At 41.2% G+C, this 144,179-nt stretch overlaps 2 protein-coding genes across 7 annotated transcripts; both read left to right on the top strand.

The window, feature by feature from the left end:
- The first annotated feature begins 54,428 nt into the window (after positions 1-54,428).
- On the top strand, positions 54,429-107,369 carry NHS (NHS actin remodeling regulator). The gene is made up of 8 exons (XM_036304251.1): positions 54,429-54,609; positions 60,279-60,412; positions 86,857-86,919; positions 88,955-89,147; positions 91,833-91,964; positions 93,934-96,912; positions 97,421-97,547; positions 103,955-107,369. Exons 1-8 carry the CDS (start codon positions 54,429-54,431, stop codon positions 104,562-104,564), a joined length of 4,419 nt encoding a protein of 1,472 aa, XP_036160144.1. The 3' UTR covers positions 104,565-107,369.
- Positions 107,370-108,965: 1,596 nt separating this feature from the next.
- SCML1 (Scm polycomb group protein like 1) lies at positions 108,966-123,635 on the top strand. Of its 6 annotated transcripts, none has more exons than XM_036305219.1 (8): positions 108,968-109,233; positions 111,961-112,106; positions 114,541-114,624; positions 115,092-115,166; positions 118,479-118,583; positions 118,982-119,507; positions 121,046-121,194; positions 121,911-123,635. In XM_036305219.1, the coding sequence occupies exons 2-8, from the start codon at positions 112,077-112,079 to the stop codon at positions 122,043-122,045; spliced, it is 1,104 nt and encodes a 367-aa protein (XP_036161112.1). In that variant the 5' UTR covers positions 108,968-109,233; positions 111,961-112,076; the 3' UTR covers positions 122,046-123,635. The 6 variants fall into 6 exon arrangements, with proteins under 6 accessions (XP_036161115.1, XP_036161114.1, XP_036161112.1 ...); XM_036305220.1 differs by having other exon boundaries at positions 108,968-109,296; XM_036305222.1 differs by having other exon boundaries at positions 108,966-112,106; positions 119,033-119,507.
- Positions 123,636-144,179: the final 20,544 nt, after the last annotated feature.

Here is a 144,179-nt window from a genome sequence, read left to right as displayed (position 1 = left end):
CCTGCAGGGAGACTTTTGCTGGATAGCCTCAGGCAAAGGCTAGATTAGCACCTCCCTAGAGATCCAGGAGCCAGGAAGCCCAGAGGTCAGAGTGGGACCATCCAGGTTGCAGCTCTGTGGAACTGTAAAAGACACACTCAGGGGGAAGACTCAGTGAGCACCAAAGCCCCATTGAAGCAAGTCTAGCCCCAGAGGGGTGTCTCCAGCACAGAAGTTCTCCCACTGCAGACACAGGTGATTCTCACAGCCAATTGGCCTGGAGGTCAATTCCTCACAGTGATAACTACAACAGTGATAATTACAACAAGACTGTGCACAAAGCCCACAAGGGGGTGCACCAAGAATGTCTACCTCAGGTAATTGGGAGACTTAGCACAGAAAGGAACTCTATTGACACAGCGAAGCATAAAAAATGCCCAGACAAAGAAACAGGACACAAACGACAGAATCGGAGGAAAGCAAACTGCTGGATATAGAGTTCAAAACCACACTTTTAAGGTCTTTAAAGAACTGTCTAGAAGCCGCCGATAAACTTAATAAGGCCCTTGAAAAGACTGGTGAGACCGCCGATAAATGTAGTGAGATCTTTGAGAAGACTGGCGAGACTGCCGATAAATGTAGTGAGATCCTCAAGAAATCTAATGAGACCCTCGATGTTGTGATAAAGGACCAACTAGAAATTAAACATACACTGACTGAAATAAAGAACATTATACAGACTCCCAACAACAGACCAGAGGATCGCAAGAATCAAGTCAAAGATTTGAAATACGAAGAAACAAAAAACACCCAACCAGAAAAGCAAAATGAAAAAAGAATCCAAAAATACAAAGATAGTGTAAGGAGCCTCTGGGACAGCTTCAAGTGTACCAACATCCGAATTATAGGGGTGCCAGAAGAAGAGAGAGAGCAAGATATTTAAAACCTATTTGAAGAAATAATGACAGAAAACTTCCCCTACCTAGTCAAAGAAATAGACTTACAAGTCCAGGAAGTGCAGAGAACCCCAAACAAAAGGAATCCAAAGAGGACCACACCAAGACACATCATAATTAAAATGCCAAGAGCAAAAGACAAAGAGAGAATCCTAAAAGCAGCAAGAGAAAGTAAATCAGTTACCTACAAGGGAGTACCCATACGACTGTCAGCTGATTTCTCAACAGAAACTTTGCAGGCCAGAAGGGAGTGGCAAGAAATATTCAAAGTGATGAATACCAAGAACCTACAACCAAGACTACTTTATCCAGCAAAACTATCATTCAGAAGTGAAGGCCAGATAAAGAGCTTCACAGATAAGAAAAAGCTAAAGGAGTTCATCACCACCAAACCAGTATTATATGAAATGCTAAAAGGTATCCTTTAAGAAGAGGAAGAAGAAGAAAAAGGTAAAGATACAAATTATGAACAACAAAGACACATCTATTAACAAGTGAATCTAAAAATCAAGGGAATAAATAATTTGATGAACAGTATGAACTGGCAATTGTAATAGAATCAGGGACATAGAAAGGGAATGGACTATTCTTGGGGGGGGGGAAAGGGGTGTGGGGTGAGGGAAGAGATTGGACAATAATCGTGCACCTATGGATGAGGACAGTGGGTGGGGAGTGAGGGCGGAGGGTGGGGTGGGAACTGGGTGGAGGGGAGTTATGGTGGGAAAAAAGAGTAACTAATGTAATAATCTGAACAATAAAGATTTAATTAAAAAAAAAGAAATATTCAAAGTGATGAATTGCAAGAACCTACAACCAAGATTACTTTATCCAGCAAAGCTATCATTCAGAATTGAAGGTCAGATAAAGAGCTTCACAGATAAGAAAAAGCTAAAGGAGTTCATCACCACCAAACCAGTATTATATGAAATGCTGAAAGGTATTCTTTAAGAAGAGGAAGAAGAAGAAAAAGATAAAGATAAAAATTATGAACAAAAAATACACATCTATCAACAAGTGAATCTAAAAATCAAGTGAATAAAAAATCTGAAGGGGTGTGGGGGTGTGGGAAAAGACTGGACAAAAATCGTACACCTAAGGATGAGGACAGTGGGGGCCGGTAAGGGCAGAGGGTTGGATGGGAACCGGGTGGAGGGGAGCTATGGGGGAACAACTGTAATAATCTGAATAATAAAGATTTAATTTAAAAAAAGGAAAAAAAAGAAAATATACTCTATTTGTTTTAGGGTTTCCCACCCCCCCACACCCTTTTTTGCATTCTCTGATAGATTTAGTGTGCCAGTAAGTCCTGCTGACCTCTTTTTGTTTTTTTCTTTTCTGTCTTTTAATTCTCTTTTCCATTTTTCTCCATTGCTCTTCTTGGTGTTTTTTTGTTGTTTTTTTTCACCTTGGTTTTTGTCTTCTATGGGATTAGTCTGCTGGCCTAGTGTCCATAGGAGAAACTCTGGAAGTCAAGAGGTATTGTGCAACTAGGGTCCCAGAACTTCCCATAGACCCTACAAAGAGCTAGCCAGCAGTTGCATCAAAACCATATGTCAGGATTGTTGATCATCAAACTCCCTCCATTTTGTTTTCTCATCCCAGACTTCCCTTTGGCCCTTCTGCAAAGGTGAAAGGAAAATTCACAGGATTCTGGGTCTTCTTTCTTTTCTGACATCTGGTTTGATTCTGGGCAACTAAATAGTGGCTTTGCCATGAACAACAAAAGCTAATTCACTATGGTTTTTAAACACCAAGTGCAAATATTTTTCCTTTTCAGCTTGGGGTCACTGGAAGGGAAAAAAACAGGACTGAGAAGGAGATTAACCTTTTAAAAACTCTTACAACTTCCCATAGAAAATAAAACAATGGCATCATTTCCTCCCATTCATGAAAGTCGTTTTATGAGTGATTGAGGTAAGATTAGGGATCTGAAGAAGAGTTTTAGCTTGGTTGTCTACTCAAAAGCCCACCATGATTGCTTTTAAGAGGCCACACAAATCCCAGTAAAGCCCTGGGCCACCCTCTTTGCTTTCTCTCTCCCCTGTCTTCATCCCTGGCTGACTTTCCCTCTACCTTCTCTCCAGCCCTTTGATTTCCTCCCTCATGCAGGGCCCTGACCCACTGCTAATGAGAGGGAAATGTTAGGCAGGAGCATTGCAATTTATAGTATTTAGGCAATGGCCATGCCATCCAATGATGCCATTAACAGATGCTTGGAAGGATGAAGATTCTGTCTGGGTCACTTCCCCAAGGTTATAGCCAGACTTTCTGTTGATTTGGGCTAGCTTAATGCATCCCAGAAACTCAGCACCATTCAGTTACTCCTCAGAAATGAAGTCACCTACTCTGGCTCTTGCTCCACATGATTAAGGAGTAGAAACATCCAATGCAGGAAACTGATGCCATCTGCAGAGACCTGGCAACTCTCAGAAGAAAGCAAGTCCATCTACCTCACTATTAGCTATTTCAATGTTTTTTTTCTAGACAACAAAACAAAAGCTCTTTTCCAACTTTCCATTACTTTATCTTCCTTCTTTCACTCTACCCATCCAGCTTTTGCATATGGATTCAGTTGCTGGGTTCGGGTGGGAGGTAAAGCATATGCCATGATGGCATATGCCTTGATGACATAAAGGCTATTAGAGAAAAACTGTAGAAGTCCCTAAATTTTCCCTTTCTTGCCAAGAGGATGATCTGGGTAGGCTTCAGGATGGCTGGTGCTTGTGAAGGAGCTTAAAGATTCTTGCCATGCACTATTACTGTTGTTATTGGCATCGCCAGAATCTGACATGTTGATACAGGTGGTATGTGTGTTGAGGGTAGATAATTATCAGAAATTGATCTTTAGCCTGCAAAGAAAAACTGAAGCTGTATCCCCTTGCATCCTTTCAGTGCGTGTGCAAACATATGCAGACCTGTTGAACAGCTCACCCTCGCACATACCTAAAATTACACAGCCAAGTGAACCAGCCCCAGTCTGGTGAGAGAATGGGTGGCAATGTGGGATAGCCATGGGGTAATGGAATGGGATGTATTCCTTCTTGTTACTGGACAACTGGCATAGGGGCTGGGCTGCTGTGGCTCCCTGGGTTTTAATATTTGTCCAGTTACCTACTCTGGCATCGTGCTAATGATTTCCATAGCCACATGGCACTTGGCAGTGCTTTTTAAGCTGGTGGGGCCTGAGAGTCTGCATTTCTAACAAGGTCCCAGGTGATGCCTGACCCCTGGCCTATTGCACTTGGAGCAGCAAGGCTGTGAAAATGTACCACTGCATTCTAAACTCCTCCAGGGCTGGAAAAGTAAAGTACTAAGCTCCTCCTCTGGAGACAGGGTGTGTCGGAAGCTGCCCTGGAGTCCTGATTTGCCATTCAAGTGAACCCCAGAGGGATTAGCCGCTGGCCCAGCACTTGGGTGAGACCATCTGCCCCTCCATGGGGGAGTCCTGGAGGCAGCACAGATGTTGTGTGAAAATCTGCCACCATCCTTGCTGAAGGTTGCCCTCTCTCACCCTCCCGCCACCCCCTGCTCTGCCTGCTGACTTAAGCAGATCAGCTTTCAGCTCTCTGGGACTCCAAAGAGGGCTTTGGATAAAAGAAAAGGCCTGTCCTTAAGAAGCAGAGCTGGAATCCAAGCATGCCTCTCGCCTGCTGCATGCCCAAGAATGCAGGTATTTGGGGTTTGCAGCATTTCCTGGCTAAACAGAGGGGGAGGGGAATGGGGGGCGGTAAGCCAGACATAATGGAGAGGGGCATGAGCTGCAGTTGCTTCCTGTTCTGGGGGGTACTAAGTATGTTTTTTGAAAAATGTGAGCCCTTGCACAGGAACAGACATGAACAAGGGAGACTCTGCCTGAACCTCAGGGTTGACCTTGACAATTGGGGCCAGTGGCTACTAAGCTTTAAGGACTTTGGGGTCTTCATATGGGCTGGCCATGTTTGCAACTTTGCTCCTTCTGAAGTGTTGGACTACTTAAGACAGAAAGGACAAGACTTTCTCCCTCCTCTTCTTCCACTCTGACATTTGGATGTCTTCCAAGAGGGTTCCAGGGTAGGATTCTCCAGGGCTGCTGGGATGAGGCTGCAGTAGGCTCAGGCCTGCATCCTGCCTCCAATTGCACTGTGCCCCACCGGCTTGTCCTTTCTTCTCCCCCTCCCACCCCCGCCCCAATCCTGTCTTCTTGGAATTCCTCAATATTCTACCCTTACCCTGAGAGTACACAGAGAGATTTCTTTATCTCTCTATGGCTCAAATCAGCCCTGAATCGGGAGTCCCTAGACCCAAATTTCCCAATATTTTGTTTCTGTTCCATCTTAAATAGTCTCAAACCATTTGGTAGTATGTCTTGACTTCTTTAGTCCTTTAAACCTTCCTTCATGATATTCCTTTATTATGGAATGTTGGCCACACAATGGAATGCTCTTTGAAAAGTATTGAACTCTTTGTGATATTCGTCCTGCATTGGGGTAGTCCTTCCATTTTAACTCAGACTCCTAAATGTCAGAGACAGTGCCTTTCTTATATTCTTTCTCCCCCCTCCTCCTCTAGTCATGTGGAACATTCATGGGTGAGCAGTGTGAGTGTTGTAGATTTGCCTCCACTGTCTCTGTGGAGACTGATGCATGGCATGGCCATGCTCCAAGAGCCACATGTTAGCCTAACCACTCCCAATATGGTTGTGTGCAGCCCTGCTGCATGAAAGTGTTATTCTGCCCTGCCATCTCAGAATACACCCTCTGAGTTGCTTTTCCAGGTGTGGTGATGGGGAGGCACTGATTTGTGCCTGCTTTGTTATCTAAAATCCTTTAGGAAGGGAATGAATCATGCTTGTGGACCAGGCAGCTTCTGGTGGGTACCCCTGAACCTCTGTCAGTTTCTTCAGGGCATTACAGTTTCCGAATTTGGGGGTGAAGCTGTTCAAATCCAAATTCCTAGTATCATATATACTTATGATGAATAAGCATTATTTGATGTGCAGGCCACATTTCAGACTAATTAACTCAGAATCTCTGGGGATGAACCCAGGCATCAGTGCGTTTTTTAAAAAGCTCCCAGGGTGAATTCAAATGTGCATCCAGGCTTGAAAATCACTGACTTAGGTAAGAAGTAAGAATTCCACTCCCACTCTAACCCCAACTTCCTCAGGGAACTGAGTGAGACAATTAAAGATGTAAGTCCACACATTTTCATAAGTTTCAGTGGATTCAGGGGAAAGTGTCCAATAGCCAGGAAGTATTCATAAGGCCAGAAGACTAAGTAATGGGATGGAGACCAAAGAAATGAGGCCCCTCCAGGTACCTTCCAGAAGGTTCCATTCTAAGCTCAAAGAGAAACATGGGAAAAGGCTGTTAGAATAGCTTGACTCAGTTTACCTCAGAGAGTTGGAGATCCAAGGCATGGGGTGGCTGGCAGGCCAGGGAGGGATAGGGGAAGCTTGCAGGGCTACAGACAGAGGGCTCAAGCTTGTTGCAGCTGCTGGCACTTTATGAGTTTGGCCATCTTCTGGCATTAGTTCCAAAAGGTCATGGCACCCCCTGCCAACTCTGGACAGCACATAAGTGGAGAGACCAGGCCCTTAATCAAAGATGCCTCCAAGTAGGAGTTGGCAGATATTGCATTCAGCACAATAAAAGCTGAGGAGAAAATGACTGCTTTTTGCCTCAACACAAATTTTATTATACCAGATTTTATTATAAATGTTATAGTTTTGGGTGTGTGTTTACTACATAAACAATGCAGTTACTCTGATCTTCACCATCTTTCAAACTGGAATCTTAAGGGGAGTTTTATTTATAAGATTTAAAGTATTGAACAATTGTTTTATATGATTGCCTTATAAGCATAGGAATAATTCAGGGGAAAATAAAACTGTGCTTTCTTTCCTCCTTAACCCCTGCTCAATCTCCCCAACCTGGGGACAGGCACAGCCACATGTGCTGACAATGTTAGATCTTAAAGCTGATAGATTATAGCTGAGTAGACATCAAAAGGATAGTGTGGTCTTTAGGAAGAACGGAACATGGGACTCAAGCTTCAGGCTCCTGTTGCATCCCACCTACAAGGATGTCCTGGTGGCTTGGGCAGGAGTGAGAATCACTTAAGCTTATTGGGAAAGCTCTCTGGGCCCAGACAGACCCTTAAGCCAGGGGCCAGGAGGCCCAATAGCTACTGCCATTATTTATGTCCAGATCTCTGGACATTAGTATTTCCCAGAAAGAAAGAATTCATATTAGTATGAATGTCAGCTCAGGTCCCTTAGTTCATTCCTGGGAACTCCACATTCAGGGAGAGCAAAGTGTAGGCTGCCATCATCTTATGGCAATGTCTGTTTTGTCCATTTTATTGGTGTTTTCCGTTTTTAACTTATCTGATTTTATATTCATTTACTTGAGATTTTAACTTTTTTTCTATTTCTTAATTTGAATGCTTAGTTTAAAAAATAAATATAAGACCCTGGCAGGTGGCAATCAGTTGCTTGAGTGTCCTCCCATGCACCAAAAGGTGCCAGTTCAATTCCAGGTCAGGGCACGTACCTGGGTTGCAGGCTTGATCCCGGTAAGGGGTGTGCAGGAGGCAGCTGAATAATGTTTCTCTCACACATCAATTTTTCTCTCTCCCCCTCTCCCTTTTTCTCTCTCTCTCTATCTCTCTTAAATAAATAAATAAATAAATAAATAAATAAATAAATAAATAAATAAAATAATTGAGAACTATAAATTTAACTCAGAATTAAATTTAGCCTTGGTAATTTGCATTGGTTTTATATGTTGGTTTATTATGGGTTTCATCCTCTAGGTAGGTTTTAAAGAGGCAGCATGGTATAGAGAAAATGGACTTTGGTATCTGTCAGATCTGGGTTTGAATTCTTACTCTACCACTTATCAGTTGTATGACTTCGGGAAAGTTCCGGGATTGCAACTTCCTAATTTTTCAAATGAAGATGATAATATCTTCCTTGTGTAGTCTTTAAATTAGAAAGAAATGAAAGAATGCCAGCACAAGACTTAGCATAGCACACCTAGTAGCTGCTCAATCTATAGTAGCTATGGATGATAATCATATTTAAAATAATATGCCTTTGGCACAGGCAAAAGCTTTGTGGCTGTGAAGCTGCTCTCCATTTGCATGGCTTAGGCAGAAGGCCAGGACAGTGGGTGTCCTTTCTGGACCAACCCACTTATATTAATGTCCTCCAGAGGCACTGGCAGATGGGACATGAAAATACCAACATTGTGCCTAGGGGAAGGCATGCAGCCAAATGTTACACTGGATTGAGCATGCTGAAGTGAGCCAGGAAAAACTCGGCACAGCACACAAAATCTTGCCATTGAGAAATTCTTCCCAAGTTTCTTACTCCCTGTCTCTTGTGGAATAGAATATTTGAGTTGCTCTGTCCCAGATCTGGCCCCTTTCTTGGCTGCTCAACTGAGTCGCTTCTCATTCTGTAGGGAACTGAGCATTGGGGGAGCTAAACTTTTTGAAGTCACATCTTGGTGCTGGGCTTTGTGTATGAAACATGACAAAGACACAGTTCTGCCTCTGAGGACTTCCGAGTCAGGAGGATACTGACCCATGAGCACCGGAAAGCTGAATACCTCAGGGCCCATCCACAGGAAGGAGGGGCCAACTCTCTCTCATGGGGTGGCTCAGCTAGTCAACTAGGACCATTGGAGGAGGTGATTTTTGAACCAACTCTGTTATGGTATATAGGTTAAGACATATCACGTTTTAGGTGTGTTATTGTTTGTGGGGATTTTTTGGTTTTGTCTTATTTTTTAGAATACAATATAATGAGCTCACTCTGATGATTTTCAAAACTAAAGAAAATAAAGTTCCTGGTCTCTAAAACCAAGGGAAACATCTTATATAGCCAAAATTTTGCAGAAAATTACAGCCTATTTGCTTTGGGTTGATTCTTGCCTTCTCACAGTCTGGGGGGTGGGGAGGTAGAGGAGATGGTAAGATTAGGAAAGGGTAACACTGCAGGAAGTTATCAGCAATTATAATCTGCTGTCCACATTCTCTCTATCCTGCACAAGCCCTCTATATGTAAATTCAGGTGGAAGTTACTTGACTGTTCAAGGAAGAATCTTCTACTCTTCTCTGAAGCCTACCCATGCCAAATGTCAAACTCCAATAAAGGTAAAAATACAAATGTTTCCTCAACTTTGAATAACTGAGGCCTCCCAGGAATGTTATCTTTATTCCTTTCTTGCCCTACCCTACAATGAAGCAAAGAGGAAATTTTTATTATTCTTCAAGATAGAATACTCACTCTTCGCTAACTGCCTTGTTTTACTGTTATGCTTGCCATAGATGGCATTTGGCTATTAACAACTAGGATCCCTCTTCCATCTAAATTTTTATCGCTGGAAACCTTCACCAGCAAGTTGGAGCTGGATGATTAATTTGAAAATAATAATGTGCTTGAGAATAGGCCAGAGGCACACATCAACAACCACAGAGCCCTTAGCTTAAATGAGTGATAAATTACTCATCCCAACCAACACAGACCTACAGTTCCTGCTCTGAATACCAGGAGTGACGACAGGTGCCACGGGTTTCTAGTACTTTCCATGCCTACCTTGGAAAGCAAGGAAAATGGCCGCCTGAGATAATTAAGATAATTGTATACTGAGTGCTTTTCCTTGGAAAGAAGTTGATTTGTGGCTTCTCTTGATTAATTGGCCTTTTATTTTTCACCTTCTGCCCCTCTCCTCTTGTCATTTACTTGCTTTTTTTTTTTTTTTTTTTTTTTTTTTTTTTTTTTTTTTTACACCAAAGACATCATGGGTAAAAAGAGGAGATTTTATTTTGAAGAACAATGATCACATTAACAAGGTGACAGCAGATAAGCTAAAAGTCACTCCATTTTCTGCCGGGGGAAAAATGTTCTTTGCCACCAAATTGCATTCTGCTTCTCTTTGTCTACTCTCCTTTTACAGGAGGGTGACAGGCCTAGCCACTGATGGACTCAGAAGAAATAACTGGGAGATAAGATATACCTTTGATTTATGTAAGAAGGGAAACTTTTGAGTTGGATGATAAAAAAATGAGTTCCTTTCCTGTTCCACAACATTCTTGTGGATGGAGCTCTCTGTAGGACAGTGACATTTCTCAGCCTTTGGTCTAAAGTATCCAGCAGAAAATAACTATGAAATCCAAAACTTGGTAAAAGGCAAAAATCCAATTCAGTACAATTTTATAGATGTCTAGGCCTGGATCAGATTCTGTAGGTACAGAATATCCCTACATCCTATCCTATATTTGGGGCAAAACCTTTCAGGTATTAAAGCCACATCCAGAGACACAGCCAGTACTCCGTGAAAGAGCAACCAAAACAAACTGGTGTATGGCTATGTCTCTAAGTGTGTCTACTAAAAAAAACACACAACAACAAAAAAAAACACAAAAAAACACACTACAGGCTTCAAAATGATCAAATAAAGAGTGAATGGGGGATGAAGGAGGTAAAGAGGGAAAGGGAAAGTTACCCAAGGAGGTGAAATTTGAGCTAGACTTTGATGGACTGGTAGGAATTTGTTAGCCAGGAGAAATATTCTGAGGTTAAACCTCTCTAAGCTGCTGTTTCTTCTGCAAAATCTCATAGGCTTGTCGTGATGTGATGAAAATAAAGTGCATAACACAGTTCTTGGCATATGATAAAGCTGAATATTTACTGTTGTTATTATCATTATCACTGTCATTGCCAACATCATCACATCATCATCATCATCAACATCATCATCAGGATTTGGTGTTGGAAGTGTGTGAGAAAAATCTTCAGGGTCTTTCATGGGTCAATGGTACTATCAGTCACAGGTAATTAAAACCCCTGTCCCTCTAAGCTTACTCTACTTTTTCTGAGGTTGACCTTCATCTTTCATGTCCTGGCATACTTTGGTTAATATCAGTTCACCTCTGGCAAATGAAAGCGGACTCAACCAAGTATCAAAAGATGTTTTTAACCTTACTCCATTTCCCAATATAACATTTTATACACTTGTTTATAATTTCAGTAGTGGGTGGCTATTTGAGTGAAGGTGTAAATATAAAACCAGTAGCTTATGTTAGCATTTCTCTTGGGTCTTTGTTTTCAACATCTTATTTTAGCAACTTCAAAAAATATTCACTCAGGGTATGTTTTTTCTTCCAACCTGTTTATCCTTCACTGGTTTCATTCATGTTACAAAGGAAAGGAGGTTCTGGAAAGAAGCAGAGAGAGGTTAATGGGGGGAAAAGAAGACTTATGTAATACTTTAAACAATAAAGAATTAAAACATGCTGTTACAGAATAGAATTATAGAGATATTAGCAATAAAAATTCATTGTTAAATTATATTTTAAAAAGAAGCAATGAAACATTTCTTCTAAACTTTGAGAGTTAAAATAGAAAGCTAAGTACTTTTGCATCATAAATAATCAATATAATGTGTTTGAGAAGGGCTTGTCCATTTGGCATTGGGGGCTGAGGAGATTTGGGACCTGTGGTTAGGGAAAAACCAGGATGTTAACATTGAAAGTCATTTAATGACCCCTTATTATGTGCTCAGCAGGACTAGCTAATTGCTCTGTCATAGTTGATACTGCACAATTATTATGCTCATTCAGTAGACGAAGAAAATCAGGTTTAGAGTATTTATGTAACTTGCCTAAGATTACAGCTCGGATGTTGCAGAGCCAGGACTTGGATCCAATTCTGTCTGATTCCCAAACCTGGGCTTTTTACCACCAGGTTATTCTGCCTGCAAGGGTTTGAAAAAAATGACCCCAGACTAAACATGTGGGTGGCATTTTTATGTTATATAGGTTTAAAAGATTTGCTTTGGCCTATGCTACAATCTCAGGTTAGGTCACCCAAAGTAGAAGGAAACTCAGTTTTGATTTGAAGGAACAAAAACCAATCCACAGAGATGGCCCCCACCAAAATATGACACTGTGAGCTAAGAAGAAAGACAAGGGAGAGAATCAATAGTGTCCTTTGGCTTGACAAAACAGAGAGGGGTAGGCAAGGCCTTTTCCTTTCTCTTTCAATTCCTATAATGACTTTACTTTTTGCTAATTAACTTGACTGCCTGTGACTGATATATTTATTACCCAGCATTGTTTATCAATGACATATTGTTTAAATATTCATTTCCTAGAAAAGGGTTATAAATGTCTTCTGGGATCATAAAAGGTGATGGTTTACAAGTGCTGGAGGTTGTGGCAGGTTAAGAAGTTACAGTGCAGAATTTTCCACACCTTTGCTTGAATGTGTTGGCAGTTCAGAGTGCAGAGATAGTGTTTTTCAGTGGTGACAAAAAGGATATTTTGTCTTCTAATTTCTTAACTTCACATCCTGGTGTAGGTGTTTGCAGGGATAATACTTCATCTTATTCAAAGTTTCAGAGCAAAGTAACAAGTAGCAGATATGATTACAGCTTTTCCTGGAGTCACAAAAACCAATTTTTAAATGTTTCCCTTCTATACTTGGTCATCCTCATACCACCATCTGCTTTCCAACATTTCCCAAAGCCAGGTGCTCTGGATAGTCACCAAGCTGCCCTGGGCCAACAGCACCACTTGTTGGCTACAACAGAGAATTCTTGGACTCAACATCCTTCTGTGTCCTCTGAGATGATAATGCACATGTCACTGAAATTCCCTGCACTAGCTGGGTAGTTTCAGTCATGCAAAATTGCTTACATTTGTTCATCACACCAAGCTCTCTCACACACCTCCAGATCTAAGTATACTGTTTTCTTTCTATAATCTTTTATGACCTGTTTCCTCTGGCCAACTCCTAGTCAGTTTGGAAGCTTTGGCTTAAGTATCACCTTCCTTGAGAAATCTTTCTTTTAATTGCCCAGGATGATTTAGTCATCTCCCTTTCCATAGCCTATATGTTGTGCATGCCTATATTTCAGTGGTTCTTCTAAGAGCAGAGGATGGATTAGTACTCCTAAGGGGATCTGAGCCAAATGGTAGAGACAGAGTGGGGTAGAGTTGGGTATGGCACAAACAGCCTTCCATAGATCTTAAGATTTCTTTTTAATCATATGTGTCATCCTAAATCCTATAAAATTAATACTATTATGTACATTACCTAACATAAAATAATATCCCCCAACAATTACTGAGTACAATTAGTGGTCCATATCTATACTGTGGCTTCCTGAACCCCCAGGCACAACACACTGTATCTCGGAAGTAGGCGTAAGTCCCTCTGAAGGCCATGTATAGTACAGTGTCTTTCTAGTCTGTGATTCAAGGGGCTAGGGACTAGGGACTAGGTCTAATATAATATTTCCTAGTGAAATTCAGATACTAAAAAATAATATTTTTGGAGGAATGAGTGAATTTTTCCAGTAATATTGGGCATAATAAAGAACCAGTGTTATTAATCCTCTAGTTGTAGATCCAATGTCTTCATCAGCCCACTACTCTTTCTCTACTTTTTCTTGTATTTCATTCACGACTAGCATTTAAGATTAATTTTTAAAACCATTTTCTTGAGTTATATTAACGTTTATTCGCTACCACTCTTATGCATTGCAAATGCATATTTCCCTGGCAATATTGTGGAGGAATTAAAACTTAATGGGCAAACCTGGAATTCTAAATGCCATTTGTAACTTTTTTTCCATAGGAAAATGTGGCCTGAATTAAAAAGAAAAACTTACAAATGAACTTTGGAATATTCTGAGGCTGGAGACAGACTTTATCAAACTCCCACATCCTACAGCTTCAGTTTATATGGGTTACTGTCCACAGCCTGAAGTAGGGGGAAGGAAGACTAAAGCTACAGATGCGGAGTGACATCCCAGAATCACTGGAATGGGCAGGAGAACCTCAGATTGGTCCTTCCCTCGGGTCTCTCAGGGTTCTGTGGGCATTATCATCAGGCTAGCTTTCTCAGGAAGCCAGAAAAATTCATTCTTACAAATGCTACTGACATTTGCATCTCTATGATTCTAAAACTGTTCCCTCTCTGAGACAAATGAACACCTGAGTCATCTGTTATCTCTGATTTTAAAAAACTCAAATTTATTAAGAAATATTTATGAGTAAAAGAGCTCCCTAGGTGCAAAGTAACTTTTAAAAATTATTATAAAGTTATTCTTTGTAAACTTCCCACTGCTTCCCCTTTCTTCTTTTTGAAATTAATTACTTGAAATCAAAACCCTTCAAGAACAGGGCAAACTATGCCTTAATTCTTCCCCATGTGGTAAAACATAGATAAAGGACTTCTGGCAAGAAGGGCAGACTTCTCTACCTGGCTTCTCTAGTGTAGTACATTATAGGGACCATTGATTCTCCCCATGCAGTCATTTCTCTTTCTGTTATTCAATTTGACCCTATCCTATATAATAAAGAGGTAATATGCAAATTGACCATCACTCCAACACACAAGATGGCCTCCCCCATGTGGTCAAAGATGGCCACCCCCATGTGGACACAAGATGGCTGGCAGGGGAGGGCAGTTAGGGGTGACCGGGCCAGCAGGTGAAGGCAATTAGGGGTGATGGGTCAGCAAGAGAGGGCAGTTGGGGGCGACCAGGCTGGCAAGGGAGGGCAGTTGGGGGGAACCAGGCCTGCAGGGAAGGGCAGTTAGGGGCAACCAGGCCAGTAGGGGAGGGCAATTAGGGGCAATTGGCCCGGCAGGGGAGGGCAGTTAGGGGCAATTGGGCCAGCAGGGGAGGGCAGTTGTGGGTGATTGGGCCAGCAGGGGAGCAGTTGGGCGTCAATCAGGCTGGCAGGGGAGTGGTTAGGGGGTGATCAGGCTGGCAGGCAGAATCGGTTAGGGGCAATATGCAGGCAGGCAGGCGAGTGGTTGGGAGCCAGCAGTCCCAGATTGTGAGAAGGATGTCTGACTGCACGTTTAGGCCTGATCCCATTGGGCAGTCGGACATTCCTCAAAGGGTCCCAGATTGGAGAGGGTGTAGGCTGGGCTGAGGGACACACCCCCCATGCACGAATTTCATGCACTGGGCCTCTAGTCCTATATAATAAAAGCCTAATATGCAAATTGTCCCCTCGGGCAGTCCTTTGACCGCCAGTTCACCTGGGAGACTGGGAGTTTCACCGCTTGCTATGACCTGTGCTGACCACCAGGGAGTTGCACGGAACATGGCAGGCATTGGTGATGCGGCACTGACAGTGGGTGGCAGTTGAGGTGCTGCCGGCCTGTTGGGCCCAATGGTCCCTGACGAGAGTGGGACTGCGGCAGGATGGTGGAGCAGGTGAGCAGGTGGTGCCAGGCCAAGGTGGGTATGAACAGGGTCCTGATGGCCCCACCGATCACCCCACAGATGGCGACCAGTGGTGGCAGCAGGGGGCAGGGCCGCTGCCTGGCTCCCAGGTGCTGAGGGAGATGGGCGGGGGTGGAGGGACCCGGCCTGATTGATCACCATCGCAGGTAGGATGGTGGAGCAGGTGTAGGGGCTGCGCCAGGCCAAGGCGGGGTGCCAGGCGGGGCTGGGGGCTGAGAGGCTGGGAACATGAGCTGTGGCCCGATCTCCACAGGCCACCCTGACCCCACCTGTGCACAAATTCTTGCACTGGGCCTCTAGTCCTTAAATGAAAAACCATCTCCCTTCCCAATTGGCACATAATACTATTTTTATGTCGACTCTGATCTGAAAATTTCATTTTTGATTCTACCTAGAAAGTAACTGGAGATCCCAGCCTACAGCCTAAATCCAGTGTCCTGGCCACATTCTTAGACTGGGAAAGCTGTTGGGAAACAAGTTCAGAGCCTGAATTGGAAATAAGGGCAAACAATGGTATAGAGAAGGTTTTTCTTTAACTTATAAAGTTTCTCAGTAAAACAACCCCTTTTCTGGAATGTAATTAGTATGTGTTTAACCACAAATGTAGAAAAATTGCTTAGGATTGACCAACATATTTTCTCAGAACTACAAAGAAGGTTTCTTTCTTTCTCTTTCTCCTTTATATGCTCCTTAGAAAACCTTGCCAGAGTCAACTAAAAGGGAACCCATCTCATTACATATACTTTTCCCCAAGAAGTAAAATGAACTAAATTAATTCATTCACTTACCACTATAAATACCAAATGAAAAGGCCATAGATATATAGATGTAAATACTGCCTCTATAATTATTTTTTTGTGTTAGTATAACTAGAGGGCACTGAGAGAAAGAAAAATAAATTATTCAAAGTTCAAAGGTTCCAAGATTTACTAAGAAAATAAGAAAAGGAAAAAAAAAAAAAAAGCCCAAGCCAAAGAATCTGCTACTATGTTTACTCACCAGCATTTTCTTCAAAAGAAATGGCTTTTGTCAAAATTGGTGGGAACTCCAAATGCAGAACATTTTTTCCTATTAAATAAAGTTAGCAATGTTGTAATTAAGACTGCAGGAGCTGAGTTCACTATGTTGAAATTGCAACAACGTACAGCCATGGTTGAGAACTACTGCTGGAGGTATTTAGTTATAATGATCAATTTTTCCTTTATTAGATAGTTCATTTGGCTCTAATTTAGTTTATAATTTTCTCCCTTTCAAGGCTCTTCCTCTGTAAGTTTCCTAAGTGTGTGGGAAAGGGAAGGTGTACATTTCTTTTAATCTTCTCACCTGTGTCTTGGATGCTCTATCTTCTTAAGAAGACAGCCATGACCATGGTTGTTGAATATTATAAAACTGACATATAAGCATAACCAATGGACATAAGACACTGGGGGGTAAGGGAGGCTAGGGGACTGTCAAGGGCGGGGGGAAAAAAGGACACATATGTAATACCCTTTGTAATACTTTAAGCAATAAAAAAAAAAGACTGAAAAAAAAACCCTGACACCATATCCTAGCACATTGAAGTTCTTGTTCCATGGCATTACTCCTCTATTTATTTGAGGGGTTTCTGGGGTTATGTGTTGGCATTTGTTGTCTTAAACACATCATCTCTTCTCTTCCTTCCATTTCCTGATTGTCTCTTGAGGGTGGCTCTGGGCCACTCACCTTGGTGATTCTTTGCCCTAAACCATGTGACCCAACATCAACCTGACAAGCCTCGGATTGGAGAAAGGGAGATGGTCTTCTGAGCCTGAAGGCTATCTATATGAAGCCTCTCTGAACTGGTACTTTTGGCATAATTGAGATGATGAGAAAACTTTGAACTATCACAATATTTTGAGCCATAAAAAAGGTTTTATTTTATTTTAAAGAAGGCTTTAGTTTATGATATCTTGGTTAAACTAACAATTCTCAACCATTAGTGTCTGTTTTGATATATGGCTAGAAATTTATTTTAAAGAACTTGATCAGTTAGCCTTTTCTGTGTATGAATCACCCCAGTATTTAGTGGCTTAAAATTTAGTGGGTAGCTCTCCTGGTCTGGGCTAGGTTGGTTGAGCTCTGCAGGGCTTGCTTATGTGTCTGTAATCACTCAGCTGGGAATAGAAAACATAGGGTGTCCTCATCCATACATCTGGTGGTCAGCAGGCTATGGGTCAGATTGAGATGGGCAACTGGGGCACATGTGTCTCATTATCTAAAAGGTTATCTCAGTCTTGTTTGTAGAGTGGCATTAAACATGGGTAGGTACCAAGGTCAGCAAAAGTAGAAGCTACAAGGCTGCTGGAGGCCCAGGCTCAGATCATGCACGTTGTTACTTCTACCACATTCTATTGGCCAAATCAAGTCACAGTCTTGATGGGAAGAGCTGAAAAGTACTATAGCTATTTTTGAAATCTCCCACAATAACAAACCACTCTTATTTGCAAAATTTTAATGTATAAATTAAAATGGATGTGGGTTATATTAGAACAAGACTGTGAACAACTATCCAAACAGTAGTGTGGTGAGGTGGAAGACCATGAATCTTAGAATCAGACAGACCTGAGTTCAAACTCTATCTCCCAACTTGTTAGCTGGGTGGCCTTTAGCAAGTTACTCAGCCTCTCTAAGCATCTGTTTTCTCAACCAAAAACCAGGAAGAAAAAGAATACTTAGCCCTAACCAGTTTGGCTCAGTGGATAGAGCGACAGCCTGCGGACTGAAAGGTCCCGGGTTCGATTCTGGTCCAGGGCATGTACCTTGGTTGTGGGCACATCCCCAGTTGTGGGTGTGCAGGAGGCAGCTGATCGATGTTTCTCTCTCATTGATGTTTCTAACACTCTATTCCTCTCCCTTCCTCTCTGTAAAAAAATCAATAAAATATATTTTTTTAAAAAAGAATACTTAATGCACAGGGCTGTTGTGAGGATTAAATGAAATTATGGTGTAATGCCCAACACATAGTAAAGAGCCATTTCATTCTGGCTTCCTTCCCTGTCCCCTTAATTTTTTGAAATTCATGTATAGAGGGCCTAGTAAATCTCTTCTACTCAGAATCAAAGCTGCCCAGTCCCCTCTTCTGCCAGATACCAGCTTTTCTTTGTCTATGCATTGCATATCTTTGAGATATGACTTTGATATAGAAATTTTCAATTGGGGATCTTGGCAGTGTTCTCAAACATAAGCTTACAGTTAAAAATTCCAAGACAAATCTTAGTTTTGGTGCAACAAATTATTTCACATGTTTAGTTGTGTATAGCTGGTTTTTCTTTATGGTCTGGGTATACTTGGTAATTTTGAAAAACACACCATCAGAAAAGAAAGTTTTGAAATAATAGAAGTTGAGCAGCAATGTATGGGAATGATGTTCTCTCAGAAAGGATACATTTACCAGATAAGGTTTTAAAACATATCCCAGGGCTCTAAATAGTGAGGTTAGTCTTTGGGGTCAGAGGGGGCCAGATTGGGCAAAACCTCTGCTTCTTCTTTGATGCATTCCATAGGGCTTCATTTTGGCTAAATCATCATAATTCCCACCAAGACAGCACAGAATGATAATGGTTTTATTTATTATTTTATATGCATTGCCAGTATATGCAAAGCTTTATAGCATGCCATAAATAGAGAGGGATTATCACAGCTGTTACTTATTTTAACAGGTCACAATACAGTAGTTTATGCCAGATGGTTTAGAGAATTTTGAGAGAGAAATTTTATACAGGCAGCCATATAGATACTAGCTTGGGTAGTTGAGCCCTGAAATTAATTTACATTTGTTATGCTATATAAATAAACACATAGTTACTTATGAATGAGTGAGCCATTTTATAGCAGTGATTTCTTCTGGAAGTCATGAGGTCTCTTATAAGCAGTGGTGGGGCAGCAGCAGTAGTAATGTGCTGCTGCTAGGATAGAGGAGATATATTACCCAGCCACATCCTTAGCTATGGAGGGGATATCCAACTTGCTCCACAGAAATATATTTTGGAGCCAAACTGAGTTTTTATTATTGAAGCCAAAGAGACTAAAGCAGGGAAGCCATCCTAGATAAACATAAGGAAGGTGTGTGTATGGCAGAGAGAAGAGCTGGAATTGGGATCTCCAAAGTCATCAGCAAGGTCAGTCTGGGGCAGATCACAGAACATATTGCCCTTGCAGATACTGAAGTTCATGTGTAGAGTGGTTAGTTCTGGATGATGAGCAGAAATGGAAGGAAGAAATAAGTACTGATGATCAGAAATCATTTCAGAAGGTGTTTTTGGTTCTAGATTTCAAAGACCAATAGGTTTCCAGAATGGAATGAGAAACTTAGAGGAAACCTTACATATCTTTCCCCTTCTTGTCTTATAGATGAAGAAATAGACAAAGAGGATCGATCATTTAAATATGATCATCTTGTTTTTTTTTTCAATAAACAAGTAAAATCAGACTGTCATGGTATTTGGACTTTGTCAACCTCCTCCAGTCTCTCTCCCCTTGATCCACCCCACCAATTCCTCTCATGCTTTCCACCTTATGCTAGATAAGGACCACATCTCCACCTCTCAGAATAATCCAAAGACCAGGTCTAAAACACAGTTGGGTTTTCTCGGTAAATCGCCTTGAGATATAGGAAAGTTAATATACCATCTCTGTAACAGGGATAAAATTATTTAGCATTTTTTGCATCAGTTCTTCCATCTCCTATAAGATAGGGGTCAACTAAGACCTGTTGGTATCAACAAAATAATTAAGCAGAAAAGGTGAGTTTAAAATATATGATGAGCATATAACTAGTATAATCTATGCTAGAAAATCAGGTAGCAACAGTATTTCAAAAGTTGAGTAGCCCATGAATGTCAAGGGACAAACCAGAACTTTATTATGGACTAGGGGCCCAGTGCACAAAGTTGTGCACCTTGAAAGGAGCTGTGGTGGGCATAGGCGCAGGTCGTGGCCCATCCTCTGCGCCTCCGCCCAGCCCCTCCCACCACAGCCCCTGCCTGGCCCCCTGTCTGCTGGCAGCCATGCTCCTGCTGCCGCCACTCCCACACGCTGATGGTGCCAAGCAATCTGGACTGATGCAGCACTGGCAGCAGGTGCAAGCACCAGGTGGGACCACGGCACACGGGAGCAAAGAATTTTCAGTAACCACCAGAGGCTCGCCCCGATGACAGTGACCGGTGCCCCGCCTTGGTCTGGCACCACTGCTTACCTACTCCACCATCCTGCCACAGCCGACACCCCCATGTTCTGTGCTCTGCCGCCTGCTGCTGATGCCTGCCATGTTCCACACATGCCCCCTGGTGGTCAGTGCACGTCATAATGACTGGTTGTTTGGTTGTTCGGTTGTTTCACCATTCAGTTTATTTGTATATTAGGGTTTTATATATATAGATTCTCCAAAGATGACTAGTTGAAGAATTAAAGCTTTGAAAGTTTGTAAGCTAGATAATACCAAAATGTCCAACTCTTTTCAGAGATGCTGAGTTCTCAATAACTTCAGCAATCTGAACATAGCACTAAGCCTGAAAGTAAGTAAAAGGAGCTTCCCAAGGCCACAGATAGTTGTCAACAAGCCCATGCACTTTATGGCTTAGCATCTTGCTCAGACTTTTTTAATGGACAGATATTACCCAACCATGGTGTCTGTTTTCCTTAGCCCACTGTAGACTCAAACTATGGGGAAGAGTTAGAAGGAGGGTGAGAGAGGAATGACAGTGGAGAGCTAACTATCAAGAAAAGAGCTTGGAAATTTAAAAGAGTCTTTGAAATGTGTTACCATAGAGACCAATAATAAGCCTTCTTAATAAAGACCCTAAGTTAATCAGCAAAGCATTAAATTGTGTTTTGTATCATCTGATTAGAGAGATAGGAAAGTGAATTGTTCAAGGTAGGCTAATTCTGGTAATAAAACCTCCAACATTCCAGGGGCTTATTTCTTATGTACATTTCAGTCTAATGCAGGTCAGCATACAGTCATTTGGGTACCCAGATTCCTTCCATCTTGGGGTTCTAATGCCCCACCCTCTGTGGAGCTTCTATGTTCAGCCAGCAGTGCAGAGAAGGGAGTGTGTAGAATTGTATAGGAGTTTTTATGGGCCAGGCTTAGAGGCACACATCCCTTTGCTCACATTCTATTGGCTAGCACCGAGTTCCATGGCTGCACAGAACTGCAATGGAAACTGGTTACAGGAGAAATTAAGAGATGCATATAAGAGATGCTCAGTAAATGCTTTTGTTTGAATCATCAAGCTATAGAAAGTGTCAGGCACTCTAACCGCTGTACAGGGGATAAGGATTCCAGAAAAACTACAATATGAGCATATGTGTGAAGACCTCAAACATAGGAAGGTACTGCCTTCATTGGGCTTTTATTATATGAGAGGTACCATCATGGTGCATTATATGTATTATTTTATTTACTCTTCCTAACAATCCCATAAATTATGTATTCCTGTTTGCATTTTACAAATGAGGAAACCAAGGTTCAGAGAAGTTAAATCATTTTTCCAAGATCATGCTGCTAAAAGATGGAGGAACTAGGATTCAAACTCAGGTCTTTCAAGGACCAAAGCCCAGGTTTTCTTCCTCTACACCATGGGATTTTCTAAAACCTGATTCAAATGTAAACTATCTAGTTACATCATTATTTTCATCATTACTGTTAACAGCAACTTTATTATTATAAAAATCAATGCAAAGGGGAAGACATGGCCATTTTCATTGCTTTATGGAGTTCTGCAGGTCTCGTTGCCAAAGCTCTCCCCTGATAAAGCAGCCCTGAAAACCCAGAGCAACACAGTTCATCTCATTGAGTTGTGTGATTAGTGACTTGGACACTAGCTTCCCATGATCTTGCCAGGGATTGCTATAGAGAGCAGCCATTTTGCTCATCCGAAAATAAATTTTCATTTCAAGGCCTGAGGTCTTTGAGTCCAAACATGATAGTGCTTCTGGTGCCACAAGTGAAGTCAGTCTGGGAGCTTGTTAACAAAGAGATGGTCAGGCTTCACGCTGAGTCTGATTAAGCCTGTCGGGGTGGGGCCTGAGCATGTACACCTCGAACAAGCTCTGGGTGCTCCTGTGCTCATGGTCCTTGGATGAGCAAAGCTAAGGGAAAGACTCCCCTTCTATTTTTTAGAAGTTCCAACTGGCCTTCACACCCATTCCACACTTCCTACCAATGTCCACTCCATCAGGCCTTCTTGAAGCCCAAGAGACCCAGGTCTGCCCTTGATAGGCAGAACTACTTCCACTAACTTCTCAGTGACATTTGGAATTCTTGATCATGCTGCCTTCTTGAAACCCTTTTGTGCCCTGATTTCTGAGGTGGAGTCCTCCTTCCCTCCTGGTCTCTTGCTTCTGTGACTCATCACTCTTTCTCTCTGGTGGCCTCTTTTTTCCTTAGAACCCCTTAAGTTTGGGGGTTTATGTATCTATTCTTATCCTCATTGGAAGAGTGACCATGCCACCCCCTCCCGCCCTATCCTTCCTCTCCTAGCCATACTCTGTCTTCCAGCCAGATTCTCCATCTTCACTAGTGATTGGCAGCCCTCCCAGAAGGGTGGCATGGGTGGAGTCAGAGGAGAGAAGCCAACTTGGGTTCAGTGTGATACTTCATGTGACCCAATAATAATTCATAGTAATGTCAATTAGGAAGTGCTCTTTACCAGTGCTCGTGCAAACCTTGTGATTTGCTGTGACCTTGGCAAGTCCAGTGTTTCATCACAATTTGTGAATTATGGAGGAATCATGAGGCCCATGGACACAGCACTGCCCACTCATGCAAATCTGCCCAGGGCATAGACCTCACTTTTTGAAAATAGGTGGCCTGGTCAGAAAATAGCCAAATTTTTCCTAAATGGGTTTCCAAGGCTTCAATACAAATTACCAAAAACTGTGTCCCACAAAGCATCTTTTGATAATTTCATTCACTGACTTTCTCCCTTATTGTATATTAGGATCTATCCCATAAGTGGTGTGTTTTAAATGGCCCTAAATGGTTTTCTGTCTTCTACATGTGTCTGTTATATATAGAATCTGCCCGCCTAAGGCATGGGCACACACTGCCATGGTTTTTAACCCTGCTTCAACCTCAGAGCTGGTTTAGTAAATCACTCTTCCCTGGAGATGAGTACATCGCAGAGAAGGCATTGTCTTTGCAGTGTTTTAAGCCAAGGCAGGGTGAGTTGTGTCTAGGATGGGAGGTTTCAGGTCATGGGATGAATAGGGGGAAGGGACGCAATGTTACAATTTTATGGTCACTCTATTCCTGTTACACACGGGCACATGCCCCATGGCAGTCTCTGTCCTCCCTCTTGCTGGGGCTGGAGGAGTTGGCATGGTCGGTGTCTCTGATTCCTCTGCTGTTGGCTAGAGACCCGAGAAAAGGGAGGTGAGAAGGGAGCCACGGGGGTGCGGTGCTGAGCAGCCGCGGTGGGTCCAGCCTGTTGGTGATGTGCCCAGCCCGCCACCACTCTGGGCATGGGTAACGCGCAGCACCAGCGGTCGCGCTACCCGAGAAGGAAACGCACAGGTACCAGAAATCCGGATCCGGGATCCTCCGCATCCCCCGGCTTGTCTAAGAGCACAGGGCCCCGCGCTGTGGCCGGCTCCCGCAAGCGCCACCGAGTTTGGGGCTAGGGGCTGAGTCCTGCAGCTCACTGCGGCTGGCGGCAGGGGACGGATTATTTTTAGCAGGTTTCCTTTAGCCCAGTAGAGCCAGGAGATGTTCGCAGAGCCAGGCGGCTGTCTGCAGAGCGTCGGTGCAACCGTGCTGGCTGCCTGGCAGGTTTGGCTGCCGCAGTCCCCTCCATTCACTGGGCTGTAAATCGAAGCTGTCTACACCAGCAAGGCGCTGGATCCCAGCGTGGCCCTGGGGCTACGTCCCGCCCAGGTCTCCCGGCACCTGATTTCCCAGTGGTCAATTAGGTGTCTCAGCCTGCAGCATTGAAGCAGTGGAGGGGCCAATGCCCCGGCTTTGATGGAGCGCGCCGTGCGCAGAGACCTCCCCAGTCGACTTCCTCATCAGAAGGCAGCATCCATTCATAATTCTCTCTCTGCCTGTGGAACGAGTTAGGCTGGAGCTGGGCATGGACTCCTGAATCTCTCTTTTTGCTTGTGAAGAAGAAACTAAGATAAAAGGGAAAAGAAAGGGGGAATGCAGTCATAACGCAACAAGGCGCTGGAAAGCCCCTGAGAGGCCTCTCCTTTGCGGGGAGAGGGAGAAGAAGCAGATCCCAAGCCCAGCGCCCCAGCCAGCTGCTGCTTTGCTACGGAGCCGGCCCGCATGCCTACCTCACCTGACGGCCGCATTCCCGGGGAGCCGGCACCGGGCCCGGCGGCGCGCCCAGGGCGCACGGGCGGTAGGATTTCTGCACCGGGGGAAAGAGGCGCGGGCGGGCTTCCCAGGGCCGAGCCTGAGCCTGAGCCTGAGCGAGCGCCGGGAGAGGCTAGCCTCAGCGCGGCGCCCCACCGCAACCCCCCGGGATGCTCTGCGACTCGCAGCCCAGGCCACGCGGGTGTGTGTGAGATGGTACCCGCTTGCGGGGGGGGGGGGGGGGAGGAGGTATGGGCAGGTGACATCAATTTAAACTAAAATTTCACAGCTCTGGGAGGTGGGTGAACTTGGGAGACTAAGGAGGCAAGAGCTGCAGCCCCAGCGCGTGCTAGCCTGAGAGGAAATCCCTCAGGCTGAGGTCTGAGAGCTTGGTACCCTTGACAGAGCTGAATGAGGGTGAGCGGGTGGTCAAGATGGACAGAGCATAGCTCCAAGGGATGAGGGGAGCAGCTCTGGCGTTCAGGGGTCTTTTTTTTTTTTTTTTAAGCATATTGCCGCTGCAGCTTTGAAGTTTGCCGCCTCCTCCCCAACCCCCATCCCGGATTCTGGGGCGGGGCGGTACTTTTCCATTTAGCTGCCCAGGCCCTCACCAGCTGCTAAGAGGGGGCTGCAGGGGTTGCAGTGTCTAGTGGTGGGCTTTCTGCAGAGGACTCGGGGACTTGAGGGCGCTGCGATTGGGAGTGAGTCCTGAAGCTCAGCCTTTTGGGAGCTCTGAGAGCTGGGGAGAAGTCAGGGATCTTGCCTGGTGTCCCATCCTGTTTCCTTGCCCTGGCACTTGGTTTTAGGTGACATTTTGCCTGTGCAGGGGTTTCACTATCATGGAGCTGTCTGTGATGCTGTAAGGCAAGTGGACTGTTAGGATGAGACTGAAGAGAGACAAGAGAGCAGGAGCTTTTCCTTTTGTGGCAGTGTTAACCCCATCCAGCCTGCTCCCTTGGCACAGCTGTCCACCTGGGTCACCATCTGTGGGTGTAAGTGGGTCTGCCCGGCTGACTAGCTCTGCCTGGGTCAGTGGACCAAAGCTGGACTTGCCCAGGACATGCCATGCCAGGAATGTGTGGGCAGTAAAAGAGTGAAACCCCACCTGGCACCCCCTCCAGAAAAGGTTAAGCAGGCCCCACCATGATGGTGCACAGTATTTTTGCCATAGTATGGTCTCCTCTTGAGTTTGGGAGCTCTTGTTTTATGAGATTTTTATTTTGCAGTTTCGTGCCTCCTGGTCACCAGTTTGTTTTTCACAGCTGCTTGTGAGCAAGGCAAAGATAACAGCATCTAAAAATAGCCCTGCGGCTGGAGATGCAGCTTAGCTTGACCCTACTATTACAAGGATGGGGGTCTTCTTACCCAGCTGTGTCAGTGTGAGCCGAATTTGGGCCCCCACCCCACAATCTGAGACCAGGTCCACACATCCTTCAGAATAGTTCAGTCTCAGGGCAGCGCAGGGATGCTGAGGTGCTCCTCTGTGTGAGAAGGGCAATAGCTCATCCATTCATAGTGAGGCCTGAACAACTGGGCTGCAAGATTGGGGGATGGGATCCCCAACAGAGACCCCTTCCCTGCCCCTCGCCATGGATATCTGTAGCTTTATATTCCCTCTGAGTTCCACCCAGCCATATATGGGGATTCCTCCTCTGTGCTTCAGGGGCCAGCAGACCCCTCCCCCCAAAGGAGTTTGGCCCAGAATACAGAGAGACCAAAGGGTCTAGGGTGGCACTTAAGTCATGCTGTCTTCCCGGGTGCAGATAGTAGCTAGGGTGCTACTCTTTCCTTTCTAAATGGAAACCCCTGGACAGTTGAGTGAGGAACCTCTTCCTGATAAGCAAGTGGTACTCAGTCTGCCTGAAGGGGGCAGCCCGCAACTGATGGGGAAGGTACCACATCGAATGGAGACTTTTCAGTGATTGCAACCGAGGCCCAGGTTTCTCCTGTGGGTCCTGAATCCCTCTGAGAACCTGCTGGGCCTCTCCCATTATTTATTTTCCAACACCTTTATTTCCCTTATGTTCACATTTTTCTTGGTGGCAAAGCCAAGACAAAAAGTTCTTGATTTGGTTGAGCGATGGATTTTTTTTTTTTTTTTAAAAAATGTTTTAGTAACTGCTGAAAAATGCAAATGCCTAATTTTTCTACAGTGAAGGAAACAGACTAAAGAACATGGGAATTTATGAGGGAAGGTGTGAATCCTACCTTCAGTTCTCTATTCAAGATAGAACTTACCAGGTGATTCTTCCATCCCTTTCAAAGTGAACTTTGATTTTTACATTTTACATTTATTTTCTGTAAGTCATAAATATAATCACCAAGCAAATATTAAGATAAATAGCTTGATTTGGGGGGAGGAAGAGACCAAGAAACAGCACCTCTGAGGAATCCATCATTCCCCTAGTCTTCCAGTAGAGACTTGAGAATAGGTGCTGGTTTATCTTTAAAATGTCCCCAATCTTTGTGTTTGGGGATTACTGATCATCAAGATTACTGATGATTCAATGTAGCCAAAAGGCCCAGTGCAACAGTGGCTAACTCTCTGGCCCACTTAGAAGAGTAGATGGGAAGACCATGAGCTGGGATTCAGATTTATAGATATGTCATTGATTTGGCTCTGTCTGTAGCAAATAAGATGTCAATGATCCCTTGCTCTTACATAGAAAGGGCCTGCTTCCTCTTGAAGCTCAGAACCTGAATCAGCAATTAACTAGAGACTTAAACTGAGTGTATTGTCTAAAGAAAATGAAATAATGTAACAAGCCTCAAATCTCAGGAGTTTAATACAATGCAGTTTATTTTTTATCACATAAAGTCTAATCAATGTTTGGCTTGTGATGACAAAGACTTAAGCCTCATGCCCTATAGTGGTTCTACCATCCACCCCCTCGGGCCTGACCTGGGTTCCTCTGCATCTAGCCAGCAGAAGGGGAAAGAGAGAGCATGGAGGATTAGAAGTAGCACACCTCATCCCCACCCACATTTCACTGGCCAAAACTCAACCCTTGGCCACATGTAACTACAAGGGAGGCTGGGAAATGTAGTCTGTACCATGGCAATAATCTCTCTGTTATTGAAGACCCTCTTTTTAACTCTACTTTGGGATTTGGATTTGGCTCTGGACAAGTCATGTGGCCAAATATAGATCTCCATCTTAAAAATGGTGGTAACTCCATCTGTACTTTCCTGTCTGAACAGGGATTTGGAGAAAGGTATTGAAACATAAAAAGGCTCCTAGAAGAAGCCTCCTAGAAGAGGCTCCCATCTGGTCTAGCCTCTTTAGGCAAGGTCATTGTCATTATCCCCATGTTATAGATCACTTGCCCAATATGACACAGCTAGTTTATGGAAGGTCTGGAATTAGAACCTAGATATCCTTTTCTTAGCTCAGTGTTCCTTCCACCATGCTCTGTTCACTACTCTCTTATGAAAACAGTTGTAGAGAATATACTTTCAGAAAGCTGATATATAGTCACTGGATAGCCTTTAATCTTGTATAATCACTAAAAACAGCTATTCATATTATTTAAAATCCATGTGAGTTTTTTTTTTCCAAGTTTTACTTATACTCAGGCTCAGAATAGCCAGGCACTGGTCTATGCCTTATACATGTATGAACTCATTCAATTCTCACAATAACCATAGGAGGCAGGGACTATTATTATCCTTACTTTGTAGATGAGGATGATGAGGCACAGTGAGGTAAGTAACTTGCCCAAGGTTTGACAGCTAACAAGTGATAGATCTGGGATTTGATCCCAGGCAATCTGGCTCCAGAATCCAGCCCTGGATTATTTTACCACACTATATCTCTGATCTGGTGAACTCTGTGTCCAGCCCTCTCTGGTTTGTCCCATTGAAGCAGACCCTGATACTGAGGACTTAATAATATTCTGAATTTCCTCTATTAGTGAGTGACCTTGAAGGTCTGATAGGGAGTCATTTGTAAATCTGCTGAGGCATGAATTTGAGCCCCAAGCATATGAAATTGCTACACAAAATTGAGCTAGTTAACTAGGAAAGGAGCCCAATCCCCAACCTCCAGTTCTGACATCCCATTAAGGCTTTTTTGTTTCTCTTTTTAAAAAAATTTGCTCTACTTATCACTGGGTAGGCAGTAACTATTGTGAAATAATAAAAATGTTTGTTACTTAGTGAAAAGCAGACATCCAATGAAGGACTCTTCTGTGTAAGGTTAAAAGGCAGTTGATTTGTTGGGGGTGGGGCAAGACAAGCACAGTCTGTTTTATCTATCTATTGTTACATAAGAAACTACCCCAAAATTTACTGACATAAACAGCAGTCAATCTATTGATTTAAAATTCTGCAGTCTGGGATAGGTTCACTGGGCAGGTCTGCTAATCTTGCTGGTGGTCAGTCAGTTGGAATGTCACCTAGGGGCAAGGCTCAGCTGGGACTCTGGGCTGGATGTACTTCTTTCACTTTCTTATAGTGTCAGGGCTTCTCCCTTTCCAAGCAGCCTGTCCATGAGGTCCCTCCTTAGCAGGGTAACTGAACTTCTTACCTAGCTGGGTAGTATTCCCAAGAGCACAAAGGCAGAAGCTTCCAGGATTTCTCAAGACTGAGCCTCTCACTTGTTCTACTAACAGAATGAGGCAAGTCACACATCCAGGCCAAACTCCAGGGCAGGGAATTAACCAAGGATGTGAATACTAGGAGGCCAGGAAACAGACTGCCACAGTGGTAAAGTCAGAAGCTTCTGTATTTACAAATCTGAGGATTTCCAAAGGTCTCTGAAGTTAACTGTACATTAAAATGTAGGTCAAATAAAGTCCATTATTTTTACTCCAATGGAGAGAGGCTGTTATATATGCTTGGTTCTTTCTCCATCCACAGACTGATGGATCATTTATGCCCACGAAAGTATCAATGCTGTATATGTGACTGCCCCAAAGGAAAGGGAACTGAAGTGTGTGACTTCTGCTCTCTTGCCCCTCCTATGCTGTATCTCAAAGATATTAATTTTTAAAATGATGTCAGTACTCACCCTCAGACATAAACTAAGAATAATTTCTGAAAAGTCAGGAGCATATCAAGTAGCTCTCCATCTATGGTTTTCTAGCAACTCACACATTCTGAGGTGACTTAGCATGCAGAACAGAAGCCCCTGACTGCCTCAGAAGGTAGAGCTGCTCTCCTGCAGAAATGGGTTAGTAAGTTCAATTGTCAGGCTTCCATTTCAGAACATCTTCCCCAGGCCCTTGAATCACTATAACCAATGGAGGTACAATGGCTACTTTGATGTACCACCCACATTCCCCTTCCTCATCATGACTCAAGCACTCATTCCCTAAGTACTCATTTGTCAGAGCTGGGCACTGGTGGCTAACAGCTCACAGCCAAGTCCCTGAATTGTCCTTGGCTAAAGAGAGCTACCTTGCCTGAGGTCATACCCCTTCCCAGGTCAGCGCACATCCAATGACCTGTCACCTTGCCTTAAATCAGGATTCTGCAGGGCCGTCCCAGCTCCAGAAATCCCCCATGGGAGTGGCCAAGCCATTTTTGTGACTGTATCACAGCCCAACTTTTCTCTCTGCCCAATCATGCTTAATTCCTCCATAGGAGTTGACCAAAAGAGTATTTCCTACTAAGCTTCCCACACACCAATGTCTGCCTGAAAGTCTACTTCCAGAGAACTTGACCCAAGATAGAGGGCTTGTACACCAGATTACTCCCTATTACAGCTTGGGCCACTGTAGCACACATAGAAGCAGGATGCACAACATGGGACTTCCTTAAACTCTTTCAGTTGGGAAGAGATGACAAATACTTAAGCAATAATATGAGAAAATGAGCAAATATCATGTAACAAAGTCATAAGTAAGTCTGATGCCTCAATGATTTTTTGCCTTCCTTACTCTACCCTACACAACTTCCCCTAAGTTATTCTTTTAGGGGATGGGTGATTCATGACATTGATTATATGGTTAACAATTGTACCTAAGCACTCTCCCACCTGATTATTTCTTCCTTTGGGTATGGCACTGGCAATCAAAATTTATCTTTCAAATTAAGGCTATAATTATATTTTGATAAAGATCTAGCAATTCAATGAGAATGAAATTTTGAAGGTTGCCAGGATACGGATGACTCTGGGTTATAAAAAAGGGTTTGCATGCAGAATACTAATAGGTGGTTCAGCACTCTTATCTAGACCTTTCCAATAGCGTCTGATAATGCAGGCCAATCAAGTACTGTTTCTCTGCTATTATTCTAGGAGGATAAAAGTGATGAAAGATATTAGCAAGGTTTCATGAATGAAAAGGTGATTCATCAGATGTCTATCTCACTATAGTTAAGAAATCACTAGAGTAATAATTATGTGGTGTCACCTAAAAATATAGAAGACAAAAGCTTTCTCTTACTTCATTGCCTCCTCTTTTATTGTAAATAAAAGCAAGATTTCTTAGATATTGGGTTGTTGTTTTGTGTTGGGACATTAGAACCTATGTTTGCAATGGTGTTGACTTCTAGGAAAATAGAAACAGTGGAAATGTGTGTGATATCATATTCTCATTTTTTCTTTACCTTTTCTTTACCTTTTCTACTGACAGATTATTAGTCATTCATTGATTCACCAAATATGCTGTCTCCAGTATTGTGCAGGTCTTGATAAGGGATCTAAGAAACTTTTAAATGAAAAACCACATATGAAAATAATAAGTATGTGTAACAATACAATACAATAGCACCCGACATGTTTTTGGGGGGAGGAAGAGGGGATAATGTTTTTTAATTGAAATAACACTTGCAATTAATACAATTAAGTTCTATACAGGTTTTAAGTGTTTAGTTCAATGAGCCCTGACATGTACATTTGTTACCTCCTCTTGAAATAATATACACATAGACATACTTCAGAGATATTGTGAGTTCTGTTCCAGACCACCGCAATAAAGCAAGTGACACAATTTTTTTTATTTCCCAGTGTGTGTGTGTGTGTGTGTGTGTGTGTGTGTGTGTGTATGTTATGTTTATACTATACTGTAGTCTATTAAGTGTGCAATAGCATTGTCTTAAAAATAATGTATATATCTTAATTTAAAAATACTTTATTGCTAAAAAATGCTAACCATCACTTGAGCATTTAATGGGTCATAATCATTTTGCTGGTGGAGGTCCTTACCTTTAATTTGTAAAAAAAATGAAATATCTGTGAAGTGCAATATAGTGGAGTACAATAAAATGAGGTATGCCTATATCAGTGATGGCGAACCTTTTGAGCTCAGCATGTCAGCATTTTGAAAAACCCTAACTTAACTCTGGTGCCCTGTCACATATAGAAATTTTTTGATATTTGCAACCATTGTAAAACACAGACTTATATTTTTGATATTTATTTTATATATTTAAATGCCATTTAACAAAGAAAAATCAACCAAAAAAATGAGTTTGCGTGTCACCTCTGACAGCGCTATCACTGGCCTATATGGTACTTTTCCATCCCCCCTAAAATTTTTAGTACCCGTTTCCAATCTTTCACCCCCTTTGGCAGCCATTGTTTTGATTTCCATCACATATATTAGATTTGTCCAAGAGCTTCATATAAATTGAATCATACAGTATGATTTTAAGTAAATGTCTAGCTTCTTTCATTCAGCATAATATTTTTTGAAATTTACCTATGCTATTACATGTATCAATAGTTCATTCCTTTTTATTGCTGAACAGTAATCCATTGTAAGAATATACCACAGTTTGTTTATCCTTTTAGTTAGGCTGGTTCCAGTTTGAGGTTATTATGAATAAAGCTGCTACGAATATTTTTGTACAAGTCTTTTTGTGGATTTATGTTTTCATTTCTCGTGGGTAAATATCAAGTAGTGAAATAGTCATAGGGTAAGTGTATGTTTAATTTCATAAGAAACTGGCAGAAATTCTTCCAAAACTGTTGTACCATTTTACACTCCCACCAGCAATGTATTACAGTTCTTGTTGCTCTGCATTTTCCCAAATGCTGGTACATCAGCAGTCATTCCAGTGGATATAAAATGGTATCTCATTGTGGTTTTAATTTGAACTTCTCTGATGACAAATAATGTTGAATACCTTGTCATGTGCTTATTAGACATTCATATAGCTTCTCTTGTGAAATGTCTAGTTAAGTCTTTTCCTTATTTTTAACTGGGTTCTTTTTATTATTGTTCTGTAGTAGCAGTTTATATACTCTGAATGAAAATTCTTTATCAAATATATGAATTGCAAATATTTATTCCCAGTCTGTGCCTTGCCAATTTATTTTTAATTATGCTTTTTTGATAAACAGAAATTTTTTAAGTTTTAACAAAGTCCATTCACCACTATTTTATTTTTTGCTTAGTCTCTTTTGAGCCTTGCCAGAAAAATCTGATTTCCTAAAGTTCATGAAAAATTTTACATGCATTTTCTTCTAGAGGTTTTATTGTTCTTTTATATTTAGGTCTATGATCCTTCAGTAATTACTTCTTATGTGGGGGTAAGGAGTGTGGTAGGGGTCGAAACTCATTTTCCTCCCATATGTATTATTCAGTTGTTTCAGAACCATTTGGGAAACAAACAAATAAATAAGTAAAAAAGTCTTTCTTTTCCTGAGTTGAATTGATTTAATGCCTTTTTCAAAAAATCAATTGTATGTGTGTGAGTATTTCTGGACTCTTTGTTCTGATCCATTGATCTATATGTCCTCTCTTGCCAAAACCACACTGTCTTGACCTCCACAGATTTATAGTAAGTCTTGAAATAAGGTAGTATAAATCCTCCAAATTTGTTCTTCTCTTTCAAGATTGTTTTAGCACCTATGCATTTTCATATACATTTTAGAAACAGCTTATCACTTTCTTTAAAAAATACTGGTATTTTTATTGGTCATTTATTTTAACTTATAAATGAATTTTGGAAGGATGGATATCTTTAGCAGTGTTTTGTCTTCCAATCCTTGCATATATTATACCTTTGGATTATATAGATCTTTAATTTATCTTAGCAATGTTTTGCAGTTTACAGTGAGTGACTCTCACATCTTTTGTTAGATTTATTCCTATGTGTTTGATATTTTTATGATATTGTAAATGGTATTCTTATTTCATTTTCCAATTTTTTTACTAGTATGTTAATATATGGATAAAATAAATACAATTGTTTTTATATATTTACCTTATATCTAGTTACTTTTCTAAATTCACTTTTTCTAGCAATTTTTGTAAATTTCATAGGGTTTTTAACCTACACAATCATATTGTCTGATAATAATCCTATTTACTACTTCCTTTCTTATACTTATATCTTATTATACTGTTAAGGGTAGATGTTTTGCTTTCTTTCCAATCTTAGGGGAAAGCAGTTAATGTTTCACCATTAAATATGATGTTAGCTAGAGCTTTTTCAGAGATGTCTCTCATCAAATTTTGGTATTAAGGTTATACAGGTTTCCTACAATGAGTTGGCAAATGTTCTCTCCCTTTATTTTATGAAAGAATTTGTGTCAATTGGTATTATTTCTTCCTAAAATGTTTTATGGTATTTGCTGCTAAAGCCACCTGGGCCTGGAATTTTCTTTGTGGAAAGGGTTTTGATTAAGAATTTGATTTCTTTAGGAGATATGGGAAAATTCATATTTTCTATTTCTTCTGTGTCCCTTGCTAGGTCCCCCCCCCAATGAATTGTTCATTTCATCTAAATTGTTTAATGTATTAACACTGAAGAGAAGGGACTTAAGCAGACAAGAAGGGGAGTGCTAGGGAAAGAATGGTGTGAGAAAAGACATGGGAGTGGGATCTCCAATGGTGTACATTTTTGGACATAGGTTATGCCAATCTGGTTGAAGGGGAAACTATGGGTGAAGGAGAAGTGGAAAATAATGTTTGAAAAACAGCTCACAACTGGATCAATGCCAAATTGAAGAGTTTGAACCTTTTGTAGGCAATGAAAAACCCCTAGATGACTTTCAAACAGGGGCATGACCTATAGAAATGGTACTTTAGAAAGATTGATTTGAAACAATGTGCTAGTAGAAAGGAATAGTGGTAAATGTGATTCTTTTAGAATGGGTGCAGTATGCAGGGGTGAGCATTACCTAGATGAAAGTAGTCTGATAAAAAATTTAACTAGGAAGAGTCTAGTGCTTGAAGCTTTCTCAAGGTAAAGGCCTTTGAATATTTATTTCTCTGCACACAGCATAATATTATGCACTCAGTGGACACTTGTCACACGTTATTATTATTGCCTCTGCTCCCATATCTGCCTCATCACCTAGACATCCAGCACCTCCAGGGGAAAACTCAAGGTTTATTGATGCTAAAGTACTAGTACATAGCCATGTAGTAGCCAATTACTACCAAGTGAATGAATGACACCTGAAAGTATGAATGAGTAAATGAGTGAATGAATAGGCAGAATAAAGAAAAACTGTATTAGTCAGTATAGGCTATGCTATGCTATGCAATGCTATGATAACAGATAAACCAACAGAGCTTAGTGCCTTAATACAGTAAAAGTTCTATTTCTTCCTCACATAAAGTGTGATGTGAGTCTATAACACATAGTCACCAAGCAACAGAGGGAAATAAAGAAGCAAAGATCTTGGGATATTTTGTAAGGACCAAGCATCAAAGTGGTGTACATTACTTCCGCCCATATCCCACTGGCTAGTAGCCAGTACTCTGTCACTTGGCCCTAATCTAACTGTATAGGAAAAGGGAAAATGTAGATATGCACATGGACATTGGGTAAACACTAAGAAGAACATTTAGAAAGGAGTATAAGTGAATCCTAATAACTATTTGTTATTGCTGACCGCCTGAGAAAAACCTAAGCCCCAGAGACATTAAGGGACTTACTGAGGACCACCCACACAGACCATAGACCAGTTCTGCCAATAAAACTGAGTCTCCCTTGTCTGCCTTTTAGGCCTTAATAGTTATCACCTCAGGGCTCGCTTACTGCTAAACTAATTTTTAGATGCCAACTCCTCCAGAAGGAACTGTGAGCAGAACAAATCACTAATAGACTTCGCCGTCAGTTATCCAGTAGCTCTAGCCAAAAGCACAAATAGAGAAAGGTACTATATGGGTCAGGGCTGGAAGTTTTGATGATGAACCTCCTAGGAGGCAGCAAAGCAGTCCTGCTCCATAAGGCATCTGCGCTCATGCCAGCTGCCTAAAGAGAACTCCACATCCTTTGTGATCTGGAATCTCCCAATCTGGATCAAAGTAGCTGCCTCAGCAGGGCCCAGAATGCATGGTGAAGGCACTGTGGCCTCAGCAGTCACTGCTGGGGTGAGTCAGAGGGCTTCATCTGCCACAAGAGAGTGACAAAGGAGGAAAGTTGCCTTCCTGGGCTGGGCTGTAGTTACTGTTTAGTTTTCAGAGCTGGTATGAGGGTCAGAGATGATGAAGGCTAAGCCAATGGCATGAAGTTTGGCACATAATGGGTTCTCAGGAGGTGTCATTGATGAAGATGATGATAGAAATAGATAGGAGAAAATGAAGTCTCCCATCTTTAAAAAAAAATTTGGGATGGGTGCTACTGAAGAGAGCCTGCTGCTTTTCTCCTGAGGCTGCCTTCCTAAGCAGAACTGTGCACAGTCTCACAGAACCCCTGCACCAATCAGTGGTAGACACATTTAAATAGAGTGAAATTAAAAAATGCAAATAAAATGGCAGAACTCAGAAAATGAGCCATCAGAGAAATGAGAAGTGAACCAACTGGAGGAAATAGTGAAAGAACGGATTAAAGGAGATATTGTATCTATAAAATGAGGAAAGTAAAAACGATATATTCTAACACCCTTCCCCTTACCCATTCTGTTGCTGTACTCTGGCTTTGTTGTTCTTCAAATACTAAAACATGATCCCACCCAGGAGCCTTTGGTTTTTTTGTTCTCTCTACTTGGAATTCTTTTACTGCACAGTTTCACTTAACTGCCCCCTTCATGGGATCAAATATCTGCTTAAATGTCACCTTCCCTAACTACCTATCTTAATTTGGGTTTCCCCAGAAGTAGACCCTGAAACAAGGATTGGAGTACAAGTGGTTTATATGAGTGGTAATCCAATAACACCTGCAGGGGCATGGGAGGAGAGATAGAGGAAGGAACGTATCTAATAAACATATGCTATCAAGTAGTCACCACACAGTCAGTTGGAGCTCAGTCCTGCTGAGGAACTCGGGAAGAGGTGAAGACCACACTCCTGGTGCCCTCAGAAGAAGGCATCTGTGATTGGTGAGAGCTGCTCTCAGGGGCATGCATTCTCTAATACTTCTTGCTTGCCCTGCTTGTGGGCCAAGCATTCTTCCATTGCCAGCAACAACAACAAAAAATCTCTTCTGGCCACAGTGTCAGAGATTAATGGGGACTTCCCTTTGGAATGTGTAGGTGAATTCTAAGGGGATGCTGTCAAGGAACTGAGCTTATCTGCTATACCATCTTCTCTAAAATAGTGCCCCTACCACTCTTTATCCCCTTTCTCCACTTGCTTACTTTCTCACAGAACTTATATCACCTGGCATTTCTGTATGCTTATTTGTCATCTGTCTCTTCTACTAGCCAGCAAGCTCCAGGAGGACAGAGATCTCATATGTGTCTCAGTGCCTCAGGCAGGGATAGAATTCAGTAGATGCTCAGTAATTATTTGTTGAACAATGACTATTCAGAGAAAGAAACATGTTGATATCACTATTACCCTCAGCACATGAAGGTATGGGAGAAGCAGGGCAGAATAACTTGAAGGAACAAAGGTTAACATTATATAATGGAGGGCCATGGCAGGTGCCTGATTAATATTTATTGAGTGAGCAGTGTCATTGTTTTTTTTTTTTAATGGACAAAGAATGAAGAACAGACCATGACGAGTCAGTCCAGTTTCTTAGTCTGATTTTTCTGGATACTCAAGGATTTCATTCTTGTCATGGTCATGAGAGCTATTACTTTTGCCCCATATACCAAATGTAGGAAACTACCAATAACAGGAGTTTCTTTACAGGCCGGTAATGTAATATATCTAAAAAGGGCAGGCTAGTCATGGTCTGTTAGAGGGCCAGGCCCTCACCAAGGACTACAGGGAAAGGAGTGTTTAGGGGACAGAAAAAAGGAATTGGAGAAAGACAGTGATGGAGAAAAGTTCAGTCTAGGGAAGTAGCAGACAAAGGAAAAGCCTAACAATCTTTGAGTTCTCACTAACAATTGAATATTCAACAGGGATTTTCTTAATTCTTGAGATGCGCCTTTTTGAGTCTATCCCACTCCAAAGCCCTAAATCCATACTTGTTACGAAAAAGGCCCCGGTAGTCCCAGAGTTCAGACACTGGTTTGAATTCACCCCAGGAGAAGAGAATTTCTTGTTTGTCACCCCTGAAAAGGCAGTTTGCTTAGACAGTCCTAGCCGATCTTGTTCTCTGTGGATTTGCAGAAAGCCCTACCACAGAGGAAACTGGTATTCCTGCAATGGACTTCAGCCAGTACCCAATATTTAAAAAAGACCTGGGAGGGCACAATGGTAAGCTAACACAATGGCGAGAGAGATGGGAATCTAGCCACCTTTGTGTATCACTTGTCCCAGGTGGATTTTGTTCTAGAAAGAGCAAACCTTTACCTGGGTAGATAAAGGCAAAGAAATGTGCTCACCAAAACTATTGTTTAGACAGCCTTTAAAAGAAAGTGGGGAAAAAAAGAGTCAGAACATTGGCTGAAAGTCATTCCCAAGTTGAGACCATTCCTTTCCTGATCTTGCTCTTTTGCCAAATTGTTCTGGCTTTGGTGTCTCTGATTGCTGAAGCTCTGCACTGTGACCCTCAAGGAAAGTTGATATCTGGAGCAGAAAGACACTGTGAAGGCAAGAACTATGTGGGGCTGGCCAATTTGGTCTGAGTGCACTGAGAAGGCATCTCAGCATAGGCTAGCTACAGTCACTCCCTGGAACCCATGCAGTGCCTGAGGATTGGCCCTGAAAAGAAATCAAGCACAGTGTTTTGGCTAACTGGGTGCTTGCAGCTTCCACTGAGTAGATGACTTACAGAGGTGTGTGTCTAGACAGAATGACTCTGCCTGTAGACTTCTAGAGATAATTTGGAGTTAGTTTTGGAAGAAAGAGCAAAGGAGGAGGAAAAGCCAGCACTTAGAGCAGCAGGAAAGCAGAGTCCTATTTAGTGTGCCCTCCGCACAATCCCCATTTCTGTGGATGCCCTGAAGCAACTTGTAATTCAGCCTGATTTCCATGCATCTGGTTTTCAAGGGAAAGCTTTTGTTAATGCTGACTGTAAATTGAGGGGCTGGCTTTAGAGATGTTTTCTGAAGAACAAAATCGTTTGCAGATTATTTCCAAAGCATGCCAGCATATTTAACAACATTAAATAACCTTATTCATTCATTCAACAAGCGTTTACTGAGTATCTACTGTGTACCTGACTCTGTGCTTGGTGCTGAGATATACAAAAGAAATACTCTTTGTCCTGAAAAGCATACAGCCTGACAGGGAAATAAGCAACTACAGCAATGTATGGATAGTACTGTCATATTGACCCTGTCCCCACCAATTCAGAAATGATCATAATTTGGGGAAGGATTGATATAAGGATTGTATTTGTAATAGACTAGAAAACATGTCTTTAAAGCAAACTAAAAGAGAAAAAATGAAAGCATTAACCATTCCCCTACCTAAAAATACAAATGACTTCAAGGGCCATAAAAGCATCCATTGACAGGATATAACAGTGAAAGCAGAATCCCACTTTGGTGAACAGATAATATATCAAAGCACTCCCCTAAGAAGAGCAACCCTCTGATTGCAGTGTGGCCATCTGAGTTGAGGGGATGGGACCCACAGGAAGGAAAAGTGTACTGAAAGTACAGAGGTAAACAGTAATACAATAGGAACCATGTCAGAGGCCCAGAAGGGACCAAATAAGTAGCCATGGCAATGATACAATAACTTTAGTGAATTAGCGTAATGTGAGCTGCTACAGCAAATAACCTCTAGTATCTAAGTGACTTAATAACATTCAGGTTTATTCCTAACTTGCATAGTGTCCAAATTGGTTTTTCTTCATTGGTGGGTAGCTCCTCTCCTAGCTGAAGTTCAATGGTCTAGGTTCCTTCTATCTCATGAATCTACTATCTTCAGTATATGCCTTCTAAGGTATCAAGAACATGAAGGAGAATGTATGGGAGGGCTGTGCTGGAAGTGGTACATATCTCTTCTGCTCACATTCTACTGCTAAACTTAAATACATCGCCATGTCCAACTGCAAGGGAGGCTGGCAAAAGTCATTCAGCTGTCTGCACAGGAAGAAGAGGAAATGACTTTAATAACCAGCTAAGCCAGAATGCCACACTGAACTTGAGGAAGAGGTCATTCCATTAGAGGTCAGGTCCATATGGATAGGTACCCTCTCTCCCTTTGAGGCCTAGTTGAGAATCTCAGGCCTTCCTGGTCATTAGAGCTGTACTGTCATTTTCTCCATGCCATGCCTCCCTCTAGCCTTGCTCTCTCTCATATCCATCCCCCAGAGTGCTTATTACTACCTGATTATATCCTTCCTTATTAATCAGGTTGTTTCTTGGCCTTGTTCCTACCTGGATATAAGCTCCACAAGGGCAAAGATTGTGTCTGTCATGTCCACCACTGTACTATATTCCAGTGCCTAGCACAGTGCCAGGCATGTGTGAGGTCCTTAATCGCTCATTGCTCAATAAATGAATTAAACAAATGGGCCTGGGGATCTTGAAGGACTTCATAGAAGAGGTACAATTTGAGCTGGGTATTGAGTAGAATTTATCTGGGGGGAAAGAAATCAGGAAAAGACAGGAAATAGACTAAAAAAGAGACAAAAAGGGCCACAAAATGCATAGCTTGAACCATTTATATGGTTTAACCACATCCTTTCAACCCAAATACTTGAACTTCTATAACATATAAATCAGTGGTCTGAGACTGTTGCTTAGCTAAAGGGTGCAAAAGATACACAAGAAAGCCCATCTCTATTCTCAAACAACTTGTCTTGAGTTATGCTTTGGGAGGCAACTAAGACATTCCCCATTATGTAGCAGGTTCCTCATCCTGGCCACCAGGGATCTCCAGTGAAAGATTTCAGTCTTCCTTTCCAGAATGACCATTGTCTTCCCAAATGGACATCTGCTCTTGTGTAAGTTAGAAAGTGGAGTAGCAAGGCAGAAAGTGGTGAAAGGCTTTGAGATCGGATATACTCACTTCAAGTCTTAGCTCTAGCATTTATAATCTTAGAGCAATTATGCAAGTTTCTTACCCTTTCTGTGCCTGTTCAGTAAATTGAAGATAATCAAATGCACTTCCTTGGTTTATTGTGAGACCCAAATGAGATTACCTCTATCAAGAGCCTAACCCAGTGCCTGGTTCATGCACATGCTAAGTGATATTGTCTTTCTCCTTGGCAGCCTCTAACCTGCCTACCTCTACTTCACACAACTCCTGACCTAGCTGCAGTGGTCCTCCTGGGACCCACACTGAGACTGTCCAACATTCATATTGGGTTGCCTTGTAGAAAATTGCAAGTATTAAAATCTTTCTTACCTCAAAATGGAAATTTCATATGGCTCTTTTCTAGCATTTTCCAACCTCCCTGCTAATTCTATCTGTCAACCCCACCCCATTACCACTATATCAAGGTTACTGCTTCCTTGTACTCATTGCCGAAGCAGAGAGCATTTCTTTTGTATCTTTGGCACAGAGATTCTCTCAGGGTGCACACTTGATCCCACCTGGGATAATAATCTAATCTGTCTTATTTGGCTACTAGGTTTTAAACCCATCAAGGTACTGATAACATCTCTTTCTCTTTAAAGTACATCTGCATAGTACCTTGCACTTAATGAGAGATGACATATTCTATTTCCCAGGCCCAAGTACAGTTAGATAGGGAGATCTGTTGGTAGGCCTCTGAACCATGTTGAGCAGCATTGGGCCAGAGGCCCTTGTTCTCTAATGAGACCCTCTAGAGTAGTTGCCTGTATACATATCTTTCCCCTACTCTTCTCCTCTTGTCTCTGCCTGCCTCCTTAGCAAATCAAACTGAAAAGAGAAATTTGACATATATGCCTTGAAGTTGGGAGAAGAAAATAGGGTGGCATTTATTCATTTTAAAAGATTATTGAGTTTTTGGATCATCATTTGCTTATTTAAGAGCTATAAGGTTGAACCATATGAAGTCCACAATACCCAACTATTTTGACCTACAAAAACACCAATTTCATATGGTTCAACCTAGTGTTTTGGTATTTGGGCTCATTTACATCATTCACAGGTGAAGTGGTCTGATCCCTGTGTGTGGTTTATTCAGTCAAAGTCTTGGTAAAGAGATTCCCCAGAGAGGCTTTTATAACTTCTCAGGGCTCATGGCCTTCAGTAGTTTCTGCCATTGCTTATGGAGTTTCCATCACAGGCTCTGGATTAAAAAAATGGCTTGTTCATTTCCCTTTTCCCTGTAGGTGCCAACATATGTGTTTTATCTCTGGGATAAATGCCAATACCTCCAAGCTTGAGTTTTCAAGTCTTCTGGAGATCAAAGTCTCTCTTCATCACCACATGGACTTTTCTGTGCTGTTACTCAACAAACCCAGTCCAGCTTCTCTAAGGGCCAGTGGCTGAGTTCCCAAGAGACAAGGAGGGAAGGGAAGGAACTTCTAGTTTTCTAAATATTGCAACACATGGGGGCATATGAGCATGAAGGGCAAAAAGGCATGTACGTTTTTCTCAAAGTGTAAATTAAAAATGTAGAAACTTTAGTTGGATTTTAGTTATTTATAAACTAGATCCACCTAAATGGGGCAGTGGTTACATTCCTGAAACACCTAAGACTATGGGTTCCCTGCACATATTCCCTCATCCTTATCACTTCAGTGCACAGAAGCTGGACTTACATCTCCTTGCATTCTTTGCCTGAGGGCTTTCTCTGGCCAGGAGCCTATATTTTAGAACTACCAGGGAAATATTGCTACCTAGGTAGCCCTCAGACAATGACTGATAGAAGTGGTAGATAAATATCCCAACTCTCTTGCTTCTAAGGTGTGTGTTCTACACTGGCTTCTGGTGTGATCCAACCCCAGTTACCCACCATGATAGCATGCTCTTAAGCACACCCTTTATTGGTTTCCTTCCCTTCCCTTTTTTACTTCCCTGCACCCCCTACTTGGTAGCTTTCTAGCATTACCTCCCAAAAAACTACTTGTACCTACCTGAACCTTTGTTTAAATGCCTGCCTTAGGGAAACCCAAAGTCTTATTTTCATTCTCTGAGCCTGTCTTCCACAGGCATATAGAGGCATTGAGGCATTGACCACGGAAAGAGGACCTCCCTAGGTATCGCTGCAGACTCAGCTAGATTCAGGCTAATTGAGTCAGAAGATAGCACATCTTGTCTGACTCCAGATTCAGTGTATTGTATGTTAAGTATCTCCCGCTCATATAGCTTATACTGTCTCTTTTATAAGAGAGCACTGAACTCATAATAAGTGTCTAGGTTTCTAAATATCCTCAGAAAAGAATTCCTTTTTGTTTGCAGGCTCATATATTTATAGTTTCTTTGTTGGCCCAATAAAGGGCATCATTTCTCTTCCACCTACAAAAGTACTAATTAGCAAGTAATAATTCTAAGTAAGTGCAGTGGAGGTGGTATGTGGGACCTTTTGTAACTATTTTTAAATTTTTCATTGTTGCTGATAATCTCTAAGTAAATTTTAAGAGACTAACCTCTACCTAAGAGAAGATATTTATTAGTATATATAATTGGGTGTCACGTGCTAATTACCTTATTGCTTCACGATTTAACTAAGATAAGGACATCTATCCAGGAGGATCAGAGAAGTTCTGTGCACCATACTGAAAGTAGAACCCTTTCCTCTTACATCCAGTGGCTGTGTGCAGTGTCTCCTAAATAAAAAAGTGATTTCACATGCTTTTTCTAAGCTGCCTTTCCCACTTCAGCTCCACTTTCTTCCCTTGAATGTCAAAGGTGCCCATGTTCATGACATCGCATCTGTAGTTTGAGCAGGAGGGAAGGGACTTAAAAACATATTAATCTTTGTGGGCAGAGTGTCATCTTTCCTCTCTATTTCCCTTCTTCCAAGGAACTAAGAGTACCAAAGAATGATACTCATGGTTGTCCCTGTAACCAACCTCATCTGGTTCTTTGCAAATAATGAAAACATTTATGACATTCAACCTTTTCTTAATCTTGGAAGTATTTCTTAACTATCCATTTGGCTCTCCTAGAAGATCAAATTCCTTATTTTTGATGAGTATTATCTTTTTCTATACTTTAACTTGCAAACTTTTAAAACTGCCAGTGTCTCTTTAAGAGGCGTGGGGCTAATAAAGCAAGGGTTGAGCCAAGCTCCTATTCCTCCCACTCTGATTTAAACTTAGGCATGAAAGCCTTGAAAATTGGAACAAATGTGTTATGATTTGGTGATGGGCTGGTCATTTTCAGTCCAAATTGCTAGAAAGCAAGTACTTTATCACTAACATTATGTCCCCTCTGATAAAGCTAACTTCATGGTTGATCTAATTATTAGATTGAGCTATCAATGTAGTTTTTGTAGAGCAAACCAGCTGACTCTCACTAATTTATGATTGTTCAATCAAATACCTATCTTGTAGCCTTGATCTCTCATTCTTTAAACTAGTGCTACTCAATATGAGGTCTGCTAACTGGTGGTGATATCAGCATCCTTAGAGAAATTGTTCTTTACTCTCTGGGCTGACATGCTTCTGGAATCCTAAAATAAAAATGGCTGGTTCCTGAGAGAACAGTGAGAAAGCGTGGGATATTTTTCGGTGGAAGGACAAACTGATAGATGTCATAGGCAGCAAATCATTACTGAGAGAGATGAAGGGTTCAGCAGCCAGGCTGACTGTTGGCATGGGAGAAAGAGGTTGCCAAGGGAAGTGCATGGACCCAGGGTCAGGAGACCTGAGCTTTACTTCTGCCTCTGCCAAATATCAGCTCTGTAATCTTGGGTCAAATCTTTGAACTTCAATACATGAGAATAGTGGCCTAAACAGTAGTTTTCAATGTGCTGACTGCTACCAGAACAAGAAACACATTTTACATCACAACCCTGCATACACACACATACATATACTGTACACATGCACACACATGTAACAGAAACAATAACTTCATAAAACAATACTTCATGTAGTGTGCTTTGGTATTTTTCTATTTTCTTCTATTTCATTATTTAAAAAATACTAGTCATTACCTGCTGAATGGATTTAACAATCCACTAATGGGTCATGCCCTGTAGCTTAAAAAAAGCACGCAACTCTATAATTTCTGAGGTCCCTTCCAGTGGTAGTATCTAATGACTCTGCTAGCTGCCTAAAAGGAATTTTCTTAAAACAATAGATGAACTGTGACAGATGGCTACATGCTTACATTCTGGAGGAAGTGCATGGTGTATAACATGGCAGCAGAATGACCTGAAGATAAACAAGTAAATTATAAACTGCTTCCAAGGAGTTTACAGTTCTGCAGCTCTGACAGTGACTCAGAGAATTAGGATCTCCAAGTCATTACACTGAATGCTGCCCAAGTCAACAACATCAGAGACTGAGGATCCGAACTGCCAGAGAAGTCACAGACTCTCTGGTAGTGGGCAGCCTTCTTTTCAGTTTTCAGATTGTCAGACACCCGCCCTCCTACCACCACCACCAGAGTGCTCTCTAGTGGCCTCATCTTTGTTTATACATCACTTATCAAAAGATAGGAAAATAAAGAAAAAAGAAAAAGAGAAACTTGTAGAGCTCCATACTTTCCTCTTTTGAACTTAGACCCCAATCCTGGCCTCTTGGTCTTCTTTTGTTTCCAGTCCAGGAAAGGGAACTAACCTTTAGTAAGCAGTAAGATGGCAAGGACTTGATCATTTCATTGGATCCTCAGAACTGTTCTATAAAGGTTCTAGGATTCCAACTTAACAGAGGAGGGTACAGAGGCCCAAAGAGTTCACTAACTCATCCTGGATCCACTGCTGCTGTGATGAATCCCCAGCTTCCATCCCAGAGCCCAGGACCATTCCCCAACTGCATCCTGCCATAGCTTGAATACAAAGTCTTTCAGAGTGGATGATATAACCTCACTTAATTTTGGTGACTAGTAGAAATAAGAGTCATAACCAGAACACAACAGGACTCATGACTCAGAGAACAGAAGGTCCAAATCCTCATTTGTAAAGATGGGGAGTAGAATCCTGGGAATGTTTGGTAACAAGCACAAGGGCACAGAGCAGCAAGTAGAACCCAGGTTTCTAGTGATCTTTCCACAGAATGTTGGACATTAAAACAACAATATCAGTAATAATTAAACAGTACTCTGGTATTTTGTTTTAGAATATGGAGAAATATTTCTATGGGAAAAATAAATAAATACACATACATTTTTCATTCTCTGGGTGCTGTAATGTTTCAGTGTAACCAAAAAAATGCAGGTTTGGCTGTCTGCTGTAAGGAAAGCCAAACTTGTGAGATAGATACTGGTGAAAAAAGAAAGAGGTTTTATTCAGGTGCCACCACCTAGGAGAATGGTGGACTCCTGTCTCAAAGACCATCTTCCCTTCCTGCTCAAGGCTTCTGCTTTTCTTATAGGGATAGGGAGGGGAGGCCTTTTATGCCCATCCAATCATCTTTCTAACTTTTGGTGGGCTGGGTGTAAGAATCGCCCCTTGCGCCATCTTGCCAGTAGGAGAGTCTCCCTGCTGGTCTACAGCAGCAGAGAGGGGGGCTACAGGACCCCCGTCAGGAAGCCTGGAGTTGATGCTGCACCCCTCCCCCCATGCTGGACACAGTGCCTGCACATCTGAGGGAGCCAGTTGGAGTCCACAGGACACCTCTGGATCCTGGTGTGCTGGGGTCCTCCTCTGTGGAGAAGTATGTTCCTGCAGCCCACCCCTCCAAAGTTTCCAGCCAGGACTGACAGCTGCTTATGGTAACATCAGGACACTGAAACTTGTCAGGAAGCTTAGATTTTTCTGATGCTGAGGGGTCCACATTGGATGCTATATCAATAGTGGTGGACAAGTCAGTATTATGGTCCTACAGACTAGGAAACCCAGCAGTAGGGACAGACTGGGAACCTGGCTATGGTGTTGGGCTGCTCCACAGGTGGCAGAGCCTTTCTCCTCCACACTGCCAAGCAGAGTGGTCAAGGGGCTGGTTGCCAACAAAGGAAGAGAGGCGGGAATAAATGGTTTCACTTGGTGAAATTCCCTCCCTAGTTCCCTAACAAATCTGAGGACTCATACAGCAGCAACAGAGACCCTAAGTAGATTTTCATTTTGCTTACCAAACTGATAACTGCTGAGGATTATCTTATACATAGCAGGGATCCAGGGAACAAATCTGTGACATATCTGTGACACTGACTATTTCAGATGCTCATTAATATGTTAATGTGCTAACACACTCCCTGCTGCTTTCTGTCACAGAGCATCAGAGTGGATGGTTTGTGGAGAAGTATGTTCCTGGCAAGACAGCTGTGTGATGGGGGGTGGGCGTGATAGGTTGAAGGGCAGGAGGTTAACAAGGTGTATGTGGGTAGTTAATCCTGTAAGAACTCCAAGAACATTTTAAAATATCTCTTCCCTCCTGCCCTGGCAGATGTGACTTGGTTGGAGTGTCATCTTGTACACCAAAGGGTGGTGGGTTCTATCTTGGTCAGGGTCCATAACCAGGTTGCAGGTTTGATCCCTGGTTGGAGTGCATGCAGGAAGCAACTGAACATCTTTCTCTCTCACATCAGTGTTTTTTTCTCTCTCTCTCCCTTCCTCTCTCTAAAAAATCAATAAAAAATAAAAATATCTTCCCTCTCTTGAAGAGATAGAAATTCCATTTCTGAGTAACTTTGCAACTTTTTCTGAAATTTTCACCCTAGGTATTATTCAAACTTTGATTTCAGCTGTCACCTTCCCCCTTTTAAAGTCCTGAGAGGCTGGGAGAAGGAAGACAATGTAGCATGGGTAGAGAGCCAGTGGCAGGGGTGGAGACTTGAGGTAGAGAAGCTTTCTAGGAAGAGAGGCCAACAATAAACAATTTTTTACTTCTCCCAGGGCTAATAAAGCTTTAAGGGAGTGAGAGGCTCATGAAGCCAAGAAAGGCAGTGTTGAACAAGTACCAAACCTAGCAGGGCAGGGAGATACTGGGGACTTGAGAGGGTTGGGGCAAGATTATATCTGCCCCTGAATTTTACCCCTTCCTAACAGTTCCTAAACTCAAGTATCCTCCTGCCCTTAAAAAAGGGCCTGGCCTTTCCAAGAGAGTGGCAGCCATTAGTTTTCCTCAACTTCCACATCAGCTCATTTCAGATGAACTCAGTGACCCATGCTTTCAATACATCACTGTGAATCAAGGTCTAGACAATTCCATTATCCCCAGAGCTCAACAGGGGGAATGAATTAAGTCCAGTCTATAAAGACTTCACTGCTCTGTAGACATTTTCTACAATGTCATTTTCTTCCAGCAGTTTGGTGTTTGCGGTGCTGTTTGTGTTTCTATAATATGACAAGTCTACTGGGCACTTTTTGAAAGATTCACTGAGTTCTTGGTTATACCTAATACTATGGGTGAACACAAAAAGTATCAGTTCAGAATCCTTTATTTTGATTTTGAGAAGCACTAAATACTTTTATATGGCAGACATCCCACTTCACCCCACTCCCCAATCAGCCTTATCTTAGGCAAACTTATTTCAATACTAGAGGCCCAATGCACGGAATTTGTGCACTGGGTGGGGGGGGGGTCCCTCAGCCCGCGTGCTCACTCTTTACTGCCTGCCTGCTCGCTCTTTACTGCTTGGCTTGCTGCTCCTTAGCACTGCCACAGGGGCTGGAGAGGCTCCTGCCACCGCCACTGCGCTCACCAGCCATGAACCCGGCTTCTGGCTGAGAGGCGCTCCCGCTGTGGGAGTGCACTGACCACCGGGGGCAACTTCTGCCTTGAGTGTCTGCGCCCTGGTGGTCAGTGTGCATCATAGCAACCAGTTGTTCTGGTCATTCTGCCGTAACTGTCTCTGGGCTTTTATATATATTTAGATTGGTTTTAGAAAGCTACTTGCTTAGAAACCAAAGATAGTTTTTAACCCCAGATCTTCCACTTGCCAGGTATGCGATTTTGGAAATTTACTTACTTTTTCGGAGTTTCTGTTTCCTTATTTGTAAAATGGGAGCAATATTTTAATCCTTGCATTATGTGACAATGTTATGAATATAATGAACTTGGCTTAGAGCTTAGCATATGGCTGGAGCTCTTTGCAAGAGCCTATAGTCTTGGACAGTAGAAATGATACTTACACATAAACTTTTTTTCCTGCTGTAGGGGATAAAAAAAAGACACATAGCCCTATTTCATATTGCAACCCATACCATTATCTGTCCCTTTCTTGGAGAGCAGTAACAAAGGGAGGACAGAAGGACAACTAGGTAAGGCAGGTGACTGGCTCTAGGGAAATAGATAAAATAGTGGGAAGGTGTATTAGTTTTCTATTGTCACATAACAAATTACATATTTAGCAGCTTAAAACAACACCCATTTATGATCTTGCAATTTCTGTGGGTCAGTATTCTGGCATAGGTTAACTGGGTCTTCTGCTCTGGGTCCCAATGATCTGCAATCAAGGTTTTGGCTTGGGCTTATTTCTCATCTGAGGCCTGATGAGGGGGTCTATTCCAAGTTCATTGGTTGTTGCCAGAATTCAGTTCATTGAGATTATAGGACTGAGACTCTTAGCTCTCAGAGGTTACTGACCATTACTTGTCATGTGGCCTTCTCTACATTGTGGCAGTTTGTTCTTCAAGGCCAGCAGGAGAGAGTCTTTTCTGCTTCTTATCTCTTTTTAAGGCATGGGTGGGAAATGTCAGGCTCATGGGCTGTATAAGGCCGCAAAATCATTTGGTCTGGCCCTGCCAAGGCAACTGCAGATGGGACTCGAAATTATATAAATCTAGAAGCTTTTTTCATGGGAACATAAATTTATATTCAGTGAATTATATTAAGGGAATGATGTTATAAATATCCAAATGGCCCTTTGCAGAAAAAAAGGTTTCCCACCTGTTTTAAGGACTCACCTGATTAGGCCAGATACATTCAGGATACTTATATCCTTTTTGATTAACGAAGTAAACTGAGTAGGGATCTTAAAATCCCTTTTGCAACGTAAGGCAACATACATAATTTACTGGTTCTACCTAAACTCAAGAGCAGGGGACTATACAGGATATGTACACGAGAGGGCAGGAATCTTGGGGCTATCCTAGGATTCTACCTACCACAGAGTGATTCTTGGATGTATCCAAATAAGCAGGGGAGAAATCTTTTTGGTTCTCTTTGTATCATATTTATGAGAACAAACATTACTGGGAGTACTAAGCCAGCTGTATTGCATGGCTTAACCATGGTGAAATTGTTAAACAGGGAGAAAAGGGGACAGGGTGAACCTGAAGATTTGGGACAGCCTTGCAATGGCAATGGTAGAGTGAGCTTATGAATGAGTGAATTCAAGTTTCGCTGGACTGTTACTTAGGGAAAGGAATAGATATTTTAAAGAAGGAAAATGAGATAGTTTTCCCTGGAAGAGCTCTATTATTAGTGTCTGTCTGTTTGCCTCTGGTGGACACATAATACTGTTAATTCTCTATAGCCAAAGGACAAAACTGAAAGCAAAGTCATTACAGAGTTTTCCTTCCCTTCCCTAAGAGATAAACATTATTGTAGCCACTGATGAGTGAAATTTTCACTTGTTAATGCATGGCAGGAATCTGTTATTGCTTCTCAGCAAATAAAGAAAAATACCAGGGAAGAGGTGAGGATTCCTAGCCCTGAAGGCTGTATTGTGAGAGCTGGTTCTTCCCAGGAACCATAACTTGGCTGCCCACTCTGGAGCTCACATATTAGTCTTTGCATCTGCAAATCCACAGTCCCTGAGCAGCAGGCAGTTTAGCAGCCCAGAAACTCAGAGCTGGCCTGCCCAGTAGGCACAGTAAGAATGTGTTTAGGGCATCAAAAATCAGGGGCACCAAAAACTGCTTTTTTCAAATAACCTGATATTTAATAAGAAAAGATAATTTTGCTGAACTTCATTACATTTATTTTACAATATGATAATTTATTCTTTAATTTGAGACCTACTGCAAAAAGGTGGAGGTGGACAAGTAGGGAGTATAATCTTTTTGGTGTTTGTGGCCTTTAGAATCTAGTGGGCTTAAGCAATGCCCAGGGAATTGTATAATGAAACAGGAAGAATCTGCTAGAGATGACATCTTCCAACCTGTTGCTTCCAGGTAGAATCATACCTAAACCATTTTCACACAGAATCAGAAAATGTGCACTCCATGTTTTGTTCTGTGCTATATCCCAGCACCTAGTTCTGTGCCTGGCACATAATAGCTATTTAGAAAACATTCCATGTGTGGATGGGTGTTTCCATTTTCATCAGTTTCTTCCCCCATGTGGCCCAGTCTCCCTTCACTCCCGAAAGATTCCAAGGAATAATCAGATAACATTTTGTGTTTCTCAAACTGCCTGTTGATAAAAAAAATAACCCAGGGCCACTTTTCAAATACACAGATTACTAGGCCTCTCTGTGGGAAACTTTGGTTTAAGAAATCTAGGCTGGAGCCCAAGAATCTGTGTTTTTGATAATTACTTCTGATGAGTCTTCATTTTAGATCAATATTGAGATAAATAGCAGGAGCTCAGCTCTCACCACACAAAGATTGAGGAGCCACAGCCACTTGATCCAGTTCTGAGAGAGTGAGGGGCTGTAAGAGTTCTGGTCTGTTCCCAAGTCACATGGGCCCAGCTCCAAATCCTGGTTCCTCCCTTCCTAAAGGAATGGATCTAGGAGAGGAAGTACTTGGAAGCCCCTCTATTTTTGGGACTGCCCACTGAACTTCATGCCTCGTCTTTCCCCTAGGCAAGCTTTCTGTTCTGTCCCTTCTCCCAGCCACAACTAGCATATTAATTCACAGCCACCTCTGTTGGGTAGGAGTTGACCTCTGCATCCAGAAAGAAGCTAACTTTTTAGTCAATCTTGGTCACTGAATCTGAGTGTCCCTCTGATGGTGGCTAAATAAAGCCTCTGTTTTTAGCACTCCCCTTTACTTTACACTTGAGAAAAGGGAAGATCTTATCCACATATGGCCCGCTCTTTCTATCCCAAGGCCTCCCATACCTCATCTGATGCCTGAAGAGGCTGACTTCTCACTCAGCAATTCCTCCTAGGTTTTCTTATCCCCAGGACCTAGTGACTCCTGACTGGTTCCCCAAACACTTATAGTTTCCAAGGAAAGGACTGAAGTTTTAGAGTAGCTCAAGGAAAAAAGTTGCTGCTTTTATTCTTGGCTCCACAAAACTCTTTCCTAAAATACTATCTCCTACCCAGGAAGATGATCGTGGGATCTCTAACCCTTGGGCTTGAATTCTTGGCAATTAAATACAAAGAAAGGATAAATCTAGGTCAAAGGGAGTAATCTGCTCTGTAGCTGAAGGTGAGAGAATATAACAGACTATTTATTATTATGGTTGGCTAATACAATAGCCACCTATGGCTATTTATATTAATTTAAATTTTTTAAATTAAAAATTTAAAAGTACTTAATAGCCAATGTACCACATTGAATGGCACAGTTATAGAGAGCATTTCATCAGCACTGTTTCAGGGGCATGGCATTGCCCTTTGACCCTGTCAATGTGGTGTTTCTTTAGCATCTTTGGAAATATGGCTTTGTTTCTATTGGTACTCTTTGTGGGTATGATGCATTATTCTAGAAAAACACACTACTGATGACTGAATTAAAACACAAAAGCAAAACCAAAAATAACTGCCATAAATGCAGTAGTTGGAGGGAGGTACATTATCAAAAGGCTGCATTTTCCCCAGTTTTCTTTTTTCTAATCCCTTTCTGCAAAAGCATTCTTCCTTCTTTTTCATTTACCTTTCTGTTCTATCTGTAGAGTATCTTATTCTAGGTATGGCTTCTCAGACAAAGTGAAATGGTAGACTTGACCTCAAAAAGAAAAGGATCAGAAAAAAAACCAAAAGTCTGTTTAGGGCACAGGAATACACATTTGGGCAGAATGCCCCCAAATCACATACCAGGAAAAAGGAAAAGAACCAGAAAGACAAAATGAGACTGGGAGGAGCTAATGAGCCCAGGACAGGGGTCTAGTCTGGAAAGTAGGTCTGGAGGGTAAGGCAGACTGGGCCAGTGCTCACAATTCCTGAGGCTAGCAGGCTGCCCAGGTGCTCAGGAGTTCCTTTGTGCAAGAATTTCCTCTTCAGAATCCTCCCTCTTAGGAGCAGCTTCTTCCATAAGAATTTGCCTTCAACTCATGAGTGATCACCATCCTAGACTCAGTGTGTACATGAAGAAGATATAATGGGTTAATTTCTGTGCTTTGAGGAAGGAGGCCTCCATCCCTGATCTCTTGGATGAGTTGCAAGGACTGTGCTCCTCTCCTTACCAGCACTGTCTGTGGTTTCTCTCTCTTAACACCCATACCCATGTAATGGGATCTTTAATGCTTGTGTTCTCCCCTAGGTGAAACTAGGGAGACTGAGTAATGCTTTGAAACATGGCAGGCAATGAGGTTGGCAGGTCAAAGGCAGGATAAGGTTTAAATAGTGAGGGTCAGGAGCCAAGGTTCACAGGAGACAGAAAGCAGGGCAAGCAAGGGGCAAATTGAGGTGGGCATTAGGAGCAGGTGTGTAGAACTATACACTGAGTGGCCAGATTATTATGACTGGCCAGATGATTATGACCACCCCATCAGTACTTTGTTGGGCCACCTTTTGCCTTCAATACTGCAGCGATTCTTCTTGGCATTGACTCCATGAGATGTTGAAAGGTGATGCGAGGAATCTGACACCATGCCTGATGAATAGCACTGTCCAGTTCTGTGAGATTTGATGGTTGTGGAACCAGCTGCCTGATGGCCCTTTTAACTTCGTCCCACAAATGCTCAATTGGATTGAGATATGGTGATTGGGGGGGCCACCTAAGCAAGGTACAGTCTCCCTCATGTCCTTGAAACCACTCCTGCACAATATGAGCACCGTGGCATGGCGCATTGTCTTGTTGGAAGAAGCCATCTCCATTGGGATACGCCATCAACATGATAGGATGAACTTGATCAGCAACGATACTTAGGTATGTTGTGCTATTCAGACGTTTATAATGGTCTGGCCCTCTAGCAACTTCAGCACGAAATTATAGTTAATTTGCCTACAAACGTCAGGTGGTCATATCAATCTGGCCACTCCGTGTATATAGTTCTGCAGCCCTGCAGCCAGAAGACTGGAGATGGGGCAACTTTTTGGACTCATCCCTGAGGCTTTTCTCTGCTTTCTTGGAAGGTAGGACCCACCCCCCACCCCTAAGCATGGCTGGCCACAGGCTTGTCCAGGTTGATCACAGTACAAAGTGAAGGTGTGGATAAGAAGTTAGCTGGTTGCCAAAACCGGTTTGGCTCAGTGGATAGAGCGTCGGCCTGCGCACTGAAAGGTCCCAGGTTCGATTCCGGTCAAGGGCATGTACCTTGGTTGCGGGCACATCCCCAGTGGGGAGTGTGCAGGAGGCAGCTGGTCGATGTTTCTCTCTCATCGATGTTTCTAACTCTCTATCTCTCTCCTTTCCTCTCTGTAAAAACTCAATAAAATATATTAAAAAAAAAAAAAAAAAAAGAAGTTAGCTGGTTGGTGTTCTGGGGTTTCCCATCCCTTGGAGGGGGGCAAAGGTTGTTCCTCTCTGTATTGTAAACTTCAAATCTTTCTTCAGTCTTGAGTGAGTTCCCAATGTGAATGCAGCAATCAGGACTTCCACTCTACCTGGACTCCGCCCCTGCCCCCTTCCACCCCAGTGTCTGCCAAATGCACAGTTTAAAGCTACTGATGTATAATGCCCCATTTCCCTTTTTGTCTTGCAGCTGTCTCCAACCTGGACATTGAGAGTAAGCTGAGCGTGTACTACCGTGCACCGTGGCACCAGCAGAGAAACATCTTCCTCCCGGCCACGAGGCCACCCTGTGTGGAGGAACTGCACCGCCATGCCCGGCAGAGCCTGCAAGCCCTGCGCAGAGGTAATTAATCCCAGGCTTGGAGGGCTTTTCAAGGAGAGAACTCAGAGAATGTCCCATTCAGTTGTTCTCTCTCCCATTACTCGCAACACTTCCTTTTGTTATAGCAAGTATTTTGAAACACTCCCTTTTCTAACCTGAAATGAAATCATAGATAATATAAACTACCTATACACATAATTAAAAGTAGCATTATGGTCTAAATATGAAAATAAACAGAATTTAAAAGGAAAATATTTATTGTGATAGTAATACTTGCAACATGCAAATGCCTGGGCATGACTACACTAGAACACATAATGAAGCAGGGTTTACACCTATCAAAGTAGCTTTGAATTAAAAACAATCACAAGTCATTCTGAAAAAAAAAAATTATTGGGGAATGAAGGGGTTGAGGGGTAAGAGGACACACCATAAACACTGGTGTATTCAGAGTACATGAAACATGATCCCCAAAACCACACACACCCTTGGATTATAACTAAAAGGGATTTAGGTTTGATTCAGAAATAGGTTCTAGAGTTTCCCTTTACAAGAAGTTCTGGCGGGATATTTGTGGGACTTGGGGCACTGTTTCATTGTTCAGGACTGTCCTGTACATTGTACATTTTACATTGTACATTGTAGGACAGCTGTCATCCTTGGCTCCTGTCCAGTCATCAAACAACCAGACCTCTCCCATAGAGCTCTTCTGCTCCTGCTGAGAATCAGTGATCTGGTCTATTCTACAGTGGAGCACGTGGAGGCCTAGAGATGTCAGGAAACTTGCTCAGGGTCACATATAGCAGGTTAGGTACAGTGCCAGGACCCAGACCTGGGCCTCCAGACCTCCAGCCAGAGCTCTTTCCCTCTTCACTATACACCGTGTTCTAGGTAAATAACTAAATATTTCTATTTTGGTTTCTCTCACAGTCCTGAGAAAGCTGGACTTAGGCACATAGCAGTTAAGGTAAAAGATACAGCCCTTTCTTACACTGGTTACTTTTCAATGCCTTAAAATCATTTTAATTAGGACAAGGAGATTACAATCTGGTATCATTCTCTTAGAAACTCCTAACTTGGGTATCAGAAGTTCGCATGTCAGCTTTTTTTGGCCTTTATATTTGTGCTATGGAGAAGATAGTGCCTGTACATTCAATGTCTTTGTTCCACATTCTTAATGCTCCTTTAAAAAACTGTATCTTGCCCTAATCGGTTTGGCTCAGTGGATAGAGTGTTGGCCTGTGGACTGAAAGGTCCCAGGTTCAATTCCAGTCAAGGGCATGTACTTTGGTTGCAGGCACATCACCAGTAGGGGGTGTGCAGGAGGCAGCTAATCGATGTTTCTCTTTTATCGATGCTTCTAACTCTCTATCCCTCTCTCTTCCTCTCTGTAAAAAATCAATAAAATATTTTAAAAAAACTGTATCTTGCAAAAGTATTAATATTCAAATAAAATATTTTAAAGTCACTATCAAAATGGGGAAATAAATTGACAAATGTTGGTTTCAGCTTATTTTTTCCACATATGTATGACTTCTCCCTTTTCTCCAATTCCTAGTCATTTTCCCCTTTAATAAAAGAGCTAACCTACTGATATCCCTAACACAATTGTTTCTCAAAATTCCCCTTGGTTATTATTAGTAGACACTGTGATGCTTACAATGAAGAATGATGATCAGTATCCTCTAGAAAGAAGTATCTCTGGAATTTTTATTATTTCTTTGATATTATACATGGCTTAAAAGGCCTTCTTTACCAAATTTTTAGTGCAAGCCACCTTCTGGAAATATTCCCTAAAACTCTTGCCATTCCTTTGCAGGTTGGATTAGACACCCTTCCCATAATATCCTGTGCATCTTACCATCATGTCACTTATAAGCTTATATTATAACTAAAAACCTATAGGCCTATCTTCCACCATTACTCCATGAGCAACTCAAGGGCAAGGATATCTTACTAAATTTTTTTTTATTCCAAGCATTTAACATGAATGTGACATATAATAGGTCCTCAATGGATGTGCAACTGAATGAAATTCTGCAGAAAACTGGTTGAGCATTGAGGGCACAGAATGATGACAGGGAAATGTGATCATTCTCACTAAATACTTTCTTTGATCCCATCATTAGAGAGCTCGAGTAACATTAGCCCTTTAGCCATAATTGTTTTTATCCATTTATTATTATTATTCATAAATCAGTCTTGATTCAATTTTTTCCAGATTCAACCAGATAACTTTAAGCTGTTCATAGCTATCATATTTCACTGTGTTGTCAGGTTTGAGCTTAATGGCATAACTGAGAAACAGCAAGTGCCAATATCAGTTTTCTGTGAACTTCCTTCTAGGGGCTGAGAGAGGGATGTGGGGGCTCGTGGGGTTTGGAAGGAAGACCCTGGAGCTGCATCTTGCCTCCACAGACTGGCTGGCTTTGTGGTTGTCTCAATAACAAATCTTGGGTGTGGTGGTTTTAATAGCACTGCAGAGAGCCATAAACAGAAATTATAGGCATCATAGAATTAAAAACATGCAGTGTAGAATTAAAATTAGAAAGTGAGGTTTTTTTTTAACCTTGTCCAAGAAACACAGCGGCTTAGCAGTGCCATCAACAGAATAGTACTTCTGCCATCTGGTGGCCATGACTAATTCTGACCTATTAGACAATGGCCTTGCTCAGCAAATGCTGCAGTGAGTTTCCCTGTAGATTTTCTATTTGGACAGCTGGAATATCCTGGCTTCCACCAGCGGGGAGAGGATACTGAAGCTATAAGGAGGGAGCTGGAGTATTGAGATCAGAACCTAGAAATTGGCTGCATTCAAGATCTGTTCAATAGCAAACCACTCAACAATGTCTGTTGAGGGTCAGACATTGTGATAAACCTGGGATTCAGACAGCAATAATGTTATTGTCCCTGCCCACAAGGAATTCCTGATCTAGTTAGGAAGATAAGTAACCAGGTAATTTCAACATTGTGATATGAGGCTCAGAGAAAAGGCAATAATTATGTCATGGAGCTTCAGGGAAGGCTCCCCAGGAGAACTAGCATCTTAATGTATTTCAAGTTATTTAGAATCTGTTTCCTCTTTTTCCTCCATTTCTTAGCAATTCTTTATACTCAGAGACAATAATGGCTTTGAGTAATGCCATTGTTTATGTTTGTAAGATAGGGAGAGATTACTAGATGGCTAAAAAGAGATATTTATATTTTATATTTCCTTTCCTTTCAAGTTGCAGGGCTAAGGTTTAAGTTCCATTTACCTACAGTAATAAGAACCAAGGGTTGACTGTAGTGTCAGGCTCTAGTAGACAAATGTTCTCCCCACCCCACCACCAGAGAAGAGCATTATCAGGGAGCCATTAATCTAGCCTGCTTGCTCCCTGCCTAGGGTTAATGAAAGAGATCTATTTAAGAAAGTGTAGGACGGAAGCAATTGAATGGGAAATTGAGTCAATGTCTCCCTCCGGACTCCTCCCTTTCTTCCACCTTTTCCTAACTATTGACACCTGTATTCTATTCTTCATTATGAATTTAAGACTGCCAAAGCTTTCCCTTGCACTGCTCATTTAGTAAAAAGCCCACTGTTTGCTTGTAGAGAAAAATGAGGGTGGTACTGGAGGTAGGCACTGTAACAAAGAAGACATTTATCTAAAAAAATGTAGTTCTGTTTCCTGATAAACATTGGCTGTGAAGGCAGTTTAGCTAAGACTAACTACATGGTGATGAAGACTTTTTCTGTTTGCTAATTGGAGTCAACATTTGACTAAAGAATCCCAAGAAAAGGAAGATGAGGAATACTACCATGTTTTCCTGCCACAAACAAAGTCAGTAGTTTAGGCAGAGAGGCCCACAGATAGCCAAATCAGACATAGAAAGAAATATGAAAGCTCAAGAGTGCATGGGTAAATTTAGAGTGTAGCACACTGACTACAGTGAAGAGGAAATGGGGCTGGCGTTAACAAAGCCAGTGGAAACAGGCAACAGGACCTAGAGAAGGTCCTACCAATTAGTGAAAAAGATAGGGGTATGGAGTACACTCTAATATTAAAAGACTAGACTTTGACCAAAGTATTAATTCATTCTACCTTTCAGTCTCTCAACAAACATTTATTTAGACCACACTACATCTCAACCTAAATAAAATGTAGTCTCTGCCGTCCCACTAGTGATAAAGGCAGGCATATAGCGATATCTTGATTTTTATTAATACAGTGATAGAGTGATCAGGACTTTGGAGAAAGGGCTTACTTCTGATGTCACCTGAGAGGATCAGTATAGTTAGTTCTGTTTCCTAACATGGGTAAAAAAACAAGTAGTGTCTTATGAGCTGTCAAATATACTATATTCTATTATCAATATTCAAAGAATTAGAATGTGATAAAATATAATTATAATTCAATATTATAAAACCTAAGCAGTCTTGCTCTGATGAGTGAGAAAGTATGTTAGGGCCTTACAGTGCCTATAGATTAAGTAGTGGTAAAGAGCAGGGTCCTTGGGCCAAGTGTGTACCACTGATAGCTCGGCCTAGCCTCCCTGAGCCTGTTTAGGCATCTGCAGAAGAGGTGTGATGTCAGCACCTACTTCGAGATGCATATAAGAGCTTTAACAAAGTGTCTTTGGCATAGGGCAATTGCTCAGTAAATATTGGGCATCATAGTTATAATTATTGATGTTCTGAGTAATGGTGATTTTAAATAATAGAAGGGATGATTAAGAAATATGCTGTACCAATATGTACCTTCGTCATGATGTAGTCATGAGATTTCAGGTCCTGGGCATGAGTATAGGCTAGTTTTTGGCAGGTGGAATGGCGTTTGGTGTGGCCAGTGTGTTAGGCTGGGCATGCCTTGGGGCTTATTTAAACACCCAGAAAGCTAAATGGTTCTCTTAGTGTCTCAGTGATTCTTGCTATGAAGTCAGCACCATTTCATCCCACATATGAAAATTTCTTGGCTTTGCCCAGTGGTAGCTTTATTCCTAAATCAGACAACTGTTGTCATTGAGAGTTCTTTACTTTCCCTAGGAGTCCAGAGTTTCAAAGCCCTCTGAGTGTTATGGGTGACAGGGCTCAGGTGACTGAAATTGTGTGCTGGTTACAGGCTCTCTAAACAAACAAACAAAAGTAATAAAGTAAACAAAAAAACCAAAAGCCCTGACAGATAGTTCTCACCAATACCTGTGATATAAATTCTCACACTATGGCCTATTTCAAGCTACCAACAGTTTAAAACCTAGCTTGTAAAATTCCTGAACATACAGCACTCAGCACCCCTGAGCCTATATGAGCTGGTCCAGCACCTTCGAGATGGCTGTGAGCATTTATCCCTGGCACTCCCTGGGTGTCTCTGGCATGTCTGTGCCACCACATCTTCCACCATTGTTCTGGATATATTTTGCTCATGTTGTTTTGAAATGAAGCACATTTAGAAATATGCTGCTTTTTCCAAACTCAAGATTGAACCATTTTGTATGAAGATTATGAGATGGACCCACTGAAATGTAAGTGTATAACTTCATATTAATATGAAGTGAAAGTTTAGTTCAGAACCATTCTGAAAATCTTATTTGATATACAAATGAACTAACTTAGCAACTCACCTTTCTCCAGCCCTTTGCTCAGCCTCCCATCAAGACAAGAGACATTGAAAATGCGAAGTATGTTTATGCATTACTGCTTTTTCTGCCCCTAGAACATCGGAGCCGGAATGATCGCCGGGAGCAAAGAACTGCTGTGCCCCTTTCTGTAACTGCTCCTCCATTGCCAGCGTACCCCCCAGCTCACAGCCAGAGGAGGCGCGAAATTAAGGAACGTCACTTCTTAACGGTGAGCTTTGTGGCCAGCTGGCAGCCCTGTCCTTGCTCATCAGGAAGCAGGAGTAGGTTTTAGGAATTAGTTTCCCTCCTAGGGAAGGAGACTGGGCTGCCTGAGAGAGTGAATCATGTGCATTTGAAAACAACTTAATTTCCCCCCTTTCATTCCTGAAAAAATAATGCCTCTTTTTTTTTTTTTTTGCATAGAGTGGGGATACAGATATATATTTTTTTCAGTTCCTGGTTGTATAATGCAGTAAAGCAGTAACAGTTAAGGAATCTAAAAATCAGAGGTAAATTTTACTTCAAAACCTTCTTATGCACACAAACTGAAAGATTTAGGGCAGGTTACTTACCTTCTTTGCCTTCAGTTCCCTTGTCTGTAACACGAGGATATTAAGTGTACCTAGATTATAGTGTTTGCAGGTTAAATGAGACAAGGCATGAAAATAACTTAGCACAGTGCTTGGCATGGAGTAAGACCTCAATAAACGTTAACTACTACAACCACCACTATTATTCCTAGTCAAGTGAGAGTTTGGCTGATTCAATGGGATGAGCTGGGAGAGAACTTAAATGATGTGTTAACTTTCCATTTGTGCACAGTTCATTTCATCATTTCATGCTTCCCCATTCTATAAAGGAGGCTAATTCTTCAGGGTAGCCAATTACCAGAGTGATGTCATCACCAAAGGTGATTTCAGCCTTGCCCAGGTGGCTGTGGCTGTAGCTTAGACCAACCCCCAAGTATAGATCACAGATGATGAAGCTGAGCACAGCTCAGAACATCTGAATTCCCCTGCAGACTATTAGCAGCCACTGCACAAACCATCGGCCCAGATGTGCCTTCTGGGGCCTCAGTGGGAACAGCTTTGTGCCTCTGAGTAGGGCATCACTGTCATGAGGAGCTATGGTTTTTGTGACCAAATCAGCCCATACTGCCTGCCTGAATGGCTGGACCCCTGCTCTCTTGTCATTTTAGTTTGAGGCCCAAAGTCTAAAGAAGTTACAAGAGTGTGGTTACACGGTGAGATTTTTATTTGAATTAAATTTATGTGTATGACTATAAACCCTGCACCCTTATGGCTTTTACAATATGCAAAATAGATGCAAATTATTTGGGTCAGATGATGCCAAACATCCAGATAAACAGACTTCATCTGAATGAGTCTGCATGATATGACATATCCAGATAAAACAGTGAGTGATATTGGACAATACATAGACATATTTCCTACTTGTGGCTGGACAGTAAGCTTCATGTCCTTCAGACTCATAGAATGTCTACTGAGTGTCATGTCACCCTCACTACATTGCTGAAATGCAGCCCAGGAGTAAAGAAAGAAGGTAAGCACCTCTTAGAGTTTTCTAGGTCTTTTTATAGAGCAGTTACACATGCTAGTGATTTGTCATAAAAGCCCCTGCTCAACAAAAGCTCATATTAAGCTCAGCTCTGCTTGCTGAAGTATTTGCTTTTAATGAGGCATTTTCTGCATAAAATGCTAAAAATATTTTCCCCATTCGTTATATATGTCTTGTGGCTCATTAAGTTGGTTTTCTCGGGGGAGGGGAGAGAGGAATGTTGAGCATTTATAGAAATGACCTAAAAATATTACCCTTAGTCATATTCTGCATAATTTTTAATAATGTCTAAATACCAAAGTAAGACTACAGGAAAAGGCTTAAAATAATGAACAGCAATGAGGGTATTTACCCAACAAACATCAATAAGAGTGTAGATCATACTTATGTAAATTCCAGAAAATTTACCCATCTCAAATTGTAATAGTTAGTATTTAAGTAAGTTGGGGAAATTTAAAGTGTTTCATTTGTTCAATTGAGTTTGGGTCACCAGGATCATGGGAAGATTTCCCATTCATGTCATATCCCTCAGACTTGGAGCTGACTCAGAATAGAACATGGTTCTATGCAATTGGCTTACAGGACTGTATGTTACTGTAATAGAAAAAGCTGCAGGTATAAGGACAAAAAATTTGCAGCCAAGTTTCTAGATACACATTTTCTTAGATAGCAAATTGCTTGATAGACCTTTTCTTAGACAGCAACTCTCCTTTCAACTATAAGACTTTAGGTTAGCCATTTTTTCCTCCTATAAAAAAACATTCATAATGAGAGTATGATATACAATATTCCACAGCTCTGCAAACTGTGATACTGTACTTTGGTCATTAATGGCATGGACTGTGAAGCCAAACTGCCTGGACTTGAATACCAACTCTACCATTTACTAGCTGTGTGACCCTGGACAAGTGAATCATTTCAGTGACTCGAGGATAATGTAGATAATACCTCATAAGTTTGGAACAAGAATGTGTTTATACATGTCAACAGTACCTGATACCTAATAAGCAATATGTAGTAGACATAATCATTGTTATTTTTATTAGCCAATCAAGTCTCTGATGTATCACTGATATATGTAGTGATAATATTATAGGTCTAACTAGGTTTAAATCCTAGCTCTACAACTTTTTGGTTATGTGATTTGGAAGATTTTATTATATCTTTCTGAGTCCCAGTTTCTTTATCTGCAAAATGGGGATAATAGCTTCAATTTTACAAGGTTGTTAAAAAAGCTTAATACAATGTTATGTATGTTTAAATTGAGTGTGTGTGTGTGGGTGTGAAAGTATCAGCACAGTGCCTAAAATACATGAATATCTGAATCTATATTCATAATCACAATAAAACTCTTACCGTAACATTAAAAACCTATAATGTATACTCATGTATAAGACTGGAGGAAGTAAAAGTTGTCACATCTTTTCTACAGGGCAATTTCCCAATACTTATCAACACTATTATAGATTCATATCTCTTGATCCAGCAAGTCTATGTGTAGGAATTTATCTCAGGGCAATAACAAGAGTGATGCAAACATTTAATCACTAGGGTGTTCACCAAAATATTGTCTACAATAGGGAAAATAATTACAAATATCCTAAAAGTTCACCAGTAGAGATTTACTTTAATGAATTCTGTTATATGCATAAGTAAATATATAATATAAAAATGTATTATAGAAGAATATAATGACATAGAATATGTTTTATCATCAGGGATTTTTAAACAGTGTATAGTATGACCTCAAAAAATATCTATGAGTATATATGTGAGTATGTATACACATATGCAGAGGGAAAAAGGTTGAAAGGCTATCCACCATATACCGTGGTTCCCAAACTGTGTGATGAGGTACTCCAGGGCACTATAGTAAAATCATAAGGGTGACTTGGGTTATTTAAATTTTTCAAGGGACAAGGTGTCATTTGTCTAGTGACATTTGGTGATGGCTCCAAAGTAGCCTCATAGCTTCTATAAGTGGAAAGAGGGGAAACTTAGTTTCTTGACATTTGATTTCTATCAACAGTTCTCCAAGAGGAACTCACAGGAAACTGACCATCCAATTTAGCTTAAAACCCTCTGTCAGTTGAAAATTCTAGGGGTGTCTTCTAATTAAAGTGCATCTTGTAGTCCTCCCTCATCATGGATGGCAAAGGAGGTGATTTTAGGCTCAGATGGATTCCCAGAGGAATTGTTCTAAGCCTTCAAAGTCCAGATAATCCCAATGCTCTAATTTCAGAGCATTACAAAAGCATGGTACATTTATACCATGGAATACTATGCAGCAGTAAAAAGAAGGATATCTTATCCTTTGAGACAGCATGGAGAGACCTGGAGAGTATTATGCTAAGCGAAATAAGCCAGTCAGAGAAAGACAAGTGTCACATGATCTCATTCATATGTGGAATCTAATGAACAAAATAGGTCTAGAGAAATAGAAGCACAGAACAGACTGTGGAATCTCAGAGTGGGGGTGGGTGGATGGATGGGAAGAGATAAACCAAAAAACTTGTATGCATAGTGCATAAACCGTGGACAGACAATAGGGTGGTAAAGTCCTGGGGTGAGGGGCAGGGGCAGGCCAGAAGGGGTTCATCGGGAAAAAAAGAGTACATATGTGATTCTTTCAACAATATAGATTTAATTGTAAAAAGAAAATGAAGTAGAACGTCCCCATTTCTTACTTAAGGGGAAACAGGCATTTTCACTAAAATCTGGAACAAGGCAAGGATGCTCACCATCTCTGCTGCTAATTAGCATTATGTTAATCAATGCAACTAGACAAAATAAATCAATTATATAAGAATTGGTAAAGAAGAAGTAAACATATATCTAGTTGCAGATGATATGATACTATACCAGAAAAATCCTAGAGAATCAATGATAAAGCTGACGCAAACAAAAGAATTCAGCAAGTTAGTAGGATATAAACACACAAAAAGCAGTACCCTTCATTTAAACAAATGATAGACAACTAGAAGATCTAGTGGTAGGAAAAACTCCATTTACAGCAATAACAAAGAAGATTAAATACTTGGAATTAATTTTCCAGAAATGTACAAAACCTATCTGAAAAAAAAAACTTTAAAGCATTCTTTTTTTTTCCCATCTTTTTATTTGTTTTTTATCTTCAACTTTTTTTTAAATTAAATCTTTATTGTTCAGATTATTACATTTGTTCCTCTTTTTTTTCCCCCCATAACTCCCCTCCTCCCAGTTCCCGCCCCACCCTCCGCCCTCACTCCCCACCCACTGTCCTCATCCATAGGTGCACGATTTTTGTCCAGTCTCTTCCCGCATCTCCCACACCCCTTTCCCCCCGAAGAATAATCAGTCCATTCCCTTTCTATGTCCCTGATTCTATTATAATCACCAGTTCATTCTGTTCATCAGATTATTTATTCACTTGATTCTTAGATTCACTTGTTGATAGATGCATATTTGTTGTTCATAATTTGTATCTTTACCTTTTTCTTCCTCTTCCTCTTCCTCTTCTTAAAGGATACCTTTCAGCATTTCATATAATCCTGGTTTGGTGGTGATGAACTCCTTTAGCTTTTCCTTATCTGTGAAGCTCTTTATCTGACCTTCAATTCTGAATGATAGCTTTGCTGGATAAAGTAATCTTGGTTGTAGGTTCTTGGTATTCATCACTTTGAATATTTCTTGCCACTCCCTTCTGGCCTGCAAAGTTTCTGTTGAGAAATCAGCTGACAGTCGTATGGGTATTCCCTTGTAGGTAACTGAGTTTCTTTCTCTTGCTGTTTTTAAGATTCTCTCTTTATCTTTTGCTCTTGGCATTTTAATGATGATGTGTCTTGGTGTGGTCCTCTTTGGATTCCTTTTGTTTGGGGTTCTCCGTGCTTCTTGGACCTGTAAGTCCATTTCTTTCACCAGGTGGGGGAAGTTTTCTGTCATTATTTCTTCAAATAGGTTTTCAATATCTTGCTCTCTCTCATCTTCTGGCACCCCTATAATTCTGATGTTGGTACGCTTGAAGCTGTCCCAGAGGCTCCTTACACTATCGCTTCCTTGCATTTCAAATCATTGACTTGATTCTTGCGCTCCTCTGGTCTGCTGTCAGGAGTCTGTATAATATTCGTTATTTCAGTCCGTGTATGCTTAATTTCTAGTTGGTTCCCCAATATAAGATCGAGGGTCTCATTAGTTTTCTTGTAGATCTCATTAAGTTTATCGGCGGCTTCTAAACAGTTCTTGAGAGACCTTAAAAGTGTGGTTCTGAACTCTATATCTTCCATTGACAATTTTGTCCTGTTTCTTTGTCTCCGCATTTTGTTATGCTTCCTTGGTGCACCCCCTAGTGGTCTTTGTTCACAGTCTTATAGTTAAATCTTGATTGTTGTAGCTAATTCCAGGGAGGGTTTGACCTCCAGGCCAAGTGGCTATGAGAATCAGCTGTGTCAGCAGTGAGAGAACTTCTGTCCTCTAGGGAGGTGCTAATCTAGCCTTTGCCTGAGGCTATCCGGCAAATGCCTCTGTGCAGGGCTTGGGCGGGGTGGGTCGAACAGGATCAACAGGGTGGGCCGGAGAGAGCAGTTATGGCGGCTCTCAGTCCAGTCCCCAGGGGCTCTGCCTCTGAGTCCCAGCACCCGCTGCAAAGCTCGGAGAGAAAGCTGCACTCGCTCTGACCGAAGCCAGACAGTCCCGCTTCTCCCGTTTGAGTCTGGGTCCCTAAAGACTCGCCCGGATCTGGAGCTCAGAGTCTGCGACTCCCTCCCGATTGAAAACGCCAACTGCGCCCTCCGCCGCCAGCCCGCTCCGCACACTCCGCACCTCAGAATTTGACTTCAGCACTGCGCCTCCTCTGAGTGTCCGTATGCGTTTCTCTTTCCTCCTAGTTGTAGGACTTCCACTCAGCCAGCGTTCCTGTGGTTCTGGGTGATGTCCCTTCCGTTTTTTGGTTTCACTTTTGAAGTAGTTGTTCAAAGCAGCAAACTCCGGCGTTAACCTATGCCGCCATCTTGGTGGGAAAATCTAAAGCATTCTTAAAAGACACAAAATTATATTTTCTCAAATGGAAGGATGTCTTCTGTTCTTGGATAGAATGATTCAGCATTATAAGCAAGTCAGTTATCTCTAAGGTAATTTATAAATTTAACACAATCCCCATAAATTTACCAAAACGTTTTTTTAAAAAATGCAGTTAGACCCACTGATACAAAGGTTTTATGGAGAAACAAAGAATAGCCAGGAAAACACTGAAAAAGTAAACCCACAAAGGGCAACTAGAACTCCAGACATTAAAATATTATAAAGCCTTTATAGTTACAACAATGAATGCGGTAGGGAAGAAAATAGCTAACCTAAGTAACTTAGGAAAGAATATTTTTTGTGTGTTTTCACACATATATTTATTGATGGGTTGATGAATATAATTTTAACTAAAACAGCAAGCCATAACTCTAAAAGAGGAAACAGCCATAACTAGGAACTTTAAATAGTCAAGTCAAAGAGCCTCTGAGTAATCCAAATAGATAAGAATCAAATAATTTCCCTTTTATAAAATTTCTGTATTACATCACTTGATCACAAAGCCAGAATAATACTTCATACAGAATTCCTCATTCATTTATACTTGAATCATCCCACCTGGGTACTTTTCTGTTCCCCACTCCTTTCCTTTCCTTTGCAGTGGTGTTCTGTAGCCATTTCCTTCCTGAAGAAGTGTGCACACATCTTTCTTCCCAAGCAAGTAAGTCAGCAAGCAAGGAATGAGTCAGAGAATGTCAGTCACAGGCAGATATATGAATGAATAGACTTAGAGTCTTAGACAGACATTAGAATGGCAACAGCTTGATTCAATGAGGTCTAAATTAAGCTGACTTTGGTTAAAAAAAGCAAAAAAAAAAAAAGCTGCTCTGGATCACTGAAAGGTCTGTAATGCCACCTCAGGTTGTGCGAACACCTCTAGATCCTGTGTTTCTAAGAGATTAGCAGTGGTCTACACAGGAAAGTAGGAAGCCAATGTAACCAGATAGCTAATGCTTTGGACCTCTATTGGGAGCTGACCATGGCTTCCAGCATAATCATTTTTCAAAACTTTCAGGATACTGAACACATTCTTTTTTCTTTTTTTAAAGATGTATTTTTATTTATTTCAGAGAGGAAGGGAGAGATAGAAACATCAATGATGAGAGAATCATTGATTGGCTGCCTTCTGCATGCCCCCTACTGGGGATCAAGCCTACAACATGGGCATGTGCCCTTGACCAGAATTGAACCCTGGACCCTTCAGTCCACATGCTGACGCTCTATCCATTGAGCCAAACCAGCTAGGGCCACAATCTTTAAATCTCTTGGGAAGGATAAGTTAAGTATCTTCATAACTCTAATCTTTCTACTTGGATATGTGAAGCAAAAAACATCCAAGGACATGCAACACTGAGGCATAAACAATGTTGCAGAGGTGGATATGTAGGAGACTTTTAAGGTCCCTAGCTTTTTTTGTTCAAACAGCCATGATAAAGTCCCCAAGCATATTATCTGAGCAGCCATTCTGATGGTGACACTCTGGTAACACTGAAGACATCTAGTGCCCAGATCTTGTTTCTGAATACTATTCTCTAATAAAAGAAACCAGGTTCCTTGGAGAAATTGTTTATATGGTGAAAAGGAGAATATAACATAATCCTAGACTCTCTTGAGATGCCAGAAAGCAGCAAGTTCTCATAAAATAATAGGGGTATGTGAAAAGGACATAAGAGCCAACATGGAAGAATCCCAATGGCCAAACCTGGGACACTTTGTGCAGTAAAATAATAGTAATAGATTATAACACAGAAAATAAAATAAATACCTGTGAATGTATACTGATATTAAGTAAATTGGGATATGTAAATAAATACATGGGGATGGAGTAGCTCTTCCTTACAGAAAAATTCTAATTAATAAATGTATACGTATTGATGGAAATTTTAAAAATCACCATTACTCAAATATGACAGTAACAATTTTTGCAGGCAGTAATCATCAATGAATGCTAAAATTAGTTGGGTGAAATTACTTTAAGAAACAGGATAATTGCATAAGTCTCAAAATTTCTCCCCACAACATAACTTGTTGATTAACAAGAGAAAATAGTAACTTAAAAGCTGCTGCAAAAACTTGGCAGACACCATCAAAGTTAACATCACCAGTAGTAGGAGATATATATATCCTATCTAATAAAAGAGTAATATGCAAATTAACCATCACACCCTCACTCCATCAGTCCATCACAGAGATGGCTGCGGCCATGGAGCTGGAGCCAGCAGGAGGCTTGCATTGCCCCCGGCGATGGAGGAAGCCAAGATTCCCGCCTTCTCTGGCTGGCCCTGAGCTCTGCTCAAGGCTACAAAGTTTCAATTATAGAAGACAAATAAACCCCAGATACCTGCTTCCAGCCAGTGTCACCTCCGCTCGAGAGGCTGGGAGCCTCGGTTGCCAGGGGGAACCCAACCTGGGCTCCACTCAAGGCTAAAAAGTTTCAATTATAGAAGTTAAATAAATCCCAGATACCTGCTTCCAGCCCACGGGCGTGGCCAGCCTGAAAACGGCCATCAGCCCCTCACCCAGGCTGGCCAGGCACCCCAGTAAGGCCCCCCACCCTGAAGGGGCTGTGGCCAGCTTGCAAACAGCCATCAACCCCTCACCCAGGCTGGCCAGGCACCCCAGCGGGACCCCACCCACCCTGAAGGGGCTGTGGCCAGCCTGCAACCATCAGCCCCTCACTCAGGCTGGCCAGGCACCCCAGTGGAGACCCCCACCCTGAAGGGGGTGTGACCAGCCTGTAAACAGCCATCAGCCCCTCACCCAGGCTGGCCAGGCACCCCAGTGGGCACCCCCACCCTGAAGGGGGTGTTACCAGCCTGTAAACAGCCATCAGCCCCTCACCCAGGCTGGCCAGGCACCCCAGTGGGGACCCCCACCCTGAAGGGGGTATGGCCAGCCTGAAAACAGCCCTCAGCCCCTCACCCAGGCTGGCCAGGCACCCCAACAGGACCCCCACCCTGATCCGGGACAACCTTCAGGGCAAACCAGCTGGCCCCCACCCGTGCACCAGGCTTCTATCCTATATAGTAAAACGGTAATATGCAAATGGACCCTAACAACAAAACAACTGGGAATGACTGGTCACTATGACACACACTGACCACTAGGGGGCAAACGCTCAATGCAGGAGATGCCCCCTGGTGGTCAGTGCACTCCCACCGGGGAAGGTCTGCTCAGTTACAAGCCAGGCTGCCAGCTGCCAGCACAGAGGTGGTGGCGGGAGACTCTCCTGCCTCCTCAGCAGCGCTAAGGATGTCCAACTGCTCCTTAGGCCTGCTCCCCGCTGGCAAGTAGACGTCCCCCAAGGGCTCCTGGGCTGCCAGAGGGTTGTCTGACTGCCAGCTTAGGCCCGATCCCCCAGGGAACAGGCCTAAGCCAGCAGGTGGACATCTCCCAAGGGGTCCCAGACTGCGAGAGGGCACAGGCCAGGCTGAGGGACCCCCCTCCCCGAGTGCACAAATTTTTGTGCACTGGGCCTCTAATATATATATATATATATATATATATATATATATATATATATGGCAGTCTCACCAAGTGTCCCTCTCCCAGCCTTATAAGTGATTGAGGGGTAGAATGTCTAGTTGTATTGGAGGAAGATGTTTTACATAAGATGGAGCCCTATGCCAGTAGTTGATCAGGTTCCAGAGGAACACTGGGGCCTAAATCCTTATCATCAGGATTGACAGTTAACTCATTACAATGTATTGTGTCCACAATTATATTCCTTGTCTGACTTGATAAAAGTAGCTGGGAAAGAATATTAGGGATTCCTTATTATTTTATATTCTGATAATGGTTTTCTAACATCCATGTGGCATCCATGGATTTTAAAAGAAAAGTCTGTCAAATCATACTTTTCTTCTTACCAAGGAGGTGCATTTGGAAGACACGGGACATTCCAACAACCTTCTTGGTAAGTCAATGGAGGAAATCACTCAAACCAAGACCCAGACCTTCTTGGTCATATTCCAGAATTATAAACAGTGACTATGTTTACTCCTCCACTTTATATTTAGAAGAAAAAAATTGACCTTAAGAGAAAGCAGCTTCGTAGAAAAACTGAACTAATTTACAGAAGAATCAGAACAGTGAGAATGGACTTTTGAGTCAGGAAAGAAGATTAAAGACAAGAGCTGGCAGAAATGGTATTTCGATAGTATTTGACCTACCGTGGGATAAAGACCTTCTCACTGCCTCACTCTCCCATCACCAGCTCTTAGTCTTACTCAGCCCCTCCCTTCCCCTTTCTCCATGGGTCCACATTTAGAAATGTTTGATATTCTATTGGTTTATAAGAACTTGGACTGAGAAACACTGACGGAGCCTTTCCTTTACTATAATAGAATTATACACACTACAGTGTCCTAGACAGGTCTTGTTTTGCTTTTATAAACTATCTTCATAGTTTTGCAAGCTCTCTCAGAAGTATTCTGTTGATTTATGACCTGTCTTAAAATGGTTTTGTCCACCCAGTCTCTCTTGCTTAAGCTTAGGTGTTTCCTTTTGTCACATCTAATTTGCTCCCTTAAACTAGTTAACAAAATTCTAACCTTGGTAGGAGAACCTTTGACATACAAATTCTTCTGTAATCCTAAGCCTTCAATTGCTTTATTCTGCCTAAAGAAATGTTCAAATATTTAGTCCTACTCTCTTGCCTCTGTATAATCTGGTCCAAGCTTATCTTTCCAGATGGATTTCCCACAAATCCTTTGCACAGACCTTAGACCTCAGTCAAACCGAACTATATGTACTCATCTAGAAAATATCCTGCACTCTCAAAGCAGTATCTCCATTTGGAATGCCCTCTATCCCATTGTGGCCTCTTATTTATTCCTTCATTTTGAAAAACAACAGCAACAACTGAGCAGCTACTATCAATAAGTACTAAAGGAATACAAAAGTGAGTGAGACATAATATCTGTCATGTAAGGAAATTAATATGGTACTGACTATAAGGTGTAACTGGTGTGAGGTGTTAGAATGGGGTTGGATTTTAAGATCAAACTTCATGGTAAAGGTAGCATTTGGGAAGGCCTTGAAGGATGGAGTAGAATTTTGATGTGAATGCTGGGAAGAAAAGGATTAAAGGCTGAGGAAACTATGAGAGCAAGCACACAGAGGCAGGAGAAAGTACAGTGCTTATCCATGGATACAGATACTTTGTTTCGGCTGCAATACTTCAATAGACCAGATCTTGAAGGATTTTGAATGCCAGACTAAAAAGTTTGAATTTATTCCATGGGCATAGGAAATTATTGAAGGGCACAGAAGTAACATGATCAGAAAGAGCCTTGCTTTATGAAAATACCAGCCATGAATGTATAGGGTTAATTTCCTCAATTTCTAGAGGCTTTTTCTTAGTATAGTAGGGAGAGAAGAACCTGACATTAGTTTCAAACATTAGGTTGTAGGAATGGTGATGCCTGTCACACTCTCCATTTAACTTACCTGTCTGGTCTTTGCAGAAGGTAGATGGATCTGGGAGACTGGCTGCAAATAGCCTGTGACCTTCATTGTAGTTGCTGTTTCAATGTGATATTTTTTTTGGAGCAAATCAGCACAGCACCTAGCATGTGCAATGATACAGCTATTGAGCCCAGCAAATACTTTTCCCCTCTATAACCATTTTCAAGGGTCACCAGAAACACTTTGCTTTTGAGACTACGTCAGCACTCCTGCTCTCTGCCATAAACTGCAGAGATCATTATTGTCTTGACACCTCACAGAACATCATACTGCTTCATACTTTCCTCATTGGACTGAGAAACCAGAAGGAACAAGTACATTAGATGCCTCTGATATAAGCAAACCAGGGGTGAAAGCCTGGTAGCACGTATTTTATCAATCAGGGTCCAGTCAGGAAAATAGAAACCATACCAGTTATTTTAACAGAAATAATTCTAAATGGAGATATTATCACATTGACATGATAAATGGAAAACTGAGGTGACACAGAGATAGTAACTTCAGAAAACAGCTGACACTCCCAGGGAAGAACCTAACAGAATGTAGCTGGTGAGGAAGAAATGATGTTTGCAGAGTCCTAGCATAAAAATGTAGAATATGGAAGAACAGATTTAGAGCTGTCAGACATCTTGATAGCCAGCACAGTAACTACCTAAAGCATTAGCCAATGAGTCTGGTTTATATGAAGTATTCTGAGACATAAAGAAATATTTTTGTTGCAGATTTTAGTTTTGGAATTCTTTCTTTTTGAAACATTAGCCTGGCTGTGGAACAGCCAATAAAATTACTTCTCTGTACACATTATTACAGAATATTCTCAGGTTGACATTCTCCTACATGCTTGAGACATTTACTAGTAATTCATTGTTCAAAGTATAAGCAGGCAATGGAATACTACTGACAATAATAAGGAATGAATTACTGATACACACAACAACTTGGATGGATCTCAAAGGCATTATGCTGAATGAAAGAAACCAGTCTCAAAAGGTATGATTCCATTTAGATGACACTTTCAAAAAGACAAAACCGTAGTGATGGAGAAAGAGATTAGTGGGTGCCAGGGGCTAGGAATGGGAGGAGACTTTGACTATAAAGGGATAGTGCAGGGGCCTTTTTCGGGGTAATGGCAATGTTCTGAATCCTGATTGTGGTAGGATTACGTGAGTCTATGTGATAACATTCACAGAGCCACACTCAAAAAGTGTCGATTCAAAAAAGGAAAAAAAAATGAAACAGGGTAAAAGTTAAAACAGAATGTGCATGGCTTGTGTGTGAGAAGGTATTTTTTTTTAATTTTCTGTGATAAGGTCAAGTATGAGCCCACTGGGCTTTTGCCATATCTGACCTGAGTTGTGAAGGAAAAGTGTCACTTAGAATGAGACTAAATGTGCAACATTTCTTCAGTTTCCACACACCCTGGGAGCCCCTGGCTGAGGGCAAAGCATAGAGCAGGGGTCCTCAAACTTTTTAAACAGGGGGCCAGTTCACTGTCCCTCAGACCGTTGGAGGGCCGGACTATAGTTTAAAAAAAAACTATGAACAAATTCCTATGCACACTGCACATATCTTATTTTGAAGTAAAAAAACAAAACGGGAACAAATACAATATTTGTATTTGCATGTGGCCCGCGGGCCATAGTTTGAGGACCCCTGGCATAGAGGGTGAGGAAGGAACTCTCCTTGAATCTCTGGGCTGTTCTGGAACTCATGCTGCCAGCTCCTGCAATTTGAGTGAGTGTATTTGTGCTGTTTGTAGCAGTTCAAAGTCTTCTTCCTTTCCCTGCACTTCAAAGCCTGGCCTGCCAATTCCCCACTTATGGCTTTTACTTGGTGCTAGCAACTTTTGAGGATTTACACTAAGTGGCCCTTGGTAGTAACCCTACTAATTAGCAAAGCTGGCCACAGGGGATGAATAAGCTACTCACTGGCATCAACATCACAGTGCTCATGGTCCAGTGGACCTTGTTTTGTGTTCTTCTTGACAGTCCAGAGCAATTCCTGTGAATAAACAGAGTGGCAGCAGGAAGTGTTCTCCTAGCCTCCTGGGAGCACTCTTTTCCATTCATGCAGGAACTACTTTCCACACATGCCTCAAAATACAATTTTGTTATGCTCTGCACATTTAAATTGCTTCATTAATAGAAGCCTATTAAAGAAAGTGTTCCCGGACTTTAAAATACATAAAATCGTTTTGCATTCTATCACCCTAATAATTTTTGTTCAATTCCAACTGAGATCAAAAGGAAATAAATATTCTTTGCAGTTAATATACTGTATTTCAGAAAGCCTCCCTTTGAATGAAAACTGCACCAATGCCATTGCCCTTCAAGGTCTGCTCACTAGGGGATTGATCTTATACTCAAAACATCTATCATCTATTATAGAAGGATTCTATAATGAAGGAGCATGGCCCTAGCTGGTTTCGCTCAATGTATAGTGCATCATCCTGTGGACTGAAGGGTCCTGGGTTTGATTCTGGTCAAAGGCACATGCCTGGGTTGCAGGCTCGATCCCCAGTGTGGGGTGTGCAGGAAGCAGCCGAGCAATGATTCTCAGTCATCATTGATATTTCTATCTCTCTCCCCCTCTCCCATCCTTTCTGAAATCAATAAAAATATTTTAAAAAATAAAAATAAAATGAAGGAGAGCTTACTCTTTTGTGTCTGGTTTATTTGGCTCTTGGTTTCATTAATCTTTTCCATTGTTTTTTAGACTCTATTTTATTTCTGCTCTTAGCTTTGTTATTTCCTTTGTTCTACTCACTTTGGGCTTTTTTGTTGTTCTTTTTCTAGTGCCTTTAAGTTTAATGTCAGATTGTTTATTTGAGATTTTTGTTTGTTTCTTGAGATAGGTGTACAATGCTATGCATTTCCCTCTTAAGACTGCTTTGGCTGTTTCCCATAGATTTTTTTTTTTTGGGGGGGGGTTGTTATGTTCTTATTTTCATTTGTTTCAAGGTATCTTTTTATTTCTTCCTTGATAATATTGTCAAGCCATTCATAGTTTAGTAACATGTTATTTAGTGTCCATGTCTTTGTGAGTTTTTTTTTCTTGTGATTAATTTCTAGTTTCATACTATTATGCTCAGAGAAGATGCTTGATGTGATTTCAGTCTTCTTAAATGTCTTGAGACTCATTTTGTGTCCAAACATGTGGTCTATCCTAAATATGTTACATATACACTTGAAAAGAATGTATACAGACAGTCCTCGGGTTACATTGGAGTCGACATATGTTGTTTCATGGTTACATCACTATCTTCCATTTATTTATAAAAAAAGTTCCATCATTTCGACATATGTACATATGTGCTTTATGTTTTTTTATTATTTATTCACCACAAGTAAAGGTCAGGAATTGTTATCTTTCTTTTAATTTTTTTTTTTTTTTTTACTGTTTCACTTCATTACTGCTGTGTATGTGCTCCATGTGAGTGACGTAGGTGCTTCTGTAGGTGGGTTCTGACTTACAGCAAAAATTGTGATATGTTGCGTGGCACCGTAGGAACAGATCTCCAATGTAACCTGAGGACCTACTGTATTCTGCTGCTTTGAGGTGAAATGCTCTGAAGATATCAATTCAATCTATGTGATCTGTGCCATTTAAGGCTGCTGTTTCCTTGCTGGTTTTCTGTCTGGAAGATCTGTCCATTGATGTCAATGGGTGTTAAAATCCCCCATGACCATATTTTATATGTTTTGGGGTTTTTTTTTTGCAAAGTACTTCTCTGGAGAGTTGCGGACTTTATGGTAGCAATATCTGTTAAGGAAGAGAAATAAAGGTGTGGTTTGGAAAAGCAGAGTTATCAATAATAAGGTCATTTTCCCCAGTCTGATTAGTTATGCATTTTCATGTTTTAAATAGATATTAATGTATAATCTATACTAATAAAAGAGAAAGACACAAATTGACTGCCCCTCCGTGATGCCCACAAGCCACACCCACCAGTCAATCAAGAGTGAATATGCAAATTAACCTGACAAAGATGGCAGGTTAATTTGCATATGCAGGTGTCAAGTGCCCCAGGAGGCAACAGCAGCCATGAGCTCCTGGGACCATTGTCGGCCCCGGGAGGTGAGGCCGGCCACACCTAGCCACGCCCACAGGCTCCCCAGACCTTCACCAGCGGAGAGCAGAGTGGGAGAGCAGGCAGAGAGTGGGAGGTTTGGAAGACTTGGCAGAGCAGGAGGCCGCTGGACATACAGAGCGAGAGAGAGGGTGGCTTGGAGGGCATGGCTCCCTCTGTCACCCCAGCTTCCTCATCACAGCTGTGGAAACTGACAGCAAAAAGGAGGAAGTCCCACCCCCACAGAATCAGCCAGAATAAGCTATTGGTCAGGCAGCTCTCAGTGGCCTGACAGCCAAGACTCTCATTCACCTGCATCTCAGAATGTGACAGTAGAGAGGTGGGACTATGTCTAAAGAACAACTGTTGATACAACATAGCTCTGCAACTGAAAGAAGCCGGCGTTATCGACATAAAATGTCTGCAGAACAACGTGCGTCTGATCTTGAAAGAAGGCTGCACCTGCAACAGAATGTATCTGAACACCAGCTACTGGAAAAATGTCGCTCTGATGCCGAAAAACACCAGCGTTGTCGCAGACAATGTCTAAAGACCAATGTGCCTTTGAAGTTGAAAGAAGGTGGTGGCGATGACAGAATATGTCTAGAGAATAGTCATCAATAAGTACTACCAATACTGGTAGGAACTGCCTTCTCAGCAACAATGGAGTACATGAGGACGCAATTTCAAACATAGTTGTGGTGGAATGACTGTTAGATGTGAATTTTGCCTATCACTAAATTTCTCTGATGAAAAACCATCCAATGGGAAATTTACTTGATGTTGTAGCAAAGAGAAAGTCTGTCCAAATGATATATATTTTTCCAGATTACCTGGCATATTTAAAAAGATTAATGACAAACAATGATTCTGACAGTAAAAATTTCATAGAAAATATCCATTCCATAAATAGTTCTTTTGCTTTTACTTCCATGGGTGCAAATATTGCATCGCCATCAGGATATGGGCTATACTGTTTTAGAATACAAGTTTATCACTGTACTGCAACTTTACATCCTTTGGATGGTGTTTCTCAGAAGTTTGCTCAACTCTATATTTTGGATACAGCCGAAGCTACAAGTAAAAGATTAGCAATGCCAGAAAACCAGGGCTGCTCAGACTCATGATCAACATCAACAACCTCATGCATGAAATAAATGAATTAACAAAATTGTACAAGATGCTACATGAGGTAGAAAAGGAAGCCCAATCTGAAGCAGCAGCAAAAGGTATTACTCCCACAGAAGTAACAATGACGATTAAATATTATCATAACAGAAAACCTTTCATCTCAGAGAAACCAAGATGGCGGCATAGGTGAACACCGGCAATTGCTGCCTCCCACAAAACTTCAAAACTACAATGAAAAGACAAAACAGACATCATCCAGAACTATAGGAAAGCTGGCTGAGTGGAAATTCTACAACTAGAAGAAAAGACAAAAGCACACTGAGACTCAGAGAAGTTGCGGAAGTAAAGTGCAGAGGTATGGAGGCTCTAGCGCACGAGGAAAGGGGAGGCTTGAGCGCGCGCAGAAAGGGGCTGGCACCTGAGGACGCGGCTGTCTTTTTGAATCAGGAGGGAGTCACAAGCTCCCAACTGCTCTGAACTCCGGTTCCGGGAAGTCTCTGGGGACCCAGGGCTCATACAGGGAGAAACTGGACTGTCTGGCAGTGGTTAGAACTCGGAACATGAGGGCGACTTTCCCTCAGATGTGCTTGCAGCAATTACCAGGACACTGAGATGCACGGCCCCTTAGGGCAGGGCTGAGGACCAGCCATAGCTGCTTGCTCCGCCCTTTGATTCCCTGAGACCCCGCCCCACCCAGGCTGTGGCAGAGGCTTTTGCATATGAATGCCCTGGCCTTTTGCAACCTGAAAATTACCTAACAAATTGCAGCTGGTCCAGACAGACCCAGAACTTCCAAGAGAAGGCCCAAGGCCCCACAGCAGCTTTCATTGCTTTACAGCTGGGCCTCATCTGGGCACCTCCAAACCCCAAAAAAGGAAGGAGAATCTGAAGATCTCTTCATAGCTCCTGCTGGGTAACCTCAGGCAGAGGCTAAATTAGCACCTCCTTAGATCCAAGAGCCAGTGTACCCAGTGGTCAGAGGGGGACCATCCGGATTACAACTCCTCAGATCCATAAAGGACACACTCAGGGGGCAGACTCAGTGAGCACCAAAGCCCCACTGAAGCAAGTCTTGCCCCAGAAGGGTGTCTTCAGCACAGAAGTTCTCCCACTGCAGACACAGCTGATTCTCACTGCCAACTGGCCTGGAGGTCAATTCCTCCCAGTGATACCTACAACAATCAAGGCTTAACTACAACAAGACTGTGCACAAAGCCCACAGGGGGGTGCACCAAGAGTGTCCAACTCAGGTAACAGGGGAGGCTGAGCCACTGGGCCCTATAGGACACCTAGCACACAAAACCACTGTACCAATACAGGGAAGCATAAAAAATGCAGAGACAAAGAAACAGGTCACAAATGACAGAAATGGAGGAAAGCAAACGACTGAATATAGAGTTCAAAACCACGTTTATAAGGTTTTTCAAGAATTTTCTGGAAACCGCCAATAAATGTAGTGAGACCCTGGAGGATATGAAAAAAGACAAACTAGAAATTAAGCATACACTGACTGAAATAAAGAATAATATACAGAGATCCAACAGCAGACAAGAGGATCCCAAGAATCAAGTCAAAGATTTGAAATATGAAGAAGCAAATAATACCCAACCGAAAAAGCAAAAAGCAAAAAGAATCCAAAAATATGAAGATAGTGTAAGGACCCTCTGGGACAACTTCAAGTGTACCAACATCAGAATTATAGGGGTGCCAGAAGAAGAGAGTGGGCAACATATTGAAAACCTATTTGAAGAAATAATGACAGAAAACTTCCCCTACCTGGTGAAAAAAATAGACTTCCAAGTCCAGGAAGCGCAGAGAACCCCAAACAAAAGGAATCCAAAGAGGACTACACCAAGACACATCATAATTAAAATGTCAAGAGCAAAAGACAAAGAGAGAATCTTAAAAGCAGCAAGAGAAAAAAAGTTAGTTACCTACAAGGGAGTACCCATACGACTGTCAGCTGATTTCTCAACAGAAACCATGCAGGCTAGAAGAGAGTGGCAAGAAATATTCAAAGTGATGAATGCCAAGAACCTACAACCAAGATTACTTTATCCAGCAAAGCTATCATTCAGAATTGAAGGTCAGATAAAGAGCTTCACAGATAAGCAAAAGCTAAAGGAGTTCATCACTACCAAGCCAGCATTATATAAAATGCTGAAAGGTATTCTTTAAGAAGAGGAAGAAGAAAAAGGAACTCTTACCATTTGCCACAGCATGGATGGAACTAGAGAGCATTATGCTAAGTGAAATAAGCCAGTCAGAGAAGGATAAATACCACATGATCTCACTCATGTGTGGAATATAATGAACAACATAAACTGATGAACAAGGACTGATCCAGAGACGGAGAGGCATTGATTGGACTGTAGGGCCTTGGAGGGAAGGTAGGGGAGGGTGGGGGTAAGGGGGACAGATCAACCAAAGGACTTACATGCAAGCATATAGGTCTAACCAATGGACACAGACACCGGGGGGGGGGGGTGAGGGCATGAGCGGGGGGGGGGGTAGGGGGTAACATGGGGATAAGGACACATATGTAATATCTTAATCAATAAAAAAATATATTAAAAAAATAAATATGATCGTAACAGTGACCCAGGTAGATATAATTCTCCCCGTGTAACCGAGGTTGCTGTCATATTCAGAAATGAAGATGGAGAACATCCTTTTGAAAGGGACTTGCTCATTCATTGTAAACCAGATCCCAATAACCCAAATGCCACTAAAATGAAACAAATCAATATCCTGTTTCCTACATTAGATGCAATGACATATCCTATTCTTTTTCCACATGGCGAAAAAGGCTGGGGAACAGATATTGCATTAAGGCTCAGAGACAACAGTGAAATTGACAATAATACTAGACAAAATGTAAGGACACGAGTCACACAAATGCAGTATAATGGATTTCATCTCTGAGAGGGACATGTTCAATCCTATTTTAAATGCAGGAAAATTAACTCAACAGTTTATCGTGGATTCATGTTAAAAAATGGAGGCCAATCGGATAAACTTCATCAAAGCAAACCAATCTAAGTTGAGAGTTGAAAAATACAGTGGTTTGATGGATTGTCTCAAATCTAGACCTGAAAATGACAATGTGCCAATTGGTTAAATGATAATACTTCCATCATCTTTTGAGGGTAGTCCCAGAAATATGCAGCAGCGATATCAGGATGTTATGACAATTGTAACGAAGTATGGCAAGCCTGATTTATTCATAACCATGACATGCAGCCCCAAATGGGCAGATATTGCAAACAATTTACAATGCTGGCAAAAAGTTGAAAACAGACCTGACTTGGTAGCCAGAGTTTTAAATATTAAGCTGAATGCTCTTTTAAATGATATCTGTAAATTCCATTTATTTGGCAAAGTAATAGCTAAAATTCATGTCATTGAATTTCAGAAAGGTGGACTGCCTCACGCTCACATCCTCTAATTAATTCCCTTTCAATGTGCATGAATTTCGTGCACTGGGCCACTAGTGTGGTTATACGAAGAACCCAGTAAGCACTTATTCCCAAGGCAGTGTGAAGGGTTTGAGCACTTGGGAGTTGCTAAATTCAGGTCCTTTGGATAAGCATGAAGGCCCTGACTGTCAAAGCATAAACCAGGAAATGGAAAAAAGACTTGGGACATAGAAAGCATAGGATATGCCTTGAACTTTTATTTACCTCATCACCCCCCCCCCCCCAAGTTGCTCACTTTGGTAATGTTAGAGTTGAGGAGAAAGGAAGGGGAGAAGCACAGTATGAGTTAAAAATATTATAAAGCATGCTTGGAAGACAAGAGTACAGTGTCAGCTAGTAGGAGACTTTGGGACAGTTTCAAGGGAATAAAAGTGCTGTGCAATTACAACAGCAACACTGATAAGTGAAGAAGGTATTGCCAGACTCCTTTAAGCCTTCAGAAGGATCAAACTACTTCATATTTATGTACAATTCATATAAACACTCCAGTGAAGAAAAAATGAGGCAAACAAGGCCCCCTCCATCTCAGAGATGGGTCATAATATGTGCAGAAATGTGGGGACTTGGTCTATGGACAAACAAGCCCTAGGATAGAATGAGAATAAGACCCCAGATCACCTCACTAGGAACCCAGTGTGCCTTGCATTGGTCGTCTTCAAACTAATGTTTTGTTCTTGTATTTAAATGTACCACAGCATCCATTTTTTTTTAATGGGTACTTTTTTATTTCAAGAAAAATGATTTTAAATGTAATAATGTTACATGCAATAAACATTAATATTTTAAGAAAAACAATCTTATATATAATAATACATGCAATAAACATTATCTCAAGAAAAACTATTTTAAAAATAATAATGTTACATGCAGTAAACACCAATTATTCAAGAAAAATTATCTTAAATATAATAATATTACATGCAATAAACATTAATACTTCAAAAAAAGGATTTTGAGTATAATAATATTACCAAAACTGTACTAACATAGTATGATGTCACAAAAGTTGTAGGAAATATTAAAAATATGCAAATAACTTCTATTATATTCTAAAATATGATCCCCCCAGCTCTATTTTTGTTCATCAGTTTATGTTGTTCATTATATTCCACAAATAGTGAGAACATGTGATATTTATCTTTCTCCAACTGGCTTATTTCGCTTAGCATGATGTTCTCCAGGTCCATCCATGCTGTTGCAAAGAGTTCCTTCTTTTTTACAGCAGTGTAGTATGTAGTCCATGTGTAGATGTACCACAGTTTTTTAGTCCACTCATCTGCTGATGGGCACTTAGGCTGTTTCCAAATCTTAGCTATTGTAAATTGTGCTGCTATGAACATAGGAGTGCATATATCCTTTCTAATTGGTGTTTCTAGTTTCTTGGGATATATTCCTAGAAGTGGGATCACTGGGTCAAATGGGAGTTCCATTTTTAATTTTTGAGGAAACTCCATACTGTTCTCCACAATGGTTGTACCAGTCTGCATTCCCACCAGCAGTGAAGGAGGGTTCCTTTTTCTCCACATCTTCTCCAGCACTTGTCGTTTGTTGATTTGTTGATGATAGCCATTCTGACTGGTGTGAGATGGTACCTCATTGTTGTTTTGATTTGCATCTCTTGGATGATTAGTGACTTTCAGCATGTTTTCATATGTCTCTTGGCCTTCTGTATGTCCTCTTTTGAAAAGTGTCTATTTAGGTCTTTGCCCGTTGTTTTGTTTTGTTTTTGATTGTTTATCTTCCTTTTATTAAGTTGTATGAGTTCCCTGTAAATTTTGGAGATTAAACCCTTACCAGAGATAACATTGGCAAATATGTTCTCCCATGCAGTGGGCTTTCTTGCACAACATCCATTCTCTAGAAATATTTTTCATGTTTAAGACAGCATGATAGTAATAAATCAGCTCTGAAAGTCGACTGCTATAAGTGCCATGTGGTATCAGTTAGATCACAAGCCAAAGCCAATTTTTCAAAACATTTCCTGCTGGAATACCCACAACATTTTAACAGATGTCTTTTGGAAAGTTCTGAAACAAAATAAACCCCATCAGTATATGAAATAAAACCAAAAATAAAGTAAAATGTGGAGGGATGGTTTTTTCTTTTGGCAGCAAGAGAAAGGATGGGGAAAATCTTGAGATCTTTGGAGAAATAACCACAAAAGTGAAGAAATGAACTTTTCTTATACACAACACTAGAAATATTGGGGTTTGGAAAATGTATTTTGTTATTCACCAAAGAAATGTCTTTGACTGCTTTTGAGTATAATGCCTATTATTTCTTGTTCTGAACACCCACCATAACTATAACTAGCTTTTGTTGAAGCAGATTTATAGAATCTAGGGAAAGGATTTGAGAGTATAACTGATAGGCCAGCAGGAACAAGAATAGGGTGAAAGTATCGAAGAAGCATCTTTTGTCAGGGACAAGATGGGCATAACTGGTAGTGGCTGATTCTAAAATGGTGCAACTTAAAGTCTGAGGCCTCTCAAAATCAGTGGTAGGAAGGTCAGAATGGGAGCCTGGAAAAGGAAGGAGACATTTTTTTCTCCAACATTTTATTATGAAAAATTTCAAAAGTACAGAAAAGTCTAAAGAATTATGCAATAAGTACTGACAAAAAAAAAAAGAATTATGCAATAAGCATGCATATACTCATGAGGGAGATTTTATTTTTAATTTATTTGTTTCACTGGGGCTGATTTTTACCCTCATCAAAGAAATGCTCTTGAATGAATGAATGAATGAATGAATGAATGAGTGGTCTAATAATCTTTTCACACACTTATTCTGGGCAAGCCAAGGTAGTTCACTGCTACTCCTGCATGGAGTGGTAATTCCAAAATCAGGAGTCCCTATGGGTCTGCTTCTATAATCTGTTGTTGGTATGCTTCTTGCTCATGCTGTCTTGTCTCCTCCTTGCCTTGTTATCTTTCACTTTGACAATGTTGTACTGAACAATCATATGTGGATATAATTTAATATTATTCCTTTAGAGAGGATTGTTTTGCTTGCGTATGCCAAGAACATGGGGGTGTTAGCAGTACAACAAATATTTATTGAGCATTACTGAGGCAGTAGAAATACAGTTATGAACAAGAAATGGTTCCTGCCCTTACAAGTCTTACCAAAATAAGCAATAGGATTCATTTAAAAGGAGCCTTTAAAGAATAATTTAGTGCATACAAGTATGATCAGCATGCAGCTTTTCCTAACCTTATCCATCTGCACCCATTAAGGAGTGGCATACTGGACCATGCAGAGATGCCCTGAGGTTTCAGTACTTTTTCAGTTTTATTTCATAGATAATTTAGTAAAAAAATTCTATGAACTGATTATTGTATTCATCACATAAAATACTAATCAGAACAATTTTACCTCCTTTGACCAAACACCTAGGAAAGATGATGCTTTAAAACACTATACTAAGGCAGTTACTAATTCATGGCAGAAATAAAACCATAGCCTATTTGAATATTATGAATCAAAATACTCTAAATCAAATGACCATATGCAGGGACTCAAGTGCTTGTGTCTAGGTCAGTGATGGCGAACCTTTTGAGCTCGGTGTGTCAGCATTTTGAAAAACCCTAACTTAACTCTGGTGCCGTGTCACATACAGAAATTTTTTGATATTTGCAACCATAGGAAAACAAAGACTTATATTTTTGATATTTATTTTATATATTTAAATGCCATTTAACAAAGAAAAATCAACCAAAAAAATGAGTTCGCGTGTCACCTCTGACACGCGTGTCATGGGTTCGCCATCACTGGTCTAGGTGGTAGAGCCAAAGAACATAATCCTTTCACAGACAAGCTCAAGAGTACCTAATTTCATCCTTCACAAACTGGAGGTTGGAGTCACTATCAAGAGAATGATTAGTTGAAAAGGAATATTCTGTGGAGTATAACCCATGGAGACCTTGACTTCATATTGATGACTCAAACTGAACAGTCTGAGCTCTCTCTCTCTCTCTGGACTTACTATCCTTAGTCATTTCCAGGTGTTACCCCATGCTTGTTTAATGGGATAGGTTTTTTTTTTTCAAACAGATGAAAAATCATTCCTCATCTCTCACTCCTGAAAAAAAATACTCAACAGGAGAAGTGACTTAGGAGATTTAAGTTACCAAATTTAATATATTAATATCATTAATATGTTTTCTGCCTTGCAGTTTCCTGCTGTTTGACTTTTTGAAATCCTTTCATGAGACACCAAAACCTTTGGTTTCTTGGAAACAAATTCCTTTACCATGTAGGTTTTACTGTCAGGCTCCCTTTTTCTTACTTCCATGAGTTTGCTCTCTATTTTGTATACCCCAGTGTCTTACTTGTGACTGCTTCTTATGAGAGAGCCAGGTTAAGTGCCTGAACTCAGGCCACATATGCCATATCTATCAAATGATCACTTTCAGTGGGGAAGCCATTGACCCTACAAAATCATTTGTCTTAAATAATATATAGATCAAAATTAACTATGTCTGAGGAGATGGCATTTGCTCTGCTTAAAAATTAATGAACAACAATGCATGCATGCCAGTGGCTTAAGAATAACTAGAACCAGCATACGTCAGTACCATGCCACCGATGGAACCAAGGGTTACTTGTGGTTTCCTCTGTTTGTTTTCACCTATTTGCACTAAGGTGGTCAGTTCTCTTGGAATCTGTGGCACCTGATTCCCCCTGAGATCTTGAGTATGACCCTTACTTTATTTTGGTTTCCCATCACTGTTAAAAAGCACAGAGCTGGTATCATTCAAGTTTACAAATAGTTTGTTAGAGCTCTTACAATGAGGAGGAGTTTTGTTGGCATCATGAAAGACTGAAAGGAAAATGAAATATAGCTCCTGACCTCTAGGAATTTTTAACTTAATAAATGAAAAAAGACACATCAGGGATAATTCATGTTACATTAAAGCCATGCTACATGGAAAGTGCTGTAATAGAAGCCTAATTGAATCCAACGCTGACATGGTTTAAAATTTAAAAAGAGTTCTAACATCTTAGTAGATACTGAAAAGTGGATTCTGGTTACAAGATTATTCTCCAAAGGTTGGCTACATAATTTGTGGGTCACAGTGCAAAATGAAAATGCGGCCCCTTACTCAAAAACTAAGAATTTCAAGACAGTGACAGCTGTGAAATAAGTGTGGAGTCCTTCTCAGTGCGGGGTCCTGTGTGACTGCACAGGTCACATGCTCATCAAATACAGTCAATGAATATGAGGAAGAGATAAATTCTGAACAGCCCAAAGGAGGAATTTTTACACAGGAAATTTTCTTCCAAGTAGTTCATAGGAAAATAAACTCACTCTAAGGAAAGAAAATAATTCATTATTTTCCCAATTAGAAAATGGGATTGGAATCTAAAAGATAGAAAGTTACAATTTCAAAAACAATTTCACAGATCTTTGCAGCTACAAAGTAGGGATAATAGTAATAATAGTGATAGTTGTAGCTGACGCTGACATATAGAGCTTATTATGTGCCAGGACTTTTCTAAGTCTATTATGATATTTACTCATGTAGTCCTCAAAACAGCCCTGGAGGGTAGATACTATTATTTTTCTACCCTGCAGATGAGGAAACTGATCTTAGAAGAGTTGTGTAATTGTCCCAGTTATGTAGCAAATAAGTGGTAGAGCCAGGATTTGAACTTGGTCTAGCTCCAGAGCCTGTGCTCTTAACCACTATTTATGCTACTTCTCATAAAATAAAGATGAAGGAAGGATGGAAGGAAGGAAAAAGGGAGGAAGGAAGATGTTATCCCATTACATTCATTCATTAATATCATAGATTTGTCTTAACCAGGGTATATAAAGTGTGTTGTGTGCATGTTTTAATTGTTTTCTTTTTTTTTTTTTTTTTTTTTTGCATTTCATGTTCATAGTTTAACAGCACCCGTTCGCCCTCCCCCACTGAGTGTTGCCACATGACCCCATGGAGTAGAAAGGTACTGGTTCTGAAAACATTCCATTGCACCCTATCCCACTTTCTCCAGACACTTCCACTTTCTTCTCTTTACTTTGTGGCAAACTCTGTTGTTTCTAACTAACACAGATATTCTTTTAAATCAATTTAAAGAGTGGGTCTTTTCCTAACTTGAATTAAAATTAAAATTTCCTAACTTGAATTATGATTTAGACAGCCATGCCATTCATTGACTTTCTTTTCCATTTACTTCCCCACACACATGCACACCCCTAAGTTGCAAATAAGGCTCTGTTCAACAAGAGCATCACCTAACACTGCTCCTGGACTTTGTAGTTCGGAGGAAAGAAATTCCACTTCCTTATATTTATCAAAATTATAAAGGTTCGTCTTCTCAAATAAAAAAACAACAACAAACAAACAGACAACAGGACAAAAGGATTCTTTAGCAGTCAATTGTCTCTGTCACCACTAAATAAAAAGTGCTTTTGGCTGTTGGTCAGAGCCTGCAGTCAGGTCACTATTCTTTCTTTGTTTCCCAGTCCATTGTTATTCAAGGAAGGAATCACCTACAAAATGTGGCCATTGGTGGTGGGGGTTTCTCTCCAGCTCTTGTGCTCTCTCTGTCTCTTTCTGTCTCTCTTTCTGCATGCACCAAACTTTTTTTTCTTTTTGGAAATTACCTAGGAAACAAAGTCTTTTGTTCTCCAACTTTATTTGAGCTCCAACTTCACTTCCCTGAGAGTCTGCACAAAAGCTGAAGAGAGAAAGAAAGTTGCAATGTTTTTACTAAAACATTCATGGCAAACACATTTTTCTCAAAGGGGGGATCTTATCCTGTTGGGTGTATTAGGGGGCTTTGAAGATCCCTATAACAAGGTAAGCAAATGTTGGGGGTTAGCTTAAACAACTGGCTCTGGAATCTTCTCTTTAAGGGGACTTAAGAACAGTTCATTTGGCAATATGTGAAATCCTCTGAGTCAACAGGGCATAATGCTTCCAAATATGAAGATGAGAAAAATTTTTAATGGTCCTGAGTTTAGGACAGAATATTATTAAAATCTAACTGGAACAAAAGGAAAAAAATTTTTTTTTCTACAAAACCTGCCTTCCTCCAAATTATGGAAAGACATAAAACTAGGTTCGGTAGTGGAAACTAGGTCTTTTAATAATCTGAAATCAAAATTGGGATGGGGCCTTTTTAATAATCTGGGCCAGGAACCCAAACCTGAAATCAAATCAGACAATATTAATATCTATCAAAGGTTTGATTGAAGAATTTTCAAATGTCCTATAGAAGTCAAGGCCTCTAACTACACAGCTGGAAGAAAAGCTTAGCACTGCAAAACTGAAAGATAATAAACAAGGACTGTTTTACTCTTCCAGATTTGAAAAAGAAACCCATTTGAATCCCCCCAACACCATTTATATTTTTCACTATTGTTTGGGGGGAGATTCTTCACTTTTGCTTTTCCATGTGCATATAGTGTTTGTTAAATGTTATTCACAAACTCCATAGTCCTGGAGTAAAATAACTCCTTGTGTTTTAATCCGGTCTCTCAGGTTAGGTTGGTTTGTCCTTCACATGATGTGCTCTGGAATGTCTCCTGATTCCAGGTTTTCTGGCACATTTTCAAAAATGTTTCATAGGCATCCAAATCATCTCCTCCTTTTGACCCTAGGCATCTAGAGCTCTCAAGACTTTCAATAGGAATTTATGGCAAGATGGATATCAAGAAAGTAGATCTACCTCTTAATGGGTTAGAGACTTACATTTTTCTTCAGGTTGAAGTTTGGGGATTTCTGGCTACTTTGTCTCTTGTCTTAATTCCATTTGACCTGAAAAGCATGTTTATTTAACTTACTTTTTCCTCTTGTGTCACTTTATTATTAAAATTATAACTTTCAATTAGTTGTGTTTACTATTTATATGAATTCTTCCTTTGACCTAAAAGCTTATTTCTGACCAAATCTTTCTTAACTAAACTGTGAAATTCCTTATATGTGTGATTTTATATAAACCTTGATGGTTGAGTCCCAATGTACTACATTTGCAGTCCCATCCCCCGGAGGATGAAGATACAGATGTCATGTTAGGACAAAGGCCGAAAAACCCAGTACACAATATCCCCTCCACACTGGACAAGCAGACCAACTGGAGCAAAGCACTACCTCTCCCGACACCAGAGGAGAAGATGAAACAAGATGCTCAAGTGATTTCTTCTTGCATTATTCCCATCAATGTCACTGGTATTGTTCTGTTCTTTTCTTAGGGGCAGTTGGGTCAGAATATTCTGTGTAGTAAATGTGTTCAAAACCTGTGCTGCTGGGGGTACTAATTAAGAATACTGCTTTGTGAACAAGTAATACCTTTTTAACAGAATACAACTCAGAAGATGTTCAATATGCTTTTGTCAGGCTTTGAACATCAATTTGCATATGTTTCACTGGGCCCCTTGTTATGTAAATGATTAGCAGTTTCTTTTTGGAAACAAAAATTCACCAAATAGTTCTTTGGCCATAGCTGACTGAAATAATGGAAAAAGCAGTAGTGATTAATCATATTATAATGACGCATGGCACAGCAGGAAAAAACAACAACAACAACAAAAAAGCAAACCCTGGGTTCCTAAAACTGCAAGTAATGATCCTGTAGACCAAGTATAAAATCTGTTTGCTTGCTTCCTTGGATGAAGATAGGCTTGTTTAAAAGATTGTTTAGAATTCTGAAGTGATTTTAGGGATTTTTGACCTAAAAATATATGGACTCATAGATGAAAGCTGAATTCTACTCTAAAGCCAGAAAGCCTGTCTTCTGTGCACTCTGCTTTCCTCCTCCTGTGTATTGAGAGTGTGAATATTAGTCTAGACTCTAGGTTGAACGCAAGCCTGTCCAGGCTTTTCTGGAAAAGTTTATTGGCAGCAATTGTAAATTCCAGAATTGGATCTGGTAATCTTTGTAAGTAAAATAATGTTATAAAATATTCTAACTTTCAAAGATGGAAATTAAATGACCTATTTATTGGGCTTTCTTGAAACTTCTCTAATAGTTATATTTTAACTTATTTATATATTTAAAATTTCAAAATGACCATATTATGACTGATTTTTCATCCTTATACCAAATGACTAAAGATTGCATGTTATGTGAGATGAAATTTGGACACAGCTATTATTAACCCCACTCAAATTTCTCTCACATAAAGTGGGGATCAAATGATGGCCTTGTATTTGGCATAGTTATTTCCTTCTTGAAATAAAAAAGGAGTACTAGTTGGTCAGCTGACTGTGAGCTGGTGGTTCATTTTCTTCATGACCTATTCAACTTATAGAATAAATTATTCTCAGAATATGTATCTGATCCCCATGATCTAAATGGGATGGATTAGGGGAGTTCAGCTGTCAAATGGATCACTTTGACATCCTCATAAACTAACTTTCAGTTCTGGGGACATCTGATTATTAGCAGCACCTGCTTTCTTCATGGCACTGTAAGTAAAATCTTGTTTTCAAATTTAGTTCTGATTGTGGGTCTTGTGATTCAGGAAAGGGGAAGATCTTTCCTTCTGCTTTATTTCAGGAATGCTCAGACTAAAGTCTAGATTATCTGTTGATTTCAAGAGCTTTACTGAGCAAGTTGTTGATTATGCCCATATAACACAAAGTGTCTGTGTCTGTATGTTCTGTGTTCTATAATTATTATGATTAGAATGAAGAATTTTAATTTTTGTTTGGAATTAAGAAAGAAAAATTCCATTAGTACAAATTCTCCAATAATATTATAATTATTCATCATGTGATATATCATACAGATTTTTCAAAGTGAGTTCTAGAAACTGTTGTCACTGTGATGCTAAGCAAAACTCAAACTGCTTCATTATATAGCTCAACAAGGTTTAACATTCCATCCTGCCCCATACTTAACAATCAGGATAAATGATGAGACAATCAAATTCCAAAGCACTTTTGTTATCATGGCTTCCTGAGGCAAAGCTCACTCTGAAAAATACATGGTGCATACCTATGCCAGAGGAGTTTAAGTTTTTACCTCCTTCCTCAGTGTTCTAGATTGGATAGGAATGCATATACTATGTCAATAATGTGGTTATGGATAGAGAAACTAACAGGTATCATGGTCCGCCCCCTGTATTTACTAAAGCAAACACATTGTAAATATTGGGAATCCCAGCTTTATTTATAGTTGATCCACTTAAGTACAGAACTGAGGACTGCCTTGTATTTTTATTATATAGTGGTAAGACACTGGTGCTAAACCAAAAAGTGTCCATTTCAGTCCGTAGAAGAAAGTAGACAGTTACTAGGTATAACACTTAATAATGCGGATTTTTTTCAATAGATGGAGTTACACATATGTTGATATACTATACATGATGATTTAAAAAACAAATCTCTAGGCTGTTGTTTCCTCTCAGCATGTCTGTGTTTTAGGGGGTGGGCATAGTGGGTACAGAGGAAAAATACAAAGATGCACTTAATGAGGAGAAGGGTCAGGATATGTTAGCTGAACTAATTTGGGTTAACATCTTGGCTCTGGATCTACTATGTATAGATACCAGATTCAGAGAGCCCAGAAATAGACCAGTAAATAGTAGTAACTAAAGGTTTAAGTCCTTAAAGCATCATTTGTATATGAGGGTTATTCTTTGATGTTATTTTTATGTCCTTTTACTTTTGATTTTCCTACCTTTCTTGCTAATTTTGGCAGTTCAAGCTGTTGTGGAGAGCTGCATTCAGAAGTAAAGCTTAATGTACTGCAGCATAATTTAAATAAGAGCTGAATAAGGGCTCCCTCATATTTGTTTATAGGCTTAATTCAAATTCTTCCTTTACTTCAATAAATATCACTGTGTTTCAAGCAAATGAAAATGTGTTTGCAATTTCTAAAGGCTAATGAGATTTATTTGTGGGTTGCAGGAGTTGGTTTTGACAGAGAAGCTAGTATACGCTGCTCTCTTGTTCATTCACAATCTGTACTACAGCGGAGACGAAAACTGAGGAGGAGGAAAACCATCTCTGGTATCCCTAGAAGAGTCCAACAAGAAATAGGTGTGGTATAAAACTATTAATGGTTAACATTCTGTTGTGTGCCGATTTTAAGGAGATGAAATAGAAACCACCTAACCTTTAATCAGCTTCCTTTGAAAAAGTCAACCCTGTAACTTGTAAAGGTTTTGAAAAGATTTTTATTTGTCCTGTGTTCAGCAAGCCAGGTTGTATGGCATTCTAAGTTTCTATTTTTGACTGAGAAGGTTTGACCTTATAGATTTAGGCATATACATTCAGGTCTTATGGTTGAAATTATATTTCAGTTAGTTTTGCTAATTTTTAAAAGCTTTATGAAGGTGGAAATTATAAATAAAGTAACAAGGTTCAATGAAGATTCATTTTAAAAAGTATACCTTTATTTGAAGAGATACTTTTATGACATTAATAATTAAAAATGTAAATTTCAAGGATACTCAATTAAATATTGAATAATGATAACATGATATTCTTGATGACATTTTTCCTATTGTTTTCTGTTCAATGTGTTTAGGATATCTCTTCATATGTTTATTACTGAAGGCCTGGTGCACAGATTTGTGCACTGGTGGGGTCCCTTGGCCTGGCCTACAGACATCCCCCGAGGGGTTCCAGATTGTGAGAGGGCAAAGGCCAGACCGAGGGACCCCACCAGTGCATGATCAGGGCCAGGGAGGGACTGCAGGAGGGCTCCAGGGCATGTCCAGCCCTTCTTGCCCAGTCCCAATTAGCCAAACTCCAGCAGCAAGCTAACCTACTGGTCAGAGGATCTGCCCTCTGGTGATCAGTGCACATCATAGCGACTGGTCAAACTGTCAAACAAATGGTCAGACACTTGCATATTAGGCTTTTATTATATAAGATTAGTGTATCATCTCTTGTAAATAAGACTTTTATTTCTTACTAGAGGCCCAGTGCACGGATTCATGCACCAGTGGGGTCCCTTGGCCTGGCCTGCAGGATCGGCCAAAACTGGCTCTCCAACATCCCCTGAGGGGTTCTGGATTGTGAGAAGGCGCAGGCCAGGCCTAGGGACCCCACCGGTGCACAATTGGGCCAGAGAGGGATGCGGGAGGTTGGCCAGCTGGGGAAGGACTGTGGGAGGGCTCCAGGGCATGTCCAGCCTGTCTCGCTCAGTCCTGATCGCCTGGACCTCAGCAGCAACCTAACCTACTGGTCGGAGCATCTGCCCCCTGGTGGTCAGTGCACATCATTGCAAGCTGTTTAGTAGCCTTAGCATATCATTAGCATATTACATTTTGATTGGTTGAACAGACAACCAACGACCAGACGCTTACCATATTAGGCTTTTATTACATAGGATAGTGAATTCTAATATTTTATTTCATTATGTTTATATTTAAAAATAAAAAAAATGAATAGTGGCCAAGAAGATAAAATGGACTTTAGTTTGAAAAAAACAGACAAAGTAATTTGATATTGAAGAAAGAGAATTAACAAAAGATCTAAAAGTATATCTTATCTTAGTATATATATACTACATACATATATGTAGTGTGTGTATATCTGTATCTAAATCTATCTAATAATCTATAATTATATCTAGAGAGAGGGGTGGCAGAGACAGAGATTCCCCAAAGCATTTTAACTTTCTATTTTTATTTTAATCCTCACCCAAGAATATGTTTTACTGATGTTAAAGAGAGGGGGAGGGAGAGAGAGAAAAAAAAAATCCATGTATGAGAGAAACATCAACATTTGCCTTCCATACTCCCCCTCACTGGGAATTGAACCCACAATTTAGGTATGTGCCCTGAGCGGCAATTGAACCAACAACTTTTCAGTGCACGGGATGATGCTCCAACCAACTGATCCATACTGTCCAGGCCTCCTAATTTTTTTATGCTGATATTGTCTTTAGGAAAAAGCTCCAACATGCACATGCCAGCACCCAGATTTGTGGGTGTTTCTCAGAATGTCTTTTAGTATGCTGTTGAAAAAAATATCTCACTATGTTTTCCATGTGCCCTAGACTCTGATGAATCACCCGTGGCCAGAGAAAGGAATGTGATTGTGCACACAAATCCAGACCCTTCCAACACTGTCAATAGGAGGTCTGGAACCAGGGACTCTGAGTGCCAAACTGAGGACATTTTGATTGCTGCTCCATCCAGAAGGAGAATCAGAGCTCAAAGGGGTCAAAGTATTGCAGCTTCTCTTTCACATTCGGCAGGCAACATTTCTGCATTGGCAGACAAAGGTGATGCCATGTTTACAACTGCAGTGAGTAGCCGCACAAGATCTCGGAGCCTTCCCCGAGAGGGCAATAGAGGTGGAGATGGTGAGCCCAAAGTTGGTCTTAAACCCTCAGCATATGAAGAGGGAGAGCCTTTTGTGGGTGATCAAGAAAGAATTCCTAATGATTGCAGTGAGGCCCCCAGCAGCCCAAGTGCCCAGGAACACCAGCCTGCTTTGGATCTGGCCTGTTCTCAACATCTCCACAGCCCCCAGCACAAGTTAAGTGAGAGAGGGAGGTCACGTCTGTCCCGAATGGCTGCTGACTCTGGAAGTTGTGACATCTCCTCCAACTCAGACACCTTTGGGAGCCCCATCCACTGCATCTCCACGGCTGGTGTCCTCCTCAGCAGCCACATGGACCAGAAAGACGATCACCAGTCATCCAGTGGCAACTGGAGTGGGAGCAGCTCCACATGCCCCTCACAGACCTCAGAGACAATCCCTCCTGCAGCTTCTCCCCCCCTCACTGGTTCTTCACACTGTGATTCAGAGTTGTCACTAAACACAGCCCCTCATGCTAATGAGGATGCCAGTGTCTTCGTGACAGAGCAGTACAATGACCACTTGGATAAAGTGAGAGGCCACCGGGCAAACTCCTTTACCTCCACTGTGGCAGATCTCCTGGATGACCCCAATAATAGCAACACAAGTGACAGTGAGTGGAATTACCTACACCACCATCATGATGCCTCCTGCCACCATGATTTTAGTCCTGAGCGCCCCAAGGCAGACAGCTTGGGCTGTCCAAGCTTCACAAGCATGGCCACTTATGATAGCTTTCTGGAAAAGTCTCCATCAGACAAAGCTGACACTAGCTCTCACTTTTCAGTGGATACAGAAGGATACTACACCTCCATGCACTTTGACTGTGGTCTCAAAGGTAGTAAGAATTATGTCTGCCACTATGCAGCCCTGAGCCCAGAGAATGGCCAGGGCATTGGAGCTCCTCCTACTCTTCAAGACTGTGCCTGGCAGGACTACTTAGATCACAGGAGGCAGGGGAGACCAAGCATCTCTTTCAGGAAACCAAAGGCAAAGCCGACCCCACCTAAAAGGAGCTCATCATTGAGGAAATTCGATGGAAATGCAGACATTTCTGAAAAGAAAGAACCAAAGATTAGCAGTGGCCAGCTCCTGCCTCACAGTTCCAGGGAAATGAAGTTGCCTCTTGATTTCTCCAACACGCCTTCTCAAATGGAAAATACCAATATTTCCACCAAGCAAGAACCTTCCTGGATTAACCAGGATGAACATGGTAGTAAAGAACCTCAGTTAGACACTTCAGATATTCCACCATTCAAAGATGAAGGTGCTGAATCAACTCACTATGCAGACCTCTGGCTTCTAAATGACTTGAAAACAAATGATCCCTACAGATCTTTATCTAATTCAAGCACTGCTACGGGTACCACAGTTATTGAATGCATCAAATCTCCAGAGAGCTCTGAATCCCAAACATCCCAGTCAGAATCAAGAGCCACGACTCCATCCCTTCCTTCTGTTGACAATGAGTTTAAACTGGCTTCACCAGAAAAGTTGGCTGGCTTGGCATCTCCATCAAGTGGCTACTCAAGCCAGTCTGAAACACCAACATCCTCTTTCCCTACAGCTTTCTTTTCTGGTCCATTGTCTCCTGGAGGTAGCAAAAGAAAACCGAAAGTCCCAGAAAGGAAATCCTCACTACAGCAACCTTCTTTAAAAGATGGAGCTCTATCACTAAGTAAAGACCTTGAACTTCCAATTATACCTCCTACCCATCTTGACCTAAGTGCTCTTCATGTCTTGAATAAACCATTCCACCACCGTAACCCATTGCATGTTTTTAGTCATAATAAGCAGAATACAGTAGGGGAAACACTGAGGTCAAATCCTCCACCATCCCTTGCAATTACACCAACAGTCTTGAGATCTGTTAACCTTAGGTCCATCAGCAAGTCTGAAGAAATTAAGCAAAAAGAAGGCAATAATATGGAACACCCCTACTTAGAGCAAAGCACTCTCACAATGGCTGCTCTATCTCCAGGTAAGATTAGGCCACATACAGCTAAGAAATCACTATCACGTCAGTACTCCACTGAAGACACCATATTGTCCTTTTTTGACTCCTCTTCCGTTGAGATGAGACCAGATAAACTACAGTTAGGAAAAAAACATGCTTTTGATGTAAAGAATCATTGTGATCCAGAAACAGTAACCTCAGCTGGTAGCAATCTTCTAGATTCAAGTGCCATAAAAGACCAAATACATATGGAGAGTGAGCCTATTCCAGAAAACACACCAAGTAAAAATTGTGACTTTCCCAAAGAAGGATTTCAAAGGGTCTCTGCTGCCCGCTCAAATGATTTGGATGGTAAAATACTACAATATGGAGCTGATCCAGATGGAATCCTTGCACAGGTCCAGAAGGCATCCTCTGTAGAGCAGGAGGAAGTTGTACATCCTGAGTCCGTGGATGTGCTTACATCTCAATCAAATTCACCAACTAGAGCCACAGACATAAGCAATCAACTTAAGCATCAACTTGGGATGAGCCGCTACCATGACAAAGTGCCTGGGAATATCAGCTATGAAGCAGAGCTATCAACTGTAAATTCATGCCCTGAAAAATGTTCAGAGCAGGAAAATATTGCTTCAGGTATTTCAGCCAAAAGTGCCTCTGATAACAGCGGAGCAGAGGAGACCCAAGGAAGTATGGATGAGGTTTCATTGAAAGGTTAGTTTGTCCCTATGAAAAGGAGTCTCATGGTACTTCCTGAATTTTTTCTTTCTTACATTCCCCATAATGTGGTACAGCCCTGTGTGTTGGGATCCCTCCATTATTTCTTTTCCCTTATTTTTAAATATATTTCTTTATTGATTTCAGAGAGGAAGGAAGGAGAGAGAGATAGAAATATCAATGATGAGAAAGAATCATTGATTGGCTGCCTCCTGTATGCCCCCCACTGGGGATCGAGCCCACAACCCAGGCATGTGCCCTTGGCCGGAATCGAACCCAGGATCCCTCAGTCGCAGGCTGATGCTCCACTGAGCCAAGCCGGCTAGGGCCTTCTTTTCCCTTATTAAGACAGTTGAGATAAAAGCTTTTGCTATTGATGGATTAAGGAGTGACAGATATAGCTCTCATTTTAAAAATGTCAGTGAAGTTATTTTTTCCTTGAGTCAGCGAAGCACAGCAGTATGCGGTAACTTTCTCCTAAAGATGCTTTTGTTTTTAATTTAAGAATCGTCACCAAGTGATGACTCTATGATTTCACCACTTAATGAAGACTCTCAGACTGAACTGGAAGGTGTGTTTGTATCTCCAAACAAACCTCGAACAACTGAGGATTTATTTGCAGTCATTCACAGGTGAGACAACAATATGAAAGGTTTTGCTTCTTATGGTACTTCTCATCAAATGCAAATAATGGGAAAGCCTTGTGTAGTTGTAGTACATTTAACAATAACAAAAAACCCCACTAAATCCAGCAAAGAAATATTTTTCCAAATCAAATTGATAGACTTGTATTTAAGTTGGGAAATATGAGTCTTTTTATATCGTTAGATTGACTTCAATTGAGAGACTCTCATAAGAAATGCTGAGGAAAGGTATTTTTGTTTGTTTGTTTGTTTTCCCTAGGAAAGATATTCTGGAACAAGTTTTTATTTGAAAACTATTTGTGGCTAAGTAACTTAGAGTGAAATCTGAAACTCTAGTGCAATCTCTGGTTTTAAATAATATCTTTTCTAAAAAATATGCTCAAAGCTGTAATCCTATATAAACAGAGATAAATTGTAAGTTAATGCACTAAAAGAGCCCCAAATTTGAGACAACAGTGTATTAAAACCTACTCATATCATAGTTCAGAACTAACCACTGCTCCCTTTTTCCCTCTCTTCCTAAAACTTAAATTTCTTTAATAACATTGGCCTTCTCTAAAATGAATGCTCCATATCCCCTGAACAGGGGATGTCCTCTAGGCTGCTTTTTAGGGCAGTGTTGTGTCCATGCTGCCCTTTCAAATTCTCTCATCCTTCCCCTGCATCCTTGTGGTCAGTGCCCATATTGGCAAGAATACTTACAACCCGTGACTGAAGAACAGAACAGGAACTAACCTTTGGAAACTGAACCAATATCAGACTGAGCTACCCAATCATAGTGTGCCTACTCCTTTCATAACTGACTACTTTCTCCCACTAGGCCTCAGTGACTTATATGGGATTCCCAAGGGAAAAATCTTGGGGACTATCTTTTCTACTTCATGAAGTAACACTTTTTGAAGCAAGTTGTTGCAAGCAGCTTACCATTGTATCACCCAGAATTCTACTTTTTTAAGGGAACTTGGGTTTTCTCTTGGTGTGATTCTCTTATAAAGAAGGAGCCAACTCTTTAACAACTTTTTGAAAGGAGTCAATCAGAAATGCCTTCTGTGTATACCCTAGCAGGCATACTTCTCCATTCAGAGTGTGAAGAGTCATTAGTTTATTTTTCTTTTGCCCTGTGTGTAGTCTAAGCTCCAATTATATTCCTCTCACCCCACTTTATCTTCAACCTTAGGACAAGTTACTAAGATGTTATGTAAGTTAAAGAGCCAAACTCTTACCCCAAAGAACCAAATGCTAGTGTCTGGAATAGTGGACATAAAGTAAGTAGTGGAGTAAAAAAGACCTGGAATTGAATCCCAGTGCTGCCACTTCTTAACCAGTCTTGAGTCAGTTAAAACCTCTGTACTTATCTATTCCCTTATTGGAAATGGAGAGACTTAGAGTTCACATTCTCAGTTTTGATGATAAAATAACATTTTACTATCTAGAATATAATAGATGCTAAAATAAATGTTAGCTTGAAACTCCTACCCTATTGGAGTACTGGACACTGGCATACACAAGATAACAACCACAAAGGTTTTAGTGAACCCGAATAAGGCTGGTCTCTAATTGCAAAACGGACATTTTCTCTACCCTATGGATTTCTAGAATACTTACCAATGAGCTCAGTCATGCTGAAGATTCACAGAATGTACACTGGTTTACTTATCAAGATAAATATGATGGGTACCTAGGTTTGGTAGACTTACTAAGTTTTTTAAATCTAGGTTAGCATTTGTTTAGTATGTATGTATGTATGTGCAGCACAGTGTGTTGTTTTTTTGAAGGGAAAGTATTTTTTGAATATTTCCTTGTTCTTCTTGCGAATGCAATGCAATTCAAACTTGAAAGAAATATTTAACACAGAAATAGAAATCCAGTCATTCTAAGATAACTGCTATTAAATTTGGAGTCTATTCCTTCATATTTTCCCCATGTATAATAAACACATATTATATTCTAACTTGTGTATTTAATATTTTTTCTTTCTTTTAAAATATATTTTATTGATTTCAGAAAGGAAGGGAGAGGGAGAGAGAGAGAGAAACATCAATGATGAAAGAGAATCATTGATTAGCTGTCTCCTGCACAGCCCTTACTGGGGATCAAGCATGTGCCCTGACCGGGAATCGAATCTTGACCTCCTGGTTCATAGGTTGACCCTCAACCACAGAGCCACAATGGCCAGGCTCCTTTTATTTTTTTCAATTACAGTTAACATTCAATATTATATTAGTTTCAGGAGTGCAGCATAGTGGTTAGACATTTACATAACCTTTGAAGTGATCCTTTGATAAATCTAGTACCCACCTAGCACCATACAGAATTATTACAGTATTATTGACTATATTACCTATGTTGTAATTTACATTCCCATGACTATTTTCTAACTGTGAGTCTGTACTTCTTAACCCTTTCACATTTTCACTCAGCCCCCCAGTCTCCCTTACATATGGAAATAATCAGTTTGTTTTCTGTATCTGAGTCTGTTTCTGTTTTGTTTGTTCATTTATTTTGTTCTTTAGATTCCACATATAAGTGAAATCGTATGGGACTTGTCTTTCTGGGTCTGACTAATATCACTTAGCATAATATCCTATAGTTCCATCCATGTTGTCGCAAATGGTAATGTGTCATTCTTTTTTATGGTCAAATAATTTTCTATTGCATATATGTACCACAGCTTTTTTATACACTTGTCTATTGATGGGCATTTAGGTTACTTCCATATCTTGGCTATTGTAAATAACATTGCAATGAACATAGAGATGTGTATGTCTTTTCAAAATCGTGCTTTGGATTTTTTCAGATAAATACTCAGAAGTGGAATTGCTGGGTCATAAGGTAGTTCTATTTTTAATTCTCTGAGGAACGCCCACACTGTTTTCCATAGTGGCTGCACCAATCCCAAAATTCCAATTTGCAGTGCATGAGGGTTTCCCTTTTTTCCACATCCTTACCAACACTTGTTTATTGATTTATTGATGGTGGTCATTCTGACAGGTGTGAGGTGTTATCTCATTGTGGTTTTAATTTGCATTTCTCTGATGATTAGTGACGTTGAGTATCTTTTCATAAGTCTATTGGCCATCTTTATGTCCTCCTTGGATAAATGTATATTCAAGCCCTCTACCCATTTTTTAAATTATATTGTTTATTGTTTTGGTATTAAGTTGTATGAGTTCTTTGTAAATTTTGCATATTGACCCCTTATCAGATGTATCATTGGTGAATATCTTCTCCCATTCCGTAGGTTGTCTGTTTTGTTGATGGTTTCCTTTCAAGAGCAAATCAGGGACTTTGCTGTTTATGTTTTCTTCTAGGAATTTCATGGTTTGGGGTCGCATATTTAAGTCTTTAATCCATTTTGAGTTTATTTTTGTATAGTCTAGTTTCATTTTTTTGTATGTATCTGTCCAGTTTTCCCAACACCATTTATTGAAAAGACTGTCTTTACCCCATTGTATATTTTTGTATCCTCTGCCATAGATTAATTGAGCATTTAGGTGTGGGTTTGTTTCTGGGCTCTCTATTATGTTCCATTGATCTCTGTTTCTGTTTATGCCAGTACCATGCTGTTTTGATTACTATAGAGTTGTAGAATAGCTTGCTATCAGATAGTGTGATACCTCCAACTTAGTTCTTCTTTTTCAAGATTGATGTTTCTATTTGGGGGTCTTTTGTGATTCCATATAAAATTTTGGATTACTTGTTCTAGTTCTGTGAAAAATGCCACTGGTATTTTGATAGGGATTGCATTAGACCTATAGATTGCTTTGGGTAGTATGGACAACTTTTGTTGTTATTAATCCTCACCTGAGGATATTTTTCCCATTGATTTTTTTTCAGAGAGTGTGGAGGAAGGGAAGGGAGAGAGAGAGAGAGAGAGAGAGAGAGAGAGAGAGAGAGAGAGAGAGAGAGAAAGGTGAGAGAGACACATCAATTGGTTGCCTCCCACACATACCTTGACCAGGGCTGGGGATCAAACCTGCAACCCATGTACTTGCCCTTAACTGGGAATTGAACTGGCAACCCTTCTGTGCACGGGGCCAATTCTCTAATGACTTAGAAACACTGGCCAGGGTAAGGACATTTTTAAGAAAATATTTTTTATTGATTTCAGAGAGGATGGGAGAGGGAGAGAGAGAAAGAAACATCAATGATAAGAGAAAATCATTTATTGGCTGCCTCCTACACTCCCCACACTGGGGATTGAGACTGCAACTTGGGCATGTGTCTGACTGGGAATGGAACCATGACATCCTGGTTGATAGGTTGACACTCAACCACTGAACCAGGCTGGATGGGTGAGTATATTTTAAAGAAGTTAATCCTTCCTGTCCATTAGCACAATATATGCACGCATTTATTTGTATCTTCTTAAGAATGGTTTTGTTTTCTTGATAACTTACAGTGTACAAAGCTTTAAGAGATCCAGATGTGGTCTAGGTTTTCAGCTCCTTATAAAAAGTTGGTTCACTGATTAATACACTGTTGATGTTCCTAAGCAGCTATGGATAATGTTCTTTGCAGCTCCAAAATGGATTAAGTTATTTAAAAAGTCATGTAAGAATTTTTTAATTTAAAAAGCAGATAGAATAGTATAATGCACACAAGACCTTCCCTCCCCCCTCCACACACACAGACACACATATCCATCACCCAAGCCTGTAAACCAGAAACCTATAGCTAAACCTGTCTCATCCACAGTTCCATCTACTTTGCTCCTCTGGTATTCATTAGAATATCAAACATCAAAGCATTTTGTATCAGAGAGAGAGATTTAATAAAAGAAAGCTACACTTCTTCACTGTCTACACTCTAACCAAGACTCAGACAGCAGTATTTTCTTATACTAAAACTAGAGGCCCAGTGCACAAAAATTTGTGCACTCAGGGGGGAGGGGGGTCCCTCAGCCTGGCCTGTGCCCTCTCGCAGTCTGGGACCCCTCGGGAGATAACGCCCTGCTGGCTTAGGCCTGCTCCCGGGTGGCAGAGGGCAGGCCCAATCCCTAGGTGCAGCCCCTGGTCGGGCTCAGAGCAGGGCTGATTGGGGAGTTGGGGCGCTGCCCCCTGTCATGCACAGAGCAGGGCAGATCGGGAGGTTGTGATGCCACCCTCAGTCACGCTCAGGGTAGGGCCGATGAGGGGGTTGGGGCACCGCCCCCTGTCACACTCAAGGCAGGGTCGATGAGGAGGTTGCGGCGCCACCCCCTGTCACGCACAGAGCAGGGCCAATCAGGGGGTTGGGGCGCTGCCCTCTGTCATGCACAGAGCAGGGCCCATCAGGGGGTTGGGGCTCCGTACCCTGTCACACACAGAGCAGGGCCCATCAGGGGGTTGGGGCTCCGCACCCTGTCGCGCACAGAGCAGGGTCAATTAGGGGGTTGGGGAGCTCCCCGCTATCAGGCACAGAGAAGGGCTGATCAGGGGGTTGGGGCGCCTTCCCCTGTCACGAACAGAGCAGGGCGGATAGGGAGGTTGTGGCCCCGCCCCCTATCACACACAGAGCCACAGGGCGATCAGGGGGTTTGGGTGCTGCCCCCTGTCACGCTGATCCCGGTGCTGGGAGGTCTCTCAGCTCTGCTGATCCCAGTGCGAGGAAGCCTTGCGGCTCCGCTGATCCCGGTGCTGGGAGACATATTACCCTTTTACTATGTAGGATAGAGACCTGGTGCATGGGTGGGGGCCGGCTGGTTTGCCCAACTGCTCCTTTTTTTCTTTTTATTTTTTATTCTGGGCCAGTTTTAGCTCTGGCTCCAGCTCTGAGACCTCTGCTGCTGAAAGCAGGTATCTGGTTTGTTTGGGTTCTATAATCGAAACACTGTATCAACTCCAGCTCTGAGATCCCGGCTGGCTGAAAGCAGGTTTCTGGGGTTTTGTTTAGCTTCTATATTTGTTACAATGTTTCAAACTGCAAGCTCAGAGGCCGGCAGCGCAGGCGGGGAACGTTGGAGTCCTCCGTCACTGAAGCAAGCAAGCCTCATGTTAGTTTCAAGCTGCCTGGCTGCCGGCCGCCATCTTGGCTGGCAGTTAATTTGCATATCGCCCTGATTAGCCAATGGGAAGGGTAGCAGTTGTATGCCAATTACCATGTTTCTCTTTTATTAGATAGGATATCCCAATAAGTCCTCCTCTGGAACCTCTAGCCTCCACATTAGTCATTATTTGAAATAGTCATTTCCAAAATCTAATTTGTGTCCAATGGTTATCAGATAATTTCCCTCAAGTTGTAAGTGCTACAAGGGTAAGGACTGTATCCTACTCCTCATCGCCACAGCCCTAATACATAGTATCCAATCAGATAGGGTGCACCAAAATTCTCTTTAAGAAGATGTGTGAACGTGACTTAACAGTTTCAGTTTCATAAAAATGTAACTGAACTAAGATTCTTCCTTTTCTTAAAAGGTCTAAAAGGAAAGTACTTGGAAGAAAAGATTCTGGGGACATGTCTGTTCGAAGCAAATCAAGAGCTTCCCTTGGCAGCAGTAGCAGTAGCAACACTGGTTCCGTCACTTCACCCAACAGCAATGTGACCACCGCCAACAGCCAGAGGTCTCCTGGCCTCATCTACCGAAATGCTAAGAAGTCCAACACATCCAATGAAGAGTTTAAGCTGTTACTCCTCAAGAAAGGCAGTCGTTCGGATTCCAGTTATCGCATGTCTGCTACTGAGATTCTGAAGAGTCCCATCCTGCCTAAACCTCCTGGGGAGCTCACAGCCGAGTCTCCCCAAAGCACCCATGAGGCCCATCAGGGGACACTTGGGGCTGAGGCATTGTCCCCACTCTCTCCATGCTCCCCACGAGTTAATTCAGAAGGATTTTCCTCGAAGAACTTTGCCACCTCAGCATCAGCAAGGGTTGGACGTTCTCGGGCTCCTCCTGTGGCCAGCAGCAGCCGCTACAGTGTCCGCTGCAGGCTGTACAATGCGCCCATGCAGGCCATCTCTGAGGGGGAGACAGAAAATTCTGATGGGAGCCCACATGATGACCGATCCTCTCAGAGCTCAACATAGGTAGCCCGTGCTAGACTGGCTATCAAAGGCCAAAACCCTTAGTCTATGAGTATGGGGGAATAGAACAGAAAGCTAGGGAGAAGTCAGCATGTCACAGGGTACCATCACTTACTACCAATGAATTCCTAAATATTTGCTGGGGAAACAGAAGGTGGTTTAGTCTTTCTTGATTATTTTCCATGTTTTAAGTAGCTGTACTGTCTTTCATATTTTTCTTTAGCTTAGTTTGATTTACTCAATGCCATTCTTTTTGATAACATAGAATTTTAAAATGTCTGCTTTTCATGAAACCTAGAAAACAATTTTCCCAGAGCTGCCTATTCAGAAAAGAAAACCCTCACTGTCATAATTCTTAAAAAGATGAAATTACTCTGGAGGTTTGGTATTTTTTTACATTAAAATGAACTAAAGCAAAATTTAGAAGAAAGAACTACACATATGTAAATACCATATTTTTGATAAAAATGTGTAAATAGATTTATCAATGACAAGTGGACATGTGGCCAATTATCTACTGCACACCAACTGTTTATAGAACATAACAGATAAAGTGTAATAATTGTATTCTGTGAATACCATTTTCATATTAATTACCATATTTAAATGTCCACCAATATGATTTCTGCGTGATAAACCTCATATATGAATTTTAAACTAGTGAAATAAAGGAAATCTTGAGGTCATATACTGAAATGTGATTAATTTAAAATAAGGAATTCAGACCTAACTATTTTTGTGACAAATTGCAGCACCAAACAAGCTAATAGTAATTATCATGTGGCTATGATTTGCCATATGGTAATTTGGACAGAATGAAAAGCATGCTTTTGATTTTTTAATCAATGAGAGAAATAATCATTCTCAATACAAAACCCTGAACAACAACATTTGACAGTGTCCTTTAAACTTTAATTTTTCAATGAATTGCTTTAAAGAGAATGAGCAGGGAAAACTAGTTAATTTTAGATTATGTTTTATATTAGGCTCCCAGAGACATAAAAAGTCATAATCTAATGACTATAATTTTAAAACTCCTTAAACAGTCTAGAAATTAGTTCCAGGTTCTTTAACTAACAAAAATAAAACATAAGCATGCTACAGAGTTGTTGATTTATAAGTAAATACCTGCAATGAGTTTTCAGTGAAGCTTCTCTCTGTGCTGATGAGATTTGTGCTACCTAAAAATTAACAGAAATGACACTGTGAACAATGTAGTTGGGAAATAGGTATGTGTATATGCATTATTTATATTCACTGTTAAGCTGGGAATGGGGGACAGCTCTGGTTCACAATGCTACATACACCTGAGTTTTTGTCTGATTTTACTATATCTGCTTGATGGCAAAAGGGGAGGGGTGGTGGGTGGGAAAGGAAATGTCAGAGCAAGTGCTCTGATAAAAAATGAAGGCAGGGAAACAAGCTGAATTACTTGAAATTACTTGAATTTTCTTGTCTTAAGATGGAAAAAAATGTAGTTACAAGTTGAAATCTGCAAATAGTTTTTACACCTCTGATTTTAACATGAACTGATGTTAATGTTTGAAATGTCAGAAATATAAGTAGTTATATATTTAGAATATGTTTTGAATGGGAAAAGGTAGCAAGTGGAGATAACTAAGGAGGGATATGGCCTATAAAAGAATAGAATGCAATTAGAATGATAGAACATACCAGAGTTACCAAGAAATTGATATGCGTCTGGCTTTAAGCTTATGCAAGTGGCATTTGGGAAAGTAGGATGTGTGAAAAAGGGGGTGTGGTTTTGATTTCATTCATGCAATATGAAGGGAGAAACCTGGTCTAAGAAGATGGTGTATTTCAAAAGAAACACTTTCTAAGATGTTACAGATTGAGAATTAGAGAATCTGATTCTGTTGGGTTTTTTTGTTTGTTTGTCTGGAAAAAGAGAACAAGTCTGGCTTCTATTTGTTTTCACTATCAAATTGTGTTACTTAATTTCTTGTCATCCTTGTATGTAAAATGGGTGCAGGGGGTGGCGGGGTAGAGGAGGGAGAATGTGTATGTGTGTGTGCATGTGCACGTGCGTGCACACGCACGCTCTTGGGCTGGGATAGATAAGCTACCTGGTAAAGGGTACATTTGAACATTTATGAAATGTTATACTTTTTATTAAAAGAAATATGTTTGGGGTTTGAAAAAAATGTACCATCATTTCTCATTGGAACCCATGACTTAAGAAAACCAACATGGTTTGGCACCACATGGGAACATGAATATCTTTTTCTCATGCTTTGAAAAGTACACTTGGCAAAATTTTAAAAAATAAAGTTTTTAGACAAATGTGGTAAGAAACAGTCATTTCCAGTCACAATAGGTTATCTTTTGTAATTTTCATAAAAGCAGTTCGTTTGCAGTATGGCTTTGTGTAGTTAGGGGGGTTTTAAGTGTTAAGAAAGGTATGTGGGCTTTAAAAGTGATTCTAAATCTTGAATAGAAACATGAATTGGCTTTAATAAATGTCACCTTTTTATTATTGACATTAATTTAAGTAATGGTACCATGTATAGCTTAAAATACATATTGACTTGAATTGTGAGGCAATAAGATACCTTCTATATGTAATGATCACAGAACTAACCCTTATAATATAGTTTTACTTATTTTGTTTACTCTAAAAATCTATAGCAGAGTTTCTCTATTTTATATTTCATAGATTTAAAAAAACCCAAATAAAGATAGATTTTAAATTCACTGTGGAAAATACTATTGAGTAACAAACTGAGTAAAAAAAAAAAAAAGCAAGGAATTCCTTAGTAATCTGGAATATTCTACATGGCTTTGTTACATAGTATATAAAACCAAGACTTAGAGGCTGTCTTCAACATCACTGCCATCTTGAAGCAGGGTACACACATTAGGTATTGCAAAACACATCAATCCAAGTTTTCTTCTGTTGTTTGCACTGATGCTAATTTTTTGTGCTTTTAGGTTTATACAACATGTCTATGTTGTGTGGGTGATTTTTTTCCCTTACTCTTTGATTTTTTTTTTATGTTTTGGCTAAGTAGAGGACATGGACTAGTTATAGCAAACAAAACACACTGTTTGCTCTTGCCAAAGGTCAGTGAGTGAGTACATTTGCTGCAGTGGTAGCTGACTTAGAAAACTAGATCATGACAAAAAGATTTAAAACTATGATGTGTCACTATTTTGGTACTAGAACCAATTCATGCTGGCCGAAAAGACAATGGTTTATGGACTTGCATCCATTTTGTATTTTTGTAATATTTGTAAATATGAACTTTTTAAATTGTTGCAAAAAATGGTTTCTTTTGTAAGATGTTTTCAACGTTTACATTCAATTCAAGCCTTTGTATATTTTAGAGCTGTGCAACACTTTAAGTCTTGTATTTATTTTTAGTAAAAATGGTGACAGTTTCATTGTGAACCCCTTTAAAAAATGTACCAGGAAAGTTTGATTACCTAGAAAGTGTGTATTGAAACTGCAAATAAACGTGACTGCAATTAAATTGGTTTCTCTCTTCATTGTTATATAACTGCATTCTTGGGGTTTCACAAACACAAGCATTTTATACGAAACTGGACATAAAGGAGGGGAGACTACTATGGCAAAACTAGGAGCAAAATAATAATAATAATAATAATAATAATAATAATAATAGTGTTTCTACAATGGGCTCAAATCTTGCTTTGTATTTGAGAAGAGAAAAAACACATTTCCAATGTTGGGTACACTGTTCCGTAGCCCCTCTCTGGGCTAGGAAAAGATTTCTGGCTTTGAAATATTCACCTTTACTTCTGATAAGTACTCAGACTGTTCCACACTGTTCCTTCTTCCCAAGATGGGCAGCCTCAATATATATAAGACAATATGCCACTAAATAATGTCATGCAATCTTTATTACATAGCAAATTCTTGTGCCTGATAGTGTTCTAAGTGCTTTGCTTACTCCAACTCATGTACTCCCCACATTGTGCCCATTTTACAGATAGGGAAACTAAAGCACAGAGCGTTACCTGACTTGCCCAAAGTCACTAATGTTGGGGCTGAGATCCCAACCCAGATAATTTGACTCCAGGGTCAGTACTAGTACCAAACCACAATTACTAAGGTTGATAACTATGGCCCCGCCCCTCTCCCTCTCAAATTCCAATACTGATGAGCACACTTAGAATCCGGTCAAAGTGGACCTTAGAGGGAGGGGTAGGAGAGGAATGACGTTTCAAAGAAAGCTTCAAAGAACCAATCAGTGACAGTGGGAGGGCACAAGCCTAAGTGCCATATTCCCAAGAGCTGCCGCCACAAACCCGAGAGCTGCCTCCACAACCCCCCGAGAGCTGCCTCCACAATCCCCGAGAGCTGCCTCCACAAACCATCCCATGCGCATGCGCGAACAGCTCCTGCCCAGTTCCAGAAGCCCCTCCCAGCATTGGAGGTTCGCGCCTGCGGTATAGTGCAGGATTCTAACCCTTTTCCTGGGCGGTCACCCTAGCAACGTCCTGCTGTCCAATGCCCGCGCTTGTCTCGACAGTTGCTGGACATCACGTGGTCCTGCTCTGTTTCCGCATGACTTCGAGTGGCTCCAAAGGGTCTTCGCCATTGCATCCCAGAGGGACGAGCGCGCCACAGCTAGTCCGTTCCTGTGTCTTTTGGAGGCTGTTGTCACCAGATTTGTCACCAGGAAAGGTTTATCCAGCGATATTTCCCCTCTCCTTGAACTTTCTTGTCTTGGGTGTGGGTGAGAAAGCAGTTGAGTGATTTTAATGCCTTAGGAACTCCGGGGAGGGGTCAGGTGGGAAGTGAGAGGATTTGCGTGAGGGAAGAGGAAGAATTTGCTTTTCTGGAAGAACAAGTCTACACTTGAATTTCAGCAGCGCTGAGGTGGAGTGTGTGTGGGTAGTTCGGGCTGGTTCCCATTGCCGCCCCGGGATGCTGGGGCGTGTGAGCTTTTGTGATTTGGCCACTTTTTGAGTAGTTGTTGCTGACCTTCAAGGACGAGTTTATCTTTTTCATTCTCTTCCTTGGCATATCAAGACATTGTTTTTGAGGCTTTGATGGTAGCTGTGTTTGATCAAAGATGTGCAGCGTCACTCTTTTATTGTAAATACATAAATAAGGAAAAAGAAAGATGTAGGTTGTGCAAGGTCTTTTGAGAACTTTGTTGGGGATCGTTTCCCTCCTTCCCTACCTGGCTCTCCTGGAATTCAGACTAGAGTTTTAAACTGGTTTAACATTTATAATTAGTGATTGTTCAGTGTATTGACACAGTTTGTGTGTGTGTGTGTTTTAAATCCTCGCTCGAGGATACTTTTTACTTTTTTTTGCGAAAGAGAGAAACATTGTTGCGAGAGAGAGAAACATTGTTGCAAGAGAGACACATCCACTGGTTGCCTCCTGCCCTCACCCCCACCCCTGGTGGGGCAGTACATGACCTTGACTGGGAATCAAAACCTGGACTCTCTGTTGCGCAGGTCAACGCTTTAACCACTGAGCAACGCCTGCCAGGGCGACATCGTTTTGTTTTAAAACGTTTTGGATTGGCCTGGCTATTGTAATCTGCCCTGTTTTGCTGTGCATTCCTTGCAGTTTGTTTTCCAGTGAAAGGCCACTTTCATCCCTCACCACTGTGAAAAGTTGATGGCAAGTGAATGCCTTGTACCTTGGGAGCAGAATCTTCAAATGACTTTTGAAAAATGCCTTTGAAATATCTTTAATGTCTAAAAAAGTCATAAGAACTAGGTAGCTTTTTGGTCTTATGTTGTCAAGAACTTAGATTTTTTCTATTGTAAAATATGTATGAGCTTTATTTTTAAGTTAACTCATTTTGCAGGAGTTTGAATTTAATGGATTATGTTAACTAATTTTGCAAAATCTAATTATGGCTGAGCTCTAAGAAAATCTTGTGCAAACTAATTATTTACCTTGTGGGAAGAAATGAAAGGAAAACAAAGTTTATGCTTTGCCTGCTATGAACCAGATATGATGCTGATTGCTTAACTGTGTCATTTGGTCTTCACAGCCCTGTGGAGTAGATATTATTCCAGCTTTACAGATTAAGAAATTAAGACACAGAAAGATTAAATACCTGCCAAAAGCAAAATATCAAATTTTGCAATTTGGTCTTGGGCTTGAGTATTTCTTAAAGCCCAGTTATTTTTCCTGTGCCCTGGTACTTCAAATTTGTTTATAATAAATGGTTGCTATATCTGCAATGTCCAGATGCAAAGTGAATCTGATTTACATGTTATAACCCTGAGGATTTGTTGCATGTTACACATGTGTTCCATGATGAATAGTTGGGAGGATGCTGTGAATACCCAAATAATAAAATAATAGTAGCCAACAGTGGGTGCCTTTGCTATACTAGTCATTGTTCTAAGCATTTAATCCTCATAACTCCATGAAGCTTGTACTAATTTCTGGCCTTTACACAATGTTATGGTTGTGAGATTTGTCCTTGTGCATAGCAATAGTTAATTTATTCTCATTGCTGTGTAATCTTCCTTTGTTCAAAACATCACAGTTTAATTGTACATAGCTTGTTATTACTTGTATCAGGAAAAATAAACATAGTATAAAATAATAAAATTTGGTTGAAGTTACAGCTCAAATTAGATATATTTTATAACTGCATATTTCCCACAGTATTAGCCTACATTTATCTAACTTGAGACTTAATTCTCCCTTCATTCTGACTGTCATTATGGTCTGGCTCTGGATGGATAAATAGAATTAGCACTCTCATGTATGTCCCCCTTCTAGTGCCATGATGCCAGCCAGGGTTCAAATCCTTACTACAAGATATGATATGATTGCATTGCATTCCATGTTTTTTTCCTATTTGCAGTTAAATGACCCAGAATCATAACCAAGCCTACACAATTCTGAAAGATCTTCAGCTGATAATTTTATATACATTTATTTAGGTTTAATATGAAATTTGACTATGGAAGCAATCATAATCTTAGAGCTGAAGTGACTTTAGGGATAATCTCAGCCAGTTTTCGCCAGTCAGATGAGAAGGCGGTATCTCAGGTGGTCTGCCCAGCCCACACCCTGGTGGAGACCCAAGGTGGAGCAGACTCCTGACTCACATTTGAAGGCCTGCTGGAGTTCCTTTACAAAAGCAGTTAGGAATCTTAGGAATCATGTTGCCTTGTTTCCAGCATTTAACCTGTAACCTTTAAATTGTGAAGCATTCAGTTCACAATTTGGAATTGTGTTTGATCTTGATTCTCATTTCTATGCGTGGTCAATGTAGTTCTTCAAGCTTTAAAGGTTTATTCTAAATCACAAACAGGAAAATTCTAAAATTCAACCAGGACTCCAATTTGAGTTGGTTTGTGAGAACATATCCATACTAAGTTTATTAACGTAGTATGTAAAGTAACATTTTTATGCATTACTTTTCAGGAATAGAAGGCTTATCAGTCCTAGGTGACCAAGAAGTTTCACAAATAAACCCTCCAGCAAGTTTAAAAATAATTAGGTCCAACTCAGAGAGGTGAAGTTGCTCCTATTGCGCAACGATGTCTAGCTGCTCCAGTGAAGTTGATGTGGTTTGTATTTCAAATTGAAAAAAAATGTGTCCTTGTTCTTTTCATTGTGCTCTATTTCTTTTCTCAATTGAATTTAATTTCAAGCAGAGATTGTAAGTATTTAGTTCTTGACAGTAATCTATAAAGTTGCTGTGAACATTCATGTACAAGTATTTTGTGAACAAATACTAACAGTTCTTTTGGGTAAATGCTCAGGAATTGAATTGCTTGATTATACGGTTGATGTAATTATAACTTTACTAGAGGCCCAGTACAAGAAAATTTGTGCACTGGGGGGGGGGGATCCCTCAGCCCGGCCTGCTCCCTCTCACAGTCTGGAAGCCCTCAAGGGATGGCCTACTGATGGGGAGGAGCAGGCCTAAGCCACAGTCTGTTCTCCCTCTGCAGAAGGTGACTTGCTTATCAGGGGAAGGCACTGCCCCCATCACTCCCTCACTGCTGCTGCCTCTGGCCTCCCTCTGTGGGAGGTGACCAGGCCGATCAGGGGAAGGCAACACCCCATCATGCCTCTGCTGCTGCCACTGCTGGCCACGAGGCTGCCTGAGCCTCGGCCCTCACAGCCACTGCAGCTTGCCTGAGCCTGGGCCCTCACAGCCACTGCAGCTTGCCTGAGCCTCGGCCCTCACAGTGGCAGCCATCATCCATGGCTTGCCTGAGACTCAGGCCGGCCCTGGGCAGTGGCTTGTCTGAGCCTCGGGCCGGCCCTGGCAGCAGCAACCACCATCGGTGGCTTGCTTGAGCCCTGGGCCAGCCCACCATCGGCGGCTTGCCTGAGCCTCGGGCCGGCCCTGGGCAGTGGCTTGCCTGAGCCTAGGGCTGGCCCTGGGCAGCAGTAACCACCATTAGGGGCTTGCCTGAGCCTTGGGCCAACCCTGGGCAGAGGCAGCCGATGCACCTCCTGGTCAGTTCCCCGCCCAGAATGCAGCATCAAGTCCCCACCCACCCACGTGCACCTTGCAGCTCATACAGTCCTGCTCACCTGCACGCGTCCGCTGCGCATGCAGCCTCCTGGTGATCACTCGCTGCGGCATGAGGGCGTCAGGGCATGAGGGCGTGACAACCATGTAGGCTTTTATTAGTATAGGTAAGAATCTGCCAAACGGTTTTTTAGAATGTTTATGGTCTTGTACATTCTGTCACATTGTATGTTTCTTGATCCCTGAAGTTGAATACAAAAATATTTTTAAGGTATATATATAATTTGGCTCAAGAGAAAACACATTATTTACATAAGGGTGTAGATATTACTGCCACCTAGGTGGTATAGGCAATTTTTTAACTTATATCAGTCCTAACACTTTTTATCTTTGGAAATAATGTTAACTACCTACAGAGTCCATTTTTTTTTCTGACATAATTATGTGAAAGCACTTGGGAAAGCATAAGGCACAATACAAGGGTAAGATGGTAGATTTTTATAGGTACTAATCTATAGTAATTCCATATTATTTTGGTTATATCTTTTGAAACAGACATGCATAGCTTTAAAGTATGCTTATTTTAAAATTATTCCTATAGTTCATTCTTAAAATAGAGTTATTAAATGAAATTTAATGGTTATCTATTTATTTAAAACATTCCAAAAACATTTTAAGGTGCTCTAGAGATTAATTTATCAAGAAAAAGGTGAAAAAATTCAGAAGTACAGATTGGTAGTTACTAACTAGTCATAGGGATATAAAGTACAGCATAGGAAATATAATCAATATTACAATAACTATGTATGGTGTCAGGTGGGTACTAGAAATATCAGGGTGAATACTTTGTAAAGTATATGATTGTCTAATCACTATACTGTACACCTGAAACTAATACAAAATAATACTAAATGTAAACTGTAATTGAAAAAAAATTAAATTAAAAAAATGCTTCTGGAAAGAAAAAAAAAGCCTCGGTAAAAAATTATGTAGAAGTACCTAGAATTGAAGATGTTTTATGATTATTGCTTTACTAGCAATAATTAACTTATATGCTATGGAATAAAACAAATTGTTTTTAATCAGAAAAATAAGGATTTAATAAAAAGTTTTTTAAAAAGAAATAGGTACTTAAGTGTTTACTATTATGTCCACAGAGTGGCACTGTTGGATGGTTTAAAAATCAAAAGCCATGTAACATGGTTGTTTGTGGTTAGAAATATTTGCTGTTATAGCAGTTCTGGTGCCAAATTACTAGAAGACTAGTCTTTCTACCCTGAGGTACACAGAGGCTGAGCTTGATATAAATAATATCTTAAGTGTAGTTGGGTTAATGAGAAAATAATTTTGCAAGTACATCTTTTCTTTACTCATAACATTTATTTACAATGGGCAAAGGTCCTTTAATACCACAGATAGGATTTTGGAGTTTCTTTAAAATGAAATTGAAGCCCTCAATTTTTCTTTCATTTCCATCTTTCATGTTTCCTTTTAATTTATTAATAAATCTTCCTTAGGTACGAACTCGAATCACTACTTGTGATGATGATAATGGCATTCTTTATGCATATCAATCAAAGGCTATATATGCCAATGTAAATGTAAGTAATAATTGCCACTTGCCAAATATAACACAACCGTTTTAAAGACAAATATTTAAATTCTTCATATACTATAGACCACCTCCAAACCACCCTCAAGAAATTACTCTCTCCTAAATTTTTTTGCCCCCTTTCATTAGACAATGAGCATTTAACCATTTTACTTCCCTTTTTCTTATATAGTAGGAAATTGAGAGCAAAACTGATTTTCAGTACAAAACTCTAAATGTAGGTCCTTCTGATGTAATAAATTATTTCCTTACTCTCTCTCTTAATTAGTAGTAATCGTTTCTATTATATTAATGTGGGTTTTTCTTTTATTTCAATTCCGCTTTATATTAAGACTTCCGAAATTCTAAAAAGTTAGTGAAAAGTAAAAACAATGTAATTAAAGTGTTTTTTATCATTTATGTTCAGTTTGGCTCTTACAGAAGTAAATCATTAATACTTAACATTTAAAATCTTAGCAGCAAAATGTACAGGCTGACACATCCCATGAAGAGCACCGAAAAACAATTGTGGATATCCTGAGTCGTTGCCAGGTACAGAAGTTCTGTCTGTCAAATGTAGTTTTTTAAAGTATTAAGCTGAACTTCTCTTTATCATATAAAGCATATAATTAGTTGACATTTCACTGTATTAAATTGTGACTATTATCCCATTGTGATCATTTTTAAAAATTCCTAGTTCAAATAGCATCTGTAGGTGAAAAATTTGAAATACCAATATGTAGATTTTATAGCTTTTTTTTTTCAAAAAAGCCCTTAACTGATCAAATGTAGGTATGTCCCTTTCATCTAGATTGTTCAATATTTAATTTCTCCAACATGCTCTTTCTAAAGAAATTGGCTGATTTGGATGAAGTTTAGAATATGCCTAATGCATTTCAAGAAATTTAAATTGAAAGAAAATGGCAGCCTACTTATTTTAAAAGAGTATATCTTACATAGTTTTGAGGGGATTTTGTAAAAATTAGCATGTTGGTAGAGATTGATAGATACATGTAATTATCAAGGATTTTGTGAGCTGCATACCCTAGAGGTAATATACATTTATAAAAAATAAATGTTTTTTTAACATACCAAGTGTCTTTAATAAAATGAGTTAACATACTTTGAAAAGTAAAGAATATTTATGTGAGTCTTTATTATTTTTATTACTGAGAACAGAAGTAAATGCTTAAAGGGGACATAGGTTCTGATTTTGAGTAGGGCTATCCCTGGCCTGCCTTACGTAAGTATTTATGAAGACCTAGGTGGACAGTGCTCTGCCAGGGTCTTCTGAGCAATTGTGCAGGATGTGGTGGGATGTAGCATCTAGGATAAGAAATGCTCAGGTCCCAAAGTCACAGGCCTGGAATGGGCCATAGGGATCCACTCTATTTCTCCTAGCGGGCCAGCTCTCTCCTTTCTTCAACTCCTTACCTTCCCAGTCTAGACCACATGGTGCAGCACTTCTAGCTTTTCTTTTTTATTCTTGCCCAGCATCCTCTTTAGTAAAACCCCCAGCCCTGTGCTGGCTGAGAATCAGAGGGGAGAGCCTCTGCTGGGACCTGTCCACTGCCTGGTAATCCTTCAGCAGCTCTCTAGTCAGCTCCTTCTCCCATATCCCTACAAGCTCCAGACACCCCAATTTTTGCTTCTTGTTTAATGGAGAAAATGGGGGACATGGAGCAGAAATCCTCTCCAAGTTCTAATTCCTCTCCCCACAGCCAACAAACTTTCCTGGATCCATTCCTCTTCTGATGTCTTCCTTGTAAGACTAAGACCTCTGCTGGTTTCCTCTGACCCTCTTTCCCCGTGTTCAGACGCTTTCCTTAGTGGGCCATCCCTCTCTCTCCTGTATCTTCAGCCTCCATGTCTATCACTCAGAATATTCTCCCACAGTATACAAAATGACTTCTTTTAGCCTCCCATCCTTCTTTTGCTGTCATCCTTCCTGTGTCCTTCCCTTAATAATCCAGCTCTTTGAATGTCAGTTATGTTCACTATCTAAACATCTGACTTCCTGTTTTCTCTCTGGGTATTATTTTTTTAATTGTTTTATTGCTTAAAGTATCACAAAGAGTATTACATATGTCTCCTTTTTTTCCCCCGCCCTTGACAATCCCCTGGCCTCCCCTACCCCCCAGTGTCTTATGTCCATTGGTTATGCTTATATGCATGCATACAAGTCCTTCGGTTGATCTCTTACCCTCCCCTCCTACCCCCCAACCCTCCCCAGCCTTCCCGCTGCAGTTTGACAGTCTGCTCGAGGCTGCTCTGCCTCTGTATCTATTTTTGTTCATAAGTTTATAATGGTCTTTATTATCCAAAAATGAGTGAGATCATGTGGTATTTTTCCTTCATTGACTGTCTTATTTCACTTAGCATAATGCTCTCCAGTTCCATCCATGCTGTTGTAAATGGCAAGAATTCCTTCTTTTTTACAGCAGCATAGTATTCCATCGTGTAGATGTACCAGTTTTCTAACCTGTTTGTCTACTGATGGGCACTTAGGCTGTTTCCAGATCTACCAACATGGGTTAGGTCTTGCTCTTCTGTGTACACTTAGCCTTCTGTTCTTACCTGTGCCATAATAGTCAAGTATTAAATATTAATATCAATATTAATATAGATAGATGATTGAGTGTCATTGGACCAATCATCAGGTAGTATTATGATGTTAGTATGAACATAATGCCATAGAACCTTATTTTTTTCTCAAGAGAGCTCAGAGATATTTTTATCCTGATTCTATACATGAGGAAAGTGAAGCACAGAGAAGTTAAGTAACTTCACAAAGGTCACAGAGCTAATAAGTGTCAGAACTCTAGTATTTAGATTCAACCTTGTTCCCCTAGAGCCTGCACTGCTTACCTAGTGCTATAGGCCAATCAATGGGTCTCACACTTGATCGGACATCAGAATGACCTGGAGGGCTTGTGAGAACAGACATTGCTGCCTCCACTCTGAGTTAATAGGTGTGGGGTAGGGCATTTTGCATTTCCAGTAAGAGAGTATTGATGCTGCTGGCCCATGGTCCACACATTGAGAACCCTTCTCCAGGCTGCTACTCAGTTTCTCTCTTGAAAGCATCTCTTTACTTTGCTCTCTCTCCAGTTAAAATAGGAGTTCCTTAGGACAGGAATTGTTTGTTTTTTCTTAATGACCATGTTTCCAGCATCTAGCAGAGTAGTTCTGACAGGTGGTAGGCCCTCAATAAAAGTTTATTAGAATGAGTGAATGAGGAAATGGCTCTGGCCTATTATTTAAGTGTATTTTTTGCCTGAATGAAATTTCTGTGTATGCAAAATTTCTCAGGTTCTGTTTGTCACATACTTGATTGGCATATAGGGATGTGTATTCACAGATCGTTAATTGTATGTTGTAATTGTTGATTGCATGATTTAAAAATGCTTTGAAGGCAAAAGTCACATCTGATATATTTGGCTCACTGTTCTTTCCAGACTGTAATGTGCACTGCCTATTAGTTCATGTCATCATATGGAAAGAGGTTCTTTGACTTTTCAGCAGATTTGAAAATTTCTTTCCTAAAATAGCACCTTCTTTGATATAAAATGAGTCCATCATAAATGTGATGGGTTATAGGAATTGTGCTACATGTACTTCATAATTGATGCTTCCGAAAATGCCTATATGACATGGAGTAGTTGCGTAGGAGGTTGGCACTCCTTATGTCAGCCATCTGTGATCTCTGCCAGCAACAACTAGGCGTCAATTGGAAAGGAAGACATTTCTGATGGCTTGTGAACTTTCTTTTATCCTAGCAGTCAAAATTTGGCTTAATAGTATTTTCTTATATGTTAACTTTTCTTTTAACATAGAACCTACTAATAAATTGTATTATTATAGGTCATCCAAGATGCTATTCAAAAGCTGGATAAGAAGTTTAATATCATTCATAAAAAGGTTGCAAAAATTTACCGTTTTCGTACAAAATTAATCTGGCAAAATCGGGTAAGTGTCATAAAAATATTTTCACAACTATAATAAACCTCTGGTTGCTGAAATTGCCTGTCAGTTAGAAGTGAGAGAACTAATAAGTCTGTGAGATTGCAAGGCTGATCATACTTGTAGCAACAGATGGGAGGAGACTGGACTTCTAGGAAGAATGCTGAAGTTTAGGTTTGAGAAATGTATGAAAATGGGTATTTTTATGTTTGTAACCAGAATGTACAAACTGCAATTAAAAGGTAGTATTAAAGAGGAATAAAAATCATATAATCAAATAGAACATTACTTTTTAATAATAGAATGCAATGTTGCGTGGATAATAAATATTAATGTCTTTACTACTTTATTTACTTTTTGCTCACTCACAATTGGTTTATTATGCTGGGTTTCTGTCATTTCAGAAGCCACTTGGATATGCATACAAACATTATACTTACCTGCTTTCTCGAAAGGTCAAATTGCAGAAAAAGACGAAGGATGTGTCTCTTCCTGCTTCATTGTCTTATGCAGCAAGTTATAGCCCAACTACACCAGTAAGAAGACCAACATATGATTCCCAGAGCAACATTGCAGGAACATATGGCTCATCACAGGATTCCATAATGCGTGATTACAACACTGAAGAGACGCGTCTTAGCCAGAGTCCAAAATTCCCTCCCGTCTACACACAGGAAGATCCACCATATTACGCTTCCAATGAGCGAGTGCAGCGCTCCCCTTGCATGTCCTCCTTTGGTAATCAAGGGTCTCACAGCTCCACCAATGTCTTCTCAGCTGCCCAAGCTTCCACATCAGTACCTGCAGCTATGCTGGAGCAAGGCAAATCCAATCTTGCATACAACCCTGAGATGAGGGCTTATCCAGCTTTGCAGGAAAGGGATTGCCTGGGTCATGACACCTCATCTTCCTGCATCCCAGCCATTGCCCGTAAGTGTGAAAAGGCATATTTATTACAAGTAGCACTATTTAGCCTATATTCCTCAACATACTTGGTGCAAGCTAGTGGAAGCTGTTCATTTCCTATTTGAGAGCTGGTTTGAGGTGATATTCATAATGATGACTAAGATTTATTAAGTGTCTTTTATGTATCAGACACCGCTAATCAACTGACATGCCTCTTCACTAATACTCACAATAATCCCATTGTGAGTATTTTTAAAAAATATATTTTCATTGATTTCAGAGAGGAAGGGAGAGGGAGAGAGAGATAGAAACATCAATGATGAGAGAGAATCATTGATCGGCTGCCTCCTGCACACCCCCAAATGGGGATGGAACCCGCAACCCGGGCATGTGCCTTTGGCCGGAATCGAATCTGGGACCCTTCAGTCCACAGTCCGACACTCTATCCACTGAGCTAAACCAACTAAGGCCATTGTGAGTATTTTTATATTTTGTTTTTCTTTACCTTTTTCCTAGGTAAATACTCAGAACGCTCTTGAAATGGCCAGAGCCAGGATGATAGGAAAGAAAAGATACACCTTTGGCTAATTTACACATAAGAAAGATCAAAATTGTATTGATGGTCTTTGGTTAGAGAAACATTTTCCTAGGGAATTACAAAACCCACTTCTGTTATCACACACAATAGAGATTTGAGTGCTCTGGTTGAGAAAATGAATATGTCTACACACAGAGAAATTTCACCATGACTTAGTGAACATCACAGCTAAAACTTTTTGAGGTATGAGCACTGCAGTTGTTTCATGTCTTTGTTATTTTTCAACATATAAACCTCAATCAAAATAGCTATTGCTGTGTAGTTAAACTCAAAAGAAGTATTGAATATAGTGTTGAAGTTACTTCTGACCTAGCTAAGAATAAAATCATCTTGTTTTCTTCAAAATTCAGATAAGTAAGCCTTGAAAGGCAGGAATTTAAAGAGTAAAACGATGCTTAAAATATCTATAGTGAATATATAGGAAGGATTCAGTAAAGAACTAATTTGGTTCTCAAAGATATGGGGTTTTTGAAATTCATTTATTAAAGTGAATACATTTAAAAAATTAGAAAGTTTAATTTGGGGGATTTCCATTGTATTTAGCTGATAAAATAAACCTAATCTAGACAGATCAATAAGAAATAAATTCATTGAAATACTTAGAGAATAATAGGTTAGCTTAGATTAACCTATTTAACCCAAGTAACAGATCTTTTGCTATATTTGCCTGTGGCCAAAGAGACCTCAGATTGCTGTCTGTTTTATGAGTTTTGAAGCTTTACAGTAACTTCAGAAGCTGCTGCTGCTGTTCGTGGGCAGTCAGATGGGCCACTCATGGGTACCCATCTTCATATCATCTTTATCTAAGCTTTCACTGGATTTTGCACTTGGAGTCTTGGGTCCTTGCTAGGGTACCTAGCAGATGGTTCCAGGAGTGAGGCCTTTACTCTCTACCTAACATCTCTTCTTTCAGGATAATGATCAGGTCAAGTATGATTTGTTTCACCTCTCCCCTTCATTGAAGCTTCAGGTTCATCAGTTAAAACTGACCAGTGTGTGGTACAAGACTTCCCTGATGACCCTTCAACTTGGACAGTAGATGAAGTGATCCTGTTTCTACAGCATTTAAATCCTGAGATATTCGCCCCCCTTGCCAACACCTTCAGGCATCATGTAATGTATTTTTTTATCCCATTTTCCTGCCTTTGAATGACCTCTGTGCAGGCTCTTCAGTTTGATACTGATTAGTGTGGATGGTAAGGGAACTGCATGTGTGAGAAAGGTTACTGTGCTCAAAGTTAGATCCTTAAGTTGTAGAAGCTTTATTTGTAATTTAAATGGCTACCTGAGTACCTAAAATATAACAAGTCTTCAAGTTCTCAAGATGATTCAGCATGGTCACTCTCAAGTGTCTTCTCCTTTGTATTGACAGCTATGACACCACACAAGGGTGTCCTCCTTGTTATGCATATTTACAGTTTGCACTGATGCTGCTATACTCATATTCCCAGCGTTTCTTAAAAAATTAATGACCATCTGAAATTTATTTCTGCCATTCATAGCTTTTATTCTTTTTCTCATAGCTATGCAGTATTTTATTCAACATACAGTACTTAAAATTAGGTAGTTGGACACTTAGGACATTTTTAGGATATTGGGTTAAATATAATTCTTAAAATTTGAAGTAAATTTGTAAAGGATCGAATGATGCTTCAGCTGTACAAATTATATCTTTAATAGTTTTCAAAGAGCATATGCATGTTCAGAGAATATACAACTGGAATGAGCTGCCCTCTAATTGATGTTACATGTTCTTATATATAAAGAAATGACCATTCTGATAAAATATGAAAGCATTATTAGTTATTCTAATTTCCTTCTTTTTGTAGGACATTGATGGGTCAGCTCTGCTACTGCTCCCGAGTGATATTATGATAAAGTATATGGGAATTAAGCTGGGGACAGCTCTGAAGTTGTGCCACTACATCGAAAAGCTTAAAGCACACAAAGGCATTGATTTTTGAAAAAAAAGTTTGTGTCGATTTACATTAGACTTAATTCTGGAAGACCAACGCCATCTCGATGTAAAATCATTCCATTGCCCTTAGAAATTTTTGTGTTGTAGAAGGTTCCTCTAAAATTTTGTTACATCTAGAATTGCAGAACTACACTGCAGTTCATTCTGTTTGTTTAGAAACTGTTTAACACATTACTATCAGCGTAATCAAATTAGTAATTGGTTCTTTATATCTTTTTGTTATCATTGTATAGATAAAAATATACTTCATATGAGAAACACTTTTGATTTCAGTTGATGTTTATATATAGAGCCAAAACAGCTAAATCCCAAAGAGGAAGTATCAGGGATTGACAAGTTCTCTAATAAAATCCATGAGAAGTTTTCCTTAGAAGAGAATTCAAAGATGCACCTACAGATATCATCTCTTTCTCAAATATTTTGTGTCTGTTATAACAGTGTTCTGTGCATGTTCTATCAGTTTTCTGAAAGGGAATAGCCATGTAATTTATTTCCCTTTTGCTATTATTTCTCTCTATATTGTATTTGTTCATATTTAAAGAAAAAAGTAACCTTATAGGATTTCATAAAGTGTTCTTACCAGTTTTTTGATAAATTATAAGATAGAATGACTCTTTTATGCAATAACTCTTATACTACAAGGTGGTTTGGGTGAAGTATGGTTTTATTCTTCTCCATTAAATTTACCTGTTATTTTAAAACTTTAAAATATCTTGCCTAATCTTAGATATTTAACTAGCAATTTATCACTCACATTTCTCTCTGAAGTTTACTGTGTCCAAATTTTAAAAAAATGCATATTCATATAGATACGGTTTTATATTTATATTTTATTCTATAGCTGAAGTATGCACACAAGTGAATTTTTTTTAATTTAAAATGGCACTTTCCACTTCTATATATAGTGAGATGTTTTTATTCTGTAATTAATATGTACTTCATTTGCCATCACAAGTACCTCTTAGCTCACTCAGGGTTTCCATAAGGAAGTTCTCTGTCCTGTGTAGTATATCTAGTTCATTTACTTTCTGAGCCATTTATTCTATTAAACGTTGTAAGGTACATTAGGTTGGATTTGTCATTTTAGACTTTATTTTAAAAATTAGAACTTTCAAGTAAAACATGCTCATTGTTATTATTTTGTTATTTATTACATTGTTATATTGTATTGCATTTGCTGTAATATTTATAAGCTATAAGAATTGGTGCTAACTGTATTAGTCATTTGTTGTAAATGCAATAAATGTTTGCCAAGGGCCAGCATGAACATTTCCTTTATAGAAAACCAAGTGTCCTTTACATTTAAAAACAAATGCAATGATTTATTAGGCATATGTGATCTAAAGAGTGGTTTGATCTTTGTTATTCCTTTTGTGTTATAAGACAAGATTCTAATTTACACTTTTAATCTCTCAAATTGTTTGGGTGAAGATGCTGTGTCCAGTTGAACAGTCCTCAGATATTTATACAAATACTATGTTTTACAGTTCTCACTTTTATTATTTTTTATTTAATATTTTTATTCAGAAAACAGTTCTCACTTTTAAAATATAATAAAGTTAAATAACTGCAAAAACTGGTGTCAGAACCTCAGTTGTGATTTGCTTTCACCTCGTTACATTTATGTATGAATTGGGTATATTGAAAAAGCAGCAATCTAGTCAGTTTGTGGTTTTATATGTCCAAATACTTGAGTTTAACACTTGACCTCATTCCATGGGTGAACAGATTCATAGGGGCAAAGGGCTGGTCTCTTGCAGGAGCCTTAAATGAGAACAGGGGAACAGTCAGAAGTTAAATCAGTGAGCTTTGTCTGTGCTCAAAGCTTTAGTTACTTGCAATGTTATTGATGAAGCCAGCATGCTAGAAAATGCCAGTGCCCCAGATATTGCCTCACCTGAGTTCATCTGTCTGGTGATTCTGGATGCTCTTTTACCAGCAGGGGACAGAAGCTGCACTGTCTCTCTGCCGTCAACTCTCCCAGCTTACATGCTCAGAAGGCCTTAGAGCAGCGGTTCTCAACCTGTGGGTTGCGACCCCATTTGGGGGTCGAACGACCCTTTCACAGGGGTCGCCTAAGACCATCCTGCATATCAGATATTTACATTACGATTCATAACAGTAACAAAATTACAGTTATGAAGTAGCAACGAAAATAATTTTATGGTTGGGGGTCACCACAACATGAGGAACTGTATTAAAAGGTTGTGGCATTAGGAAGTTTGAGAACCACTGACCTAGAGGCTCAGAGTTGTGGTTTTTCACCTTCAGTATCTGACTCCTCAGCCCACCCACCCCAGGAGCTGCTGCTAGGTGTCTGGGAACCCAGAAACTTTCTGTTGTTGCTTCTCAGCAGCCTGTTCTATACTTCACTGGAGGCCACATGGTCATAATAGGTTCCAGGGGTGGTGCTCCAGTGACTGGAATAGGGCATCCATTTGCTGTCTGAGACTTGGGTGATTCAGAACCACTTGTTCTTCACTGGTTTGTAAATTATTAGTGCAGAGAATAGAATGCTATGCTAGCCTCCTGTGAACTTGCCAGGCTTTTAAAATAATATTTCCTCTAGTTTTGCCTCCCATTCCATCTTGGAGACTCTGTAGCCAATAGAATTGAGCAACTTGAGCTCTGAAGCCCTCTGGGCACATCGAGCATTTGCTTTCATCTGTGTGATTTCTGATGGTTGGAGTATCTTATAGGACATATTCCAGAGAAGGATTTCCCAGACTTTTAAACCTGGACGCCTCTGTAATATTGTAAATTAAAAATTCAACATCACAACTGGAAACAATATAATTGGGAGGAAAAGCGCTGCTTTTTCAAGCAGCAGAAGGGACTGTACTCACAGTTGGCTGAGGAAATGAAGTGCGTTTACATTTTGGGAGCTGTTTCTACTGTGTGATGCTGGGACTTGCTTGTATCCCTAAGTCCTCTGAGGCTGATCAGGGAATGATGGGCTCTAGGGGAGGGAAACAATGCGTGGCAGATAGCGTTCTTCCACTCCCTCCCGATATCCCCTCTGTTGTCCTGCAGCTTGATGGAATTGAGCCTTGAAAGCATCTCTCTCCAGTGAGTGCTGATTCAGTTCGAGCTTGCCCACACTACTCACTACGCGAGAGGTGCCTCCTGAGCCACGCTGGCCACTTTCTCTCTTTTTGGAGCATCCCCTGGGCACTAGAGCATCAAGAGTCTTTCCAGGTATGTTACAAAGAGGTCTGAGATAGAAAGAGGTAGCCAAGAGATCCAGGATTAGACACACGCACCCCATAGTCCAGTTTCTGTCATCTGGTCCCGTTGCTTTAGCTCTCAGGGTCGAGGATCACCCATTCCTCTAGAGGTGTGAGAAGTCAGGGAGATTTGGCTGCAAAGGCAGCTGGATAGGGCCAGGGTGAAGGTGTGTGCTCCTTTATTCCTGTCTTGCCCGCCCCTGAATCCCTGCTGCTCCATTTTCCACATTCTGTTCACAGCTCACCCCATTATACTGAAACTTAGGAAGGCAGCTGTGTGGCTTGATATTAAGACTTTCAGTCTTCAGATAAATTTCAGCATAGGTTTTGGAGTTACTACCAGTTCACTAGCTGTGCAGACTTGGTCCCTGTCACCTTTCTGTGGAAGATGATAGCCATTAGTATAGAGGGGAGGGAGATGGAGATACAGAGATAGAGAGAGAGAGACATTGATATGAGAGAGATACATCGATTGGTTGCCTCTCACACATTCCCCAATTGAGGTATGTGCTCTTGACTGCAAATGGAACTGAGACCCTTTGGTACAGGGACTGACACTCTAAGCATTGAGCAAACCGGCCAGGGCATGTCATTACTTTTTCCGTACAATGAAGGGAGCTTCATTATTGGCCTCTGTCCCCATTTCATTCATTTTCTCCCTGGGGAAGTGGAATTTTCTAATCAGTGATTTTGGGAGGAATAACTGGCTATTTTCCTCTTGGGAGAAAGACTGCTAGGAGGTGATATTTCTAGGTAGATGAGTCCAATTAACACGGGAATCTACCTGCAGACTCCTTGGCCTGTCACATTGAACTGTGTCTTCCAACTTAGCTCAACAATAGGAATATGTTATTTTAGCCTCTATCTTAATTCTTTTATTTCTCAACATTTTATTTCTCAAGAGGGGGAAAAAGGGGGTAATATTTACTGGAGCCCCTTTGAACATCTCAACACACAGCATAAGGTAGGTATCAAATCTATCCCCCTTTCTCCACACACACCGATACACACTGTTACCAGGTTATGTTGCTTCCTTCTCCATCACACGGCTGATTTTGCCAATCCCTTTTGACATCATCTCTTGCTACATCATTTTTATGACCAATAATTCCTATCTTCCCCAGGATATTATGCAACATGAATCAAATAATTTTTATGTCAACTGAGTACATATTTAATATTGTGGCCCTCAGAACTCTAATAAGATTCTCCCTTACCTGGCTAATCTCATTTCTTGCTATGTCCTGGCCCACACACTTCATACCAGCCACGTCATATTTACTCAGGCCTTTTCTATACTTCGGCCTTTCTCTCACCTCATTAAACTCACAAACCCCATTTGAAATGTATGAAGCCATCCCCATGATCCCTGTTTCCTGGTAACCACACCCATGTGTATTTAAGCCCCTTCCACTGAGTTTGGGCTGGACTTACTACCTTCTAATGAACAGAATACAGGAGAACTGATGAGATGTCAATTCTGAGATCAGATTGGAAAGACTGTGGCTTCTGTCTTAGGCACCCTCTCAGGAAGGCAGCTGCCACATCACATGGCAGCCCTGGAAAGGTCCCACGTGTGAAGTCTCAGGGCTGCCAACAACTTTGTGAGTGAACTGGGGAGTGAATTTCCACTCCACCACCCATCGAGCCTTCAGTTGAAATCACAGCCCCACCTGATAGCTTGACTGCAACCTCACAGAAGGCCTTCAGAGAGAGAGGAAACCTGATAAGTCACCCGCTAAGTTCCCGACCCCCAGAAAATGTTAGATAATAAATGTTTGTTGTTATACAGAAATTTGTAACTAAAGCAATGGTATCTTCCCTGTTTTTAATTAAAGGCAATAAGTTCTTCTTGGTTATTATTCTGTTTTCCCAACCTCACTGCCAAACCATTCTCCTGGTGCCCTTCCTCCACTGACAACAACCACAAAATCTGTCTGTTGCCCTAGGACAGTGATGGTGAACCTATGACACGCGTGTCAGAGGTGACACGCAAACTCATTTTTTGGTTGATTTTTCTTTGTTAAATGGCATTTATTTTGATATAAAATAAATATCAAAAATATAAGTCTTTGTTTTACTATGGTTGCAAATATCAAAAAATTTCTATGTGACACGGCACTAGAGTTAAGTTAGGGTTTTTCAAAATGCTGACACGCCAAGCTTAAAAGGTTCACCATCACTGCCCTAGGAAATGCTTGTTATCTCTTGTTTGTTTGTTTAAAGTCCTGATCTTTCAAGTCCGAACTGTGAAAATCTGTGTACAAAGTCCCAGTGAAATTTTGAAGGAGTGAAGTCTCTTCCTTGAAAAGGAAAATATGCAAAGTTTCTTCTTGGTTTATGAAATATTTGACATGTGCAACCTGCTCTGGTGGTTATTTTTAGATCTTCCCTCTGATGGAGTGCCTGGGTCTTGTTTTCACTTGTCTTTCAGGGCTTGTGTATGACTGAATGAGGCCAGCTCTCAGGAAGCAATAGGCATTCCTGCATAATCTTTAAGGGGAACTTCTGTATGTACATGAAGATTTATTTCTTCTTTTTCTTGTTTCCCTTTTATCATTTTAAAAATATGTTGTTTTTGCTTGCCTTTCTTATATAGGAGTACTAGAGGCCCGGTGCACAAAAATTTGTGCACTTGGCGGGGGTGGGGGTGGGGGTGGGGCAGGGGGTCCCTCAGCCCAGCCTGTGCCCTCTCACAGTCTGGGACCCCTAGGGGATGATCACCTGCTGGCTTAGGCCTGCTCCCCAGGGGATTGGCAATCAGACATCCCTCTGGCAGCCTGGTAGCCCTCAGGGGATGTCCACTTGCCAGCGGGGAGCAGGCCTAAGCTGCAGTCGGACATCCTTAGCGTTGCTGAGGAGGCAGGAGAGGCTCCTACCACCACCACTGTACTGGCAGCCATCAGCCTGGCTTGTGGCTGAGCAGAGCCCCTCCCATGTGAGAGCGCCCTGACCACCAGAGGGCAGCTCCTGCATTGAGCATTTGCCCCCTGGTGGTCAGTGTGTGTCATAGTGACCAGTCATTCCCAGTCTTTCTGCGGTTAGGGTCAGTTTGCATATTACCCTTTTACTATATAGGATAGAGGCCTGGTGCACGGGAGGGGGCCGGCTGGTTTGCCCTGAAGGGTGTCCCGGATCAGGGTGGGGGTCCCGCTGGGGTGCCTGGCCAGTCTGGATGAGGGGATGACAGCTGTTTGCAGCTGGTCACACCCCCTTAAGGGTGGGGGTCCCCACTGGGGTGCCTGGCCAGCCTGGATGATGGGTTGATGGCTGTTTGCAGCTGGTTGTACCCCCTTCAGGGTGGGGGTCCCCACTGAGGTGCCTGGCCAGCCTGAATGATGGGCTGATGGCTGTTTGCAGCTGGCCACAGCCCCTTCAGGGTGGGGGTCCCCACTGGGGTGCCTGGCCAGTCTGGGTGAGGGGCTGAGGGCTGTTTTCTGGCTGGTGGGCGACTGAAGCTCCCAGCCTCTCCTTTTTTCTTTTTTTTTTTTATTCTGGGATTTATTTATCTTCTATGGCTGTCACTGGAGCTGAGAGCTGGCTTTAGCTCTGAGGCCGTTGCCGACTGAAAGCAGGTACCTGGGTTTGTTTAGACTCTATAATTGAAACTCTGTTGCTATCACGGGCCACTCTAAGCTCTGAGGCCGTGCTGGCTGAAAGCAGGTTTCTGGGGTTTGTTTAGGTTCTATAATTGCAACATAGTTGCATCTGGAGCTCAGAGCCCAGCAGCGGCAGGCGGGGAATGTTGGCTTCCTCTGTCACTGGAGCAAGCAAGCCTCATGTTCATTTCAGCTGTCTGGCTGCTGGCCGCCATCTTGGCTGGCAGTTAATTTGCATATCTCACTGATTAGCCAATGGGAAGGGTAGCGAAGTTATGGCTAATTACCATATTTCTCTATTATTAGATAGGATAGATCTCATGTCTATATGGAAATATATCTATAATGTATAATCAGCATGTGAGTCACCATCTATATATATAAAAGGCTAAGCGACTGGCCAACAGGCCAACTGGCTGACTTGCTGGTAGGTATGAGGTGCACTGACTACCAAGGGGCAGACGCTCAACACAGGAGCTGCCAAGCAATAGCAACTTTGTAAAGTACCCTCTCACACTCCGGGACCCCTCAGAGGATGTCAGACTGCTGGTTTTGGCCTAATCCCCACAGGCCAGGCCTAAGGAACCCACCTGTCAGAGGAACCCCAATCACTCTACAGATGCCCTTTGAGCCGTGGTGCTGCCCCAGGTGAGGCCAGACAGGGAGGGACCATGGAAGGTTGGATCCAGGGCGTGTCTGGCCCGTCTTGCTCAGTTCCACCCACCAACCACCTTCTAATTAATTTTCTCTCAATGTGCACAAATCCACGCACCAGACCTCTAGTTTAGAAATAATCATTGAGTGAGGGTTACTGGTTTCTAAAGTTTTATCTTGCTTATTAATTTAGGTATCAATATATTACAAAAGTTACTTGGGTGCTGGCAAAATCAACAGCAATGCTTCTGTTAGAAAAAGTGCAGGTACATAAAAAAATGACTCTGGTCAGAAAACAGTACCTTGATAGAATCCCTTCCTGAAATGCCTGAGTTAATCAGTGACATATGAGCTTCCCTCATGAGGCTACTGTAGAGAAGCTCTGGCATCAGCACTGAGTTCCACTCCAGACATTGTTAAATGTTTGTATTACCTGCAAAATCTATATACTTATGACAATCATGCAAAGGATTTAAGCTTTATGATTATATAATAAGTAAACTGCCTGACTAGGATGTGGTTTTGGTCAGTGTGCTTGTATTGGTCAGGATAAACTATGCTATGCCGCATAACAGACAAACCATAGAACCTCACTGGCTTTGCTTTTCTCCCAGGTAAAATCTGATTCTCCATAGTTGCTGCAGCTTTTGTGTGGCCCTGCACATGTAATACATGGCCTCCAAAACTCATTTTGTTGCCTCAGCCCAGAGAGGTGACCTGTGGCACTTCTACTTAGACCACTGGTAGAACTAGTCATATGGCTCCGCTTATGTGCAAAAGATTTAGGTAGAGTGGTTTTCACAAGAAGAGGAGGAGGAGATGAAAGATTTGGTGACTATATTGCATTGATTCTACCATAATGCTTTAAACATTACTTTCAAGCAAAAATGATTTCAGACATGATTTGGGGTTGGGACAAGTTGTTTGCCAAACTGAGAAGCTGGCTGGGTATAGTGCATAGGTGTGCACAGGTGACTGGTAGGGGCTGTGTCTGGCTGAAGCACACCTCTGCTCCTAAAGTAGGTAGTAATCCTTGCATATGTTGCCCTGTAATATTTTGAGTCTCATGTTATGGATCTTCCCATTTTTCAGAAGTAGGTAATAATGTAGATTTAAAAATAATTTTATTTATTGATTTTTGAGAGAGAAGAGACAGAGAGATAAACATCAACTTGTTATTCCAATTATTTATGCATTCATTGGTTGCTTCTTGTATGTGCCCTGACTGGGGATCAAACCCACAACCTTGGCATTTGGGGATGATGCTTTAACCAAGTGAGCTACCTGGGCAGGGATAGAAATGCAGATTTCAATGTAAAATCTTCAATCTTTAAAGTGTAGGCTTAAATATATGACAACATAATCCAAAATAATAATCCTATATAATAAAAGTATAATATGCAAATTGACTGAACTGTGGAATGACCAGTGGGCGGGCGACGGGGCCAGTGAGCAGGCGGCACCAGGCCAGCCATGGCACATGCCAGTGGGCAAAGGGAGGGGACGGCGATGGGAAGGGTGGCTGTGTCGACCAACGGTGGTGGAGGGGTGATGGGGAAGGCAGGGTAGGCTGCTCACCAGCAGGCGTTGTCCTCTGATTGGCCCACCCAATTGCCTCCCCCAGAGGGAGGCCAGACTGTGGCTTAAGCCCACTCCCCGCCTAAGCCAACAGTCGGACATCCCCTGAGGGCTCCTGGACTGCGAGAGGGCACAGGCTGGGCTGAGGGATCCCCCTCCCCCACCGAGTGCACGAATTTTCATGCACACGGTCTCTAGTAATAATAATAAAATACTTGAGGCCTAATTTGACCTTTGTCCTGCCAGTGTAAGAGCTGACTTTGGATCTTGAGTGGCCCTTTATTTATCCATGTGTTAGAGCTAATCCCAGATTTCTAAAGAGAATCTTGGCTCTGCCTATGAGCATTCCCTCAAGTCCATCTTGGTTCAGGTTCAAGTCATCCTGGCACTACTCCATGCTCCACTGACCACTGGAGTACTTGTGGCCACACTTCGAGGACAACCGATTCCCTGCATGCCAGGCTGTGTGCCCTTGAGGCATTTGGGAAACCATGAATTATTGAGAGCACTTGAAACACGGGATGAGGGTTGGGAACTCATGAACTTGGAGAGCAGAACAAGCCCTGGAACAGGAAGGGCTTGACAGCTTTGGACTGGCCCTCAAAGGCTGTGGGAAACAATGAAAGGGTTATAAATGGGGTTGGAGTGTCCACACAGCAGACCCGCATCCTGGACAGATTATTCTGGCAGCTGTTGGGGGTGGGGGGAAGAGAGCTCTCTGCAACAGCACTCCTTATCCCTCTGAACAGTACCCTCCATCTCCTCTCATTTAAGTTTTTCCCTTGGGGGAGACTCTAGTGATTTCATTCTACTTTTTCTGGGCTGTTCTCAGAAGAGTAGGTGACCCTCTGAGGGTGGCCCAGGTTGTTGGATAAATTAAAGCCAGCTAAATCAAATGCAGCCACCTTTCTCTTTCCAATGGTAGAAGCAGCTATTTTAAAGATTGCCTGAAGTCCAGGAAGCCCAACTTTTTGCAGGGGGTTACATGAACTTTCTGGCAGAGCCCATTAATGATTGTCTTTCTCATTTGCTTTCTCAGTATTACAATGTCAGGGTAAGAACACGGGGAAGCAACCAGAAGCCTGGGCTGCCTGCAACCTGGATTCCAGGCTGCTGACCCCCTGTGCCCCATGCTCAGGGGCGGAAAGTTCTTGGCCCAGTGAGGTAGGCCTTGTGCCCTGCAAACACTCCATTAGGTGTGAACAGTGATAGGGTGGAGACAGGTCCCCCCACTCAACCCAGGCTCCCAGCAGCCAGGCACCACAGCCAGGAATCGACATGGGACTAATGCCACCACTACAAAGAAGGTAAATGAGGAGAGGTCCCCAGTTCTGCGTCTGGCAGCCATCATCATCCAACAGATTGGGACAGGGTGTCAGCTGGGGGCGCATTCATTGCCACCTGCCCCGAGAACTGGGCTGCCTGCCCTCCTGGGTACCTTTGCTCCATAGGCCTGGATTTGACCCCGCAGACAGAGTAGCCTCCATCAGAGTTAGATGTACTTCTCTGAGGCCACCTATTTATTGTAAGTCATCTAACAATGGGGAGGTGGTTGCTTTTTTTTTCTTGTATCCTTCCCAGTTTCCTTCCTGTTCTGGCCACCATTGTAGTCTCATGTTCCACTCAGTCTCTGTCCCTCACACACATTCATTCCCCCCCCCCCCCTCTCTCTCTCTCTCTCTCTCTCTCTCACACACACACACACACACACACGTGCACAGATACACACACACATGCACATCTCTCTGGGTGATAATGAACCCCTGGATCCAGTCTCAACAACCCCTAGGATGCTACTTCTTCTGGGCTTTCCCTGTCTTAAAAAGAAAACGTGTTCCTCAAACTTGCTCCTGTGTTCTCAGCCCCTCCCCTGAGAAGTGTTCTAAGGCATTGAGCCAAAAAGTTCATTGTGATTTCTGGGTGTGGGAGGGCAGCAAGAACACAGGTCTTAATGCAGGGCTTCACTCCTGGATTCTGCAGGCCCCAGAATTTTATATGGGCACTGGTGATTAGCAGTGCCTTGTGAAATCCAACCCCTGGGTTTCAGTACATTTAATGGAGTTGAACATGAACCATGAGAATGTGCAACATGCAATAAGGGTCCATGTTGTTCTGTGAGAAGGTTGTGCCCATCCTGTGTCTGGTGGATGGTGGATGGCAGTGCTAAAGGTTGCATTAAAGTCACTTCACATGCTTTTCATGCCTGCACCGTAGGCTCCGCCTGCTCGCTTCTGCTGCACATAAACCAGCTCAGTAGCATGAACCTGCTCAGGTGATGTGAGAATGAAGTATGACCATTCTGTGACCGACCCCGCATGGCATACAGAATAGTACACCTCAGCCTGATGCTGGTGAGAATACTTTGGAACTTTTTAAGTCAGCACCGCATCCCCTCTCCCCCCCTCCCCCCGTCCAGTGTCCAGTGACATGGGACTCTTTGGGGCCCCATCCTGAGTACCAGGAGTTCTCACAGCTTCCCTGATGATTCCAGGTGCAGCCCGGGTGGAGAACAGGCATCTAGAAGAGTGACCAATGCTAGTGCTAACACAGATGGGCCCCTTGCCTGCCCTCCCTTGAGGTCAGTGGCTGGATTCTGTGCTCCCCAGCCTGCCTGCCACTCCTCTTCCAGCTACTTGGGGACCGAACCTTCTGTCTTTCCCTCTGTTCCACTCCAAGAACCCAACCAACCTTTTCCTGCTCGATTTTTCTCCCTCCTCAGAACTGAGGTTGTGGCTTCAGCAGCATGCACTGCAGCGTGTGGCATCCCCCCAGCTTGTATCTTAGCCTGTGAGGGAAGCTGGAAAGGCCTGGGCCCCAAGCCTCTCTTGCAGGCTTTGCTGGAACACAGTTTTCTGTTACTAAAGGGTAAGGAAGCTCCTTTCTGAAAACTTGGGCCCTTGAGGATTTTCAATCTGGATCTTTCCCAAGATGTATGCAGAGAGATGAGCCAGGAGAGCTAAAGAGGGAGAGAGGGTGGTCTGTAATGCTCAAAGTCTAGCTTTTAACAGAGACCAAGGTCTCCAGCCAGATGCCAGGGTCAGGACCACTATGTACAGGGATGCCCTGAGGTTGTCCCTGTGGCTGCCAGCAGAGGGCTCTGTCCCCCCAGCTCAGGGGGATTGGGTATAGGGTGGAGAGGTTAGCAGCTCTTAAGAGGGATGAACAAAGGATTCCTTTTCTATGTTAACCTCACAAACCTTTTCTGTACTTATTTAAAATACAATTGGCCCCAATTTATCTAGTAGTAGTGTTCTTGAGAGGTTGCTCACATTCTAGATCATGTTTGAAGGGTACTTAAGAAAACTGTCATTGAAAGAAGAAACTTCTGCTCTTTCTGGAAAAATGAATTTATATTTCTAATTCAAATAAAGGCTTATTTGCTCTCAGACATCAGATATTTATAAGATGAATTTGATGAAAGAAATTCAGGTCTATATGTTTACCTGTGAGGAAAGCCCACTTGCCCTGCTCACCAAGTTGCAGGCTTCTGGTGCTGTACCTCCCCATGACATCACTACAGAGCTGCCCCTGGGGCATGGCCTTCAATGGGCTGCTTGCTGAGCAATGGCCTTTGGATATGCTTGTCTCTGGTTCCCCCTGAGAGCCCCATGCCCACCCTTGGAGCCTACCCACTGAAGGAGAGGAAGGAAATGGTGTCCTATATGCACCCTGACATGTACTTTATGTCATCATCAGTCCTGATAGAAAGGCAGCTAAGTCATGGTTCCACAGATGGGGGATCCAAAGCAGAGTAAAGTTTAAGAAGAGGCACCACTTTGGGTCCATGGCCAATCTTGCCTTTGAGGGTTTTTTTTTAATCCCAGTCTTTCTCTTTCTCCTTTTCTAACTAGTCCATTTTCTTGCTGATGGGCAAATGATGAACCCTTCTGTCAAGCCAAAAGAAAGGAACATGAGATGACATTTACGTTGCTTCAACTATTAGTCAGTAGTCTGGAGGAAGGCATGAAAGTGCCTGGCTAGAAACACACTTTTGTGGAACAAATGGACTCTGAAAATATGCTAGCTCAAATTAAATGTTTTGTAAAAATCAGAAGTTTCCATGACTTTTGTTAGCCTTGCTCTCTATTACTATTTGTAAACAAAGCATAATGCAATCTAATTTATTGAGCATTCTGTCATTATTAATTCAAATGTGCTAACTCAGATATTTTATTACTCCCATTTTACAGATGAAGAAATGTGGAAAAGAGGTTAAGTGATGCCCAAAGTTGCACAGCTAGAAAGGAGTGGAGGTAGGAAGTGACTCAGACTCTGTAGCTCCAAAGCCAATAACTCCCTAACTTCTACCCAGGTTCTCTACTCACTTAGGTGCAGTGATACATACTGTTCCTAGTTCTGACAAAGAAATGTCTTGTGCTTAGGTATTTTCCACACTTCAAGACAAAAGGATACCTGGATCTATAGGAGAATTTAAAGGTTCATTCTATAGGTTGAAAGAGTTAGAATATCCTTGTTTCATTATAACCCAGTGAGTTATATAAGATGATGAATTGAGGCACAGAAATAAAATATTGAACCTTTTTATATTTGTTTCATTCTTTTAAAATTTTGATTTTTACACATATTTTATCATCATGTATTTATAATCCATGCATGTAAGTTATAAATAAATCCACAAACTCTGAGGAGGTATATGCAAAAATATTCTTTGTATACCACTGATGAAATTTTGACTATTGCTTGCTTTATGTTCTAAGTATATTTATATGAATGCAGAACCCACTTTTGAAGAATCCATCTTGTTTTGAAGTATAGTGAACCACATGACTTAAAAGAACCAATCAGTACATCTGTTTTTGCAAAATGAATTATAAATTCCAGTTTTTGTTTGTGTGTCTGGATTTCCATGTGCTGTACTGGTCTGGCTAAGAGGGACATACTTGTACTTTCCTGGTGGGCTCAGTTTAGTCCACACACATTTATTAAGGGCCCTGTAAATGCCAACCACTATGCTAGGCATGTGAAATACAATGGCTTTGACCATTGGCCTATTGGTATAGTGGGGTGGATAGAAACATTCTTCCAGTTGAATGTTGAATGATACAAATATACACATGTCATCACTGGAGTGCAGGAGATGGCTTTTAGCTTAGGCTGGAACAGTCATGGAGAGCTTTTTGGAGCAGGTGTTGTTTTGAGCTAAATCATAAAGGATTACCCAGAGTAAGAAGGTGAGGAGGAGCACTCAATGGTGGAACCACAAAAGCTTGTGTTGGCAACTATCAACCTTCTGTATTCCTAGAGCTTACATGTGGGGGTAAAATGGGGTTACAGCCACGAGGTGGTCTGGGGCCTGATCTCAGAGGCCTGATCTGGAAGGCCTCTGCAGCATATGGTATATAATAATACCAAAATCTTTTATGCAGCAGAATGACATGGTAAGACTTGGCTTTTATCAAAATTATTCTGGTGTAAGTATAAAATGCAGATTTGGGGGGAAAGGGTGTTAAAATGAAGGCGTGGTGCCCACCCAATTTGGAGGTTATTTTAAAAGTCTAGGCAGGGGATAATATGGGTTGGGTCAAGAGCAGTAAGTGTGGGGGAAAGGAATGATAGATTTCAAGAATATCAAGGAGGCAAAGTCATCAAGACAGGGGATATGGGAGGGGAAAGTGAGGGAGAAGTCAGTTCTATACTTCTTGCTTGGGAAACCTAGAAGAAGGTGTGGTAGAGAATGTACCAGATGGCTGGATCTAGTGCAGAGGTGAGGAAGGGTGATGCTGAGTTCAGTTTTGGGGATTATGAGTCTGAAGTACCTAACCAGACCACCCAGTGAAGATGGCAGGTTGGACCTTGAGTCTAAAGAGAAAGAGGAAGGGGACAGAATCAGGGCTGGAAGATAGAGATGAATAAACATAATAAAGATATTGGAAACAACTAGGACAGCTGATGAGATCACTGTAATAGAGCACATGGAATGAGAACTGTGGGCCTGAGGCAATGTCTGCTACGGAGAGAGAAATAGACAGAAGTGCAAAAGGAAGAGGTGATGAGAGAGACAAGAATGCAGAGAGATGAGCCAGGAGAGCTAAAGAGGGAGAAAGGGGACAGCATCCCACACCTCCAAGAGGTCAGGAAGATGAGGCCTGAAAGGCAACCATTTCTCCCTGGGTAAAGATTGTCACTTGTAAAATTAAACAGAAGTAGCACTTCTGGAAGTTTTCAAAAAAAGAAAAAGAGAGGGAGGAAGAAAGAAAGGAGCTGCAGTAAAACATTAATTAAAATTTCATTAATTTAGAAATTTGCAATGGCTCAAATGGGCTCTGCTGAATTTTTAACTTCATGATTCAACAATGAAAGGGTCTAAGTAAATGAATAGGACAGGTGGGCTGTAAGTGAAATGTCTAAAACACTGTCCTGCCCTGGCCTGTGTCCCAGTGGTTAGAGCATTGGCCCATGCACCAAAGGGTCTCGGGTTTGATTCCAGGTCAAGGGCATATGCCTGGATTTCGGGTTCACTCATTGTCCCCAGTCAGGGTGCATGCAGGAGGCAACCAGTCGATGTGTCTCTTTTGTATCAATGTCTCTCTCTCTCTCTCTCTCTCTCTCTCTCTCTCTCTCTCTCTCTCTCTCTCTCCCTTCCTCCTTTCCTTCCTCCCTCTCAGAAAAAGCAATGAAAATAATATAGCCTCAGGTGAGAATTAAAAACACAAAATAATAATAATGTAAATATTGTTGAAGAAAAACAAAAACATTGTCCTATCCATCTGGTTCTTACACAAATCACCCTTGACCAGCATCTGGAAGAGATCCAAGGCAGAAGGGCCTGACAGTGGCTGAGTTCAGGGTAAGGGCCAGTATAGCCAAGAAGTGATATATGAAAATAAAGAAAACACTCTGTGCTTCAATTCAATAAGCAATTGTTGTCGCTTTTCCAGTTACTCTGCACTGTAGGCCAAAAGCTGAGGACACAGCAATCACTTCTGCAGGGGTCTGTCTCAGGGAGCTTACAGCCAAATCTCTGGAGACTCCCTCAATAAGATGGGAGAAGCCTTTCCTAGCAGCATCACTCCGCTGCAATGGGACACAGAGAAGCCTGTGGAGGAAAGGAGCTGTGGAGGATCTTCCTAGAGGTGGCACTGGAGTTGAGCCTTGCAGGGTGGTGAGGAGGCACTTGTCAGGGGAGTGGGTGCCATTTAATGCTCTGTGTTATGCTATGGATGAGAGCCAGTTGGTCAGCAATGGCTGTCCAGGTAGGTACTGCTGTTATGGAAACTGGGAAGGGACACAATGGGAAGAAATTTTTTAAAAAATGAAAAAGAACAGAAGCACCAGTATGGAGTGGGCACTGGGGACAGGAGACCCAACACCAGCTAGAGACAAACAGCGCCCGCTTCCCTTGACGGCTTGTAGGGCATCATGTCATTCCAGCCCAGGGTAGCCACTAATGCTGTAGTAATGACAGACTCAAGGAAAGGTTTTCTCTGCTGAGATGGTTAACTCATTTTGAAAACATCCAATTGAAAACAAGTGCAATAAAAGGTCTCAGAGCTAAAAGAATTACTGTGGCCCTCCCACTGCCTGCCAAGTCACATTCCCCAGCCACACAAAGAAAATATCCAGTCTCAAGTACCCTTGGAGCACCCATTCACTTATAAACAGTTGATGCCGTCTTTACATATTATCCCTGTGTTACCACCATTTAGCCAAAGACTTCTGCCGAACAAGACCTACCTTATTATCTGGTTTCCATTATTATACTTGAAATCATAAAGCTGCATTAAAAACATCATTTCTTAACAACAACAACAACAACAACAACAACAACAAACTGTTAACATTTGCCTCCAGGAAGACTGAATTCCCCAGAGCATTTCAATAGTCTCCACTGCCATTTTGGCCACCTTGAAGACTGATACCTGCTGACATCCTGTAATCAGGAGCTGAGTTTTGTTTAGTGAGGATAGTATTTGTATCCTTGACTGTTTCTTTGCCCTTGGACACAGCTCCCATTCTGGAGGAGGGAATGATGGTTGGGAACCTGCTCACCTAATTCTGAGTTCAGAGGTTATTAGATAATATGTGTCCTGAATGCCCCTTCTACACCTGGATAAGATGTAAGATGAAGTAGTAGAAGGCACGCCACCCTGATATCAGAGTCCTGAGGGAGGTAATGAGTGGAACGGCAAAAGCTGCATTGCTAGGGCATGTACGGTGCCACCATTGTGCAGTAACTATGGACAACCATGGGTAAAAGCCCTGTAGGACGAGGGGGAAGTCAGACCAGAGCAGTTTCTGTTCTGTGATTTTTTTATACACTGGTTGTTCATGTGATTTTGTTTGAATTAAGAGGTCTATTATGGCCAAATATAATTTAACCTTAGTAGAGAAATGGTGAGGACCAAACTGTAGGCCTGGGAAGGCCTGTTCAGGGCAAACCACTGAGAGGAAGAAATTCCAGATTCTAAGAAATGAGACATGGGGGATTATGTTCCAAGCTAAGTTTGGACCGTAAAGAGAAACCTGGGAAAGTCAGATAGGTGGGGTCCAAAGGGAAGTGAGGATGTATTAACAGGCATAGAACTAATCAAAGATGGTGGGACACAATGGGAAGTAGAGATATACTAACAGATATATAACTGATGAAAGATGGGAAGTAACTATTTAGTTCCAACAGGCTTTGCTGGAACCCACAATCAGTTCTCAATTTCTATCTGGGGTTCTTTTATTATTTTTACAAAGGTAACAGCTTTATTGACATATAATTCACATATACAATTCACCCATGTAAAGTGTACAATTCAGTGTTTTTTTAGTATATCCACAGAGTTGTACAACCATCACCACAATCAATTTTAGAACATTATCATCACCTACCTGGGGTTCTTGACTCTACAAAGTAAATGGAGAAATTGGGGAAAGATCAACCAAGATGACAAGAGGATTATAAAGTAGTAGCTCACAGGGCATGAAAAGAGATGGGACTTGAGTCCTAGGGAAGGAGGCTGTGGAAAGATCTGGTGTTTAAAATAGGGAACTACTAAAAGGATGATATTTGGCCTATGTTTCTATTAAGGACAAACAAAAAACTGGGCTTGATTACAGCAAGAGGATTTAGGTAAAACATGAGGGGGAAAAACACACCCAACTTCCTTTCGATGTTTGTAAATTCCTGGGTTATGCCACCCTAGGAAATAAGACTGATGAATGGTCATCACAGGGTGAGTTTTGAATAATGGGTTCTTCCAGTTTCACGGTGTTGGTAAAATAATCAGGCATCCCTTCAGAACTGGCTGAGTGCCCAACCTTTCTGTGATGTATTGACCAGCTGAACCCCGTTTACTAGGGAGAAGCTTCTAGAGAGCCCTGTTACATGCTAGATGAGTGATGGCCCTTTGGATCAATTAATAGAGGTTGTAAATAAAATTTTCCTGCTCATATCAGCCTCATTGTAGTAAACAAGAAAATATGTCAGGGGCATCAGAGCCCACAGCTACAGATCTCTCCCTGATTTTTTGATAAATTCTTCTTTAAAGAATGTTGAGCTCCTGCTGTGGGCCAGTTATAAGAGAGACCCTAGAGATAAAGCAGTGGTTCTTAACCAGGGGTGATTTTGCCCTCCAGGGGACTGTTGGCAAGGTCTGGAGACATCTTTGTTCACAATTGGGCAGGGGGAAGGGTGTTACCGGTCAGAGATGCTGCTAAACATCCTACAGTGCACAGGACAGTACCCTTCAACAGAGAATCGTTCAGTCCCAAATGTCAGTAGTGCAGAGGTGGAGAAACTTTGAGATAAAGAATTAAGATTCAGTCCCTGCTCTCAAAGAATTTTGTCTGTTCATTGCAGTGTTTCTTAATATGACTTGAAATGTATGCTAATGAAAATTTCTACATTGAAAATGAAACTCTTCAAGTTCCTTATCTAAAGCAATTATAAGTAAAACCGAATTTCCTAATTCTATTTGGGACTGACAGTATGGTGCTATCAATGTAAAGTGTTCATTACATTCTTACTAATAAACTTGGTTATCAAACCTTATATTTAAGAAATATTTAGCAGAAGGAGGACAGTATCTTTTATCATCTTTATCAGCAGAGTGAGCCTATATTTTTATTTGAATGTATATATAGATTAAAATAGTTGGGTAGAAAATAACCTACAAGTTGGGAATATATAGTAAACCTTAATGGTTCATTTCCTTTACCTTGAACTTATTCATAATTTCAGCAGGGCATAGTTAAAATCTTACTTTACTTAGAAATCCCCTGGTTTAATAACAGTTGCAGATGAATTATTTGCAATATTTTGGAACTAGTTATTTCAAGCACTCTTATATACTAGTTGCTATAAAATCAACCAATATGTTAATTAAAATAAAATACCAATTTATTAAAGTGGCACCCTAAGGACCTCAAATACACCCTATTTTGTTTCGTTGATGTGGGAGGTCAGTTATTTGACCTGGTGATAGTGAGCTGCTCTGGAAAATTGCCTTTTTTATTTAATGAGGAGTAAATTTGGCCATAATGACCTCTAATGCTTTTTCCCCTGCTGTTCAAGTTTTTAGCTTAGCAGCTTTTGCGTGTGGCTTTTAGAGGCTTGGCATCCTTACCCTTCAGCTCAAAATCTCCCTTTATCATTGTGCCAAGTGCTCTGGGCATTCCAGTTAACTGGGATTGTCTTGAAAATAATTGAAAAATATCTGTAATTCAGACTCTTCACTAATTTATACTGGTTTTTGCCCCCAAAGGATCCAAATTCCTGTGGGTTCATTGGGCTTCAAACCCAATATTTAAGAATCATCACAAAGTACATACTTTTGAGTTGTTGATGCTTAAAAACTGAAAGCAGAAAACTCTTCCGAGACTCAATTTCTTCACTTCTAAAATGGACTCTAAATCTTTTCTTGTTTTTTAAAATTAATTTTCTATTTATGATTATTCATGATTATATTGACATGCTCTGTCAGTAGCTGGCTACCTTTCTCTCTCCTTTCCTTCCTTCCTTCTTTTTTTCCTTCCTTTCTTCCTTCCTCCTTCCTTCCTTCCTTTTGTTTGGAGTTTTCACCATTGAGAACATACTTTTTCATGCTTAAAGTATGAGAGTTTTGCCTTCAAATATAAACAAATTTTTGACCACACTTTAGAATTTTCAACTCACTCTCAAGGACTTCCTTGGTTGAGACATTAACTGTATCATCTCTAAATCTTTCTTTTTTCCTCCAGATCAACTAATTTTTTACTTTATCAGCAAGATCAGTACCCACAAATATGGATCTTTGTAACTTGTTCCAATTTTTTATCATTTCTGAACTGAAGCCAGCTGAAGCCATCTTGACAAGTCTGAGCAAATAGCAAATATCAACATCCCTGGGGACTAATCCTCTTTTTTTAAACAACTCTGAAAAGCTGTTCTTTAGGTTAGTTGGCCTAAACATTGTGTGTGTGTGTGTGTGTGTGTGTGTGTGTGTGTGTGTGTGTGTAGAAATGAGAAATTATTAGGTCTTGAGATAAAGCTTGATGGAAATCCTGTATGACAGAAGCCTGTAAGTGGGTTAGCTAGAGACAGTTGTGAGGGTTGGAGACATAAAGATCACCACAGCTGCCTGTCTCAAGCCAAAAAATGATAGGGCCTGAGAGTTTGCCAGTAGCCCACTCTGTGAGCCCTGTGGGGATCACGTGCCTCAGACTAGGCACCATGGTTCCAGGCTGATATGGTTCTTACTTGTTTGTGTGAAAGGCTGCAAACTTCTGACTGGAGTAGACGCAAGGCATTGAACCATCAGGGAATGCTAGGCTCACTCTGGCCACAGCAAGACTTTGCCCTCCTCTTGATTCCCTGACATGCACGTAGTCAAGTGGACTCGTCTCCAGCAAAGGCTGGGAAGGAGAGCAGGCAGAAGATATACTGCCCCAGTACAACCCTGGTCCCAATACAATACTCTAGGTGTAACCTTCACAGGTCTCAATGGGCAAGTATCCCAGTGCAACACCACAACAGCCTCTCCCCAAGAAGCTCCCAGAGGTAAATGGCAAGGCTCATGGATGAGGTTAGCTGGAGTGGGCGGGGAGACCTGTTGCAGGTACCTATCCTAGGGCTGAAGGATAGCTCCCAGTGGCTCAACACCAAAGGGTTGGCTGTGGAGCCCACATTTATCACCCAACTGGAGCTGACATCTGAAGAGAAAAGGACATTGCCAGATACAACAAAGAGAAATCTGTGGCTTGAGGTTTTATAATGTAATTACAGCCTACCAATGCCTTCTTTTCCACCTGTATGTCACTCAGCTCTAAGCACTTGCTTCTAAATGGAAAATTGAGAATTCTGTTTCCTTGAAGATGGAGAAGAAGCAGCTCTTGCCAGTATTCTGTGAAGTTGGAGTACCCTGCTGGCTGGTGTAGAACAACTGCCTGATGCTGTGGAGGGCAGCAGAAACAACCACAAACATGGTGAGAACAGATCTCAGGTGGATGGGAAATGCTAGTCCCTAGGCACATTTGTGTTGGTTGTATTTGAAACTAGAATACACATGCCATGCTCAGGAAATCCACAATGGGAGTGAAAATGGAAAAAGTCTGCACCATGTATAAGCTGAAAGGATGGAGTCTGGCTAGGGCAAAAGAACCGACTAGTTAGCCTGATAAAAACAGCTATTTCATTATTTATCATCATGTCCCACTTGGAAAAAGAAAATTTAACAACACAGGAAAAGAGCAGGAAAAAGAAAAGCCATTTTTTGGTGTATGGTACAGGACCAGCTAAAGCTGTAATCTTACACACAGAGGGCTTGGTAATAAAAGAACAGCCTTGCAACTGCCTTTCCTCCTGTTTGTGTTCACAGTAACAGCTGGATACATACTAATTGCAAAAAGTGAAAGAAAGAACTTTAAGTTTAAAAGAAGACATGCCATGATTAGTCTCTTGCCAGCACAATTCCAGACACAACTGTGAGGTGGCACCTAGCAAGTCTGTTTGAAATGCACACTCACAGTTCTTCACTTGTGTGGTTGGCTTTAGGCTGTCCAAGGAGAGCAGAATGCACCTTCCAGGTGCATCACTTCTACCTATCAAGAAATGGCATAAACAGGGGTTCTTGGCCA

The sequence above is a fragment of the Myotis myotis genome, unplaced genomic scaffold (assembly GCF_014108235.1).
Source record: "Myotis myotis isolate mMyoMyo1 unplaced genomic scaffold, mMyoMyo1.p scaffold_m19_p_4, whole genome shotgun sequence".
NCBI lineage: Eukaryota > Metazoa > Chordata > Mammalia > Chiroptera > Vespertilionidae > Myotis > Myotis myotis.
Note: the sequence above shows the minus strand (reverse complement) of the source record. Positions and strands in the feature narration are given on the sequence as shown.

Coding starts and splice junctions, on each gene's coding strand:
- NHS (XM_036304251.1), top strand. CDS start 54,429: ATGCCCCATTTCCCTTTTTGTCTTGCAGCTGTCTCCAACCTGGACATT. Junction 54,610..60,278: donor CCTGCAAGCCCTGCGCAGAG/GTAATTAATCCC, acceptor TTCTGCCCCTAG/AACATCGGAGCCGGAATGAT. Junction 86,920..88,954: donor TGACCCCATGGAGTAGAAAG/GTACTGGTTCTG, acceptor CTACATTTGCAG/TCCCATCCCCCGGAGGATGA.
- SCML1 (XM_036305219.1), top strand. CDS start 112,077: ATGTCTAGCTGCTCCAGTGAAGTTGATGTG. Junction 118,584..118,981: donor AATTAATCTGGCAAAATCGG/GTAAGTGTCATA, acceptor CTGTCATTTCAG/AAGCCACTTGGATATGCATA. Junction 121,195..121,910: donor CCAACACCTTCAGGCATCAT/GTAATGTATTTT, acceptor TTCTTTTTGTAG/GACATTGATGGGTCAGCTCT.